General features: G+C 39.5%; 10 protein-coding genes and 4 pseudogenes across 19 annotated transcripts in view; 5 read left to right on the forward strand and 9 right to left on the reverse strand.

The window, feature by feature from the left end:
- The window catches only part of LOC143892071 (uncharacterized), a 7,541-nt gene extending 5,643 nt beyond the window's left edge, over positions 1 to 1,898 (forward strand). Inside the window, exon 4 of the mRNA XM_077396541.1 lies at positions 1,591 to 1,898. Within this exon, the coding sequence (XP_077252656.1) occupies positions 1,591 to 1,898 (308 nt within the window). The remainder of the gene's footprint in view (positions 1 to 1,590) is intronic.
- A 15,788-nt stretch (positions 1,899 to 17,686) lies between these two features.
- On the forward strand, positions 17,687 to 31,984 carry LOC143845943 (uncharacterized). Of its 6 annotated transcripts, XM_077354339.1 has the most exons (10): positions 17,687 to 17,941; positions 19,043 to 19,083; positions 22,579 to 22,669; positions 23,325 to 23,703; positions 25,664 to 25,823; positions 27,960 to 28,251; positions 30,783 to 30,855; positions 30,932 to 31,022; positions 31,153 to 31,232; positions 31,350 to 31,984. In XM_077354339.1, the coding sequence occupies exons 3-10, from the start codon at positions 22,635 to 22,637 to the stop codon at positions 31,617 to 31,619; spliced, it is 1,380 nt and encodes a 459-aa protein (XP_077210454.1). In that variant the 5' UTR covers positions 17,687 to 17,941; positions 19,043 to 19,083; positions 22,579 to 22,634; the 3' UTR covers positions 31,620 to 31,984. The 6 variants fall into 6 exon arrangements, with proteins under 6 accessions (XP_077210454.1, XP_077210457.1, XP_077210453.1 ...); XM_077354342.1 differs by lacking the exon at positions 19,043 to 19,083 and having other exon boundaries at positions 17,687 to 17,969; XM_077354338.1 differs by lacking the exon at positions 19,043 to 19,083.
- Positions 31,985 to 37,595: 5,611 nt separating this feature from the next.
- On the reverse strand, positions 37,596 to 58,831 carry LOC143892298 (serine/threonine-protein kinase GRIK1-like). Its single transcript, XM_077396814.1, has 13 exons — positions 58,253 to 58,831; positions 58,091 to 58,157; positions 57,007 to 57,419; positions 54,378 to 54,452; positions 54,253 to 54,297; positions 53,627 to 53,701; positions 47,470 to 47,557; positions 47,216 to 47,367; positions 39,701 to 39,796; positions 38,717 to 38,783; positions 38,522 to 38,637; positions 38,302 to 38,380; positions 37,596 to 38,235 (listed from the first exon to the last, which is right to left on the reverse strand). The coding sequence occupies exons 1-13, from the start codon at positions 58,298 to 58,300 to the stop codon at positions 38,072 to 38,074; spliced, it is 1,485 nt and encodes a 494-aa protein (XP_077252929.1). The 5' UTR covers positions 58,301 to 58,831; the 3' UTR covers positions 37,596 to 38,071.
- Positions 58,832 to 64,113: 5,282 nt separating this feature from the next.
- LOC143845945 (uncharacterized) lies at positions 64,114 to 70,717 on the forward strand. Its single transcript, XM_077354344.1, has 7 exons — positions 64,114 to 64,324; positions 64,404 to 64,719; positions 66,210 to 66,791; positions 66,989 to 67,045; positions 68,889 to 69,038; positions 69,778 to 69,908; positions 70,470 to 70,717. Exons 1-7 carry the CDS (start codon positions 64,249 to 64,251, stop codon positions 70,547 to 70,549), a joined length of 1,392 nt encoding a protein of 463 aa, XP_077210459.1. The 5' UTR covers positions 64,114 to 64,248; the 3' UTR covers positions 70,550 to 70,717.
- Positions 70,718 to 72,830: 2,113 nt separating this feature from the next.
- LOC143892299 (rhomboid protein-like protein) lies at positions 72,831 to 83,993 on the forward strand. The gene is made up of 8 exons (XM_077396815.1): positions 72,831 to 72,985; positions 73,945 to 74,069; positions 78,782 to 78,842; positions 81,220 to 81,386; positions 82,049 to 82,163; positions 82,294 to 82,496; positions 82,611 to 82,745; positions 83,577 to 83,993. Exons 1-8 carry the CDS (start codon positions 72,962 to 72,964, stop codon positions 83,680 to 83,682), a joined length of 936 nt encoding a protein of 311 aa, XP_077252930.1. The 5' UTR covers positions 72,831 to 72,961; the 3' UTR covers positions 83,683 to 83,993.
- Positions 83,994 to 89,887: 5,894 nt separating this feature from the next.
- Positions 89,888 to 91,473, forward strand: LOC143892073 (uncharacterized). The gene is made up of 2 exons (XM_077396545.1): positions 89,888 to 90,164; positions 90,716 to 91,473. Exons 1-2 carry the CDS (start codon positions 89,888 to 89,890, stop codon positions 91,471 to 91,473), a joined length of 1,035 nt encoding a protein of 344 aa, XP_077252660.1.
- Positions 91,474 to 92,994: 1,521 nt separating this feature from the next.
- Positions 92,995 to 93,962, reverse strand: LOC143892074 (cytochrome P450 71AU50 pseudogene; annotated as a pseudogene).
- A 2,525-nt stretch (positions 93,963 to 96,487) lies between these two features.
- LOC143892300 (cytochrome P450 71AU50-like) lies at positions 96,488 to 98,586 on the reverse strand. Its single transcript, XM_077396816.1, has 2 exons — positions 97,631 to 98,586; positions 96,488 to 97,521 (listed from the first exon to the last, which is right to left on the reverse strand). Exons 1-2 carry the CDS (start codon positions 98,555 to 98,557, stop codon positions 96,910 to 96,912), a joined length of 1,539 nt encoding a protein of 512 aa, XP_077252931.1. The 5' UTR covers positions 98,558 to 98,586; the 3' UTR covers positions 96,488 to 96,909.
- A 2,046-nt stretch (positions 98,587 to 100,632) lies between these two features.
- LOC143892075 (cytochrome P450 71AU50 pseudogene) lies at positions 100,633 to 103,212 on the reverse strand (annotated as a pseudogene).
- Positions 103,213 to 104,311: 1,099 nt separating this feature from the next.
- On the reverse strand, positions 104,312 to 106,114 carry LOC143845952 (cytochrome P450 71AU50-like; annotated as a pseudogene). Its single transcript, XR_013234602.1, has 2 exons — positions 105,131 to 106,114; positions 104,312 to 105,043 (listed from the first exon to the last, which is right to left on the reverse strand). The product of XR_013234602.1 is annotated as a cytochrome P450 71AU50-like (transcript).
- Positions 106,115 to 118,593: 12,479 nt separating this feature from the next.
- Positions 118,594 to 120,939, reverse strand: LOC143845954 (cytochrome P450 71AU50-like). 2 transcript variants are annotated; one of them, XM_077354355.1, is made up of 3 exons: positions 120,924 to 120,939; positions 119,518 to 120,472; positions 118,594 to 119,428 (listed from the first exon to the last, which is right to left on the reverse strand). In XM_077354355.1, the coding sequence occupies exons 2-3, from the start codon at positions 120,397 to 120,399 to the stop codon at positions 118,808 to 118,810; spliced, it is 1,503 nt and encodes a 500-aa protein (XP_077210470.1). In that variant the 5' UTR covers positions 120,400 to 120,472; positions 120,924 to 120,939; the 3' UTR covers positions 118,594 to 118,807. The 2 variants fall into 2 exon arrangements, with proteins under 2 accessions (XP_077210470.1, XP_077210469.1); XM_077354354.1 differs by lacking the exon at positions 120,924 to 120,939 and adding an exon at positions 120,622 to 120,641.
- A 3,760-nt stretch (positions 120,940 to 124,699) lies between these two features.
- LOC143892302 (cytochrome P450 71AU50-like) lies at positions 124,700 to 127,014 on the reverse strand. The gene is made up of 2 exons (XM_077396817.1): positions 125,621 to 127,014; positions 124,700 to 125,533 (listed from the first exon to the last, which is right to left on the reverse strand). The coding sequence occupies exons 1-2, from the start codon at positions 126,509 to 126,511 to the stop codon at positions 124,901 to 124,903; spliced, it is 1,524 nt and encodes a 507-aa protein (XP_077252932.1). The 5' UTR covers positions 126,512 to 127,014; the 3' UTR covers positions 124,700 to 124,900.
- Positions 127,015 to 127,155: 141 nt separating this feature from the next.
- On the reverse strand, positions 127,156 to 129,590 carry LOC143892301 (cytochrome P450 71AU50-like; annotated as a pseudogene). The gene is made up of 2 exons (XR_013255471.1): positions 128,442 to 129,590; positions 127,156 to 128,001 (listed from the first exon to the last, which is right to left on the reverse strand). The product of XR_013255471.1 is annotated as a cytochrome P450 71AU50-like (transcript).
- Positions 129,591 to 135,452: 5,862 nt separating this feature from the next.
- LOC143892303 (F-box/kelch-repeat protein SKIP20-like) lies at positions 135,453 to 142,806 on the reverse strand. Of its 2 annotated transcripts, none has more exons than XM_077396819.1 (2): positions 142,585 to 142,806; positions 135,453 to 137,415 (listed from the first exon to the last, which is right to left on the reverse strand). In XM_077396819.1, exon 2 carries the CDS (start codon positions 137,170 to 137,172, stop codon positions 135,931 to 135,933), a length of 1,242 nt encoding a protein of 413 aa, XP_077252934.1. In that variant the 5' UTR covers positions 137,173 to 137,415; positions 142,585 to 142,806; the 3' UTR covers positions 135,453 to 135,930. The 2 variants fall into 2 exon arrangements, with proteins under 2 accessions (XP_077252934.1, XP_077252933.1); XM_077396818.1 differs by having other exon boundaries at positions 142,581 to 142,806.
- Between the last annotated feature and the right edge of the window lie 440 nt (positions 142,807 to 143,246).

Below are 143,246 nucleotides of genomic sequence, written 5' to 3' on the forward strand. Positions count from 1 at the left end.
TGATCCTATGGATCTGATTTTTTGTGGACACCCTATCTATGTGAGGGCCTTAAAAATGAATGGTTTGGATCACCCAAATAATATGGCCCCCATTGTATTTTAAGCTAGTGTGTAGATAACTTATCTACACATGTGTGTAGGAACCGTTTTCTCATATGTATATATATACAACCCTACCAATAGGCCAATGCATTGTGACCCCATTGGTAGGGTTGTTCTAAGTTCTAAAATCTAAGCCTTGTAGAAGTGTTCATAGTCATAGGATCCACATGGAGATCAAAGGATGAAACATGGATTTATCAAATTCACAATCGAATAATACATAATCAAAAGTTACTCCAATTCAAAGTTCAAATCATAGCTGAAGGAATAAAATACAAAGATTCATTGTATCTAATCAAGATCAAAGGGTATTCGTGATCAAAGGGGTCATATACAAAATTCACAGAATGTAAGAGTCATGGGTTAACGACATGCTAGACCCGAAATCAACTGAAAACAAAGGTTCACATAATTCTAAAACAAGATTATTGAATCTGAGGGTTGAGTTGGAAGAATCAAAGCACTAAAATAATATGTTATTACGTACCTCAAAAGTTAACTCCGCACGTCTTCCAGATTCGAAGATCAGTCACCTATCATTACAAATCATTCTTATCAAGAGGGAGGTCTAAGGCGAAGAATCCACGAATAAATGCCCAAAATCCAGAGCAAACGAGGTCAAACGAGGGTTTTGGGGTGCTAGTCAGACGACTAACCCCTGTTGGGTCGACTGCATAATCGACCGAGACGGGTTGGGTCGACTATCTAGGAAGCCTCCAAAAAACAGGGTTCTGGATAGTCGACCGACCCTCCCTCGGTCAACCTTCCAGCACCCACTCAGCGATTTTTTGGGTTTTCACAACTTTTGGAGGTCCAAACTTGCTCATCGATTGTCCCATTCGACCATGGTTGGATCCATTGGACTTCGTACGATGAGAGTATTCCATCAAGTTCAATCTGGTCACCGGAAACTCACAAGAGGGCGATCGTGGCTAAACTAAGATCTAGGTCACAAACCACATATTTCCAATTACAAAGGCCAACACTACGATCTTGGGTTCGATGGAGATCCTAAAACAAGATGAGTCCCAAGCAATCCAAGATCGACAATGGAGATCTTCCCAAACATAAGAATATGATCGGAACACATCTTTCCCATTGATAAAACTCATTTATTAGGGTTTTGAAGGATCAAGAAATGATCTTGGGATGGGGATCTTACTTTGGATCACGATCTCCGGTCTCCAAGATTGCCTCTCCACCTTCCTCCCCACGAAATTGCTCCTCTTGGGCGGTTTGCACGTTTAGGTTTAGGTTCGACCCTGCAGACATGCCAGAAGTATTTATACGCGCTTAAAGAAGCCCTAATCTCTCATTTAACTAAAAAGATAAAAATGTCCTCTTTAAATAAAGCAGGTGGACGAATTTTGCTGGGGGTATTTTGGGGTGTTTCATTACCTATCTTCTATATTTTCTAAACCTTCACATATATTGTTTTTCTATAATTTTCGATAACCAACCTATGCCTTATCTAGTTTTATGGTTCAGAGAATGAAGCTGGTGAAGATATTCCTGAAGAAGAAGCCATCTGTAGAATTTGTATGATTGAACTGGGTGAAGAGGGTGATACCCTCAAGATGGAATGTAGCTGCAAAGGGGAACTTGCACTAGCCCATCAAGAATGTGCAGTAAAGTGGTTTAGCAACAAAGGCAACAAGAATTGCGAAGTTTGCAAGGAAGAGGTTAGAAACCTACCTGTTACCATGTTAAGAATACAAACTATTCAAACCGTTATACATGGAGGCAACAGACCTCGGCAAACAGCAGATCGTGGCTTCAGGCAAGTAAAAACATAATGTAATGCTTACTACAAGGCTACACTGATAGAAGATTTCTGACATAACCACCTTGGGAAATCAGTTTCTGTTTTGGTTAAAGAAATATTTTTCTGTTACTGTTAAAAAAATGTGGGAAACCCATGACCTCCATTTAATTAAGCTACTGTAGTCAATTTATTAGTTCCTTGCATACTTAGCCCAAGAAATTAGTAAACTACCAAATATGTATCTAGGTATATAGAACTGCAACTATACGAATATTAAACAATAGAACCTTGCACCGAAATGTCCCTGTCAATACATCTACCACGAGGGAGTGGGCCCTCTAGTATTAAATAAAATTTAATGAAACAACTTCTAGTATTAAATAAAAATTTAAGGAAACAACTTGGTGCTATGGCTTATAACCATGGTTTAAATTCCGGTTTCGTTACCGGTTTCGGACCTTTCAAAAACCAAAATTTCGACCGAAACTCCTAAATTTCGGTCGAAATTTGGTTATAATTAAAAAAGAATATTTGATTCATTTTGAAATTTCGGTTCGAAATTCCAAAATTTCAAACCTAAATTCCGAGATTTCGGCTGAAATTTTGTAACATATTTTTTTTTAAAAATAAATTACAATTTCTCGTAATTTCGGACTGAAATTCCAAAATTTGGCAAAGGCCGAAATTCAGAATTTCGGCAAATTTAGGATTTCGGTGGAATTTCGGTTTCGGTCTCCACCGAAATCCGAAATTTCGGATCTCGGCCAAAATTTAAAACTAGGGCTGCAACTTGGGTCGGGTTTTACCCGACCCGAAAATAGCTTGGGTTGGGTTCATGTTTTTCGGGTTTCGGGTCGAGGCGGGTCTACGATCCAAAAGCCCGCATGAATCTCAGGTCAAGCCGGGTTTGAAGGGGCCCGACTCTAGTTACTTAAGTTATAGTATGTATTTTTTTTCTCTTAAACTTTGTTACTTTAAAAGTGAAAACTTAAAAATAAAACTCCCACGCACGCAATCACAGGGACTCTTTCCATCTTCTGTTCGTTTACCCCCTTTAGCTCTAGGGTTTCAAGTTTCAACTAAATAGTTAATGCACTAAATAGTTAGTTGTTTATCTCATATGAGTATAATCATTTTCATTTGGTATAATGCATCAATTTATTCTCTTTGGACTAGTTATTAGTTAATGCACTAAAGAGTTTGCCATGCTTGAGTTTTTCTACTTCTATGAGTTGAGTTACTTTGCCAAACAAGAGTTTTCCTTAAAAAATTGTGTCAACGTAAAAAAACCCAACCCGACCTGAGATTTATCATGGGTAGGGCCGGGTTTGGGAATCGTGGGTTTCCGGGAAAAAACCCGACCCGACCTGAGATATTTCTCGGGTAGGGTTGGGTTCTTCAAAACCCGACCCAAGTTGCAACCCTATTTAAAGCCATGCCTATAAGTAATGATTTGTAATACCTTTAATTTAATAATTATTTTGATATTTTATAATAATATTAAACATTAGAATGTGTTTTCACCTACGTAAAAGTATGCACATATTGGATGGAGATATATGTTTATGATCGAGTATAGATACTGTTGGCCCCAATTTTCAATATGATACCGATGTGATTGATATTCAAATATTTCTTCTTAGAACGTATTGATTTGACCTCATAAGTGGGACTGATAGTCTCTGACCCAATCACATATCTTCCCAAAAACAAATCCTATTACCCTTGACCACCCTAAACCTACTAAACGGAGAAAACATCGCTCTAACACTATAGATGGATTCCACAAGTCGAGCCTCACCCTCTACCAATCCCTCTTCCCTCCTACCCTTCCCAGCCCTCCCCATATTTAGTTATGATTACAACTTTCCAAAAAGAGTCTTGCTCCTCTCCCAATCTCCATAGCCATTAGCCTAGACGCATTGAATTCGGACTGCATGGCTTCCCAATATCAAACACCCCCCCAATTGACCTAGACTTGCACACATTACCCTACTTCACCAGATGTTTTATCCTCTTCCCATTCTTCCTACCTTCCCAAAGAAAGTATCTGTCTCTTCTTTGTACTCTTTGGCCAACTCCTATCTACAGGCCCATTCCATCTCCACAAGAGTCCTACCCTCTTCAACTTGGTTCCAGTTTATGATTTCGTTCAGTTACGTATCCTTTCTAGGTGCCACATTTACAAGACATTTAGTTTTCAATCTTTGATCCTTGTCTTCAAATTCTTCAACTTCCAAGCCACCTTTGCCCTCTCCTTACCTTCCAAACCATCTTTGGTCCACCAAGAATAAAGAAATTTGGAAAAGCCGCGAACCTTGAGCCAAAAGTTTTCAAATCTGAAAGGGCCCAGCTTAATAGCCACCTCATTAGTGTCCAAGAAGAAGGCCAAATGATCCAAAGCTGTTCCAGGCATCAACATCTAAATGTCTCACGACAGTGAAACTCCCACCTCTTATGTTTTCTTTGATTGTAGATGAATCCTTACGTTTTCTTTGATTGTGCTCAACCAAATCCCTTGAATAGTTTGCACAAACTAACTTTAATGGTTAATTAATGGTTTAAGTAATTGAAGAATCCGGGTTCAACGGCTTCATATAAGATCTGAAGACTTGTACAACTTTTGGTTCTTTATTTATGAAATTGAGAACCCATGTATTTTTTATTTATTTTTTTCACTTATTGGCATGGCCTTTTGTAGTCTTTGGGTTGCTAAATCTTTTTCTTCTGATCTTGACAGAGTTTGCCAGGATGTCCATGTTCTTTTCATTGTTGGTATGATTGCCTACTTTTGTTTTATCGAACAGCTTTTGGTAAGCTAATAAAATTTTATGTAGCTTCTTCAAATGTATCAATAGGCTCTTCTTATTATAATTCAATTAATATCAGGTTTCCAAAATGGGTTCCGGCGCTATCGGCATTGCTGTCCCATTTTCCCTGGCATTGGGTCTCCTGGCATCAATGACAACATCAAAGATGGGTAAGCCAGATAAAATCTCATTCCTTTCAGTAATTACTGTTATAGGTTTTGATTCTTATTATAAGTTATTTGGTGTACCTATCATCCATTTTGATGGTATGTTCTCTATTTGGCGCATTTAGTGGAGACTAGATATTACTGGATTTATGCATCCATTCAATTTGCCCTGGTAGTTTTCTTTGCTCATATGTTCTACTCAATGGTAAGTATGAAATTCTCTTATATATCTCCTCTACACAAAAATGAATTCAATTCTCCTCTACTTAAAACATGTAGGAATGAGATCAAGTTTTCAGGTATTGTGTGCTCGTTAATGCAGCTCCACGTGCAAGCTGTTCTATCTGTCATCCTTGCTACATTTGCTGGATTTGCAGTTGCCGTGTGTGGGAAGAGTGTTCTGATTGAGTTCTTACAATGGAGACGAAGGTGGAACAACTGGTTAGTTCGCCATCGCAGTTCCAGAGAGACACAGCCCCCAACTCAATCTTTGGAAAATGCACATCAACCACAAACAGGTTCCGCTGATAGCGAAGAGAGAAATGCTGTAAATTGTGGTACTTCACTAGATATCCGGATTGGTATCATATAGATATTGTAGGTAGTAGCAAAAGGGAGTGTTTTTGTGGAATAGTAGTTGGGATCTCGAAAGAGACATTAAATTGTCATCTAGACATTAAAAGTTCGAATTCCGGCTGTCAGTTTAGATGTATTGTATATGATGGATGGACTAAACCTGTGATCTTATGGTTGAAACACAATGCCTGATCCAATTGAGCTACAGGCCCAAACCCCATGTATGTAGCTGCTAAAGAAGCATGAATGTGGCTGCTTCAATGAAGATTCAGACTTGCATTTAGCAAGTGATAGTAGATCAAGGATTGAACAAGAATTCTAGCTAGAGTTCTTGGTTCTAAATTTGAAGAAGATAAAAAGAATAAAATTCCTAGGAAACATAAATTTTAGTTCATAATCAACTCAAACAAGGAAACAAAAAGATTAAAATACCCTAACTTTGACATCCAACACAAAAAGTAATCTAAACTCCTAATTCAACTCGAACAATAGCTATGTTTGGGCCAATTAGAAAATTCAAATAATTTGGATCATAGGTGAACAAGGACCGTTGTTTTGTTCTCCATCTGATTTCTTGGGATCTATGGTTGATCGGCTTCTAGTTAATATATGATCTGGTGATCATTCGAGCTTGATCATTGATCTGTATAATTTAATTCTTGATCCGAGGGTCTGTAGTGATCTGTTCATAGCTTTGATGCTTTTGGCCTTGATAATGAGACCCGATCAATCCAATAGTGGATCTTGATCTCCGGCCTTCGAACGGTTTGGATGCAACTGCATCAACTACTACAAAGATATTGCACTAGAATAAACCTCAATCAGATTGCAATTGATTTTACCTGAATTAGATTACAACTTGGAAGCAAACAATGAATAGATGAGAAGATATTTATTTATTTTTCCCTTTACCTTTTTTGCTGAAGGAAACCCTAGAAAAATCAATTTTTGAAAAGAAAGGAAACCCTAGAAAACCTTCAAAACCCTAATCTCTAGACAAATGGATTGTGTCCAGTATGAGGATGATACCCAGAGAACACTAACTTTTGAAAAAATTAGAGATTAGTGATTATTTTTTTCCTTTACCTTTTTTGCTGGAGGAAGAAAAGAAACCCTAGAAAAACTTTAAAACCCTAATCTCTGGAGGAGATTTCTCCCTTTTTTTTTGTCTTTGTACCCCATTTAGGAAACCCTATAAGATTTCTCCTACTTATAGGGTTTCCTATTTTTCTATAGAGAAACCCTAGAAAACCCTAATTGTAGAAGAGATGGCTTTCTGTTTTTCTTTTTCTTGGGAGCAGGAGATTCGATTAAAATTGGCACGGCGAGAGATTAATCAAAAGAGGATTAGTCAGATTAGGGTTTTGACATGTGGGGATAAAATTGGGTTTATGAAATAGACAGAATTCCTGATAGAAATAAACGAGAAGAATTGAAGAAAGAGATAGAAGAAGAATCTGGTTTCTTTTTGACAATGGGATTGCGTCAAGCTGCACCCAAGAGGTTTTGAATAGATAAAGAAAGGAGAAAAAGACATGATTTTTTCACCCCCCTGTCGGATGGATTCGCCCCGCTGTAACGTGAATTGTGGGTAACTTTAACGCTTTTTGAAGTCAAATTATGTCAACAGGGGGCCGCATCCATACTACAGGGGGGTGAAAAATCATTTAAAAAGCTATTTAAACGTATTTTCTGGTGGAATGACATAAATGCCCATTTTGGTCCCCACACTAGGGGACGATCTTAGCCCTTCCTTTTCCTTCGAAATGTTGTGAGTTGCCAGATCAACGTTCCATGTGGGACCCACCTTTCGAACAAGATCAACGGCCTTTATCGCCATTATTGTATCCCACGTGGATGGTGGAGCCACGAATTATTTGCGAAAGTTTCTTTATTGGATGATGATTCAACCAAAAGAAGTCGTATTAGAAGTTCATCTATTTGCAAGCCAACTGTCAGATGGCTGAGATCACTGACGTTGACTTTTGAATGAAGGGTTGGGATTATGTTCATGTCATGTGGTGGGCCCTAATCAGTCTTCTCACGTTAAGCTGAAATGGCAAAATTACCTTCCACTCTAAAATTTATTAGGGTTGCAACTAGGGTCGGAAAACCGGACGGGCATTAACCGGACCCGCCCGACCTGAGTTGCAATCTTCAGTTTTTGTGTCTTTCACAAGTGATAAAATGATGAAAGAAATGAAAAGAGAAAAATGATGATTGTTTGTATAGTATAATTCAATTAGCTAGAGCTGTATGTTTTCAACTCGGGAAGGTGTGCTAGAACTTGCTGATAATATGATGGATATGTGTATTTATTTAGAGAAAAGCGTTACTGCACTAGGGAGCTTCCCTGTGCTTTAGTGGCTTATAAAGCCTCCCATTGGTTTGTATAGCGGGTCCACCTTTGTGCGTCCACAAATATTGACAAATGGGAGGCTTTATAAGCCACTAAAGCGCAGGGAGCTCCCTGCACTGCTCTGCACTGCAGCGCAGAAACACTTTCCTCATTTATTTAACAAAAAATGTGCTGATGTGCTTTAGTCAAAAAATCTTACAGATTGAGATTGGTTTCATTGATTTTAAAAGGGTTCTTGTAATCTAATCTATCAAACCCCTGGCACTTCATTTCTAGCTATAATTATATTACTATGTACCAATGCATCATATACTTTTTTTCTCCAAAATTGAATTCTTGATTACAATTTACAAGTGAAGGGAAGTGTAGGCAAAATAAAAAGATATTAAAGAGAATTATTAGTCTAACATTACATTTTGCAAGGGTAGGCACCTGACGTGCCTACCCTTGTAAAAGGTGGGGCGGCACCAATTGATGAGAAGATGATAGAGCATCGCTTAAGATGGTTTAAACATATCCAACGTAGGCCTTTGGATGCTCCAGTGAGAAGAAGTGACTCGTGCCAAGTTGATGGAGTAAAAAGAGGTAAGGGCAAACTGAAAACAACTTGGGTAGGAACAGTGAGGAAAGCTTTAAGGGCAAGAAACATAACAGAGAAATGACCTTAGATAGGAGGAAATGGAAGAAAATGATCAATGGAGATGAACCCAACTAGTGTAAGGATTAGACTTAGTCAATTTGAGCTGGATAGATCCTTTCACCTTCTTCATGAAATTATTTCTATGGAATTCATTAGCCGTCCTAACTAGTTTGGGACAAAGGCTTAGTGGAGTTGAGTTGAGTTGAGGCACTTGACATGCCGATAAAACATAAAAGAGATTAAAGAAAACAATTGTCAAGCGATCCGTACTTATGGTGCATGTATCAAGAATAAAGAAACCCAGACCCGACCCGACGCGAGAAACTATATTGGGTAGGGTCAAGTGTAGGAATCTTGGATATTTAAAAAAAAATAACAACCCGACCCGAACTGATTCTCAGGTAGGGTAGGGTTCCGGAAAACCAACTCGCCCAACCCAAGTTGCAACCTTAAAATTTATCGTCACATTCAGTTCTTACCTGAGTTGAAACTTCTTCTTCTCAAATCATATCCCATTCTACAAACTTTGATTATTTCCTAACCACATCAATTCAAACTCTCATTGATGCGAGCACATAACACAAGCCCGTCGCTTTTATAAAGTTGGAAAAGGAGAGATTGTTTCTGTTAGCATGATAAAGATGGGCCCACCATACTTTTTTCATTCGCGAGAGTCATGGGATCGGGTTTTAGTACCAATGAGTCATGACTTGACTCATTGGTACTAAAACTCAATGAGTCAAGTCAAAACTGGGCTTATTTGACTCGATTAGACAAATAATAAAGTCCCCACTGGGCTAATTGATGGGCAATTGTCTAATAATAGAAGCCACTGATATCGTTGTGACCATGTTTACATAATGGGACAGACTCGCCTTGTTTTACAAGTTTTAACCAGCTGTCAAGGGCTATTACAATTCCCACTAAGCTCTCGGCAGCAAATAAGAGAATATAAAACAGAATTATGTTCAGGGTCTGATGCAGGAGCATTCCCTAGGAATCTCTACACTGACTTATGTTTGCTTGTCAGACTAGGTTTACTATGTTTTTAGTAATGGTAAGTGGTGTAAGATAGGGTAGCCTAGTTATTTAGGTGTTTGTGCATTTCCTTTTATGTCTTTTGGTTTAAGTAAGAGTAGTTCACTGGTTTGGTTATTTTTCAAGTGCTAAGGTATAAGTCTTTTGTCATGCCCCCAGACCATACCGTATGCACAGCCTAGGACATGGCAGTGACGTATACCTGCAAGTCTACAAGGCTAGCAAAACGATATCAAATATGGATTTGGCAATTAATTTTAACCAATAATAAGGTCATAAAGAGTTTATAAGAATCAAATCTCATGCTCACTGACTCTCCCTCTACCCAAAGTAACAATAAAATGCAGTTCAAACAGTAGTCACTATCTCAGAAACTTAAAGTAGAGTTTGAAAGAAAATAGCGAAGGAAAGCATCACGCCTCCGCTATCTCGTCCGCACTGTGAGGATCAAAATCTGAAAGTTGTTAAACTACAGTCAGGCGAAGCCCAGTACATAACACCGAATCAATTTAGTGTGGGTTAAGGAGGCAAAAAATGAGCTCAAAGAGTGATAACGTAAACAGAAAGCGAAGGAAATCAAAATACTGAAGTTTCCATATAATTCTGAGTCGTCAAATAGAGGACAAAATCAAAGAGGTCATTTCTAATCGGAAGGGAATCATAAGTGTACATGCTAACTTCCTCATAGGTCGATGTCCAAAAGAGAAGATACACAAAGGGTCAAAGGAACAAAGTTCTTATTGCATAGGGGTCCAAGGTACAAAGTTCTTTCACAAAAAGGGTCAAAGGGACAAAGTTCTTACACAAAGGGGTCAAAGGTACAAAGTTCTTATAGCACTTCTGGTCATGGCCTTAGTCATATAATAATCATATAATAAACCGCATTATATCACGGTTCAAATGACACGTTATTTTGCACCGACAGTCACGAAGTCTGAACTAGTTTCTGATTCTTATTCACATATACATGTTGACAGGGCCAACGATGTCCCCATTGGAGGGATCTAAGTTTTTATGTTCATATAGGCTAATGCATTGTGTGCCCCACTGGCGAGGGCTATTCTAAGTACACAAATCTAAGCCTAACAGAAGAGTCACAATTCATAGGTTTCACATGGATATCAAAGACATACATAAAGTATCAAAATGAGCAATATCTAAACAGTACTCAAGCAAGAGTCCTTAGGATCCAAAGTTCTAACATGGTACAAGAAGATCCCACGGAAGAATTTATTGCTTCAGAGGGGTATTGAATTTCAAAAGAATCATATGAGAGGTCCACAAGAGACAAGATTATAGAACAAAGTCACGCCAAACCAGGTATAATCTGAGATCAGATTTTCATAGGGTTCTTAGAGGAGAAGAAATTAACTTATTTCTAAGAGAGTCGAGGGTCTAAGATATTTTGGAAAATCGAATTCGTAACCCTCTTCGTATTCGTAGCTCACGGTTCAATCACCTGTTAACAATAATTGTCACATGAGATAAAGGGGTTTGTCACATAAAGAACCCCACAAACCCATCTAAACGATGGAAAAATACGGAAATCCGAAGTTCTAGGGGTCCACCAAACGGCCAACTTGCCTGTAAATAAAAATGAAAACCTAGATGACTTGTGAAACGAGTTTCTATAACCAGGTGGCAAGCGGGGATTGTATGGTCCCCAATTGGGTCATATTCTTGGTTTTTCTACCACCAGGACATTTTTGGGTTATCAAGCATTCTACGAGGTTTTATATGCTTTGGGCGTCGTGGCCCAACTGAAGGGGTTGACTCTTTTAAAATACAGAGATGAGAAAAGAGTCATTTCATATGAATTAAATGAATAGGACAAAATATACTAAAGCCCTGTTCGTTTCAGATTATGACAACCGGTTATCAGCCCTAAACCTATTATTGGACTCGAATTTATATGTAATTTTGACTAATAATAGGTTTTGTGCTTACAATCTGTTGTCTTAATCCGAAACGAACAGGGCCTAAGAAGTAAACCCATGCCATCTTTTTTGTCCATTTTTCTGATATGGCACTCGTCACTTTATTAACTAGAGGAAGAATTATAACAATGTGTTCACTTGTTTTCCTGGGAAAGGAAAATAAAGGGTTTCCTGGGAATCTGACGTGGCATTAGGAAAAGAAATCCAGGAAAACTGGTAGGAAAAGGTTTCCCGCGCCTGTTCACGTGCACAGGAACTGTGCAGGAAAAGGTTTCCCGAGAAACTGCTTGCCTACCTTTTATCACTAGTTTTCCGGGGAAAGCAAATCCGACCAAAATATTGGGATTTGGTTTCCCACATTTGTAAGAAAAGAGACATTTCTACAATATTTTTGCCAATTTCCATGTCTTAATTTGACATTTTCCACCTAGGCTTGTTACTTTCTCAGGAAAGCAAGTGAACACCAGAATTCTGTCTTGTCAAAGAAAAAAGAGGCTATTTTCCAGGAATTTGCTTTCCCGGGAACGCAAGTGAACAGAGCCTCAACAACCGACTAGGAAAGTGAAAAACAAATAAAAAAGTGCCATTATTGCGGAAGAATTATAACAATCCTTCAACAACAGGCTAGGAAAGTGAAAAACAAATAAAGAAGTGCCATTATTGCAGAAGAATTATAACATTAATCCTTCAACAACAGACTGGCTAGGAAAGTGAAAAACAAATATAAAGAAGTGCCATTTTTCAAAGAAGGGAGCGTAGATACGTTTGGCGAAGAATGTAATGGTTTTGTCGTGTGTTTGAATTGAGGGCACGTAAAATGAAGCCACTTACTTCGTTCTTAAGGGAAGTGATATATTCGCCCCCCCTTTCTTCACTGGGCCACCTCGCTCTAGTGAATTTATGACTGCTATTTTTTCACTACAAAGGGTGGCCAGGGAAGAAAATGGGGGCAAATTTATCATTTCCCTTATAAAATAGTGGAAGTACAATGGAGGGCCACTTCTTCAATGATCCAAACCATTTAAATGTCAAGCCTTGAGATGGATGGGCCATGTACCAAAATCCTTTCCCATTGGAAGATTCTAACACTCTAATTTCCCATTGTGTATTGGCATTCTGACCGTCCATCTAATGACCACAAATTGGAGGCTTAGAATTTTCGGATGGGAGTGAATCTTGACGTGTGGTCCACCCATAGCAAGGGCTAACAGATAAATGGCTTGGATCACTTAGAAAGTGGGCCCCACTTGTATGCCTACCTTTCGTATGCTTTTCTTGTAAATATATGCGGTCCTATATAACAAGGGGGTGGTGTTTCAGGGAGATAATAATGAGCTATTTGGAAAGTAGATTTTTTGGCCAGAAAATCTCACTTTCCATGTAATTTCCTTGGAATGGAAAGTGATGCAACTAAGGAAAATAATATTTTATGAAATTATAAAAATATCCTTAGCGGGAACATTTTTATCCAAGTTTAAAAGTATGGAGAACATTTCACAAATAATAATTTCATAAAAATATTTTTATTTGGAAGAAAATTCTAGGGTCCAATAGGTTTGCAATTTTCCAAGAAAATAAAAAAACAATTTGTAACGTAAAATCCATAAAAAATAAGTTCACCAAACACTGGATTCCAATGAAATTAAACCGACGCTTTATCCAAGTATCTCCTATGGCATGCAAGTGGACATTTATGAAAAGTAAGCAATGGTTCACATGATGGAATCTCTAAGAGCGTACTTTTAGGGACACTGTTATTATTTTATTTTTTTGGTGACGTAGGGTGTCCCCACCCCGTTTGGAAGTAGGACTATTCCCTACGGATGCACGCAATAGCCCGTAAACCATGAGAGCGTACTTTTAGGGACACTGTTATTTTTATATTTTTTTGGTGACGTCGGGTGTCCCCACTCCGTTTGGAAGTAGGACTATTCCCTATGGATGCGCGCAATAGCCCGTAAACCACGCGCATCGGGTAAGCCCAGGTGGGATTCGATCACACGTCTCCAGGGAGCAAACGTCTCCAGGGAGCAAACCCGAGACTTATGCCGAAGAGCTAGGGACACTGTTATGTGACTACATTGATCTTGTTTTTAATTCATTAGTTCAAAAGGGTCCTATCAAAACGTAACTTAAAAATCGTTTTGATCTGTTGAGGTCATATCGTTGACTCAGATGAAGCTTCCCATGCATTTTCCTAAAATAAATTTTAAAATCAATATACGAGATTGGAGGAGCATAGGTGAGGCTCCAGTCATATGTGACTTAAATTTTATCACCACCCCACATTTGGAGGTCTCAACCTTGTAGATAAACAAAATACTTGGGGGTCAAAGTTGGGTTTGGCCGGTCGAAAACCCGAGTAAGTAAATCAGCTTGGGTCGGTGCTTGAGTAGACTTTATATATAGTTACACATGTTTGGCTTGTTCCTACTTCTTCAAGCTCCTAGGAGAAATGAGTTTTACTGAATTACAATTTCTTTCTAGCTTAGAGATAAGGCATGCCTCCTACAAAAAGGAGAAATTATATGGTGGCCGACCATGTTGGCAACAAGGGCAGAGAGAGAAAACCTGCCACCTTGATTTGTGATCCATGGAAAAGTAAAAAAAGGGGCTTTAGATAGATCAAAAATCAAGGTAAGAGGGGTTTTCTCTCTCCCACCTTTACATGTAAAGGTCGCAACCATATAATATCTCTATAAAAAGTTCTATATGTTAAATTTATCATTTTTATACAAATAAATAAAAAATAATAATCACAACAATATATTTATTAGTGTCTTAATAAGTGATACAATATGTCCTAATATACATTAGATCATTGCAAGTTACAATTTCTTAATATTATATTTATTATCTTCTATTATTAGATAATATTTCTCTCTCTCTCTCTCTCTAAACAAATCTTTGGTCAATTTATACTTTTAGGCGACCAAACCATTATTAGATACCCATGATAATTGTTTACCAAGAGTTGATGTTGATGCAGTCCAGAAAATCTGGAACTGCTTTGTTGAACAATAGTGGCAGCAAAATAGATAACATTATAAGAAAAGGAGCCCTTCGATCACCTTTGAAGTTGAGTTTGTCATAGTGAAATTAGAAAATACTCAAAATTTCTCAAAGAACTCAAAAGCCTAAAGGCTATTTTTCATTCATTAATTCAAAGAAGTTCACTACAAGGCTTTGATAATATCTTTTTATAAGAAAAGAAATCCTAAAATCAAACTTAATACCAAAGCATCTAATTTTAGCCGTAAATCTAAAATAACATAAATAAAACCTAAAAACTTGCTTAAAACAATCCTAAAACAGAAATCCCAAAATAAACCCATATCATTCCGGTAAATCAGTCATAACTTTCTCAAATCAAATCCAAATTACGTGATCTTGGGCTTGTTAGATAGGTAATAAAAAAAAAACATTTCTAATTAGACCAAAATCAAGACAATGGGCAAGATTTGATGCCTAAAAAGTAGGATACAAGTAAAGTGATGAAAATAAAAGTTCAACAATAAGGGAATTGTTTCATGCCACATATGTTTCATCGTTTCCGTCCACACAATTCTCCGCCGGTTAAAAAAAAAACTCGTCTTTGAGTTTTGAAGTATCGAATGATGTTACTTATCTTAAACTGTTGAGGATCAAATCCAGCTGCATAATCCTAAAGACAAAAATATAACCTCTCTTGAGCTTGAACCGGCTTGAATTTATAAATATTCACTTTAGTCTTCAATGTATAATCTTATAAAAATGGTTCGATATAAATTGATGAAGAAATTGACCTAAATTTTCTCCACTTACCCATGAATTCAATCTCCATCCCGTCAAATCTAATTTCTTTAAGTTCTTCATTCATGATTTCACAGGGCACATCATGTTAGTTTTAACTTGATTAAAAAGGGATCTAAGGCGCAGAAGATGGCCTTTTTAACCAAAGAATAACAAAATTTTTGTCCCATATTCGATTTTCCAAGAAACCTAGTTACTAGTTATAATTGGTGATTACATTAAAATTGCAAAGGTATATGAAAATAGTAGGGCTGCACATGGTTTGGTCCGGTTCGGTTTATGGGGATTTCTTGAACCGAACAAATGGGGGAGGGTATAACCGAACCGAACCCAACCGATTTTGACCGGTTCGGTTTGGTTCGGTTCACGGTTTATCCGTTTTTTTGCTTCAAAATTAACAGATTGCATTAATAAAGTAAAATGAGTGCCCAATCTTCTTCTTCTTCTTCTTCTTCTTCTTCTTCTTCTTCTTCTTCGTCGGCAATAACTCGCAGAGGGTTTTTTGGGAGAGAAAAAAACTCCGCGAGAAGAATAGTCGGAGTTATGGGAGAGAAAAAAACTCAGCGAGAAGTCAAGAACAAGAAGAGAAGTCGGCTAGGGTTTTTTGCTCAAAAGCCAAAAAGTAACCCGTATTGGCGTATTCCCTAAAGGGAAGTGATATATTATCCACCGCTTTTCTTTACTTGGGACACCTAAAATAAGTATAATTGGCAATCTGGCCCCTCGATTTACAATGCTTTATAAATTATAACCCAAATGGCAAAAAAGCCATTAGTTCGGTTCAGTTTTTCGGATTAAAAATAAAAAATCGTAAACCGAACCGATGCCATCGGTTTAGTAAAATTCATAATCGCAACCGAACCAATGGCTAGAAAAACCAAACTGAAAAGCCCGGTCCGGTTCGGTTTATCGGTTTAGCCGGTTATTTGTGCAACCCTAGAAAATATACCGAAGTTGATTACCCAATTGATAGTCTGCTTGATTCACTCCTCGCTCGGCTTTCAGTCTTCTCAAGATGAACGCCTTGGAAGCTGGAGTGATGGACCTTGCTCTGTGCTTAAACTTTGTGGAGCAACAATTGAAGAACTTTTCTTCTCTATTGATGGAGGGGGGAAATAATCTCCGTTTTTTTGAGAAAGATAGATAGTTTGGAATGTGTGTGTGTGTGTGTGTGTGTGTGTGTGTGTGTGTGTGTGTGTGTTGGGGGGGGGGGGGGAAGTGAGTATGGCCGGTCGACCATATAAGCTTATATGCCGGGTCGACCAAAAAATAGTGGGGGCCCACATTGTTGGGGTGATCCAAAGCATTCATTTGGAATGATTTTTTGTGGACACCCTATCTATGATAGGGCGGCCTTCCAAATGAATGCTTTGGATCACCCCAACAGTGTGGGCCCCCACTGTTTTTTTGATGCCATATATATATATATATATATATATATATATATATATATATATATATATCTACTATAATAAGCCGGAAGGGTTTTTTACTGTTCCCCGCCACGTGTCGTCTTCCCTTACTCCCCCAGACGCTTTTTTTGTACTTATTTCCAGTTGAACCCTCCAACAAATTCTAATTTCCTTCTTTACCACGAGTGTTTTTTTGCCAGTCAGAGAATAGATATTTTTTTGGGAGATATTTCTTTAGAGATACGTCTCCTCTCTCTCTCTCTCTCTCTCTCTCTCTCTCTAGAGATATTTCTTTAGATATTTTTTGGCATTCCAAATGAATGCTTTGGATCACCCCAACAACGTGGGCCCCCACTATTTTTTGGTCGACCCGGCATATAAGCTTATATGGTCGACCGGCCATACTCACTTTCCCCCTATCTATGATAGGGCGGCCTTCCAAATGAATGCTTTGGATCACCCCAACAGTGTGGGCCCCCACTGTTTGTTTGATGCCATACTTACTTTTTTTATGCCATATATATATATATATATATATATATATATATATATATATATATATATATATACTATAATAAGCCGGAAGGGTTTTTTACTGTTCCCCGCCACGTGTCGTCGTCCCTTACTCCCCCAGACGCTTTTTTTGTACTTCTTTCCAGTTGAACCCTCCAACAAATTCTAATTTCCTTCTTTACCACAAGTGTTTTTTGGCATGGGAGATATTTATGTGGGATTTTTTGAACGCTTCTTTCCGGTCTTAAGCTAGCAAAAATTTCTGATTTCCTTCGATTACCCCTTTTACCACAACTCAGAGATATTTTTGTCGCATCAGAGATATTTTTTTCCTAAGAGAAATTTTTCCCGTTTTTCCTCTGTTGCCCGCCCTTGCCACGTGTCTCCCAGAAATTTTTTTGTCGGTCAGAGAATAGATATTTTTTTGGGAGATATTTCTTTAGAGATACGTCTCCTCTCTCTCTCTCTCTCTCTCTCTCTCTCTCTCTCTCTCTCTCTCTCTCTCTCTCTCCCCCCACCCACACGTCTTCTAGACTATTCCCACCTTCAAAAGGCAATCAATGGCACGTCTCAACATTCTTTCCACTGTCTTCTATAGTTTTCTGGAAAAAAAAAGAGAGAACCGACACTTCTCTTCTTAGCTATGATATTAAATGATTTATTGATCAAATGGTTCATCTAATCTACTTCTTCTTTTTTCCTTGGACGAGAAATTTTGATAAGATTTGGGCCATCTCTCTTCTTCGGATGGACGAAAACGGCATCGGCAATTATGCGGCTACACGATTCCATTCTTCAACCTGCAGATTTTAGGGTTTCCTTTTTTTATGGCATGATTTCTTCCTCTTCCTTTTAAAGGTTTTTTTTTTGGTGATTTTGTGTTGGTACCTCCATTTGAATTTGTGGTTTTTGTGGGTTATTGGTTTTTCTAGCTTTCCATAGAAGCTTAGATCTGTTTTTCAAGTTTTGGCATTTATCTTTTATTTTTATTATTTTAATAAATGCCATTTCTGTAAGGATGATGGATTAGAAAAATTCCTACTAAAGATCGTTAGGGTAGCATTTTTTATATTAGACAGTAAGAATCCGTCTTCTACTTGAAATTAACTTTGTTGATCCATTTGTAAACATGTTTTTATTCATCTCCAAAAGGGGTTTTGTTTTTTTGTCCCTCTAATTAAACATGTTTTGATTCATCCATACCCTTGCTGGTTATATTTTGTGATTTCTGCTTGCATTGATGGATATTGATCACAAATGTGAGGATGCTAATATTGCACATCATTTGTTTGCTGAAATGCCTGGAATGGATATTATCAAAAGGAATGCGATTATTTTTGGGATTGCAAATTGTGGGTAGTATGTTCATCAAATAAATTACCTCATGTTTAAAACAGCATGGAGACATTAGCATTTCACATGCCAAGTCATACTATATTGACAATGCCTACTTCTGAACCCGAAATCTGCCTGACTTTGCACCCATGAAATAAATCATGTATTGATTGATGAATCATTTACTATTATATTCTTATTTTGATACATAGGTTTTGAATCCCTTTTTCTTCATATAGTCTATATGTTCTACTATTTTCTTATAGATTTTCTTACATCATCACTATTTTCTCTGTCTGTATTGCCTAAGGTTAGGATTCTAACTTTCTTACAAAGATGGTTCTCTTGTATCATCATTTTGGTCTTGGACCATTTTAGAGATGGATCATAGCATCCCATTTGATAAAAAAAATTGGTATTTTAATGAATAACAGGAGAGATTTGTATTTGTGCTATTTTGAGAGTTGGTTGTAGTATGCTTTGGATCATATATGAATTTCTTCACAATTCTTCACTTATAGAAACGATCCTAAAATTCTATTGTTGATGAATTTTCTTACAAAACCTAAAAACATCTATTTCTTTGGTTTTAGCAGGTATCAGTGACATTTTCTTCTGAAGTTTGGGAAGAACAACTGTAGGTTTTTTTGCTTTAGTAATTGTAAGAATGTGAATTGAAGGTTCGATTGTCTCTGATATGCTGACATGCCAATTTTTGGGCAAAGACTTATCCGGTGACCTTTATTCTCTCACATATGCAATTCCAAAATGAAATAATATGTCTGAGCAGTTGTGACACCAACTGCTGAAGCAACTCTGGATAAAAACGAGAGGTAGACTAAATTTTGGTTGTATGTTCATCTTGGGTTTCTGGGTATTGGATGATATTCCCTCTCTCTCTCACACACACACTTCTTTTGTATCTTCTTCAAACTCTGGCATAGATTTTATAATTTTCATAGGCATGTTATTATTGGGAATACCCTTTTTTTTTATGGTTAATGAGTGATTTTATTTGATGCACACCGGGTGTTTGATGGAATGCTTAAACAAGATATTGTTGCATGGGTTTTAGAATATTATAGCATTATTTTCCAATCACTTCTTTATAAATGTTCTCTCACATATGCAATTCCAAAATGAAATAATATGTCTAAGCAGTTGTGACACCAACTGCTGAAGCAACTCTGGATAAAAACAAGAAGTAGACTAATTTTTGGTTGTATGTTCATCTTGGATTTCTGGGTATTGGATGATATTCCCTCTCTCTCACACACGCTTCTTTTGAATCTTCTTAAAATAAATACTTCAGAAAAATCTTTAACTCCATCTTTTAAACTAACTGTTTTAATCATTTACTTTCCTCTGCCATGCTGTCTGAGTATAAGATGAATTGTTATATTGTTGAGGTCATTTACATTCTATATTCAGGTCATTTAGATTCTTTTATTGGAAAAAACTACTGAGATGCCTTTGATGTTAAAACCCCGATGAATTTGGAAGAGTATCTTACTATTAACAGAAAAACATAAAATGAGTATTTTTCTAATCAATTTCTTTTAGGTATTATTTTGCTATTTCCTGTTCTTTTTCCATGTTTCTTATCAAGGGTTGCACTTCTTTACAAATACTTTAGAAAATCTATATTCCCATTATTTACCTCATTTATTTTTGGAATCATTTACTTTTCTTTGACGCGCCGTGGTGCACGGCAAGTCTTTACTAGTATCTATATAGTAGAAGAGAAAATAAGAGAATTTTTTGTAGAATTACACATCACTCTTTTTGACTTTTTTTAACAAAGGCACCCATTCAACACACATATTTTCAATCCTACCCCCTCTTTTATGCTTTTTAACAAAGGCACCCATTAAAGCCAAATAATGTCAATCCTACCCCCCTCCTTTATGATTTTTTAATAAAAAATCTATAGGGTGATCTTAACCATCCGATTTAAGAGGAACAACATATTATGGAAACCTCTATAGATTGGAGGGCTAGGATCAGCCTATGGAAATGATTTTTGGGGCACAACCTATTTATGTAGTGTTCCATCACATGGACGGTTTAGATCAACCCGTGATGTGGTCCGTACAGTTCTTTGTCGGCCCGTGCATCGCACGGGGTTTTTAACTAGTATATATATATATATATATATATATATATATATAGAGAGAGAGAGAGAGAGAGAGGGGAAAGTGTTGGTGAGCTTAAGCTCACCAAACTTATGGTACGCTTAAGCGCCCAATCACATGGGGGCCCACTTTGTTAGAATGATCCAAAGCATAGGCCCTTACATAGATGAGGTGTGTGCCAAAAATCAGCTCCAAGGGATCATCCTAGTCCATCCATTTGTGGAGGTCAAAATGGACAGACATTGTTTGTCCACAAATCTGCCATTTTTGTCCTCCACAAATGGAGGGGTTAGGATGATCCTATGGAGCTGATTTTTTGTACACACCGTATCTATTGCAAATGAATGGTTTGGATCACCACAGAAAATGTGAGACCCATGTGATTGAGCGCTTAAGCGCACCATAAGTTTGGTGAGCTTAACTTTCCTCATACATATATATATATATATATATATATATATATATATATATATATATGAGAAAACAGTTCCTACACATATGTGTAGAGAGTTCTCTACACACTAGCTTAAAATACAGTGGGGGCCCACATTGTTTGGGTGATCCAAGCCATCCATTTTAAAGGCCCTCACATAGATAGGCTGTCTACAAAAAATCAGATCCATAGGATCATCCTAACCCTACGATTTGTGGAGGTAAAATGGATGTCTTTAAACCTTCACAAATTAGTCCATTTTTTGCCTCCACAGTTCGAATGGTTAGGATGATCCTATGGATCTGATTTTTTGTGGACACCCTATCTATGTGAGGGCCTTAAAAATGAATGGTTTGGATCACCCAAATAATGTGGCCCCCACTGTATTTTAAGCTACTCTCTCTCTCTCTCTCTCTCTCTCTCTATATATATATATATATATATATATACACACACACACGCACACACATACATTTTATGCATTTCTTTAATAGAAATAAAAAAATTCAATTTTTAAAAGAATCCTATAACTTACCACTTTACTAGACCCTAGAATAATTTTCCATGGATATTATTTTCCATGCTTTTTTCCTCCACAACCAAACAAACTGGGATAGAGGAAGAAAAGTTGTTTTCCCCCGTATCTCGCGGATACGATATACAATTAGTCGCTATCAAGATAATTGCCAAGAAGTTTCCTGCAGCTTTATTATATGGAGTATGAAGTAATTACAACGCCATGCTTTTTCTGAACAGCTTTCCATATAAGAGAAAAAAAGTAGTAACCGTTCTTCATACACCCTTCTCAGAAATTTTGATTAGTTTCGACTATTTGAAGAGATTTCTGAGGTGGGCTTCTCGCTATCTTTTGTTTTTTCAGTAGCTTTGATGTTTCGAGCGTTTGGGTTTTACAGAGCTGGTGAAGAGCCTGCTTCTTCAATGACTTAGATTACACGGGGTTATTTAGTTTTGGTGGTATTTTGAGGATTCTGGGTTTTATGAAACATGTTTTGAAAGACTGAAATCTTTGAATGTTGAATTGATTGGATGTTTCGAAGACGTGAGCTTTGAAAACCATGTGATGAAGATGAGTTTTCACTGACTGAAATTTTTTGGCTTGTCAGTTTTTGTTGTCTTTTGAAGGTTTTCGTTTGCAGTACATTCTATGAAGGTGCTTCTAGTGACTAACATTCGTTACTTTTTAGTGGTTTCTGTTGATTTGGATTCTGTAGAACATTTTTTATTTGTTAATTGCATTGCTCCCTTGAACTTTATATGCCTCTTAAGAGTGTGAAATACCTAAGTATTTAAATTCACATAACTTGTGAATAAGGTGCTTTTTAAATGATTTATGATTTGGTTTTTGAATCGTTTTGGGTCTTTGAGGATGTGGCTTTTAGAATTTGAGGTGTTGCTAATAGAATGAACCAAATTAACATTTTTTAGTGGCCGCTCCATATTGAGGATTTGAGTTTTTGAAAGATGCAGGTGGAAGGTGCTTGTTGAATGGCATAAGTTCTTTGATTTTGCAAATTGATTTGACCTTGAGTAGTTGGTTTTGCAGAACGTGTTATCTTTGAATGACTGCAAAGGAAATTGAAGAACCCACGTCTAAGGGGCATGAAGATAATGCATGCTTCGCTCCTGATCAAGAGGTTTGGTGATTCTAAGCTTTTATAAATGATCAAATAACACCAACTCTAATAGCTTAACCTTCGGGAGTAATTGGTTGTTTCACATGCTATCAAAGCTATTGGCTCACGGCAGTAGCCGTGCAACTTGGGTCGGGTCGGGTTGAGCTTTTGCTAAAAAATTAATAGGAATTAACCAGAGTTGCACCCCTACACAGCGGGTCCTGGGTTCAAAACCCAACAACCTTGATATTAAAAATCCAAAACTGTATATAGATGATTAAATAACACCAACTCTAATAGCTTAAGCTTTTGGAGTAATTGGTTGTTTCACACATCATGAGAACAAAATTCTAACCTCCTCGAAACTTGATTGAGTACTTTTGAGGTCTCCAAGCTTTAAGTCATAATCTCATTTTATGAGTTTCCGAGGGGTTGATTGTTACTATTCATGGAAAAAAGTGAGTGAAAAGGGTTATTTAGTTATAAAAAAAATAAATAGTGTACGTCTTTCCTACTCTTCTATGTCTTTCAATATGCACGATATAGGCTTATACTGGCTTCTTTTCCAAGTAATTGAGAAAGTTATGTATTATCTCTATTTCCTGGGTAGATATATACTTAGAAAATGCTGCCTTTTTTCTCTAATGAGTATTGTGATGGTCAAACTATTTTACAGCTGGGAGGGAGAAGATTCGGATGGGATAACTGAAGAAATGCCTCATATTTGCACCTCCGCGAGAGTTAACTTCTCCCCAATGCCTAGTTCTACATCTACTAGATTAAAGGAATCCCCTGGCCCATCCTCATCTAAAGGAAAACCAACCTTTAAAAGTCTGCTACCACTAATAAGCTTCAAGTCCCGGGGCACAACTTTGGAACTTGACAAGGCTGCTAGTCTTGCCCTAGGGTCTTCCTCACTGGAGAGGTCTTTCTCTTTTACAAAGATATCTAAGCCCACGGTGAAAAGAACATGGTCCCTACCAGTTATCCGAGTTGCGCATTGGAACCCTGAATCAATGCATGGAATTTACACGGTTGATCAGCTCACTTTAGCAGTAAGTATTCTCCAAATCTCCATAATATACTAATGTAAGAGAATAATCTCATTAATTATTCTAGCTACCTCTCCTAGTATTTTTGCATATTCAGGGCAATTTTGATCTGATTTATTTATGATAAATGCATTCATTCATACATGCATGTGCATAAATGTACACACACACACACACACACATATATATATATATATATATATATATATATATATGAGGAAAAGGATTGTACGCTCGAGCGTACCAAGCTTATGGTATGCTCGAGTGCCCAATCACATGGGTCCCACATTTTTTGTGGTGATCCAAAGCATTCATGTGCAAGGCCCTATCATAGATAAGGTGTGTACCAAAAATCAGCTCCATTGAATCAACCTAACCCCTCCAAAAGTGGAGGACAAAAATGGGCAGATTTGTGGTCTGTCCATTTTGCCCTTCACAAATGGATGGGTTAGGATGATCCTACGGAGCTGATTTTTGGTACACAACCCATCTATGTAAGGCCCTTTCAAATGAATGCTTTGGATCATCCTAACAAAGTGGGCCCACAGGTGATTGGGCACTCGAGCGTACCATAAGCTTGGTACACTCGAGCGTACAATCCTTTTCCTCTCTCTCTCTCTCTCTCTCTCTCTCTCTCTATATATATATATATATATATATATATATATATATATATATATATATATAAATGAAGAGGAAATGAAGTATGTGCAGCTGCACAGATAACCTATATGTGCATGGCTGCACAAACCATAGTGGGAGCCACATTTTTTGGGGATCCAAAGCATTCATTTGGAAGGTCCTTCAATGGATAGGGTGTATACCAAAAATCAGCCCTTTAGGATCATCCTAACCCTGCCATTTGCGTAGGGAAAAAATGGGTAGAAACAGTGTCTATCCATTTTCCCCTTCAACTTTGATTGGGTTAGGATGATCCTAAAGGGCTAATTTTTGGTACACAACCTATCCATGGAAGGGCCTTCCAAATGAATGCTTTGGATCGCCCCAAAAATGTGGCCCCCACTATGGTTTGGGAGCCATGCACAGATAGCTTATCTGTGCAGCTGCACATACTTCATTTTCTCATAAATGAATATATAACATGAATACACACACATATATGTGGGATTTTCTAGGGACATTCGCAGGAAGGCATTTCGCGGATGGCAGTTGCATGAGAGAGGAGCCACCCCAGATGAATAAGACAAAATCTTCTGAAAAGTGAGGATGTGCGGCTGCTCTCTCATGCAACAACCAGCCGTGAAATGCCATTCTACAAAAAAGCCCCTACGGCTTAAAATACAGTGGGCCCCACGTTGTTTGGGTGATGCAAACCATTCATTTGATAGGCCCTCATATTGACAGTGTGTGCCCAAAAAATCAACTCCATAGGATCATCCCAACTCTACGATTTGTGGAGGCAAAAATAGAGAGAGAAAGAGAGAGAGAGAGAGAGAGATGTGTGCGCGTGAAATTATATCGTAGACGGTTATGCAGTACATCCAGTCCCAAAAAGTAGTGGGGTCCAAATTTTTGGGTGATCCCAACCATTCATTTGTTGGGCACTGATGTGGATAGGGTGTGGCCAGAAAATCTTCTCCATAGGATGTTCCTAACCCTTCAATTTATGGAGGTTTAAAATGGACAGGACAGTATGAAAACCTTCATAGATCGGAGAGTTAGGAACATCCTATGTAGAAGAGTTTCCGGGCACACCCTATCCACAGCGGGGCCCAACATATGACCGGTTTGGAGCACCCAAAAATATGGGCCTCACTATTTTTTGGGCGCTGCACGTGCATGCATGGCTAGCCACCGTATAATCTCTATGTATGTATGTATATGTATATAAGTGTGCTCGCGTGCGTGCGTATGTGTGTGAGAGAGAATTTATATGATGAAAAGCAAGGTCGGAATTTTGTACTTTTTGTACCATGTACTTACTGGCTTCTTCCTTTGACAGGAAAAAGGGGTCCGGGGGCATATATCTCGTTCCCTTTCAGTGCCTCTGAATGTCAAGACCAGAAGCATCAAGCCTATGGACTCTTTAGGTGGGGTATTTCATGTAGTTCGTTCAACTCCGCGTGTGATGGAAGGGAGTGCCGCCACCACGGCATTAGATGGTGATACATCTCATCCTATGTTTAGACTCATTTCTCATGTTCCCATTCTAGAATTCAAACTGTTGAACTTGTTGATTTTAAAAGTTTACGCCCCAAACCGTACACACGGCCTAGGACATGACAACGTATACCTGCAAACTTACTCCTACAAGTATACAGGCTAAGTAGAAAATCATCAGATCCATTCATAGCATATAAATTTCTAATAAAAAGGTCACACAGGAAATCAATCATAAATTCACTCTATATCACATCTCTCTCTATATCCAACTATAATAGAAATAAAATAGTTCTTTTAACAAGTTCAACTCAAATAATCACTCACTGTCAAATTAGTCAAAATAAAATAATAAAATGGCTGGAAGAATCCTAAGCTTCCACTCCCTCCTCGACGCCGTGAGGATCAAAATCTGAAATGTTAAATTCACAGTCAGCCAAAGCCCGGTACAAAATAACAAATAATTTTAGTTGGGTCAAGAATGTCAATAAAGGTTCAAAGAAGGAAATCAAAAGTAAGAAATGTAGCACGACAGTAATCCAAAGTTTTCACATGTTCTAAATATTCTAAGTACGTGCTATTTTGCACTGACTGTCAGCGATGTTGGAACAAGTACCTCTTTTTATTCACATATACCCGTAGATAGGGCCAACTTATATCCCCCATTGGCGGGATCTAAGTTCTTGTATATATATATACAACCCTACCAATAGGCCAATGCATTGGGACCCCATTGGTAGGGTTGTTCTAAGTTCTAAAATCCAAGCCTTGTAGAAGTGTTCATAGTCATAGGATCCACATGGAGATCAAAGGATGTAACATGGATTTATCAAATTCACAATCGAATAATACATAATCAAAAGTTACTCAAATTCAAAGTTCAAATCATAGCTGAAGGAATAAAATACAGAAATTCATTGTATCTAATCAAGATCATGCAAGATCAAAGGGTATTCGTGATCAAAGGGGTCATATACAAAATTCACATAATGTAAGAGTCATGGGTTAACGACATGCTAGACCCGAAATCAACTGAAAACAAAGGTTCACATAATTCTAAAACAAGATTATTGAATCTGAGGGTTGAGTTGGAAGAATCAAAGCACTAAAATAATATGTTATTACGTACCTCAAAAGTTAACTCCGCACGTCTTCCAGATTCGAAGATCAGTCACCTATCATTACAAATCATTCTTATCAAGAGGGAGGTCTAAGTCGAAGAATCCACGAATAAAACGCCCAAAATCCAGAGCAAACGAGGTCAAACAAGGGTTTTGGGGTGCTAGTCGGACGACTGACCCCTGTTGGGTCAACTGCATAATCGACCGAGACGGGTTGGGTCGACTGTCCAGCAAGCCTCCAAAAAACAGGGTTCTGGATAGTCAACCGACCCTCCCTCGGTCGACCTTCCAGCACCCACTCAGCAACTTTTTGGGTTTTCACAACTTTTGGAGGTCCAAACTTTCTCATCGATCGTCCAGTCCAATTCGACCATGGTTAGATCCGTTGGCCTCCATACGATGAGAGGATTCCATCAAGTTCAGTCTGGTCACCGGAAACTCACAAGACGGCGATCATGGATAAACTAAGATCTAGGTCACAAACCACATATTTCCAATTTCAATGCCCAACACAAGACGATCTTGGGTTCGATGGAGATCCTAAAACAAGATGAGTGCCAAGGAATCCAAGATCGACAATGGAGATCCTCCTAAACATACGAATATGATCGAAACACATCTTTCCCATTGATAAAACTCATCTATTAGGGTTTTCAAGGATCAAGAAATGATCTTGGGATGGGGATCTTACTTTGGATCACGATCTCCGGTCTCCAAGATTGCCTCTCCATCTTCCTCCCCAAGAAATTGTTCCTCTTGGGCGGTTTGCACGTTTAGGTTTAGGTTCGACCCTGCAGACATGCCAGAAGTATTTATACCCGCTTAAAGAAGCCCTAATCTCTCATGTAACTAAAAACATAAAAATGTCCTTTTTAAATAAAGAAGGTGGACGAATTTTGCTGGGGGTATTTTGGGGTGTGTCATTACCTATCTTCTATATTTTCTAAACATTCAGATATATTGTTTTTCTATAATTTTCGATAACCAACCTATACCTTATCTAGTTTTATGGTTCAGAGAATGAAGCTGGTGAAGATATTCCTGAAGAAGAAGCCGTCTGTAGAATTTGTATGATTGAACTGGGTGAAGAGGGTGATACCCTCAAGATGGAATGTAGCTGCAAAGGTGAACTTGCACTAGCCCATCAAGAATGTGCAGTAAAGTGGTTTAGCAAAAAAGGCAACAAGAATTGTGAAGTTTGCAAGGAAGAGGTTAGAAACCTACCTGTTACCATGTTAAGAATACAAACTATTCAAACCGTTAGACATGGAGGCAACAGACCTTGGCAAACAGCAGATCGTCGCTTCAGGCAAGTAAAAACATAATGTAATGCTTACTACAAGGCTACACTGATAGAAGGTTTCTGACATAACCACCATGGAAAATCAGTTTCTGTTTTGGTTAAAAAAATATGTTTCTGTTAGGCTCCGGTCTTTTCAATGTAAAAATGGACGTAAAATTTGTTTTATGTTTGAACATAAAACAAATTTTACGTCCATTTTTATGTCGAAAGGAACATCAAACATAAAACAAATTTTACGTACATTTTTATGTCGAATAGAATGGAGCCTTACTGTTAAAAAAATTTGGGAAACCCATGATCTCGATTTAATTAAGCTACCGTAGTCAATATATTAGTTCCTTGCATACTTAGCCCAAGAAATTAGTAAAGTACCACGAGGGAGTGGGCCCTCTAGTATTAAATAAAATTTTAAGGAAACAACTTGGTTCCCTCTAGTATTAAATAAAAATTTAATGAAACAACTTGGTGCAATGGCTTATAACTAATGATTTGTAATACTTTTAATTTAATAATTATTTTGATATTTTATAATAATATTAAATATTAGAATGTGTTTTCACCTATATAGGATGGAGATATATGTTTATGATCCGAGTATATATACTATTGGCCCCAATTTTCAGTATGATACCTATGAGATTGATATGTCGATGATATTGAATTCAAATATTTCTTCTTAGAACGTATTGATTTGACCTCATAAGCGGGACTGATAGTCTCTAACCCAATCACATATCTTCCCAAAAAAACAAATCCTATTACCCTTGACCACCCTAAACCTACTAAACGGAGAAAACATCGCTCTAACACTATAGATGGACTCCAAACCTCGAGCCTCAACCTCTACCAATCCCTCTTCCCACCTATGCTTCCCAATACCCTCCCCTTATTTAGTTATGATTATAACTTTCCAAAAAGAGTCTTGCTCCTCTCCCAATCTCCATAGCCATTAGCCCAGAAGCATTGAATTCGGACTGCATGGCTTCCCAATATCAAACACCCCCCACCCCCCAAAAAAAAAAAAAAAAAATTGACCTAGGCTTGCACACCATACCCTATTTCACCAGATGTTTTTCCCTCTTCCCATTCTTCCTACCTTCCCAAAGAAAGTATCTTTGGATCTTCTCTATCCTTTTGGCAACCCTTTTAGGGATCTTAAATAGTAATATGAAATATAGGAGTAAATTCCCAAGAGCAGGCTTGATCCTTGTAATTCTGAGCCTACAAAGGAAAGTTGTGCTTCTTCCAATGACCAAGTTTCCTCTCAATCAGCTTAACCATTGGATCACACAAAGATTTGCTAGGGATGCCAACACCCAGAGGCAACACAAGGTAAGTATTAGGAAGACTGTAGAACAACGGATACCAGATGCAAAGTCTTTATTCTTTAATCCTCCCCGCATCTACATTAATACACGCCATAGAGCTCTTTGAAACATTAACCTTTAACCCTGCGACAAGCTCAAACCACCAAAGAACCCTTCTCACATTGTGGAGACTAGAAGGGGTGGTGTTAGAGAAAATTAACTTGTCGAGCACACACTGAAGTTGGGAGATAATCGGCTCGTTCTCACCTGTAAGAAACTCCTTTAATGACTCCCCTCCACAACTCTGGCTAGAAGTCTTCTCAAAGCCTTGCCCACTAGGGTGAAGAGGACCGGAGAGAGAATATACCCTTGACCAAGGCCTCTAGAACTCTTGATGAATCCTGTGATTTTCCCATTTAGGATAATGGAGAAAAGTGGCGATGAAATACATCCCATCGCCCACTTCATCTGTTACCAGGACCCGTCCTTCTCAACTAGTAACGAACAAAATCCCAATCCACTATGTCATTCACTTTGTACGTGTCCACTTTGTAGGTGATCCCCTTTGTTCCCTTTCTCTTCCTAGTATCGATACATTCATTTGCAATCAGGATTTCATTGAGGATTTACAACCCTCCACAGAAGACCCTTATTAGAGAGGTCACCTCCCCATCACCTTCTTAAAGTATGAACTTTCCACACTAAGTTTATTAAAAGCAGGCCCCTGAAGGTTAGTTCTGCTCTGCACCTCCTTGGAGTATGAATTCCGGAAAAATCAAGGATAGATCGATCAATCTCTTTTCTCTCCCCCACAAACTTCTATTTAACTCAAAGTGAAATAATCAAATTCATTTTCCTTTAGCGTTGGCCATCCTGTGAAAGAAAGCAATGATTATATCCCCTTGATCGAATTCGCTCTAGAGCTTGTCTCTTCTTTGTACTCTTTAGCTAACTCCTACCCTCTTCAACTTGGTTGAGCAAATATTTCTTTGATTGTGCTCAACCAAATGCCTTGAATAGTTTGCACAAACCAACTTTAATGGTTAATTAATGATTCAAGGAATTGAAGAATCCGGGTTCAATGGCTTCATAAGATCTGAAGACTTGCAAAAACAACACCTTTTGGTTTTTATTTATGAAATTGAGAACCTTTGTATATATTATTTTCACTTATTGGCATGGCTTTTTAAGTCTTTGGGTTGCTAAATCTTTTTCTTCTGATGTTGTCAGAGTTTGCCAGGATGTCCCTGTTCTTTTCATTGTTGGTATGATTGCCTACTTCTGTTTTCTCGAACAGCTTTTGGTAAGCTAATAACATTTTATGTAGCTTCTTCAAATATATCAATAGGCTCTTCTTGTGACATTTCAATTAATATCAGGTTTCCAAATTGGGTTCCGGCGCTATCGCCGTTGCTGTCCCATTTTCCTGTGTATTGGGTCTCTTGGCATCAATGACAGCATCAAAGATGGGTAAGCCAGATATAATCCCATTCCTTTCAGTAATCACTGTTATAGGTTCTGATTCTTATTATAAGTTATTTGGTGTACCTATCATCCATTTTGATGGTATGTTACTATGTTCTCTATTTGGCGCATTTAGTGGAGAGGAGATATTACTGGATTTATGCATCCATTCAATTTGCTCTGGTAGTTTTCTTTGCTCATATGTTCTACTCATTGGTATGTATGAAATTCTCTTTTATATCTCCTCTACACAAATATGAATTCAATTCTCCTCAACTTAAAACATGTAGGAATGAGATCAAGTTTTCAGGTTTTGTGTGCTCCTTAATGCAGCTCCATGTGCAAGCTGTTCTATCTGTCATCTTTGCTACATTTGCCGGATTCGCCGTTGCCATGTGTGGGAAGAGTGTTCTGATTGAGTTCTCACAATGGAGACGAAGGTGGAACAACTGGTTAGTTCACCATCGCAGTTCCAGAGATACACAGCCCCCAACTCAATCTTTGGAAAATGCCCATCAACCCGAAACGGGTTCCGCTGATAACGAAGAGAGAAATGCTGTAAATTCTGGTTCTTCGCTAGACAGCCGAATTGATATCGTATAGTTATAGTAGGTAGTAGCAGAAGGGAGTGTTTTTGTCGTATAGGAGCTCTTTGGGATCTCGAAAGAGACATTAAATTGTCATCTAAACATTAAAAGTTCGAATTCCGGCTGTCAATTTAGATGTATTGTATATGATGTATTGACTAAACCTGTGATCTTATGGTTGAAGCACAATGCCTGATCCAATTGAGCTACAGGTCCAACCCCATGCCTGTAGCTGCTAAAGAAGCATGAATGTGGCTGCTTCAATGTAGATTCAGACTTGCATTTAGCAAGTGATAGGAGATCAAGGATTGAACAAGAATTCTAGCTAGAGTTCTTGGTTCTAAATTTGAAGAAGATAAAAAGAATAAAATTCCTAGGAAACATAAATTTTATTTCATAATCAATCAGCCATGGGAAATTCTTTTACATGACATCCTTATTTATAGGCTTTGCATGGCCAATCATAATCAACTCCAACAAGGAAACAAAAAGATTAAAATATATTAACTTTGACATCCAACACAAGAAGTAATCTAAACTCCTAATTCAACTCGAAAAATAGATATGTTTGGGCCAATTAGAAAATTCAAATAGAAGTTAAAAACTAAATCAAACTAATTTGGATTGTAGGTGAACAAGGACCGTTGTTTTGTTCTCCATCTGATTTCTTGGGATCTATGGATGATCGGCTTCTAGTTAATATGATCCGGTGATCATTCGAGCTTGATCATTGATCTGTATAATCTAATTCTTGATCCGAGGGTCCGTAGTGATCTGTTCATAGCTTTGATGCTTTTGGCCTTGATAATGAGACCCGATCAATCCAATAGTGGATCTTGATCATCCAGCCTTCGAACGGTTTGGATGCACCTGCATCAACTACTACAAAGAAATTGCACTAGAATAAACCTCAATCAGATTGCAATTGATTTTACCTGAATTAGATTACAACTTGGAAGCAAACAATGAATAGATGAGAAGATATTTAGCATCCTTTGTTATATCGAGTGCACATGCAAACCTTTTCATGCGGCACATGTTGTGGTGGTGATATTGTTGGTTTATTAGGACACCACAAAACTGCACATTGGGCTTCTGGCCCACCTCGAAGGAAAAATCTCATGTGCTTGTTCAAGTCCTGCAAATATCAACAGCCTGAAGTCTTTGAGAAACTGCAAATAAGACCTTTTGGTCCTGTAGAGGGAAACTGTCACTCCCGCAGGGTTCGTGCTACTCCACCAAATCAATGGTCTCGATTATTCTACCCGTGTCACGTGTATTTATGTGTGGAGTGGGGTGGTCGGTGCCTAGTTTTCCTCAGGTTTCATGTTAAAGGCCTACCAACATAGCTTTCTCTCAACTTCTCTTCCCACACACACACATGAGATAAAGAGAAAGAGAGAGATACCCACTTTTATTAGAGTGTAGGTTGCTGCACTTTAACACAGCCATGAGACAGACCAAAGTTGTGGAAATGATCCCTAATCAAGGAGGTCTAGGCTTTTGCAAACAGCCACGGATCCATATGACAACCCAAATCTTTGTGACGATAAAAACTCTGGAAGAGAATAATTTTGGTTTTGAATATGGTAACAGTGAGGAAAGAGCCACAATTCCCTAAGGGCCGTTTGGATATGCGGATTTTAGAATCTTGGATTTCCTCAAAATCCTGGATGGGAGACAAGGGAAGAAGGAGACCATCCGATTTCTCACCCTTCTTTCCGTCGAGTGAGAGAGTAGTAGAGTGTCCCGTGTTTCCAGGTTTAGAGATTTCTAAAACCTAGATTTCTTACTTAAAATCCAGGATAATGGATTATAAAATCCAGAAATTTACACCGGTTTCAAACTAAATCCTGGATTCTGAAATCCACGTATCGTAACAGCGCTGTGGAGAGAGAGAGAGAGAGAGAGAGAGAGAGAGAGAGAGAGAGAGAGAGAGAGACAGATGCATATACAAATGAAAATGCAACATAGTAAAAGGAGGGATTGAGCCTCTAGCTCAATGGAGGTTCAATCCCAGCTTACCTACCCAAAAAAAAAAAAAAAAAAACATAGTAACCCAATTGAAATATGCATGGCTCCTCGCACGCCATCCATGGAGGCGATCGAGACGCCGATGGACTCTACAAATGGCATACAAGGAGCCAGGCACATAAGTTCATCCATCTCTATCAATCAAATAAACCTTACCAAATTAACAAACTCTTACACTTTTCTGATCTGCTCTTTCTTCTTGTTCATATCTTTCTCAATACCAAAAAGGAGAACATAGTGCAGTGACAATGCAACATAGTAAAAGGAGGGATTGAGCCTCTAGCTCAATAGAGGTTCAATCCCAGCTTACCTACGACAAAAAAAAAAAAAACATAGTAACCCAATTGAAATATGCATGGCTCCTCGCACGCCATCCATGGAGGCGATCGAGATGCCGATGGACTCTACAAATGGCATACAGGGAGCCAGGCACATAAGTTCATCCATCTCTATCAATCAAACAAACCTTACCAAATTAACAAACTCTTACACTTTTCTGATCTGCTCTTTCTTCTTGTTCATATCTTCTCAATACCAAAAAGGAGAACATGGTGCAGTGACAATGGAGACCACCACCACAATAAGATTGGTAGTCTATGGTGGAACAGATTTATTCACCACAAAAGCATTTCCACTAAATTTAAACTACATTTGATGAAATGGATTTTGTGTCCGAAAGCCTTTTTTCCTCAGAAATCAACCACCTTTTGCGTTAGCAAAATAACAAACAAAGTGAGAAAACTGCTCCACCACAACTGCCTCCTTTTCTACTTTGGCTTCACTTTTCTTTTAGAGGAGTTTATTATGATTTGGTGGAATGAAGGGGTGGGGTGGTTAGGGTTGCACTTAGCTGTATCTTCTAAATATAAAGAGAGGGATGGGGTCACAAGGCCCGAAATTTCCTAAAGCCTCGTGGGATTTGAATTCTCTTTTTCTCGGTCTAAAAGTGAGCTGCTTTAATTTCTCTTCTGAAACAGATTTGTTTGGAGCGTTTGGAAGGCATGGATTCCTCATCCCTCTGTGCATTCCAAAAGAGAAACTCTCTCTTTCTCTCTCTCTCTCTCTCTCTCTCTCTCTAACAAATTACCCTGAGCATACGATAAGGGTTTAAAAGTAATATAAGGAATCTATTAAAATTGTTGGTCTAACATGCCTCTTCCTTTCATTTTAAACAGTACCCATTGCTGATTTATTTTTATTTTTGTCATTTTTATAGAATAGATACTTAAGTAGAGAGAGATGTTAAAGTATAAAGGATTAAATAATGCCTCCTCCAACAGCTTAAGCTTTTGGAGAAATTCGTAGCTTCACATGGTATCAGAGTGTTGTGGATTTAAAATATTTTAAATGGAAATGATATCGATCAGCACCCCATGTTTTGATATCCACGCTCTCCTTGCTTGTCTTTTATTATTTAATGGGCTTGTGAGGGCTTTTGGGGAATAATGACCTGTTAATCAGCCTTTTAAATACTAAACGTCAAGCTAGTAGAGCGTGATATCAAAACATTGGAGTGTTGATATCATTTCCATATTTTAAACTAGGGCCCATCGCAAAAGGCATTTCCGCGAAATTATTGATAAAAATAAGCGGTAAAGCATTTAAAATATTTTAAATTGTGGCAAAGCCGATTTGGATATTATTGATTGAGATTGAGGGATGTTGGGGTGAGAAAATGTTGATGGGTGTGGAGGGTCAAATGCGTGAGAGCTAATCTTCCCTCAAATGTCAATAAAGCTGCTCTGCTATTCTTTCCTTGAAGAAAATGAAGGGAAAGTAGGGAAGCTTGAAAAAATGGCAATTTTTATCGTTTTTGAGTTGGAAGGAACTAGTTTGGGAATCTCATGTCAGAATGAAGTATGCATTGGTGTTTGGACGAGACTCCCATTATCATACTCCATTTCCATGACACACACTCTCTCTCTCTCTCTCTCTCTCTCTCTCTCTCTCATATTTTAAGCTATTGTGAGTAGTGGCACAACTTGGGTCGGGCTCAACCCGAACCCAGCTGGTTCAACCCAATTTTCGGCTCGGGCTGCATTGACATTTCCTTGGGTTATGTTGGATTAGAGATGGGAAAATTCAACCCAATTTAATTTCAGATTAGGATAGAGTTGAGCCCGACACGACCCAACCTGACCTCGGTCGTTTAATTTTATCGTGATTTTCTAAATCATAGGGTTATGAGTTTCTTTTGTATTTTTTTTCTCTGTGCTCTAGGCTAATTCCAACCCGACACGAGATTTGATAAAAATGGATTGATGAATCGAGTTAGGGTTGAGAGATTTAGAGGTGTACTAGGGTTGAACATGTTCGACCAGGTAGGGGTGCAACTTGGGTCAGGTCGGGTCTAGTTTTGCTAAAAATTGAATTGGAATCAACCCCAAACCAACTCGATTTTATGCTAAAAGCTCAACCTGAATTCCAAAAAATCGACCCGAGTAGCAGCCCTACGACCAGGGGCTTGGGTTGGATCACATTAGGGGTTGAGGACTAGAGGGAATTCCATACCGAATTGGGCTAGAATTAGCCTCAAACCAAGTACCCAACCCAGCTGGGCCAGAGTTGCACCCCTAATTGTGAGACACTAATATGGTGGAACATAGGCATATGTTGTAACACCCACCGCAAAATCTTCCATATGGTTGCTCGAGCAAGATCTGGACGTGCCTAGAAACCAAAAGAAGTGGGGCCCATATCAGTATTTGAGATTATCAGATTCGAGGGATTTTTTCTGGGTATTTGTTTCATTTCATCTTGATGAATTTCTCCTCTCTTGTTCTGTCTGTTTTTTCTGATTCTTCTTCTTCTTCTTCTTTTGTTCTATGAATTTGTTCGAGTAATGATAAAAAATCAGGGAGGGGGTTTTAACATACAAGAATAAGATCAGAGAGAAAGCTACACGGTTGGCAGGTTTTGGGCAGTGATGGAAAGGAAAAGTATGGTAAGGAAAGGAAAGGAAAGAGAGACCTCATATCATTGCTTTGCCTTTTACCACCCACGGGATGCCACGTGGCTGCTAAGGAAAACTTACGTCCCGTCATGTTGAAATTATTAGCCACGTGGCAGTCCTTTATTCCTCCTCTTTCCCTGATAAAAGTTTTTCAGTCAATGCATAAAAGACCTGACAGCCTGTATTTCGTGGGGACCACACATGAAACCAATGGTGGTGATTGCGATGTGCACTTCAGCACTTGTGCGGGGGAACTCGGTTTTAATGTTTTATCATGGTATAATTAATAGTCCCTTATTTTTCAGATTGTACTGTACGGACCACACCATGGTATGATCCAAACCCTCCATCTGATGACTGATGAGCCACAACGAAAATACGTTGTGCCCAAAAATATCATTTCTACAGGATGTTCCCAACCCTCCGAAACTGCATATTATGGAAACCACTTTAGATCGGAGGGCTAGGATCATCCTATTGAATTGCTTTTTGGGGTACAGCCTTGTGACCCATTACATGGACGGTTTGGATCATCCTATGGTATGGTCCGTACAGTACCTTCTGAAAAATAAGAGCTTACACCGTATAAAAACTCTATTTTCAAAAGGGATTTCTTGAGATTACTTGTAATATTTTCTTTGGGGTTTGCTAGCATCCATCACAAAAGGCATTTCAAGTATGGCCTGTTGCCTGTGAGTGCATCGGAGTTGTGAATGAAGACAAAATCTGCCCAAAAGTGCCCAATTGAAGAGTCCAGAGACTCATTGAGATATAGCCAAAATCAAGTCAAATGGCAAGGATTGGGTGGTGGGAGATTTTTGAAACACAACCCAGTCAAGAATGATCCCCTGTAAGATGAACAATCTAGACCACCACATTAGGATCTGTGTACGGATTCATACACGAAGATAGGATCTGTACAATTCCTTGCATCTGTGCATCATCAACCATGGTTACGGAGACTCAAAGATGAGGGATTACAAATGTGAACACAACTTCAAAAAAGATCTTCAAAACCTTTTCAAATTACCTGTGTATGACAAGATCTGATCAGCGACCAGTAAAATAAGTTGAAGCATTTCTTCCAGTTGAGAAAACTGTAGCTAATTTGATCAAAATTAAATCAACATTTCTCTCCCGTCACTGTATTGGTGCCTGGATTCTAAACATTTCACCTGTGTTATACAAGTTAGGGCTGAGTAAATACAAAGACTCCCACCCTGGCAGAGCAAGTTAACTCCATGGTCCTTGGTTAGAGGCTCTTCCCATATTGATCTCAATCTCCCTGACCTAACTTCTGTCTAATCATAGAAGAAAAACAAAATATAGAAAACCAATACGCAAAACCAGGAAACCCCCACAGCCGAGATATGCACCATGCTCCGAACTTGGAACTTCCACACACAAATCAGACTCCAACCTCAAAAACCCTAGCCTTCTCCCACTGTACAAAATATTTCCTTACGAGAGAATATACCAGTTTAGTCAGTACCAGTTAAATCAGCATCCTCTGTATTTTGGGCAGATTCCTCCTGTTGGAAGCTATTGCGCTTGCACCAACACAAGTACTCAAGAATCGGCCCTTCTTCACTGACAACCCACGGATGAACTGCAACAGTTTCTAAGCTGATCCGCTGTCCTGGATCTACCGTGCAAATGTTTTGTCAGAACAAAAAAATTAAGAAAAATGCCAAGAGAGAAATTCACTGACCTTTGCAGAGAAGACCTTCCAGTAAGTTCTTCAGCTCTGGATCAATGCCATCTGGGAGAGATAATGGATTATTGACGATCTGAAGAGGGTGGTTCCAAGTTGAAAACATTAGTGTATGTTAGCAACAAATTTCAAGTCCAACAGTGTACAATAAAGCTGAGTTCAAAGAAACTCAAAACAAAATAGTGTTGGCAAAAAATGGCAGAAGTGCAATCAACACCTTGTCATAAGTATCTTGCAACGTGTCTCCCAGAAAGGGGTATTGACCAAGAACCATACAGTATAAGGTAACACCCATAGCCCAAGTGTCTGCAACCTTGCCATGGTAGGTTAGCCCTGTTAAGAAGATCCAAATAAATATCAAATCATCCTTCATGGATGGTTCTAAAGAATTCATTATCTGGTAATGCCTCACCTAAACAGCACTCAGGTGCAGTGAAAACGGGAGTCCCTGGAGATCTTCGAAGCTCATCATTACTGTCCTGCACAGAGAGAGAGAGAGAGAGAGAGAGAGAGAGAGAGAGCAAAGAATTACTACCATGAATTCCATCCAAATCCTACTTCATTGTTAGTTTTAGTCAAATTCATATGCTTCAATGATGAACTTACATGTTTTGAGGACATTAAGGGGCCGTTTGGATATCAATATTTTAAAATCTTGGATTTCCTCAAAATCCTGGATGGGAGACGAGAGAAGGAGACCGTCCGTCGTTTTCTGATTTCTCACCGAGTAGGAGATCGTCCCGTGTTTCCAGATTTTAGAAATCACAGGTCGGGGGAGAGATTTCTAAAACCTGGATTTCTTCCTTAAAATCCAGGATGACAGATTATAAAATCCAGAATTTTATGCCGCATTCAAACTAAAACCTGGATTCTAAAATCCACGTATCCAAAAAGCCCCAAGTGAATAAATGAAAACATTAAGCACCAGCTTAAGGAGCACATGCTCTTGAAACTCAGATTACTAGCACTCACATCCAAGGTTTTAAATTTCGGTTTCGGTGTCGGTTTCGGCCGCCACTGAAACTGAAATATTTCAGTTTTGACTGAAATCATGTAAAAAATATGTTATCGATTTCATTTTAAAAAAATTTTCACCAAAATGACTAAAATTTCAGTGTAAATTTCGGCGATTTCGGTGGAAATTTCATAAATTTCTGAGGACATTTTTAAAATTAAGGGCTAAAAACGAAATTGCTGAAACTCCAACCAAAATTTCGGAATTTAGGTGAAATTACTGAAATTTCGCCGAAATCTTGTCAAGAAATGGCTTCATGTAAATTTCATTTAGGTCGTGGCCGAAACCAAAATATTTCGGCTATTTCGTTTCATTTTGGCCGAAATTTAAAACCATCACATCAACGATCCAGAACAAATGAACAGAAAATCAGCAGCTTACCTCAAAGACCTGGCTCACACTGAAATCTCCTATCTTCACAGTCCCACTGCTAGTCACCAGCAGATTATCAGGCTTTATGTCCCCGTGCACAATATTCTGTTGGTTGGGAAAAATAAGAAGGGCATCACTACATTAACAACCCCATAATGGTAGAAGCATTCAAACTTCTACTGAGTACAACATTTGAACAAGAATTGAAAAATAAGTTGTCTCCAAAATGTTATCAAATATCAACCATGAAATGGCATGAAAATGAAAAAAGTTGTCAAATTTTTTTATCAAACATCAATCCTGAACAGACATGAAAATATCCAACACAAACCTTAATAAAAGATTGTGCAAAATATGTATCAATTATCAGGTTCAGAGTATGGTGTATGTAAATATTTTTAACATTTTACATAAATTCTGTTTTAAGAGTTCATCCTCAATGGATGTGCCTGGTGATATCTACTCCATTTGGTTCCTTGTTAAAATTCACACTCTTGGGGACATACATTGCTATCGCCACTTACTACCCAGCGATCATCTCCAATGACGTACACTCAGAGAAGGAAATTATCCAACAGAATTATCTAAGAAAATCAAACAGAATTATAGTAAATGAGAGTTCATGCAGCAACCAAACTGGAACTATACAAAGGAAAACCCTTCCAAACTTTTCTAGATGCTAACTAACCCTTTCATAGAAATACCCAACAACTAATTCAAGGAATTTTCTACAGAAACAAACTGAAATGTAAATAAAAGTCATGAAAAAAGGCCCTCCAAGAAAACAATTAGAATTACTAATAAAAATCATCCAAGTTCCCATTAAATAAAAACAGCAAGAAACTCAGAATTTGGGTAAAAACAAATAATGACATCTTTACAATAGTATAGCCAGTTAGCTCTGTTTTTTCTTCTATTAAGTCCTGTAGACCCACTAAAATTGCATCATGGAGTCATCTAGTTGCCACCAGTCTCTGAAATCTCTACCTGGGAACTGCCTCCTTCATATTTCCATTTTCTATTTTCAAGCATGCATATAATGTTAAACCTACAAATGGTTCGCAGTGGCTAATGCCAGTACAAGAACAGAATATTACTAGAATGGCGAGATCCAAAAGAGGCTAAAGAGCTAAAAGTGCGAGGTCAGTCTTTTCACACTCACCTACAGCAAGTTTCAATTCCTAATTGGGGTTAGTGGGAAGAAAAGTAGGACATTTTGCGCCAGCCCCAATCTGCTCATGGTATGCGGTGCATTATTAGTATGAAATAAGACTCAAGAGCAACTACAATCATTCCAGTAAAAGAATAAATTTGCCTAAATAAAAACTCCACAAGTTAATCATTGACTCACCCAAGTCGACTCTGGTTTACGAAGGCTGATGCAAGAGGCTGCTAAGGAAAATTATAGCCACAAAATTGTGAATACAGTAATTCCAGAATCACTTAGTTTAATTTGCTGGAAATTGCTTGCTTTAGCCTACGCCAAAGATATCTCCCAAACATTCCAAAAATTTTAAGAAATCAATAATTTCCACTTTACATCTAGCCCTCGCCAGTCCCCATACCCCGCAATGGCGGGAGCCTCGTGCACTGGGCCGCCCTTTAATAATTTCCGCTTTATAAATTTAGATCTCAATATTTCAGCATTTGAACTGTCGACCCTAACATAGATATGAAAAGTGGTCTTCTAAAATTCAGGGTGGACACAAAATTTCACATTTTTGAAGATTTTGTAAAACAGAGCTCGGCCCAAGGCAAGGAGTATATTGCAAGGGAAACAACCCTGTGATTAAGGAGTCTAAGGAAATGGCTCAGAGAGCACGGTATCCAGTGAAAAAACTTGAACCCGAAGAAAAACTCCACAAGTTAATCATTGACTCACCCAAGTCGACTCTGGTCTACCAAGGCTGATGCAAGGGGCTGCTAAGGAAAATTACAGCCACAAAATTGTGAATACAAACCATTTCAAAAAAAATTGTGAATACAATAATCCCAGGATTACTTAGTTTAATTTGCTGGGAATCACTTGTTTTAGCCTACGGCAAAGATATCTCCCAAACATTCCAAAAATTTTAAGAAATCAATAATTTTCGCTTTACATCTAGCCCTCCCCAATCCCCATACCCCGCAATGGCGGGAGCCTCGTGCACTGGGCCGCCCTTTAACAATTTCCGCTTTATAAATTTAGATCTCAATATTTCAGCATTTGAACTGTCGACCCTAGCATAGATATGAAAAGTGGTCTTCTAAAATTCAGGTGGACACAAAATTTCACCATTTTGAAGATTTAGTAAAACGGAACTTGCCCCAAGGCAAGCACTATACTGCAAGGGAAACAACCCTGTGATTAAGGAGTCTAAGGAAATGGCTCAGAGAGCACGGTATCCAATGAAAAAACTTGAACCCGAAGAAAGATCTCTGGTATGATTGACATTAGGCGTTAAGGAGTCGGACATAAAGAACTTAATGTACGTAGGGAAGAACTTGAACCCGTAGAAAGATCTCAGATATGATTGACATTAGGCTTCGCAAGAGTCGGACATAAAGATCTTAATGTACATAGGGCAGCGCAAATCTCAAGAACAGCATAAAAAAAACAGAATAAGTAATTCTTTAATGATATCCTCTATCAGCCCATATGAAGAAGATGAAATGATCAATGGATTGAAGCAGGGAGATCGAAGGAGGGACAAATACTTCCTTTCGATACTAAATTGATGTAGGACGGATCTATGAAAGGGATACTATGAGTGAAAATGATAGGTGAAAATGAGGGTTTTGGATCCTAAAATAGGTCATTAGATTTGGAAAACACTAGCCTATGTACTTGACCTCCACCCGATATAACAATTAGCAATGTATTTAATGTGGAAGATCCGATACTCTTTAAGGACCAAGTAAACTTACCTCAGCCTATATTATCTCAACCATCCTAAGAAACATTTTGATCTGCCTTCAATCTAGATGGACGACCAAATACTTTGATCCAGACATCCAAGATCGGCAATTCGACGGCACAGATGATCCACAAATGCTGCAGACATATTCCAGATGCCCGATAGACCTACAAATATTTCTAGAGATGATCTATAGATGTTGCAGACATATTCCAGATGTCCAGAGGGCCCATATATCTTAAAAGATAATTTAGAAGTCACGTGGACCACTTTTGGATTCCATATGTTCTTGTTTTTTTCTTTTAATTATAGGGTTTTAAATGAGTCTTTTTTAAGTTATAGGGAGTAATAGGGGTTTTTTCCATCAAAATAGCATAAGTTAGTTTTGTTATGGTTGTTTTTAAATAGCCCCACACATGTATTACAAAAATTTAAGTAGGAGCAAGTCTACAAGTCTTTAGAAGGGGGTAATATAGAGGGTCGTGTTCTTCATCTCTTTGGACCATAACGGTTTGACTGTTAGGAACTATTGTGTTGTTCTATGTATTGGAGTCTTTGAGGAAGAAAGACCGTGATATGTGCACACGGATATGACTGTTGCTTGTCGACAGGGGCACAGAGTGTCGGACATGACAAACCCCCAAAAATTAGACACAGGGACAAGGCTAAAACAAAAGTATATAAAAATCATGATTTGTGGTCGAGAATTGTGGACATGGATACGAGGTGTCTGACATGAGAACCCCTAAAAAACTAGAAATGGAGACAAACTCATACCGTGCGTACATGCGTATAAAATTACGGATTACTACCATAATTTGCAACAATATAAATACGATATTCATTTAATAAACTAATAAATCTTAGGATTAATCAGCTATAATCTAAAACAAACAATAGATAATCAAATGACAACGCATTCATCGAATTAATCTAGTTCTCTTCAGTTTCCAATATCAATATGCACCAAGAAAGGGAGAGCAATATGATACAATGAATATAAATTTGAATAAGAGGTTGTTTGGGGTTTTAGGTTTAGGGGGGATATAACAGAAAATATTGATTGAATAAGCCAAAAGAAGAGATAATAATAAATGAGGTACATAAAATATTCAATAATAAAATAGAATGTCATACTTGACATGGTACAAAAAACGTGTCGACGTTCCCACATTGAGTCTTACACTTCTAGTGGTACATTTAAAAAAATCAAAAGGAGTGTTCGCACGTGTGGACATGTTTGTCAGCAATAAATTCAAATTGTCAACTAAATCATAGGGGAAAGGTTCTGCTTATGATGAGTGGAACCTAGAGGAAGATTATTATTCAAAACCCGCCTGCTATAGACCACGTCGAACTTAAGAACTTAAGCAGGAAGCTAAGTGTTTGCCCAAGGGCTCAACCTTGGTCACTTTCTCAAATCATGTTTTGATGATTCCAAACACAATATGTAATTTTATATTAGTTATAATACTAATGCATGGAGTATTCTTCTTGAAGGTCAAAATGGAATACATAGAAGCATGGATCAAGGCACAAAGAGTGAAGCATGGAGAGATCCATCAAGCAAGAAGAAAAGGAATGAAGAGTTGAAGACTAAATCGAAGAAATGAAGTGTCAAGTAAAGTCTTGGAGTGTAAAATTAACCCCTTATAGTAACTTGTGGATAACGGCACTAAGTTTCAAATAATTTTGAAATCATTTTAGTAGACTTTCTAAAGTTTCCAGAATGCACAAGAACGTCAAAATCCACAAGAACGTCAAAATCCGAAAAAAAAAAAAAAAAAAGAGAGAGGGAGATATGATTTTCCGAAGCTAACTGTGCAAACTGAACAGAACCATGCATGGAGGACCGTAGAACTGCAAGGCCGTCCGTCTAGGAGTCTGTTCCAAAAAAATATATCCAACGTCTAGTTGGACTATCGACCGTGGATTGTCTGATCCAACTGTTAGGAGTCTATAACGGCTAGTTCTGGGTTCTAAACTCTATAAAAGGGGTTCTAAGTGCCCTAAACATGAATCTAACACTCATGGGCTTATCTTAAAGTCATATACTAAGTGTTAAACCCTTGTGCCATTATTTGTGAGATTATTTGAGGGATTAGTTTAGGACTTCATTTGTAACTCTATTCGTTGATATTGTTTGAGCCACGATTCTATATCATCCTTGTGAGAGGATTGTTTTTGTTTTTCTTTATTGTAATTGGTCGAGGGGACCGTATCAATCCTCGGTTACGAGCTTGGGGATAAAGTTTGGGTTGGTGAGAAGGCACCAGACCAACCTTCAGAAGGCAAGCTTGGGGATAAAGCTTGGAGTTGGTGGGAAGGCACCGGATCAAACTTTGGAATGTAAACGGTTTGATCTTCACCAGTAAGAAGTTCGGTTTAGTGATGGCTCAAAGAGGGAGTTTCCTTGAGGGAGTGGATGTAGGCCGGGTTGGGCCAAACTAGTATAAAATCCCGGTGCATTTCTTCTTAAATTTGTTGTGCATGGTTGATTCTTTTATTTATTAATCTATTTTGTTCTTGCTTAAATTTGTGAATTATCTTTACGACAACAAAAAGTATTTAAAACCCAATTCACCCCCCCCCCCCCCTTTCCTCCTCTTGGGTTGCCTTACCCGGGGCCAACATTATTTCACTAAGAACTGCACGCATACATCATGGTATTTCATGGTCAACATAAAGAAAGGCGATGGAAATTGGAGCACCTGTGAAGGATTGAACCATGAAGAGTCAAGATTATATCTGATCCTCCATGCCCATCATGTCTGGTATGAACCTACTCACGCTTGTCGTTGATATTCATGACTCCCAATATCCCTCTGTTTAACTTCATGAAAATTTCGTGATAAATCCTCTTTTGATTTGTGCGTTCTTGGGTCTCATCAATTGATCCCTTTTAGACTCTAAATCAGATGGTCCAAAGCATTATCACGTTAGATATTCATATATCAAGCATGCAATAATTTATTTATTTTTTTGGGTAAGTAAGCTGGGATTGAACGTATGACCTCAAGGTTGAGATACGAAGTCTAAACCAATTGAGTTACAGGCTCAACCCCGGGCATGCAGTGATCCTTGAAGACACACTCAGATACCATAATTTCTTTAAAGTTTCTCGCTATGGGATTTCTTTCTTGAATTGTGATGCAACCCTATAAATAAGATGAAGGGTTCATTTCACACCTCCACCTTGGTAAGGTTTCCAATATTCAAAACCTTCCTAAACGAAATCCTTGACAGTCCTACTACAACAGAAACTCGTTCTCACGATAAATCAAAAGGCCCCATTGGAGAATGTTACTCCATTAAATCACTACAACTGGAAAGTCTCTTCCATCTTCATCCAATGGGACCCTCCAGAATTCTGTGCTTTCCACAAACAACACTCAAAAGTAGAGAAATCTAATTTCCTGGAATGATATCTTCATCAACAAGAACAATGGTTAACAGAATTCTTTAATTAATTTATCAAAATTACGAAGAAAGTACTCTTCTGCTCAGAAGATTAAATTGAAGAAAACTTAAGTTGATGGGGATAATACTGTACGGATTATGGATATTTCCTAGTTAAACGACCATATTTAGTTTCGGTCCAATGTACTTGAAATCTTATATAGAAAATTAGAGGAACCTAAAATATCAATGCTGTCAACAATGGTGTTCTTTCTCTTCAAATTTTCGCAGCTAAAGATTGAAAAATATTCTTGAGGGCGGACCATACTTCTTTCAGGACAAGCCATGGTTATCAGATCTTGGTCCCCAAATACTCCTATATATAGATGTGGTTTTCTCAGCTTCACTTAAATTTCGTTTGCAAAGACCATTGGGAAGTTGGCAAGCATCATTGGTAATACTCTCTAAATGGACAAGGAAACTGCTGGAGATATTAGACCCTCTAATGTTCGGGTTTGTGTTGAAATTGATGCTGGAAATTACCTCCTGGAGAAGTTTTGGTCACTCAATCAATTGCATAAGACCGGAGATATTATGGTTGTAGTCAGTGCTATTTTTTAAGCTCTTCAACTAGCCATGCAAAAGAACTACAACAAAATCTGGATTGAATATGCCCTACTTCTTGCTATCGATATTACAAATCAAGAAACAAAAGGCACATGGTTTGTTGAGATACTTCTTTATGCCATAGGAACACTTTCTAATAAAAAAATTCATGGGAGGGCACCCCATGTATAGAGTGAAGGAAAAGCAACTACAGACACCCTCTGCAAGCCAGATTTTCTGATAAAAAGTAGCCGTATAGAGCCCTCTATTTTCCACTGAAACTAATTAAAATTTGCATCTAATTATAGTATTGGAAAATGAATATTCTTATTTAATTATTTCCCTCACTTCTAATGCACTGGTAGGAGTCTTGTCAAACCTTAGGTGGAATGTACATTCACAAATTCTCCATCCGTATTAGTACACTTGAACTCATTAACCTATACTTGAGATAATAAAATGTGTGCACCATACAAAAGGGGAAAAATGCACAATTGACCATGTAATGAAAGATTTTTTTATTTTTTTTGAATGGTTTATGTAATGAAAGAATTATATCCAGAAACAGAAAAAAAAAAAAAAAGGTACGTATAGCATCAAACACAAATACTTAACAACTTACGTGGGCATGGAGATACATGAGACCAGCAACTATGCCGCGCAGGTATCTTCTAGCAGTATCTTCCGCTATGCCTCTTCTAGTAGTACTTTCCGCTATGCCACCTGGCGGACCAGAACCCTCATATATCCATTTGCCTTCTACATACTCCAGAACTGTGCAAAGAAATAATATTTAACTTGTAACATGTAGGATAGGATGGTAACTCAAATGAGAGAAGGATAAAAACCAACACACAAGGAAATCTCAATAAGTACCCATGTAGAAGTGATCTGTGTTTGGGTCATCAATCACCTCAATGAGATTAACTATGTTGGGATGGGCCAACATTTTCATGATTGACACCTGCAACCAAAAAGAGAAATTTGCTAGATGTAAATAATTATAGTGTACAACGATATTTCAAATATTTGTGTCAAATTAGAGGGTTGACATATTTTGGAGATTACAGTTGCAATCTATGCAAAGAGGCATCTACTAAACGTCCCAGTATATCCAGAAGCCTGAGTCATAAGAATACACCAACTCTTTAGTTCCTAAATCTTATTGACCGGGCCAATTTGAAAAAATTTGACAAAAGAAAGACGTGCTGTGGAAATTTTAGACCTACTATTTGAGAAGCAAACATACAGAAGTAAAACCATTCCACTTGCCAAACAAAACCACCACCACCACATTACATCAAACACACGTCCATGTGGGGGCATAAAATTTCAAATTTATCACTTCGCCCGGAGAACAGAAACGAAAGCAAACACTAATCTGAGACTTAACCTGCTCTAATGACAGAAGAACAGAATTTCACAACCATGTGATGAATCCTTACCACTTCTCTCCCACAACCATGTGATGAATAAAATCAAACCCAAGCAAAAAAAAATTACTTCAAGAGAATAGAAATACAATTGAGAAAACAAGAGTACCGTGCATCGTTTTCAATGTAAAAACCGTTAGCAAAATAAGTATGACTTGTGTAAATTACAAATCATGTTTTCATCAAAATCTCCCCAAAAAGTGTATTTGACACCATAAATAAACCGTTTTCATAAAAACTTGTCTTTATTGTAATTTCATTTTACTTTATTTCAATATATTATTGCTTTTATATTAGTTATTTTAAAGTTTCTTATTTGTTGTTTTTAGTACGTTGGAAAACATTACGCCTCTTGTGCCCATGTGACCACTTCATGTTGCGGTTTTTCAGCATACATTATAGCACGAAAGCTACATATTTCCTATCTGGTACTTGGTTAGCTAGGCCTTTCTATTTGAGAAAATAAACAAGGGAAACAATATTGCTTCTTGCCAATCATAGAACTGAGGTTGACGGGATGTACTTGTGGGACCTTGCACTCAAGGTTTTAAATTTCGGTTTCGGTTGTCACGGAAACTTAAACATTCAGGTTTCGGTGGAATTTATTTTTTGTAGGTAAGTTGGGATTGAACCCCCGACCTCTAGGTCAACGAGCAAAGCCTTACCATTGAGCTAGAGGCTCAATCCCAAATTTTGGTGGAAATTTTGATGGAAATCTTGTAAAATCACGTAAACATATGCAAATGATGAAATTTTTTAATCTTAAAAAAAAAAAAGCATGTGCAAATGATGAAAATTTAAGATGAAACTTTGGGAAATGCTAGAATAAGCACAAATACATACTTAGAAACCATCACATAAGCAACAGAACCATCTACAATGGCTTAATCAAATCGAACACCAAGTGACATGCATTGTCGCACATGTTTAGAACAGTAAAGTCAATAAAGAAGTACAATGTAAGAAAGTATAAGAAAATACAATGACCAGTCTCCCCTCTACGGGCCCCAACTCTTTGTCAATACCCGATAGAGTTACGAGATATTATTGGTCCCATGCCGATCTGACTTCCCATGCACAAGATATACGGTTACTTTACTGTGTAAATTAATGATGTTCCATACCAAATATCATTCTTTGCATTAATGAAATGAAATTCTCAACTCAACTCAACAAAGCCTTTGTCCCAAACTAGTTGGGGTCGGCTAAATGAATCCTTTAGAAAAAATTCATGAAGAAGGTAAAAGGAATCTACCCAGCTCTAATCCTGCTTCTAGTTGGGTTCTTCTACGTGGATCATTTTCTTCTATTTTATCCTATCCAAGGTCATGTTCTTTGTTATGTTCCTAGCTATCAAGTTTTTCCTCACTGTTTCTACCTAAATTGTTTTCGGTCTGCCCTTACCTCTTTTTACTCCATCAATTTGGCACAAGTCGCCTCTTCTCACCGGAGCATCCAAAGGCCTTCGTTGGATATGTCCAAACCATCTTAACCGGTGCTCTCTCATCTTCTCCTCAATTGGAGCCACCCCCACCTTTTTACGAATGTCTTCATTTTTAATTCTATCTAGCCTTGTGTGGCCGCACATCCATCTAAGCATTCGCATCTCCGCTACACTCTTCTTGGTGGCCCAACATTCTGAGCCGTACAGCATGGCTGGCCTCACAGCTGTCTTATAAAACTTTCCCTTCAACTTGGTAGGGATTTTACCGTCGCAAAGAACTCATGAGGCAAGCTTCCACTTCAACCAACCTGCTCTTATTCTATGGTTAACATCATCTTCAATCTCTCCTTCCTTATGTAGAATTGAACCAAGATAGCGAAAGATATCCCTCTTAGGTACCCCTGTCCAGTCATATTTACCACATCCTCGTCCTGCCTCCTTACATTACTAAAGTTGCATTTCATATATTCTGTTTTAGCCCTACTCAGTCTAAAACATTTAGATTCCAAATTAGTTCTCCATAACTCTAATTTAGCATTTACTTCTGCTTTGGTTTCATCGATTAATACTATGTCATCTGCAAATAACATACACCACGGCACCTCATCCTGGATACCCTCCGTAAGCTCATCCATAACTAGCGTAAAAAGATAAGGGCTTAGAGCTGATCCTTGGTGCAGTCCTATTATAATTGGAAACTCACTAGACGTGCCATCCGTGGTTCTGACACTAGTTACTGCTCCATCGTACATATCCTTAATCACATCAACATATTTAGTAGGCACTTTTTTCCTTTCAAGGACCCACCACATAACACTTTTGGGAACCCTATCATACGCTTTCTCCAAATCAATGAAAACCATATGAAGGTCCTTTTTATTTTCTCTAAATCTCTCCATTAACCGGCTAATCAAGAAGAGCTTCCATAGTTGATCGTCCGGGCATGAAGCCAAACTGATTATCTGACACCTTAGTCTCTTTTCTTAGTCTATGCTCAATTACTCTCTCTCAAAGCTTCATGGTGTGACTCATTAGCTTAATTCCCAGTAATTGGTGCTACTCTGAATATCAGGAATTAATGAAATGAAATAAAATGCAAATAATAATAACTTTCCATTTTTTGTAGTTCTGACCGTTTCGGTCGAATTTGGAGAATTTTAGTCGAATTTCAGGAATTTTGGTCAACATTTCGGGGAAATAATGGCCTAAGAGGAAATCATGAAGATTTTGTTTCGGTGGGGATGGAAATTGAAACATTTTGTTCATTTCGAGGAAATTAAAAACCATGCTTGCACTATGGAAAGGTCGCTTGGGGTATATTAAGTAGATCCTTAAAGAGCAGTTTGACGAAATTACTATCTTTGGCCGGGGCTTTCAAATGCTTGAGTTCATTTTTGTGGAGAGGATGTGGAAGGTTGATGAGCCACATATGCAGCAAACGCTTTGAACATTCATGGATCCTCAGGATACCCTATGGCTTGCTGGTTTTCCGGAAGGCACTGAGTTTACATAATTACACAACTTCAATTTTGCAAAACCCACAAAAACATAGCCCAGACCGGCCAAACACAAGTGAAAACAAAAAGAAAAATCCCCCTCAGAAACAAACAAACATGTTAGAGGGCTTCTTAGCTCACTCTCACCAAGTGTTGATGCATTGCACTCGACACTCGTGACAGAATTGGTGGGATGAGAACAAATAAATCCTCTTAGGATCCCATCTACCAATTTTGGCTTCTTGTTGCATCCTTTTGAAGAAGATGAAGGGCTATTCAGGTCTTGAGAAGGAGGAGCAAAAGCCTTCTAACAAATCGCCAACATGTCTGCTCTTAGAAGCCAAAATCAAACGAAACATGATTGAAAAGCAAAAGAGCTGGGTATATATAGCAAGAGAGAGAAAGAGATTATTTACTCAGTTACATGTTTTGGAAGCAACCAACAGGCTTGACACAGCCAAGGTTTTAAATTTCGGTTGTGGTCAGCACGAAAACAGAAACATTTCGGTCTCGGTTGGAAATTTTGGTGGAAATCTTGTAAAATAATGGAAACGTATGGAAGTATATGCAAATGATGAAATTTTAAGATGAAACTTTGGGCAAAGCTAGAATAAGCACAAATACATACTTAGAAACCATCACATAAGCAAGAATGTCATTAATCACATCGAACACCTAGTGACATGAATTGCTGCATATGTCTAGAACAATACAAGTCAATAAAGAATTACAATGTAATAAAGGATAAGAAAGTACAATGATCGGTCTCCTCCAACGACCCCAACTCTATGTCAAAACCATAGAGTTACGAGATATTATAGGTCCATGCCGATCTGACATCTCATGCATAAGATACGGTTACTTTGTTGTGCAGTTCAACTGTGTTGCCTACCAAATAACATCTTTCCATTTTTTTGTCATTTCGACCATTTCGGTCGAATTGCGGGAATTTCGATCGAAATTTCAATGGAAATAATGAAGCGGAAGGAAACCATTGAGATTTCGTTTCAATGGGGATGGAAATGGAAACATTTATGTCATTTCGCCGATTTCGATGGAAATTTAAAACCATGGGCACAACAACCAAGAGGCTTAGTTGCCAGGCGCTGATTTACTAGCCCGTACGCGATGTTCTCCATTGGCCGTGTCCAAGTCCGTGTCAACACTTGTCCAAGCCCATTTCAGTGTCAACATGGGTTGACAATGAAAAAAGTGCATATATGGCATATCTACAAATCATAGCCTAAAAGGCTAAAACAAGTTCGAATTTTTGAGAAGAGAAATAGGTAGTTTCTAGAAAAATAAGTCAAATCTCCTCAAATAAACTCTATATCCTACATTCTATTCTAAACCAATCCTATTCAACCATCCTACATCAACTGAAACCTCCTCGACTACAAATAGAAGCCCTAGATGCTTCAAATGGTCCCGCACAGGAACTCTTCAAAACTCAATATAACAGTCCTATTCAACCATCGAAGGTCATCCTTCCTTTTCTTTTCTTTTTTTCTTTGGTAATCCCTTTAATCAACTCAGTCCTGCCTTATTTTCTTCCTTCCCATGCTTTGAATAAAAATCTTATATTTTCTATTCACAAAACGAGTACTCTCGAAAACTCAACATAACATTCTGAAAATTCAAATAAGAAACACCAAAACGAGTACTCTTAAAAAAGAATGTTTCAAATGTCATCCTTCCTTTCCTTTTTCTTGTCTTCTTTTCTTTGGCAATTCCTTTGGCCAACTCGGTCAGGCCTTGTTGCTTCCCTCCGTTGCTTTTGAATAAATAGATTGTAGTTTCTATTCAAGGCAAAAAGAAAAAAAGAAAAGATCCTTCTCTAGTTAAAAGAACATATAAATTTGTGTTGCATTAATTCACTCCCAGTTGAGAAAAAAAAACCCACAAAAGAAGACGAGAGTATCTTGCGACTTGAATTTGGGTAACGAAGAATTATGTCCGTACACTTAGCAGAGCTTGATCTGGTCTATGTGGAAGTTGAAACTCCCAATAGGGTCGCCTCTCTATCCTCCAAGAAACAATATCATCCAATTGATGACAGAAATGTGTTTAGATGACCTCCTCCTAATGATTTAAGATTGCCCATCCCTACATTCAAGGGATATGAAGACTGCAGTGCAAAGTGGTGGGATTACAATCTCAAGCTATTGATCATGGATGGAATCCTCTCCTACAAGAGTCAGAAGACAAGCATCATGTGCCTTCAAAGACTACAGTCATGTTCTTCAACGCTTCTCAATCTCGATTTTTAGATTGGATGAAACTGGAGGAAGAGAATCGCTCGGAGCATCTCTGCTTCACTCCAAGAATTCGTCCCAAATCATCGGAAATTTTCTCTAGGGAGCCAAAGGCTCAGAATCGCTGACAAAGAAGGTTAAAGAAAGTAGCCTAAAGTCAAGTGTCATTCAATTTACTTAACTCCCACCTGGCCCAAAGTCAAATTATGTGATCCACGGGCACCAAATATACTGACTCCGAAGTATGGTATGAGAAAATTTTCCACCACTATTGGGCACGGAGACATATTATGAAAGCACAAAAATGGTAAAAAAGGACTAATCTTAAGCAATTTTAACATACCCCCCCCCCCCCCCCCCCCACAACACACACACACACATATAAGCAAAAAACAAACTACTCACCTCCCTAAGAACATCTGTCATGGCAGTTTCAGAAGGCGCCACTCTCAACTTTAATAAATGAGACTTGTGAAAAACCTGCAGTAAGTAAAATGATTCAAAAAGAAGCAGATTGTTATCTCCTATGAAAATCGTTGCAATTTCAATGGTACATGGGAAAAATATAAATGGTAAACAAAAACCAATACACAAGCATTGGGGAGTAAAAAGAAGCTACTTTGACTCTATTGATTTGAGTACACAATGTGCAAAAAGGAAAATACCGTTGAAGATGAAAATATAACAGCTAAGTGTAAATGAACATAAGAAAATGATATTATAAAAGCCTCTTAGACTCCGACTGTACAGTAGTCATTACATATTTATCCTCAAATGCCAATTATAACGATAAAAAAATTTCAAGAGATGAACTAAATACTTTATTTACATATCATTTTAATTAGAACAAATTGAAATTTGTTTTATGAATACTAATAAGCATGAAAAGGAGAACAGAAAATAGTCAACCTTGTAGTAAAACCTCTAGAAAGATCAGACCACATAAAACAAAAATAATGGAAGAACGGGATGCAACAAAAATCACTTTACACAATATTTAAACCTTTTACATTGAGAAATTGAAAAACTACCTTAATTGCATACCGCTTCCCATCTATATTACTTCTGTATAGAACCTGTAGCATTGAAGAGAAGTATGCAACGTTTATTTCAGTAAAGGAAGTAAGATGATTTACGGTCACAACGCCATTCTTACCACTTTGCCATAGCTTCCAGAACCAATCTTACACTCTCGAACATATTCATTGACCATTTTGTTTCCGTCCTCATCCTGAACAAGAATTTTGAAATAAACAGTTATCCACAACAATTTGGACATACCAAAAACATAAATATACAATAACCTTAACTAGCATAGATGAGTTAGACTCAGCATCTAAGTTATCAATTCCATTCAGGCGGGCATTCGTTTTGCTCTTTGATTGGAATGTTCCGGCATTCCTGACGTTCTGGTGTTTCATTCCGGAAAAGAAACTACGACAGGTGGAAATTTATTAAATAATTGAAAAAAAAAAAAAAAAAAAAAAACTATGAAGATGAGGGGGGGATTTAGGAATAAATGGATTCCTCAAAAATGTGAAAATAATGGAGTTTTGATGTTTTTTTTTCCCTGAATGGTAGGGTTTTGATGTATTTCAACCCTCACATTCATTTGAGAGGGTTAAAAGACATCAAATGCCCCTCCAACGGCTAGAAAACATCACTAAATGAGGCAAGAAGAGAAAAGTCAGAAAAATAGCCCCAAAAAACACATTTTTTTAATTTTTAGAATTTAGGCATTGTTCCAAGCAGAATGGTTTGTTTTAGGGAAATGATCGGAAAGAGACTGGAATTCTTAGCGAAAAGTTTTGTTTTGCATTTTGTTCCGTTTTCCTTCCGCAAGCAAAAAAATTGTTTTTCTAGAAGAAATGAAATGAAATTGGGATCTATGCTCAGCATCCTCATCCTTCTCCCTGTAATTTAGGCTAGTAGGACTGTATGCTCAGATAAAAAGTTATCTCAATTCACAAACAATTGAGGGTAGAGTGGTTCAACCAGGTTGCAAAAGAAATTCTTCAGTTATTGCATGTAAGATATTAGTCGTGCTTAGTAATAAAATATTGTACATGGATATTGGTTCAAAAAGATTATATGACAGTGCTCTTGAGGCATGATACATTGAATATAACTTGACAGCATTGGTAGAAAAATAAAACAAAGAAATATTTTTTTCTCTTTGATAAATCGAAGGGGTGCAGCATGAGGACATACCAAGAGGTCAGCCGGTAGCAAAAACACCATAAAAGAAAAAATGATGATGTTGATACTAGCCTTGGAATCTCAATGGGCAACTATGATGAAGCCTTTTCAAGGAATAGCTATCGAAGAGATAAGAATAATGTATAGCTACTATATTTCAGGCAAAATTCAAAAAAAGGAAGATAATTAAAGTCGGCGCTCTAATAATTAATATTGTTGGTGGCCGCATTCTATACAAGGTATTAAAGAGTATTAGTTATCAAATAGGTGTTGTCAATCACCCCCCCTCCCCCCCCCCCCCCAACACACACACACACACACACACACTAAAAAAACTAACCTCTAACCATATGGCACTTCGTCAAAGTCTTTTGTCATTGCCTTGCCCATGTTTCCAGCAGACCAGGTTTGGCACTTCCTCCGTCCAATTCTTTGTCCTTGTCCTGACAACGTTTCCATTGCACCACGTTTTATACATGCCTGTCTGGCAAGAAGAAACCTAGCAACCACCTACTGCCACTACCGGGCCTGAGTCACTGCAATGACCACAACGTACTCAACTATAGAGACTACAGAATGCTTCCTATGTACTTATATACAGTATGTACTATATATAGTATGTACTTTGAACAACATTATTGTTCACCAGTTCACCTATATGTACCTTTATGTACTTAAACAATGTTAACTAATGAAATAGTCTATTATATCTTATATCATTGGATTTTTGTATTAAGTAGTAGAAATAAGAGAATATAAATTATAAGCATAAGAACAGTGCCGTGCTTGTTCCCGGGAAAAGGAATAATATATAAGAGATTATAAATTTATGGAGTATTAATTATTAGAGCGCCAAATGTATTAGATATTCCGTCTCCGAAGTGGGTTCTTAAACTAAATTTTGATGGTTCAAGAATTCAAGTACAGTCAATAATGACCCAGACGATATAGGAGGCAGTATTAGAGATCGTCAGCGTGTGGTGTATTGAGGTTCTCGGGCCTGGTCCAGCTTAAGACAAGGATTGAAACTATATGTCACAACATTAAGAGGCTCATTGATTGTATAAGGGACTCATCAAACGTGATTAAGTGGATGTATTAGAGGGCCATTCTTGGATATTGACTGATTTGTTGGAGGAGGCCAGTAAGTTGCACCAAATCTCCCAATATCTTATGAGCATGTTGAGAGGGACGCAATTCCAAAGCATTGACGTAGATTCTCTGACTATGATTGGTTTCAAACTTTCAATAGGCACTAAGTGACTAATTCGTCCACACTCACATCACATTTGAGTAATATGTTGTAAATCAAATTACCACCAGCATGTACAAAGTACGACGTCATCAATAATGCAATGTAGAGAAACAGTGCTCCTTAAAACCTTACTTACCATACAATAAAGCATGGAAAAGTCAAGGGATAGATGAAGGATAGTTGTAAGATTCTATCAGATTATTCATCCATTCCTACCACATCGTCTTGAAATATGAGTTTAAACAAATAAGCATTAACTTTTCCATTCACATGAAAAATGCCTTTCAGTTCCTATCCAACAAAGATGTATTAAGAAAATTTCTTTGTTTACCTCTGTGCGAGTAACATGATGAGTTTCCTTGACAGGAACTTCCCTGCATATCGTCCCATTTTCAACTCTAAATGAGAGAATCTCATCAGCACCTTTACTACGAGGTTGCAACTCACTATCACTTCCACAGAAAGAACTAGTAGCCTCACCATTATAAAAGCTTACATCCATATCTTCCAACAAAAACTCCTGGGACAAACGAGCACCAGGACCGTGAATAGACCTCAATGGTCTCTGAGGTTTCCGCGAGAACCCAAAGCAGCTACAGCAGCCCATTTCCATCAAACTCAAGATAGAAAAACTGTTCACAAACATAAGAACTTTGGATATGCGCAGATATAAATAGAATTTGTAGCAAGACAATAACACAAATGAATTCTTTGTCTTGGAGAATAAAGCAGAGTTCCAAATTCCTGCATTGCGGACAACAAACATTAAACAGAATATCAACCTATGCCCAACAAAAATGAAAAGAGTGCAAAAAAAAGTACAAAAAGAAAGTATCAGTAGCACCTAAGATTAAAATTAATTTTTTGCATAGATAGTTAGAAAGATTATGCCCCGGTGCGCAATTCAGTGATCAAATGCATAGTGAACTCAACCAATACTGAGAATTATAGTTCTGAGTATTTTGAGTATATGTTAATTCCAAGTTGGTAACCATAATCAGAAGAAGAAAAAAAGTAGACTTACTATAAGGCCCTATTTGTTTAAGATTATGACCATTTTGAGTCCAATAATCGATTTGGCACTCACAATTGGTTGTCATAATATTAAGGCCCTTTTCATTTCAGATAGTGACAACCTATTGTAACCCCCAAACCTGTAATTATGCTCAAAATTAAACGTAGTTTCGAGCCCAACAATAGGCTTCGGGCCTACAATCGATTGATACAATCTGAAACGAACAGGAACTAAATGGGTTTTTTCCATTTCTCACATAATTTTGAGTCCAATAATCGGTTTGGCACTCACAATCGGTGGTCATAATCTTTAACAAATAGGTCCTAAACGAGTTTTTCCATTTCTCACTCACCCACTACCATGAAAAAAAAAAACTCAGAAAGGTATAGACCACAAATACCTTGCAACTGAAGAAATAAAAAGAAACAAAGGGCATCAAGCATCAGGCCAGGCTCAGCTTTGTAACCCTAGAGGATGCCATTCGCACAATGAAATGAAGCAGAAGCCAATAAAATCAATGCAATTAGGGTTCCAAAATACCATCTTGATAAAATAAATCCACCTTATGAAACCAGTTGTAGGCCTTCTCTCTTTCTCTTTCCCTTTCCATCAACAGTATAAAAATAAGCCAACAATAAAATAAACATCAAAATGTTCAGAAAAAATTCGAATAGGACAAATGGCCATATGTCTCTCCGACGCCATCAAGAATAAAAAACAAGGACTTTTCCAAAGCACGTTAATCCATAACTGTACATCCAAATATCGAAACCCTACCTGAATTCCTAAGATACAAAAAATAAGGGGAAAATAAGTCAAGTGATAATGTAATTCACGAAACCCTAGCTCTGATTAAGGAGAGAGAGAGAGAGAGAGAGGATGTCTAAGGAAAGAGAATAAGGATTTATGAAATAAGGCAATTCATGAAACCCTAGCTATGATTAAGGAGCAAGAGGATCTCTTTCCTTTTATGGGGACAAAGGAAAGAGAATAAGGATTTATGGAAGGTTTAGCAGTGTATATTAGCCGCAAGGGCCGGGGACAACGTGATTCATTTTGATTTTGAGTAGACAGTGCTTTCAGAATCAGTTTTTTCGTCCCCGTGTATGATTATGCTTCCCTTTTAAGTTTTAACGTGAATTGTGGGTAGAATTTAACGAGCTTAACGTCCGATCACGATAAAAGTGGGGCGCATAATCCTAAGGGGGGCCAAAAAAATCTCCTCCCGGCCTGAATATGTTATGCGGTTATGGTGTGGATTTGGTGGTCCACCGCAATCCAGTCCATTGTCCTAACTCAAAAATATAACTACTCCTGGGTAATCAAGGGGCGTGAGGTCATCTAATTCTGTTGGGGTTATTAGCAAATTAGCATTGGACTGGATTTACCGTGGCCCACCAGATCAATGGCTCCATTCAGTGTATTAGTGCAGCATGTGGGCCAGGCAGACCTCATTTCTCCTTCCTATTTTGGAAGCGCAGTCAAATGGTGGTGATAAATTCGCCCCCTTCTATGATAAATTCACCCCCCTTAACTGCTACCGCATCTCTCTAACAAGAACTTTCCATGGGGCCAGCAATACAAGAACTCTCGGTGGGCCAGCATTGATTTATTCAAATCTTTGAACAAGGTACGCCCTACCCATACTTATTCTCAAGAGATTTTATGTGTTGGTGTTGCCTTTGTTTAAATCTTTAACCAAGATAGGCCCCACCCATACTTATTCTCGATAGATTTTATATCGTGTAAGCCTGTATGGTCCCGTTTGTTTCCAAAACGGATTGTACAGCAAACTCCATAGGATGATCCAAACCGTCCATTTGATGGGTCACAAAGTAAATAGGCTGTGCCCCTAAAAATCATTTACATAGGATGACCATCCGATGTATAGAGACATTTGTTGCGACCCAATGTAAATAGCCCTTGCCCCAAAAACATCTCCCTAGGATGATCCTAACTCTCCGATCTGTGGGGATTCATATATGATGTAATCTTATTAGATCGGAGGGTTAGGATCTTCGAGATGATTTTTGGGGCATAGGCTATTTACATTGAAGCTCAACAAATAAATGGTTTGGATCTTCGAACAAAGTGGTCCATTGAAATTTCTAAAAAATACGCATTATATAATGTATATATGCACGTAGGCGAGGGGTTGGATCATCCTATGGAGACGATTTTATGGCCTAAGGCCTATTTACGCGATGGCCCAACAAATGAACGGTTTAGATCTTTGAATCAGGTGAGCCCAAAGTGATTTTAAAAAATACACTTTTTATGATGTCTACCTTCTTCAAATATCTAGACCATTCATTGTTGGCCCCATTGTTGGCCTCACCAAGGGTATCTGCTCAAAGAGAGAAGGGTGAGTACTAGTTGTGAGAATAAGTACATGTGAGGCCTACATGGTTCAAAGATCTGAACAAGTCACCTATTAGGCCCACCAAAGGTTCATGTTTGAGAGAGAGAGAGAATGGAGGTTGTAACGGATAGAGAGGGTGACTAGTTGTACCAGTGCTGTATCGGCTGTGTAGTGAAGGGGGTGAATTTATCACCAGCCTTTTTCAATTTTATTCTTTTTAATCCTCCTTTTTATGATTGATTGATCATGTCTTTATTTACGAAAAAAATTGCATTTTATTTATGAATTTACAAACGGCGTTGTACAGCCCAAAAGATTGTTTGCCATCTTCTTCTACTTATCTATTGTTTTTCTTTTCTTTTTTCATCTCCAAAACCACCAATGGAATCTCCACTACCATCGACCATCGGTACAACTCTATCCCAATCTCTCCCTTCAATTCAGCTCATGACCGAATCGGTAAACTATCTAGCTCACATCGTTGGTACTCCATGGACTGCCACCAATCTGCCACTCGGTCTTTAAACTTGGCAACCACTAATGGCACCTATGTCTCTACTGGAATCCTCTTGGATTCAACCACATCATCTACCATGTGTGCCCACTCAACTCTCTCCATATACTCCATTCCCCGAGAGAGCTCGGGAATGTTGGCAATGACATATGAATCCATTAGTCGATCAGAAGAGGCATAGAAGTTAGGCCTTTGATTAGATTTCCTCGGCGCTCTACTCACAAATCCAACCAACTCCCCTTCGTGAAAAGTGTGCTTCTTGAGAGGGGATTTGTTGCGCGGGGTAATTACTCGATCCAATCCTTTGTTGAGGCCTTGGAACGCAGCCATCAAGACATCATGCCTCAACTAGTTTTCCTTAAGCCAAGCAAATATATCTTGAGATGTAGGATGAACCATCTCAATTAGTTATAGCAGCCAATGATCAATAAAAGTGAAGCGGAAATGTAGTGGTAGTACGATGTATCCCTAACTACCATTAACAGAGGTGTTAGAGTATAAAAGATTAAATAACGCCTTTTCCAACAACTTAAGCTTTTGGAGTAACCGGTTGTTTCACATGGTATCAAAAGCCAAAGGTCTTGAGTTCAAATCTCCTTGATAGCAAAAACCACATGCAATGGCCAAACCCAAAAGAGGGGCCACATGTGCCACGTGCAGGCCGACCCTAGAGAGAGGGGCCACAAGTGAGGGGGGGGGGGGGGGGGTTTAAAGTATAAAAGACTAAATAATGCCATCTCCATAGGCTTAAGCTTCTTCACAAAAGGAAATCAATGCCAAACAACTTACGCTGGCAACTAACAACCACACAACCATCCACAAGCAGAAATGAATGTCAAATAAGTCCGTTCAATATACCCTTTATAAGACACCCCTTAAGAAAAGAGTCGTTTTTCAGACATTACAGATGCGAAAGATCACATCCAAACGGACACAATGCAAAATAATGGCAAAGGTATTTTGACGTCAGTAGGAAAAGATGTGCTTAAAAAAGCCAATAACAGCAGAGTTATTTGTTAATAATGGTGAAGTTATTTGTTAAATAACGGCATCGTTTTTCCTCTAGAACAGCAAAGGTAAGGGCAAAAAACAAAATAAAATTTTGGATAGGGGAATCATGGGAAGATATTGAACTTTTGTGTTTGAAAAATGTTTTAGTTTTAGAAGGTATTTATGAAGTAGATGGAGATTTATAGAGTAATCTTTGATCGTAATTTCCAGTATGAGTACTGCATCCAACATGAAACTTGTGATTGGTAGTCAAATATCGAATCTCCTATTGAGACCCAATTCGATCTTCATAGATTTCTCGAGATACTAAGTGGCTCTATAAGACCTGGTTTCCAGGTATCTAGTCAAACCAATGGAGAGACTCCAACTTTGAGAATCGAGGGCTAGTTGGTTTTGAGGCTGCCTTTTGACGCTAGTGATGTCAAGGCTAGCTAGTTTTGAGGCTGCCTTTTGACGCTAGTGATGCCAAGGCTATCTGGTTTTGAGGTTGCCTTTGACGCTAGTGATGGCAAAGAGGAAGAATTGCAGATGAAAGTTGGGTGCTCTGTCGTCAGAGCTGCGCCGGGCGGCGCACATGTGGTTTAGCCAAAAGCTCACCTGGTCCACTTGGTGGTTCATGCATGTAGGCCCATTTTCTCCTCTTCTCTTTTACAAAGCAAGAGAAGTGGATAACAATATATACCCATAAACCTCCTCCACTTTCTTATGTGGGACTATTCACTTTTGATGGGAAGAGTGAAAATTCACCTTTCAAAAAGCACTGAGGCTGTTTTGTAAATAAAGCAAACTGTTAGAAACACACTAAAATGCCACCTTTTCATCAAAACACCAAAAAGCTCCACTTCTGTATTAACATACCAACTCTTTTCTCTTAGAAAAGATGAGAGGATCCATAACATTTGAAGTTTCCTCTTTGCTTTCTATCTCTTTCTTCATTTTAGTTCGATCTTTCTACATAATCCTAGTATTCCAGACATTCTAATACCTTGCTTAAAATTCTGATGCATTGGTGGAAGTTTTGAGCTTCATACCAACGCACCTATTCGTCAATACTGGTGCTGCCAAGTGGCTTGCTCCTCTTTCGCCCTCTAAGATACTGGTCCTGTGATATGATCCGAGGCTATATCGAAGGAGTATTGGGATAGCAAAAAAGATATCCATGGGGCTAGTTATATTATGCCTACTTGTATTAATTAGCCTTTAGTATGTCTAACACAAAGCCTGCATTTAATATAAGGTCTAAATAGCTAAATAAGTGGAATCCTAAACTGAAGGGCGCCCTTGCAAAAACCAGTTGCAACTGTGCCCCCATTAGATGCAGATCATCTCTGCATAGTCAAAGAACATTTATAATAGCACTGAAAAATATAAAAGTAAAGAAATAATAAACGTACTTTGATGACATGGATCCATTGGGTGCACCCTTCAGCTGATTTTTTCGAAGGAGCCCTTCAGTTTATCATTCCCCACTAAAAAATTATCCAAGGTTACAAACAGATCTAGTCAATGGAGACAAAACTGGCACCTCGTGGTAGACCTGGCAAACGGGCGGGCCGGGCCGGATTTGACCCGGCCCGTACGGGTCCGGGTCAAACGGGCCGGGTCAAAGTGACCCGGAAAATTCTACGGGTCATTGACATTGGACCCGCACCCGGCCCGTACGGGCCGGGTCGACCCGCGGGTCACCCGGATTTTTGACGTATTTTTTAAGAGTTTTTTTTTTATTTAGGGATTTGCTAGCCACCTTCTCCTGGGCTATTTTTCGGCTTGTAGCCCCTCCTTTGCTGCAAAGATTGGGTGAAGTACGGTCTGGGGCAAAGGTTGCTAGCAACAAAAGAATAAAGAGAAGTAATCATTACGGATTTTTGAAATATTCTCAGAATTTCTAAGTTTGAAATGAAAAATTACCGTAAAAAGGTCAAAAGTAAAAAAATTACATATAAAATATGTCAATTACCGAGAAAACTACGGAAAAAAGTAAAAAAACCGTCTTTTGCACTTTTTTACGGGCACCCGAGGGTCCACCCGACCCGGCCCACTTTTGACGGGCCGGGTGGACCCGCGGGTCAATTTCTAACGGGTCACCAACAGGTGACCCGGACCCGTAAATTTACGTGCGGGCCGGGTGGACCCGTGGGTCCGGGTCACTTTTTGCCAGGTCTACCTCGTGGTCTGCTCAAGGGATTTATAAATACTAAATCTGGATTCCCATTGTTTAATTAATGTTGATTGATCATTAAAGTCAACCATCTGGAGATACACCTAAGCTTAGTGTAGAGCCTTCTAATCAGTAACACGTGCATATTGTTGTAAGGGAGTTCAGAATTCAGATCCCATATCATAGTCACCAACGATCAGATTTTTCAGTACCTCAAACTGTGAGATTTTAATGGTCTACAAAAGCTAGAGGCAGTGGGCCCACAAAAAAGTTGTGTGGGCAAATGGGATTATTCATACTTTCAGGCCTATCAACAGGCACATAGGGATGGTTATACACCAAGTTCTAGTGTAGAGTACATTTACTGGATCATCCCTGTATAATCTTTGCAAGTACGTTGGAGTTTGTCAATTGCTTTCGTATCTCACTTTCTTTAATAATAACAGCAATACTCATTTGAAAGACCATTGATATGAACACGCCTCCTCGTATCTCTTCCCCTGAAATTTCCAAATGCAGATCCGAAAAACTGTTGTCTTCGTCTTCTTCCTCCTCTCATGGGTTTCTCTCTTCCACCCCACGATCCAAGGTACGTGAATCCCAATCTAGAAGATCTTCGAAAATATATCAGAGTATAGTAATGTCTAATAAAAGTTCTTATGTGACAGGTCTTGGGCCAGCTCCAGCACCTAATTCTGGGTTAGATGTTTGGATTCCAGGTCCCATTTCTCCGGATCCAACAGGGCCGGGCCCAACAGGGTCGGTGGGTCTGGAAAAAGACCCTGGATTAGAAGATGATATATCTCCAGTTCCGGCACCGGACGGAGGAGGAGAAAAGGAGCCAGTGGAGATTCCAGAGACTCCGCCGCCGCTGGAAGAAACCGAAACACTGAACGTGAAATGGTGTGCGGTGAGAGATGAGTTCGTGGATTGTCAGTATTATATCAGCCTCCTCAGGCAGACTGATGGTTATGTATGGAAATGGTAAGCGCAAATAGTTCCTAAACCAGTGAGTCGGGGAGTCCGAGGGCTCATTTTATTTGATTTCTTTTTTAAAGACTCGTTTGTTGGGGACCTAACTCAGTCGATTTTGGCCACTTTGCAATCCAGCCTAGTATGGGTCATGTTTAAAGCGCCTAGCCTAACGAGTTACATTAGCTCTTGAGCTTTTGGTGTATTGGTTAGGAACCTATCAGAGCAACCACCGCGTCGAGTCATAATGGGGTGATCTGTGGGGAGGACTACGTACTTGGAAGGGCTACCTGGTCAAAAAAAGCCAGGGTGAAATATGCTCCGAGCTTCTTGCCATGTTATCTTAGATCTATTCGCAATCTAAACAGTTCCCAGAGTATGCTCTGGTTTTTGGGACTACTCGTCCCCCTCGTACTTTTTTTTCTTAGTGGAATGAATCTTTGGTTATCTTTCAAAAAAAAAATGCCAGGGTGAAAGCCACGAGAGTTAAGTTGCCATATAGTGGCCCGCTAGGAAAGGGGCAACCTGTGGAAAGGGCTACCTGGCCTGCCTAGGCATGGGACTGGGTGGGATCCAGCCTTGTATGGGACAAGTTTCTAGGGCATACGCTAACGCGTTTCATAGAGCTTATTTGTTTCAATTTTTCCGTGACCAGTGTATTTTGGTCCGAAGTGGCCACCCTCACTCAATGCATCTAAATTCTAACCCTATCTAATAGGGGTTTGGATAGCTGAACTTAAAAATAGAATGGTTCACTTGCCAGAGAAATGCAATCGACTGCTTGAATTCAATCTGGTAATTACAGTACCATGGAAACTCATCAGTGTCTTATTTTCTTTTATTAGTTTCAATATTTTCCTCCTTCCCTTATTTGGGGACTGATATCTGTTTCTGTGAGAACCATTCTGAACAATCATGCATTTGAAGAACCATAGTTTCCATATTCTATCTTATATTCCTTGCTGTTACAATGCTTCATTCTTATTAGGTTCTTGTCCATAAAAAATTATCCTGCATAACTGGAATGAAGGGCAACACTTCCTTCCAAGCTCCTTTCCTTCTCTGCCTTTTGTAATTGGAGCACAATGACAAACTGGCATTATTTGCCCATTTGCCTTAGCAGATTCGAGTGTCAATCTAACTTAAATTTGGGTATTCAAATTGCTGTGCAAAATGGAGTTCACTGCCTGAATTTACCATTTTTACATACTGAAATACTGTCATAAAAGGCCCTTCTTCTCTGCTATTATATTCACTTCATAAATCTTTTTTTTTTATCTCTAGGCAGTTAATGATTTTTCCATATACTGAAATATTCTGTACAACAGTATGTTGAAGATTGAACGTCTGACATTCAAGTGTAGATGATTATCTGTAGAATGTTTTGCTCATGTGTCATTATTATGTTATTCTAATTTTATCAAAATGCTTTCTGATTAACCTTTATTCATTTGATTTATGCTCATTCTTTTTTCCATATTCCCTTTTCTTTTCTTCCGTAGTGTTAAGAGAGAAACAACCCAGGAATGTCTGAAGTCGATTAGAAATGGTGAAGCAGATTTGATAAGCTTAGATCCTGGATTGGCTTACATTGCACTTATGAATTACTCCATGAAAGCAATTGCAAACGAGGTTTACTGTAATCAAGCTGAGAGCTACAACTCTGTGGCAGTCGTACACAGGAAGACCTGCGAAAAGAACCAGGGAATCAGCTTACAAGATTTCAAAGGGCGGAGGTCTTGCCATGGAGGATACTCGACAGCAACAGGATGGAACTATCCTGTTAATCATCTTAAACAATTTGTTGATTCTAAGCAATCAAATGATCATGAGATTGTTTCAGAGTTCTTCTCTTCAGTTTGTGCACCTTCAGAATTCGAAGGAATGGGGGAATGTAGTGGGTGCGGAAAAGAGAATGGCTCGTGTTCCTCAAACAGTTTGTACTTTGGTCACTCTGGTGCATTCCGGTGCCTTGTTGAGGACTTGGGGGATATTGCATTCATCAAGGAAGATACTGCATTGCTTTACTCTATTGAAGGTCCATATAATAAGACATGGTCCACAAAGTCGACAAATGAATTCATGTGAGTATATGCTGCAGGGGTTGGGCTTGTAGCTCAACGGTTGGGGCTTTGTCTCACAACCTTGAGGTCTCAGGTTCGATCCCAGCTCACCAATCAAAAAAAAAAAAAAGGATTTGGCTCACTGCAAAATCTATGTTTTGGTTTTCATTTGGTAATAAATTGATAAAATATAAATTAATCATTTTTGGGTTGTGCAGGTATCTGTGCCCTCAAGGGGGTTGCAGAGAAATCAGTGGTTATCCTGGAGCCTGTATGTAAGTTCTGATTAAATGATACTAGGAAGTCGAACTCTTTTAAAAACTGTCCTTTTTCTTGGTATCATATTACTATGTGCTGACCAAATAGCAATGATTTTTTTACTTATTAGCTCTAGTATCGTGTAGAAATTAGAGATGAAAACAAAACAACAAGTCACAAGTACACAGATCAGTGACCAAGAACAGTTAGGGGCCGTTTGGATACACGGATTTTAGAATCCAGGTTTTAGTTTGAAAACAATGTAAAAGAGGGTTCATGATCAAGCTGCTGTATGCTGTCCTGACTCCTGACAGCGTTTCTTGGATTTTAAGTAAGAAATCCAAGTTTTAGAAATCTCTCTCCCATCCCAATATTTCTAAAACCTGAAAACATGGGACGATCTGCTGCTCTCTTGCTGTTGGAAAGAAGGGGGAGAAATCAGAAAACGACGGCTGGTCTCTTTCTTCTCTCGTCTCCCATCTACAATTTTGAGGAAATTCAAGATTCTAAAGTCCGTGTATCCAAATGGCCCCTTAATGGTGGTGGAAACTCTTGACTGAAGTCCACACTGCTCGAAATTCTCAGCAGTATTCCACCATTTGGATAACTCTCTCAAGGGATATAATATATTGATGGGATTCAGAATTCTTTCTTTATTTGGGTAAAAAAAGGATGAATAGATGCTAAACTCAAGGAACATAGATGCTCACAGTCGTAGATCTGTTGGTTGGGCTCTTGTGGAAGACTTCCTCAGTGTAGTTCATGGATCAGATATTCCAGGGAGGAGTACCAGGTAATAGAGCATCTGTCTGTCTTGTAATATGCTCTCAAACCTATAATATGAAATAGGGAAGGTGTCATAGCAAACTCCGATGGTTAGGGTTGCTTGACAAGCAACTTAACCTCGCAGATGTTTCAACATACATAAGGTCAAGCTACTCACTTAAGCTACTTTATTAGCTCAATCTTAGGGAGTCCAATGAACTCCTCCTCAATAATCAGCAATGATGACTAACAACAATTATGTAATTGTACTTATTTTACAAGTTCTTTGTCAACTGGGAAAAGGTTTTGAGAAGCAAAAGCCTTGGGTGGCAAAGCCTGATCAAACCTGGGTCTTCCCTTTATCTTGAGTTTGAAGATGCTAGAATATAAATTTGCAGGACCAACAAACAAACCTCTTCAGTGTAGTTTATGGACCAGATATTCCAGCGAGGAGCACCACATTATTTACAGAGAGTATCTGTTTGTCTTGTAATATCCTCTCAACGCTATAATTTGAAATAGGTGAGGCATCATAGCAAACTCTGATGTTTAGGGTTCCTCGACATCTAAAGCAAGTTAGCCTCGTAGTTGTCTCAACATACATAATGTCAAGCTACCCTGCTTAAGCTACTTTATTAGCTCGATCTTAGGGAGTTCAATGTACTCCTTTTGATAATAATAAACAATGATAAGAGGTTACGTAATTGTAATTATTTCACAAGTTCCTTGTCAATGGGAAGAGGTTTTGAGAAACAAAAGCCTTGGGTGGTAAAGCCTAATCGAGCCTGGGTCTTCCCTTTATCTTGAGGTTGAAAGATACTAGAATAAAAATTTACAAGACCCACAACAGTTAGGAATTAATACACTGAAGTGCATTGTCATCATATAAAGCTTGTAACTTTTTCAATACCATCATTCTTTCTTGAAATCTGAAATTTTAACAGGTAATGAACCACTAAGCATACAGGCTTCTCATTGCATTTCTTTTGTATTGCCAGTCTTCAGTTTTGCTTGGTATTCTATTTACTGTCTTTCAAGATGCACTTTTATATAAAATATGTACACTGCTTAAGAGATTTGTTTCTTTGCTAACAGATTTGGAACTGTTCCTGCAAACGTAATAATGGCGCATAACTCTATTTCAAACAAAAAGAAGTCTGTAGTTCTGCAGACATTGCTCAACGCAACCTGGGTTAGTGCACTCTACACTGGGAAAAATGGTGATAATCACGTGCTTAGTTCCAGGTAAATCATCAGCTTATTGTTAGCCCATATTTTCTATTTTCAGTTTTATGTTAGATGGAAAGAGCAGGTAGTTTTTCTTATGATGATTTGTTGGGTAAATCAAAAATCTGTTGGGTAAATCCAAGATCTGTTGATTTAAATATATGATTTGAGGAAGCCAGTAGTCCATGGGACTTACTCAAATTTTAGTTTCGTATCCCCATTGGTGCAAGAAATGGTACCCCTTCCATGTCATTTACAAACTGATGGGAGTCGGCTGACTTAAGCAGAGTGAATGTCTTTTTAACCTATCAAATGATCAAATCTCATATACAGGTATCAGAATGTTCATCATTTTTTTAATGTTGGGATTACAAAGTTCCTTAGGTTTCCATATAGATATAGCGTGATTGGATATTAATAATATGTAAGCTTGGAGTAAAGTAATATGTTGAGAGGCATCTTTGACAGGGAGTACGTAGCTGAATTTTCTGGTGATCTATGTTGTATCCTTGAGGTTTTTGTTTCAATCCCAATTTACCTACAATGAAATAACAAAACACCTTCGGTCATTAAAAAGGAAAAAAAGAAAAGAAAATCACCAGCAATTATGACTTTTATGGTCATTCACAGTAAGATGGAAGCCCCCTTGATATAAATTCTTCCATATTATGTAGAGATTTTGTCTCTGTTTCTTACTTTTCATCCATGCTTGAATTGATTAGGTAACTAAAGTTTAAAATTTATATATTCTGTGCAGCACCCAGGGAATAGCTGTAGTGAAGCAGCTCACAAGGTCATACCTTGGGTTATCAGCTTCCATTTCTCAAGCCATACAAAATATAAATTCCAAGGTTCCACCAACCCCATCTACCCTAAGCACAGTTCCAGGTATTCCATCTCTTCGAATTCATAAATATTTCGATAGTAAGATCAGGACAGTCTGTAAAGTTCAATAATTACAGAATAAGCACACAACAGTCATGGATTTGGTCCCCAAATAAGGCAAGAACTGTATACTGTGAACAACTATGCATTTCATGAAGTGAAGGAATTCGTGAAATTGTAGGATCGCATTTGAAATACATCAAATCAATTTTTAGAAGTTGATTTTTAGATGGAATTAGTGACAATATATAAACACAGATAGTATTAAAAGACTTCTTTCAAATGTTATTTATCAACAAAAAAAATCTTTCAATCAATTTTTGATGAATCACAAAGCTACAGTGCTTCACCATTAAAAAAAAACAATGCTGCAGTGCTTCTACTACCAAATGACAGTTATATTTTGCTTATGAATAAATCTGGGAATCTTGATTGTTTTATGAAACTACGGAGTTTAGTTGGGTTTTTTTCCTGTTTATTAAATTTGAGCCCATGCTTAATATGCTACTTTAGATATAAACTCTCTGGCTTCATTTGACTAATAGGCTTTTATTGTTCCAACAGATGTGTCTTCCGCCACATTGCTGCGTGTACAACATCCATGGGTTGTCGCTATGTTCTCAATCATACTTGGACTTCTGTAACTGTAATTTTTGTCGTGGGATAAATTTGAAGAGGGTATTTTTACCAGTACCAAAAATATAAGTTTTCCACACTATTTTGTATATGGACTAAGAAAAGAGGCACTCAGGAAACAACAAAGTAACCCATACATAGATTACAAGGAGTTTTACAGTGTTGTTGGACAAAAATTGAATCCTCATTAAGGCAAAATGTTTCATGGGATCAGGATGTCCAATGTTGCTGTGCCACGGATCGGTCAAGTGGGTTGCTACATTTTCCAGTGGTCTTGTTCCGTGATATGCTGAGCGTAGAAGCCAATGAAAGCCAACAAAGCAAGCTTGCCTGAAAAAATAGAACAGATGATAACAAAACCATCAATGAGTAAGCGAAAAATACGTAAGATGCAAAATTTTGTGATTTGAATTGGGTGACCATAGTAGAGGGTAGAAACCATTTTTGACATCTTGAGCCTTCACCCAATCACCCAATCCCAACGCCTCTTGCACCAAGATCCCTGCCTGCAAAACATGCCGACACTATTACATAACAGTTTCCACATTGGTGGTTTTTCTCAACAAAAATGTGCACACACATACATACATGAATATAAACATAAAATAAAACCAAGGACTAAGAATTTGCAATCCACTAAGCCTAGATTTCGAGTTCACTCAAAACTTGGTCAAGCACTCGACCAAGTTTTTTTGAGTCTGACTCTTACCTGGGTTAGGATTGAGCCAATAATTTTTTTGTATATAATCGATCATATCTTTAAACCTATAGGCTTTACAGCGCTCAATTTTAAATGAGTAGAACACTATATTTGGCATATGGTTATCTATAAATTAGCATTGCCACACGGCTACTGCATAAAATCGGAATCGCGAAGTGTTTGACAGCAAAAAGGTGAAAACTGCATCAGAGCTTCATCAGTTTTATAAATTGTTTCAACACAAGCAGCACCTGCATAACGATGGATAAATAGGTACTAGATATGTTTGGAATTAACATGAGAATGGCAATAACAGGGCAGATAAAATTTATGACTGCAGCCATTGCCCATCTGCAGTGAAGGAGTTCAGAGTCCTTGAATCTTTTTAGATTTTCGGGTACTTGATCGAGCCTAGAAAGGTTGAATCCTAAAGCACTAAGAACAGAGCAGAGAATGTTTGATGATAGACAAGAATCAATTTTAGTTCAATGCGTTCGGCCAGTTTTGACCCAAATCACCAAAGCCACCGGGTGATCGCCCACGTCCGAGGCTCGTTGGTAGCTGACTTGGTCACTAGGCCAAATTAGGTGATTAAGGAGGCCTTAGCTTCTTTCCTATGGGCCTCCTCTAGAGTACAAACACAAGACCACTATTTTAACAAAAGGAGTGCGCAGGCTTAAGTAACTAGTATAATAGTCCCACATCGGAAGCGGAGAGAGAAAGTTCCTGGGCTTATGTGTAAACCCCCACCTTTCCTATGTGGACGTGTTTTCTGCGGTAAAACAAAACTGGGAGGACTGCGGCCTAGAACTAGACAACATTTATACGGTGGCTGGGGCGTTACAAATTTGGTATCACTCCTCTAGTACGGTGTGCCAGCGAGGAGCCGATGACGCTAGGACCTTTAAGGGGGTGGATTATAATAGTCCCACATTTGAAGTGGAGAGAGAAGGTTCCTGGGCTATATGTGTATACCCCCACCTTCCCTAACGTACTGTCTCATGACTCTACCTCTTCGTACTCTATGGAGCGGTTTGTTAGGTAGTTCTAGACCTGGCAAACAGGTTGATTATAATAGTCTCACATCGGAAGCGGAGAGAGAAAATTCCACCTTCCCTTTGTAGACACGTTTTTTGCGGAAAAACAAAACCGGGGAAGGCTGCAGCCTAGATACGGCTGATGGCTGGGTACAAGGAAACGTACTGTCTCATGACTCTACCTCTCGTACTCTATGGAGCTTTTTGTTAGGTAGTTCTAGACCTGGGAAACGGGTGGGTTGGTTAGGGTTACCCGTGGGTCATGCGGGTGCGGGTCAAACAGGTTGGGTAAAAAATGACCCGCATCCCTTTGGGTCAGCACTTAGGTGACCCGCACCCACTGTGCGTGGGTTGGGTCAACCCTTTTGTCTCCATTCACGAAGTGGTCGGTCTGACATGCGACAAACCAGCTGCGAAATGCCTTTTGCGATGGACCCTAGCAGTTGGTAGCCCGTCCAGTCCAACTCTCTGAAGTCGTCGAGTCATTTCCCTTGACTCAGCTGAGCCAAACTCCAAAATCGTTCCAGTTGAAAAAATTATACAAAAAAACATGTCCTCTCTATGCTTCCAACAGAAGAAAACGTTAGAAAATTATAATATTGAGGAAGCGAAGAGCTCGAGCCGCGAAAAAGACCACTAAATCTTCAAACCCTAACAGCGGCCACGCTAGAAAATTTCCGGCGATGAGTTCTCAGGCACTTGCCGGAGTAAGATCTACTCTCTTTTCCTTTCATATACAAAATTCCATCAATTTTCATGATAATTCAAATCAGATCCAAATATATCCCTACCTCATTAGGGCTTTAATAGATGATGACCTTAATAAGATCCAGATCTGTCTCTTTTCCACTAATTTTTCTCATATTAAGTCTAGTTAGATTTCCCATAGATAGAGTTCGCATTCTTTTTTCCTTTATGGCTTTGAAACTCGAAATTCTGCTTCTATGCTTTCCTTTGATTAGAGAATTTTGAGTCCAATAATCGGTTTGGCACTCACAATCGGTTTTCATAATCTTAAATGAACAGGCAATGTCATGATGGCGGAATGTTCTAGAAATCTGTAGCAACTTTCGAATTCGAGTTGTGTTTGAAATTCTTGAAAACTAGATCTGCTAACTTCTAATTCCAATGTATTTATTAGCTTCATCGTTGCGTCGGATCAGACACATTAATCGTGTGCCAATTGTTGGTTTGCTTCAACTATATTTCATAATCATAGATTTGGAACTCTTCATTTTGGAAACCCTAATAGGACTTCACTTTGACTGATGGTGTTAGTCAATTTAAAGAACGAAGATTCTTAAATTCAAGATGCTTTGCGAACCTTGTAACTTATGTTCGATGTTACATTTGCAGTGCATTGCTCAGTCGATTAATTTCAAGCAAGTTTTTTCTTGAAGCAGTCCTCATCATTAAAATAAAAGAGTACAAGTTTTGTGGAAAATGCATTTGTGAAGAAATGTCACTTTTGCATTCTTCAATTTGTGTCTCTGTATTGGTGTTGTTATGTGATTCTAGTATTCTCTCACTTATGATTTAGGTCCTGTTCGTTTTAGATTATGGCAATCGATTGTCAGTCCAAAAACTATTATTGGGCCATAATCTAAAACGAACAGGGCCTTAGAGAGGTGTGATGGATATAGCTTATTATACCTTTTAATTGCAGGGAATCGGCCTCTTCTCTGGCTTCACTCGGCTCTGTAAAGGCCTTGCCGTGGTACTTGTTGGGGGGTATGCTATACTCCAGATTTTCCCTTCAGCTGTTTCGTATCTTGCTCTTATTCCCGCAAGGTATGGTTCGTTGTTGGATTCGACTTAATTGTGCTCTTCAATCTGCCCACGATCTATTCATTGACAAACTTCTCTTTTTTGGTCCATTATATGCTATATGCATTTGGACTCATACCATGTTTTCTTAGTCCGCCAAATGCTGCTGATTCAAGGGATTTTATGAATGCAATTAGACTTTATGTAACACTATTTTTCATGCTATTATTATTATTATTCGCATCGAAAGGTGAGAATCCAGCTTGTAGTCAAATGGTTCAAGTTAATGTTCAAATACTCATTGATTGTTGCAGAATCCATCCAATTCGATTCTGCTTGGTTGGGCTATGACTACCTAGTCTAAAACTCCCAATGCCAGTTTTGAAATGAAATTATTCATTCCAATAATTGATCTTTTGGCTTTTTCTTTGAAATTAGAGAGGTTTTTCATTCACTTGGTCGTTTTAAATTCAGAAATTAAAGAGACCAATTCCCAAATAGTGTTTGAGCTTTAATTTAGATGCAGGCCCTCATACCAATTCGCTGCAACATTTAATTCTGGGTAATGATGAATTTGAATCATGTCAATTGTTGTAAAATTATCTGTAATAGATTTTCCTAATGCAATTACATTTTATGTAACAATATTTTGTCATGCTGTTATTATTATTCCTATCGAAAGGTGAGAATCCAAAATGGTTTAGGTCGGTGTTCAGATACTCATTGATTGTTGCAGAATTCATCCAATTCATTTATGCTTGGTTGGGCTATGACAATGCAGTCAAACTCCCAATGCCAGTTTTGAAACGTAATTATTCATTGCGATAATTGCTCTGTTGGATTATTATTTTTATTTTTATTTTAAATTAGAGAGTTTATTCATTCACTTGGTCGTTTTAAATTCAGACATTGAAGAGACCAACTCCCAACTAGTGTTCGAATATTTGAGCTTTATTTTAGATGCAGGCCCTCATACCAATTGGCTGCAACATTTACTCCTGGGTAATGATGAATTTAAATTATGGTAATTGTTGTAAAAGTATCTTGGATATTTATCTTGAAACTAAGAGTGAATTACTAGTACTATCTCAATATAAATATATAATATTTTAGTGGAAATAATTTTCTTGATAATGTGAATCTCCAACCTTATTTGGCAAGGCATGAGGGCTAATACATGAAAATGGGAAAAAGTTATGCTTATTATAGGTCCTTACCAAGGTGGAGGATATGAAATTTTTTTCTTTTTTTCCTTTTTTTTTATGATAATTTGAGGCTTATCCAAATGAGAGCAAGGAACTTGAGTGCAAAATTTTGTCCTATAATGAAAGACTGTTCATAATGATTTTACTAGCGTTTCAAACTTCTGTATTATGTTAGTTCTGAATATGCTGTTTACGGTACAGTTGATGAATTGTACTTATGGTGTGATTCTCACTTCACGATCTTGCAATTTATGGACACTTTAGGTCACATAATAGCTTATTTTAATTTTACCTTTTTCTCTTACCTCTGATTCCTATCACATCCGTTAATGAAGGTTTAGATGCTTTCATTCCATATCTAGTTGTTTTAATATAATTATGTATACTTTGTATGCAATGCTTCTCTGTTTTTGGTACACTGTCATCTTTTACAAACACTAACACATACACATACACTGCCTTATTTACTACTCCCGGGTCAATGGAAGTTACACTGTTCCATTTCATTAGTTGTTGAAACGGTGCATTGGCTACCATATCACCCAGAGAGTTTCCCAAGTGAGAATGGATATTTGCACCTTTGTTATTTGTGACCTTGAGGGAAGCGATAATGTCTCTTTTATTTTGAAGTGCCGCATGTGTGGCTTAACCATCATGCCTCAATGCTTTGAATTGAGTAATGAGTTATCTCTAAGATGCTTCAATCCAAACTCTGGGGAATAGACCCATCCATCACATTTATGAAAAAAAAAGACCCATCCATCACTTGTTCCGATGGAGATATCTGAGTTGTGCATCACTTTGTCCACGTCTAGAGAGTTTTTCTGGTGCAAGATCAATGCCGGGCACTATACCATAAGTAAACCTAGTCTGTGTTGGGAAACCCACATCTCCAACTACTATTCAGTAATGTGCCATTTATTTATGCAAATTTCTTGTGGCAAGTGATTGCTATATAGCTTGTATGTAGGCAAGTAGATCTGTTCTATTCTTGGAGGAGGAAACAACCAATATTCTGTTTCTCCCTTTCAAATCATCTCACTTGATTTGGTCCTACTTGTTGAGAAGCTTTATTGTTATGTCACAATTTCTGAACGCTCAACTCAACTCAACTCAACTAAGCCTTTGTCCCAAACTAGTTGGGGTCGGCTAATGAACCCTTTAGAAAATTTTCATTAAGAAGGTGAAAGGATCTACCTGGCTCAAATTGACTAAGTCTATTTCTGACACTAGTTGGGTTTGTGACGTTTGTCTACATGGATCATTTTCTTCTATTCTATCCTATCCGAGGTCATGTTCTCTGTTATGTTCCTAGCCCTCTTTCCTCACTGTTTCTACCCAAGTTGTTTTCGGTCTGCCCCTACCTTTTTTTACTCCATCAACTTGGCACGAGTCACTTCTTCTCACTGGAGCATCCAAAGGCCTACATTGGATATGCCCAAACAATTTCTAAACGCAGTGGTGAATATTATTGTAGACAAATGTAATTTTTTTTCCAATGGAGCGCTTGTAACAGAGGGAAGTGGAACTTTTGGAACGAAAGAAATGAAGGAGATTTAGAGGACTCAAGCTAGCCAATCAGATGGTTGATGATCGAGAGCAAACTACTTATCATAATGTAGGCAACGACAAAGAAAGAATTCCGGGCATCACGGTTGGAGATGTGTGTAGAGATTTAAGGGCTAGATATATGGAGTGATTTACTGCAATCGGACTCACTTTTCATACCGGATAGCCTGAATTCGAATTTGTATGTTCCACTTTTGACTCCTCTAGGACGGCAACCTCCTTTAAACTATTAGCCTACAGTCTGCTAGAAGGAAGTTCGTTCCATATAAACGTTTATCACACCATATATCAGGGGTTGCCATCCTAGAGGAGTCAAAAGCGGAACATCCAAATTCGACTTCAGGCTATACGGTACGAAAAGTGAGTCCGATTGCAGTAAATCAATGAAGCGCATGCTTTGTTCGCTTTGGGTCACGCGGGTATAGTTGGAGTGTTTAGAAACCACAATGGGAAGATTATCGACATATTCTGAACCAATGGCACCAAAGAAAATGAGGTGTAAGGATTGGCACTCCTCGGGGTCGGCGTCACATTTCCGAAGACAACTTAACGGATCTGTATTGTTTGAAGGCGACTCCACCAACGCACTAGCTTGGGCAAAGAAATAGGCCCTGAACCATGGAAATTAAATTCAAGATTGATGTGGAGTGCCAAATCCATCTTTTAGACAAATCCTAACATCAGCGAATAACACAACTGATTCATTGATTAGAGGAGTGGAATATTCATGACTTTGTATTGGGGATTGTTTTCCATTATCTAAAATGGGCCACAGTTTAGTACTTGTTGATGTGGTTTAATAGGATGCGTTTTCTGTTTTTGTGCTCTATAATTGTGTATCTAATTTATACTTTTTGGGGCCACCTTGTCCTCATGCGTGTTTCTGTATGTTATTAACAAAAGTTCAGTTATCTTTCAAAAGAAGAGAAGGGTTGTATGTGGACTTCATGCAAGTGTGTATCTGTACTGGTTATCACAAATGTTACTTTCGTTAGTGCTCCAGCTGTTGAGGTAGCCATTGACAATGATAAGTATGTTTGAAAGAACTGTTGTTCCTATAATATAGGTGCCCTTTTAAATTATTAGTTTGTTGTTTGATCATCATTATTGCTTTAATTGGTCCCTCATCCAGAACTATCCTGTTGTCTTGGTGGAGGTAGGAGGATGAATGATGAACGGACATGATTTTGGTATTTGTTCTCCCGTAAATCTATTCTTCAAAACCTGCTAGTGCCTACCATGTTCAATGGACATAGATTGTTTCGAACTGTTAGGAATTCAATCTTGGAGAGAATAATTATCGACTTCCACAACTTGGATGAGTGATGGGTTGGGGGTCTTTTAGGTGTCAAGGATTTTACTAAGTCTGAATGAACTTTATTAGAAGGATTTTGATTTTTTTTCAAAAGTCTTTTGCAACCCTATTGAGGTTGAAGGAGATTCACTCAATGCAACCTCTTGGGTGAGGCATGATTGTCCAATCCCATTGAGACTTCCTGAGCCTCGGTGGAGATTCGTGCCATTAGACAGTTGCTGAAGGTTTCATTTTGCTATATTTATCGAATGAAAAATGAGATTGCAGATCCACTTGCTGAGGGGCTGATCAGATCCTCATGTGCATTGAGAATTCTGTCCGGCTATGTTGATGTTATTCCTTCGGCAGGAAGTAGGAACACTCCGTAAACTTTCTTCTTTATAACCTTTGTTATTTGCATGAATGAACAATCATCACAAGCATGATTTCTTTTTGTTACTTTTTATCTCTATTCGTGCTCTCTCTCTCTCTCTCTCACACACACACACACACAGTTGTAGTGTCTCATAGTCAAGTTTATCTAGACGACTAGAGGTATATGGCACAGAGAAGTGCCTTATATACACCTTTAAATGCTAAAATGGTCAATGCTATTACCTTCCAAGCTTACTTCATTGATTGAGAATCCTTTGTAATTGATTTTGTAGGACAATCCCATTCGGTTGGAATCTTATAACGGCTGGTTACATTGACCAATCACTTCCAGGGGTATGCATTACTTTTGTTGTAATAATGCAATTTAATTTTAGTAGGATGAATTTTTTTTTCTAGGATAGTTGGACCCGCTTGGGTCTCTTTTTGTGCTTATCAGTGTCTTGCTTTCCACGGTAGTTTTTTTTTGAAATGGAGCCTAATGGTATTCCATTCTGGCATTCTGCCCATTTTCAATTGGATAAGTTGCTTTAATTTTCTAATAATTTATTTCGTAGGCGATTCCATATCTAAATATATTAGTTGAAATTTAAATCAAGAGCCACCCATCTACTCTTGAACCTTATTTCCTAATAAAAGCATAATTATATTCGGTAATGTACCCAAGAAGGCTCTGAGCAAGGACAGAGCCCCCTCCCCACTGAAAAACTAAAGAAAGATTTTTTCTATATAGGGAAATGACATGGGAACCTTGATTACGGACTGTACAAGGGAACCAACATTGTGAACTCGGCATGTGTCGTTCAAAATCAGAGAGGCTGTTCGGCTTCATTTTTTTAATATAATTTATGAATCCACACAGGGAGAAAACTGCCGAAAAATCAGCTTCTCTCTCCCTCTCTCTGTCTCTCTTTCAGTCACTCTCTCTCAGAGTAAACACTATCAAAGGGTTTTTCTTCTTGTTCAAAATGTAGCAGGAATTGCTACAATCTGATTCTCATGTTTCAAAGGGATTTTCTCATTATTCAAAGTGCAGCAGGGACAACCCCCAAGAAAGTACCTTAAATGTTCAAAATCCAGTTGAAGTCTTTAAAACCCCATAAGTAGAAACCGTCAATAATCACAACACTGCCACTACTGTAGTCCTATCTCGAGCTTTGTCTGTTGCGGTGTCCCTATTTTGGGAAGGTAATTTATTCTTGTATGTGTTACCACTGCATGAGCTCAGAAAGCGAGAAAACCAGAGAGAGAGAGAGAGAGAGAGAGAGAGAGAGAGAGAGAGAGAACAAAATAGAGCTTTGGTAAGAAAGTAGTTGAATTTCTATTCCTGTATGGTGCTGCGTTTGTCAGAAATAAACAAATATATTTCCCTAAAAATACCGTGCAAAATGCATAACTCGCATTGCTCTAAAAAGCTTTTGAATTATTAGATAGGACCTTAACTGTTCAACCCAAAATACTTTACTCATCTATTTTTTCCCAAATCGTCTTAAACCAAGGCAAATAGAAACAATTTCCAGCGATATTCAAGTTCTGAAATTCGACAACGTGAAAGAGTAAATTGAAAATTGCAGCAGAAATACGAAATAATTCCAATTAAAAAAAATCTGCTGCCTTTATTTCTATAGATAAGCAGCGCCTATACAATGCACATTAGACTCTTGCAAGAAAACAAATCATATATAAACTAACTAAAACTCTTAAAGTCTTGTCAACTCTTGATACCAAACTGATGCAAGGACTGTAACAAAGTCACAACCACCGCCTGATGGTAAAAATTCTGTGAGCTTCAAATGAACAGATATCTGAAAAATGTAATATGTACCCATTCGCTGCAGAAGAGAAGAAGAAGAAGAAGAAGAAGAGAGAGAGAAATTAGAGGGGAGAATCTCTAATTCACTCAATTGATCATCAAAAATTGAAAATCTCTTCTACATAAAGCCTATATAGTCAATGGAATAAAATTCCATGGAAAAAAATGAAAATCCCTAATTCTAAATAACATGGAAAGTAAAATCCCTAAAACGAAATAATATGGAAATAAAAATTCTAGAAACTAAATAGTATGGAAATAAATCCTTAAAAGTCTAACGGGCAAATATGCTACTTATTGGGCTTGCCACTTATTGGGCCTACAATCCTTATCATTCTCCCATTCTTGAAAAGAACTCACCCTCGAGTTCTAGCCCGCCTGGATAAAATATGTAGACGATCCACTCAAGCAATAGGAGCCGCAATCTGTCAAATAGTAACTCAAGGGCGAGTTCTTTCAAGAAGAGGAGATTGATGAGGATTGTAGGCCCAATAAGAGGCATATTTGCCCATTAGAACTTTTGAGGATTTATTTCGATGCTATTTAGTTTCTAGAATTTTTATTTTCCTTGGTATTTAGTGTTAGGGCATTTTCCATGTTATTTAGAGTTAGAGAATTTATTTATTTTCCATCGAATTTTATTTCAATTGCCTATATAAAGCCCTCATGTATTAGGGATTTTCATCTTTTGATGAAATAATATTGATTGATATTTCTCCCCATATTTTTGTCTCCTACTCCTATCCCTCTTTCTCCTCTATTCTTCCTCTTCTCTTCTTCTCATCTTAGTCTATTTCTCTTCCATGGCCTACAACAATATCATAGTTGTGAGATATGAAGTGACATATACCAACTGTATAATTTCAAGTTGTAATTTCTGATCGCAGAGTTGTTTTGCAGGTGGTCATCAGCACAATTGGTCTTCTTGTCATTGGGAAGTTGCTAGAACCAATATGGGGTTCCAGGGAGTTCTTGAAGTTCATTTTTCTAGTTAACCTTTTAACTTCACTTTGCATCTTCGTCACAGCTATAGTGTTGTACTACATAACAAGGCAGGAAAGTTTCCTGTAAGTATCGTGTGCTCCAAAAACTGTTATTTTGGTATGTTTATATATGCTTCCAAAATTTTCCTTTCTATGCTTGTTATTTTTTTGTCTTGTAAATGTGATACTGCTTAGTTTTCTTTTTCCATGCTTGGTTTCTTTTCCGATTTTCATGTTTCTTATGTTATGTGAATTTAAATTTTCCTCTGATGTGAAATCTTTAAAACTGGAAAGCGTAACATTTAATCCAGTTTTAGGATACCTTAATTAACTTCATGAACGTTTTAGATTTTTTTTTCTTAAATGAACTCTATAGCTGTTTATATCATTCCTAACCTAAAATAAACAAATATTGTCGCTCATTGTGGGTTGCATTCTCCATTTTCTCATCGTATGATGTTAGCTTTTACTGATATGCTGGGTGGTTCAATGTATACATTTCCTTTCATTTTATGTCATCGTGATTTCTTACAAGTCCGTTTGTTGGTAACTCATTCTTCTGGTGTCTAGGACTACCCCTATGGCAGTTAAGCATGACATTCCTGTTTGATTGTTGAGAGTAGATAGAGATAATGTTTAGCTCAGACTTCACCACATATTTTCTTTCCATTTCCCTTTTCTTTTGCATTATATCCTCATCACGAAGTAGGATTAACCTCTATTTTTTATGCTTTTTTGTTTCCCAGTTATACACCTCTTTCTGGCTTCTATGGGGTTCTTTCAGGATTTCTGGTAGGGATAAAGCAAATTATACCCGATCAGGAGCTTAGTGTATTTTTTGTGTTCAAGATTAAAGCAAAGGTATGATAGAGGCAGGCCTATAATCTTATATCAAAATTTTCTATTTTTCCTCACCATTTTTATGTAAATTTATCATCTCAAAGAAATTTAGCTGACACCATATCCTACATGCCTTTCCTATTCTCTGCAGTGGATGCCATCCCTTGTTGTGTTGGTGTCAATAGCCATAAGCTTCTTTACAGCAGAGTCGGCATCATACCTTCCAACATTAATATTTGGTACTTATATGAGTTGGATTTACTTACGGTATCTTCAAAGGAATCCAGAAACAAACCTCAAGGGTGATCCAAGTGACGAGTTTGCTTTCTCCTCTTTCTTCCCTGAATTTTGCCGGTAAAAAAAAAAAAACTCTTATGTGATTTCGTAACTTGAATGATGTTTTTGAGAGCTAGGTTGGATTCTCGTTCCCGTCTTTATTTATATCAAACCTACTTTTTCCTTCTGTAGGCCGGTTCTGGACCCCATAGCATCACTCTTTGATCGTATGTTCTGTGGAAGACCTGAAATTTCTGATGAAGACGAGGGTACATTAGGAGGTGCCCCATTGCCTGGTTCTGACCCTATTGAAGCATCCAGGAGAAGGTAATATTTTTTCTATCTTGAAATTTTGGGATCTGTGCTTTTCTAGTGTACTCTTTCTGTCATATGGCTCTTGATTTTTTTTTTTTTAATACTACTCTTGATTTTATATAAGTAAGGATTCTACATTTTATGCTTAACTGATCATAGATTTCTCTTAAGTTGAAGTGTAAGCAAACTGAGTAAAAGCAAGATTCCAGATTTGCAACCAAACATTTCATTTGTGTTCCTCATTTCTCTTCCTAAGTAACTTAGAAATCCATGTTAGATGGCAATTTGAACTGGGTGCATGAGATGGATTAGAATCTCCTCGAGAATTTATTAGAAAAAAATTATCAAAATTATTATGATGTCCCCATGCTCTTCTCTGTTAGGTACCTAACCGATATGTCAAAAGCTCCATAGCTGATGGAACACATTAGGCTAGGCTCTTTAAACCTGTCCGATACCAGGCTGGGTCCCACGAAGTCCCATACTTAGGCAGGCTCCCACTCAGGACAGTAACATTCTCCCTTGTTTCATGCTCATAACTACTTTACAAATGATACAAAATTCCCTTGGTAGCTATCGTACATAATCACCCACCCATAGGCACCATAAGTCAGTGACTAACCTTCTTTCTCTTTTGTCCTAACAGATGCATTCTTTATTCAGCATTTTCCTGGATACACCTACTTTTTTCTTTTCCCCCAAATCAGTTATGGGGGTGTGTTTATTCAGTTCAAGTAGATGTAGTGTTTGCTTAATACTCATATTTATAGGAATCTCCTCACATGACATCAGACAAATTTGGATGAAAAACCTCACCCATGGACCTTTGTTGCCAAATTTCAGAGAACGGGGCGCACGTGCTCTGGAAGAAAGATTAGCAGCTGAGAAGTCCTCTGTTGCTGGGAGTGCTGAAGCCCCATCTGGCAAAGATGCAGCAGAGAATGTATAAAAATGCAAAATGCTCCTCCATTCTACCCCCTAGACATGTTATGTTTGTGGCAGTTTCCGAGAACCGATTCAGATTCGATTTGGAGGAGAATTTTGTTTTTCAGGTGTGTCATAGACTCTTTTCTTTTGTATGGAGAGCATCATAATTTTGGAGGTATAATGAAGGTACTCTCTGTGTCTATTTTCTTGCACAAAGATCTGTGGGTACATGAGTGAATGGTTTCTTTGAGAAGGTTAAAATCTGTAAATAATGGCCAGGACTCTCCGGGACTATGTGAAGTAGTGGTGTCGTATGATGATATCCTTCATTTGTTTTGCTGTGTCTGGTTGGATGCACATCAAGGTCCTATTTGTTTCAGGTTTTGAGAATCAATTGTGAGCCCAAAACTGATATTATTAGACTCAAAATTACGTTGGCCTAATTGTTCTTGGAAAATGATATCAGCACAACCATGTTTTAGTAATTGCACAAACCCAACTTGTCTTTTATTTTTTAATTCGCTTGTGATAGCTTTTAGGGACTGTAATAACCTTTGACAGCTCTTTAAATGCTAAAAAACGATGAGTTAATGAAAATATCAAAACATGGTTGTGCTGATATCATCCCCCCCCCCCCCCCCCCCCGGTTTTTTTATATTGTGCATGCAAAACATAATGCATTGGATGAAAAATATCAACATCAATGATATATTATGCATGTCTGAGATGATAAAATATCCAGAATATATGGGAGCGGACCACTTATGCAGTGTATTACATTTTAGGGTATGTTTGATAATCATGAAAAAATGTTACATGGAATATTGGTGCTACCAGTTGTGAGAGGCGGGTTAAGCGGGAGTGACTTGATAGGGGAGCGGGGGAATGCTGAAAAGATAGGGGAAAAAAAACCCAATTTGAACTAGGGTATGTTTTTTCACTGTTTTTAGTGATTTCTCGTACTATCAAGTCTCTCCCCAAGAAATAATTTTTCATGGTTGCCAAACATGCCAGAACATCACTGTAAAAGAGCATTTTATTGAGTATCCAACAAGTACATAGTGATATAGATAGTGCTGATTTTTATAATTAGCACAAATCGAAGGGTTAGGATGATCCTATGAAGCTGATGTTTTGAGCACACCCTATCTATGTCAGGGCCCATCAAATGAATGCTTTGGATCATCTAAACAATGTGGGCCCATTGTGTTTTAGACAAGTTATCTACTCTATCGAGTAGAAACACTTTTCTAATATATATATATTTAATGAAAGGGAAATGACTTCTGTGTTCCCGTGTTTTTATAAACATGCGTGTAGTATTTAAAGGGATGTTAGAGAAAATTACGGTTCTCAAAAAGCTATTAGAACCCTTTAAATACTGCACGACAAACAAGTGATCGCATGTTTATCAAAACATTGGAGCGCTAAATCATTTCCCTTGATGAAATCCTAGGCCAATATAAATTGACAAAACTACGCCTCTTATTTCCAGACATCCCAATGCACCCCTAGCGGTAATTTTGACAAAAATACCATTAATTTTAGGGAAATAATTTCAACACAAACATGTTTTGATACATGACACTCATATTTATTGTCTTTTATATTTAAAGAGCTGTAAAAGGGTCTTTACAGTCCCCCAAAAGCACTTACGTGACAATTAAATGCTAAAAGACAAGACACATGAGCGCATGTATCAAAACATAGTTGTTCTCAAAATCATTTCCCTAATTTTATTGTGGTCTCGGGCTTTCACCTGGGACCGCTGTGATCTCTTGGAATGATCAATCTTCTCATGAAACTCGGCCTGATCATAATCTGCTTGGCATTCCGAGTATCTAAAGTGGTCCGATCACGGATCTCTAGCTTTTGACCCTTGATTTGAGCAATTCGATTACCATTGAAGAACATAAGGCTAATCGATTAGCTGAGATACACCTACATCACTCACCTAAGGTGGGGTCGGGTGTTCCAACTTACAATCACTGACCATAAAGGAACAAGTGTCATCATCTTGATGAGCTAAAAATCTGGTACTTCTTAGGTGGGTGGAATGACATGACTCGTACAGATGTCACAGGTAGAATGGTGATAAGCAAGTGTTGCCTTGCCATTGTAAACAGGGTAGACTTTGTTTAACTAAATTTTCTTTTCCTTTTGGAGTTTTTAATTAAGTTTAGAGTTATACCGACAAGAAGTGAATGCAACGAATTCCAAATTGAATATCTTGGAAACTGTGACTTCTTCTGTAATATAATGATCTACATGTACTGTATAATACCCGACCTGAATTCCAAGATATCAATATCACATGGGGTTGGCATATTTGTTTGTGTTTTTTAATATTGACTACAATTGCTTTACAGATGAATTACAGATATAGAATGATAAATCTCTTTACAGATATGTAATCTGTTGCTGATAAATTCTAGATTATTTTTTCTCCCACTGAGAGATCCATGATTGTAGGGCTACTAATCCACCACACCCACATGCCTATGCCCCTCTCTCTCTCTCTCTCTCTCTCAAGGTTGCATTAATGCCAGGTGGCCCATTAAGCAAAGCCATTCCCTCATTGTTAGTATTGGATTGGATTGGATTGGCCCAATACTAATAATGCCCATGAATCTGTTAGTTACCACATAATCTCATTGACTGTGTTTGGCATTGGTCAATCTAGCGATTCATTGTTGGATGAGGGCTGTTGTGATTTACCTTTGCAGTTTTATTTTCATTTGTTGTAACAAAATTCAATATGTTAACTTTATGATTAATTTGAGAATATTTTGTGACTTTGAAATTGGGTTTTTGGGAGAGGATGTGATATATTTGCCGCCCTTTTCCACTTGGGACAACCCCGTTACTGTATTTATTACTACTATTTTACATTAGAGGGGGCCATCTAGAGTAAAAAAAGGGCGAATATATCATTTCCCTTTGGGAGAGCTTTTTTTCACTTGGTTGTGCCTCTAGCTCAATTGGTAAAGACTATGTTCTTAAACCATGAGATCGGATGTTCAATCCCACCTTACCTACCAAGAAAAGAGGTTGTTTCATCTCCGTCACCACTAATTACGACTGTGTGATTTACCCAAGAATCATCATTTCACCTTTTAGTTAAGGGTTGAGGCGAATCCCAGAAAACATTTTTTTTTAATCTCAACCTTTAAGGTGAAAGGACTGATTCTTGGGCGGACGTTTTGTTTGCAGATAAAATATTTGAAGTTAATCCTTCTTGCAAAAGTAACTGTTGTCCCAAACGGTGACTGGCCATATTTCTAAAGTAATTAAGTAATAAGGCCATTTCACTCCTCTAGTGAGAATTTTTCCAAGCAAATAGACAAATTGTTTGGATTACTATCCCACAACTTTGGCAGGGTATTAAGTCGGTCAAACAAGTACCATACACTAGATCTGCATTTCCGAGTGTTACTACCCCACAAGAGGGTGGAATCAGGATCGGGAAGTTCCAGCTTTTAACTAGGCCGAACCCTACTCTGGGAGTGTTTACTTCGGGCTCAGTATGCTAGAATTGAGAATGGAAAATATGTTCCATGTCTGCCCATGTCACAACACTGTTGGGTGACAGACTTATGCACCGATAAAATCCTGCTCCTGTGAGGTAGTTAGGAAAAAGCTAAAGTTTATGGACTTCATGGTGCCTCCCCACATTGGGCAGTAAAACGGCCAATCTGCTCGACGGTAGTTTGATTATCTTTCCTAGAAAATAAAGCGAACTCAGGAACCTAGTAACCCCTAGCGTACGAGTAGTCGTAGTCATACCAATCAAGGTACGGTTTCATGTACACTAGCCTTTGCATTGTTAGCCCAAGGGTTCAACCCTACCTATGTTTTGGTGATCTACAAACCCAAATTGATTAAATATACTAATGTACTTTGCAAGTGAAGTGTATTAGACAGGTTTTATGAAACTCAACACAACTTGCATATAGTATCCAAAGCCAAAGCTTGGAGATGAACCATTAATGGTGACCCACTCATAAACCAATAAACCAAACGTGAAGACATTCAAGATTGGTGGAGTCACATGGAAAAGTCAAGCCAAAGTGTTCACAAGCACAATCCAAAAGTTCAAGAGAGAACCAATGAAGCCAAGAAATCATGGAACTTAAGTACTTTATATTCTTTAGACTATATTGGAGATCTCTTTTCAATTGGTTTTGCACTCTTCAAAGGTTTTTAATCAACATTTTTCAAAGCCATTTTTGAAGTCAAAATACTTTCAAAGACCATCAAATTAGATCCCTCATCATGTCAAAACATAAGGAAAAGGCCCAAAGACCAAAGACCAAAAGAATAGCAAAATTGAAAAATCAGTTGATTTTTAAACCGGACCGGTCGACCGAGGCAGGGCAAGTCGACTGAGCACCTAAAATGCTCAAAATAAAAAACGATCAACAAGCCCCATATGGTTGACCGAGTAGGGTTGGTCGACGGGGCCTCAAAAAATTATAGCCCTCGCGGGCCATAACGGCTAGCTTCTTTTTGGACTTTTTGTGTCCTGTCTTGCCCAAGATACCCGCTAACAACTATATCTCATATTGGCCTATATATATGTGATGAATTTCAACATTTAACACCTTTTGAACACTCGGGAATGATCTTTACACTTATATTTAAAGCTTTCCAAGAATTTCAACTACTTAAACGTTTAGTTCCGAAAGATTGCGACCCATGTATTTGTCCGCAACTATACTGGCGTTTATCTTAAGACCGCCGGTGGATATCGATGTATTTTCTGAGAGCCAGTGAACAAACACCGGTAAAAACTGTTTTTCTTGTAGTGTTGTCAGATATGCGGACTAGGGAAGGCTGTGCCACATATTCCATCACATTCAAGTTCTTTGATCACCGTGCGTATGTGCCACATATACCAAGGGCTAGGGCAAGTCCTAAGACATTGGGAATACACCGATCCCCATATAGTTTCTAGTCATCCTAGACCCAAAAAAATTTATTAAAAGCACTGCTAGAAGAACGGGATCCCGTTCAGCGAAAAGAAAAAAGGAGATCGATCATTCGTGATATGAGATTATGAGGTGTTCATATCACTAAAAGACAAGGAAAGGGCTCAACTCCCCGTAAAGCAAAAGAATAAAAAAAATCTTGGAAATGGTCAAAGCTGTCTGTCATATCACTCCCGTCTTCATTTTCCACACGGGATCCGTTTTCAAAGTGTTTTCCAATTATTAAAGCTGGAGGAATCTTGTTTGCTAGCAATTTATTGTTATTCGCTGGCCATGTCCCAGTACTAGCAGGTAGAAGACGTCAACAATTGTACTACGGTCAAACCAATTAAAACAGACTTCACCTCTTTACTCTTTGCCTATCCGCATCTGCACATATCCATTAACTTCGAAACAGTAAATAGTTAGAGGCTCATGAAAGGCACAGAGGGCTGTGCTCATCATGGCAAATGAGGGTTTTGCATTATAATTAGGAGAATTTATATGAATCAGACGGTCGGGCACCAAATAAATACTCTATAATTAGTATCGATAAAATGTCAAGACGTGAAATGAGAGGAATTCTAGACTGATGGGAGCCCTTGCAAAAAAGAGGTGAAAGGGTTCCCCCATTGGCTGCACATCATCAGTCTAGAATTCCTCGTGAAATGAAACCCATTTTTTACCCAAAAAATTCATAAAAAGTAACGAAGCAGTAAAAAGGATAACGATAGGGTGTCTAGCCCGCTAGCATTTTGAGTGCGATTCTTGAAAATCTTTAGAGTGAAGTATACACACAACTTGTGACTAAAATGCAAGTGGGTTGCACACAAAAATATGTAGACCATAAGAGCAGTAGAAAGGGTAAGTTTAGGGTGTGTAGCTAGCCCACTAGCATTTTGAGTGCAATTCATGAAAGTCTTTACGGTGAAGTTTACACAAATTGTTGCTAAAATGCAAGTGGGTCGTAAAATTACCTTGTGCTTGTGAGAAAGTCCACGCCCATTTGTTTATTCAACAAGAATTAGAATGACAGTAGTATTATACAATGTCAACATGGTGTAATAAATGCCCCAAGCTGTGGGTCTGATTCATTAAAAGAAGTGACAACGCGTACAGTGATCCGAACTCTAAGGAGTAATGATTCCACTGCTGCCTCTTACGTCTCTTCCTCCATTCCTCTATAAAAACCTCAGCCAAAATCACTTCATTTCCATCCAATCTCTATCCACACAACGATAGTATAAGAAAGGAGAGATGGGAAGAAGATGTTCATTCCTTCGGGTGGTGTTTTTTGTTCTATTTATCTCCATTGAAACCACCTTTGGTGTGGACTCGTCGACACATTACATTGTGCTCGATCCAGTACCGAAAACAGGTCAAGAAGAAGCGTTTTGCCTAGCAGGAAAAGGGAGGTGCCATTTTAAGACTCTCACGTGTCCCACTGAGTGTCCAAAGAGGAAGCCCAAGAAGGATAAGAAGGTGAAGGGATGCTTCATTGACTGCAGTAGCAAGTGCGAGACCACCTGCAAATGTAAGATTACTACTACTACCACTCATACTACTACTACTACTACTTAAGTACACTAGAATGTTTGGTATATAATATAACCTATGTATGTTCTAATATAAGCCCAATAAGATAATGGACCGGTGTAGTGGGCCTATTTGGGCTAGAGCCCACTAATCTATTAAAACCCTAATGTATCTCTATATATAGGGGCTAGAGGCAATAAACTTGGTATTCCAAACTAGATACCTTGGGTGTAATGCGCATCCTTGCTTAAACCCTAATTCTCCTAACATAGAATGCATTTTAGCCTATTTCTAACCAATCGACTATAAGAATATGCATTAGGTATGAAAGAAAGTTTGAGGAGATAAAACTCAGTAATTGCCCTTTATATATAATCGATAGTATTAAAAATTGATTAGGAGAATATTTCTACAAAAAACCCATGAGGGCTCTATATATTTACTTGTAAATGGATATTACAATAGCTTTGTTTGGAGCTCCATGGCCTATTTTAGTGAATTAGATCATTTACTCACTATATGTTTCTATATATGGTTGTGTTTTTGCAGTTAGGAAGCCCAAATGTGAGGGGTATGGTTCGGTATGTTATGACCCTCGGTTCGTTGGTGGGGACGGGGTGATGTTCTACTTTCATGGAGAAAAGGGAGGGGACTTCTCCCTTGTGTCTGATGACCAACTACACATCAATGCGCATTTCATTGGTACCAGGCCCAACGGGAGGACACGTGACTTCACGTGGGTTCAAGCCCTCGCGGTCATGTTCGAATCCCACACCTTAATCATCTCTGCCCAAAGGGTCAATAAGTGGGATGACAACAAAGACGCCCTCTCTCTCCAGTGGGATGGCCAAGAGGTCGTAGTTCCCACTGAGGGAGAGGCTGAGTGGAGAATTGTGAGCAACGAGGAAAGACGATCGGTTCTGGTCGAGAGGACGGATGAGACCAACAACATCAGGGTGACAATTGATGGGCTGGTCGAGATGGATGTGAAAGTGACCCCCATTGGAGAAGAAGAGAATCGGGCCCACAACTACCAATTGCCTAGGGATGATGCTTTTGCTCATCTTGAGACACAATTCAGGTTTGCTAACCTAACCGAGGCGGTCGAAGGGGTGTTGGGACAGACTTATAGGCCAAACTATGTCAACCCTGTGAAGACTGGTGTTCCGATGCCGTTGATGGGGGGAGAGGACAGGTACCGCACCCCATCGCTGGTCTCGCCTAACTGCAGTGCTTGCAGATTCCAGAAATCCTATTTGGCAAAAGAAACCACTTCCAACAATGAAGTGGGAGTTGCTCAATTCTAAGAATATGTTGTTAATTAGTAGAAATAAATCCCATTAAATGTATTAATTACCATATGATACCCTTGTTCAGTGCTTTGGCCCTGTCTCTAGGGATTCCATGTTTAATAAGGGTTTTGTTGATTCCCTGGGTAAATACCTAAATTTATTGTTGCCAAATCTATTGTATTATTTTTCCTCATAATACTATGTGACTATCATCATTTATTGTTGTGAAATTTAGTGTTTTTCTTGAAAAAAAATTCTTATAAAATTAAAAATCAAAGGTTTGCTTAGCTGCTAGAATGTGGATTTCAGAATACTGGGATAAAAAATTCCTCAAAAAATGAGGAAAGAAAAAAAAGTTCTGGGCTTCCCTGTTCCCGAGTATTTATATGGTGCCCGACCGTCATGTACCGTGCTAGCAGTAACACCTTGATATTTGATCCAACAGCAGGCCACCTTTTAAGAGGCTGATGTTGGATCAAATATCAAGGATGGTACTTATAGGAATGTGATTTCATCTTAACTGATCATGAGTCGGTTGATTTGTTAATCGGACCGGATTCTTCAGAACCATCAGATCGATGGTCAAGAGTTCAGATCGATGGTCAGACCATCAAGACCCCCAGATTTTTGATCAAGTAGTTCCGATCGACAACCAAGGAAGGATTATTACTAAAAGTTTCATCCCATGCCCGTTTAGTCAATAGCTGATAGGAGATTGAGGAGGCTTCACTATCAATGGCCAGACGCTTTAAATCTATAAGTAGATATTTAGAACCATTAGATCAAAGATCGGATGATCCAGATCAGTGATTGGGCGGAGAGTAGGAATGGGTAAAATTTCCATTTGCAAAGGAATGCTCTTCCTATGTATGTATCAATGTAATCTTGATTGGTGGAATAAGAAGGAAAGAATTCCTAATTCATGAGGGCCAGTACAGATTAAAAGGAAAACTTTACAAAATCGGGACAAAAGAAACTGCACATTAATCCCACAGTTTTGAGTAATGGAAAGAGAGAATAGATTTCATGACATTCTATTTTGGGCTGCAATGAAAAGAGGAAATTAACTTTCTATATCCAACGTGAGAATTGAAGGATGAGAAGAAGAAAAAACCAAAAAGAGGAAGTTTCATTCTCTCGAGAGTAAAGACATGCTTCACCATAAGTATATTCTCCAACTTATAGCTATGAAGAAGTGAAGGTCCATGTCTTCCATGCCCCAGCATGTCATTCACGCCCAATCCTTATATACGCTCCCAGTCACGAAGTCAAGTACTTTTCCATTTTCCTTGTAACTTCTTGTGAGATTTTGAGGAGTCTTTGTCTTCTCTAGATTTATTCCAAAAGAAAATCTACCTACTATCTAATCTACGCCTAAATTACCATAGCTATAATCGGCATCCATATCAGTAGCCATTCTCAAGGGTTTATTCAAGATAAAATTTTGAAGGGTAGCCAATCCCTCTCTAAAAACGTAATTTAAGGATTTTTCATCCTTGAGGAGAGTAGCCCCAAAATGCTTAACAGATTCGTTCACTAAGTAGATATTATATATTGAGATCCATGAAGGCGATAAGTTGGAATAGCCAACAGATGGTTAGCTCTTGGCACTAAGAGGCTAAACTTCTCGGTCATGTCCAAATCAGCTGGAGACATGCCATTTGAAAGCTCCCAATCAAAGCAATGAACCAATTGTGCCAATACCAATTGAACCACTGTGAGTCCCAATTGCATTCCTGAGCAACTTCTACGTCCAGACCCAAAAGGAATTAGTTGAAAATGGCGTCCCCTGACGTCTACATCGGTGCCAATGAACCTCTCAGGATAGAATTGTTCGGCGTTGGGCTACACATCGGGGTCTCGCCCGATTGCCCAACTATTGATGGTTAGACGAGTTTTCTTTGGAATGTGAAAGCCATTAACAATGCTATCTTCCATGGACTCATGAGGAGCAAGCAACTGGCTCACAGCTTGGAGCCTCAGAGTTTCCTTCACAACCATGCACAAGTACTTCAACTTAATCAAGTCCTACTCCTCCACGATTCGCTCTAAGCCCAACACATTCTCCAACTCTTCCTGGACTTTCTTCATCACTCGCGGATTCTTAAGAGCGCCCACTCGACTGAGCAAGCTGATGTATTCGTTGCGCCCAAAAGCATATCCTACAAAATCAGTATTTTCGCAAGCTTAATTTTCTAATTATAAGCCTAAGATCTATGATTTGGCCGACACTTCGAATTTATTATCGACTCACGTGTCCTGCCGTGTCCGACATGACACGCGTGTCCACATGTGTCGACACTCCTTTGGACACTTTTACTTGTATAGCTGGAATTGTTAGACTTAATGTGTGGGTGTGACTGCTTTGAAAATCAAATGCCTCAAGATAGGGGGAAAAATCATCCATGTTAAAAGACGTTGTTAACAAGAAGGCTTCTTGGATGACTGCTTTGAAACCGATCCTCATCCTTGTTCTTCTTGCCAAACACCATCATACATGTCATGTCCGCATTGAGAGATGCCACCTTAGCCCAATTTCCATCGAGTGAAACCTTTTCTATTGAGAGACAAAAAGGACGGAAAGAGATTTGAGAGAGATGTTTTGCCCAATTTCCATCGAGTGAAACCTTTTCTATTGAGAGACAAAAAAGGACGGAAAGAGATTTGGGAGAACCATTTTACAGGTATGAAATTCTGATTTTACATTCATCTTTTATTTTATTTTAAAAGTTTATGCTAAATCCAACAAAACACACAAAATGGTAGGGCTGCAACTTGAGCCGGGTTTTAACCGACCCGCATCGACCCGACCAGAAAATAGCCTAGGTTGGGTTCAGGTTTCTCGGGTTTCAGGTTGAGCTGGGTTCATGATCCAAAAGCCCGCATAAATCTCGGGTCGAGCCAGGTTTGAAGGGGCCCGACCCGACCCGAGTTACTTATGTATTTTTTTTTCTAAAACAAACTTACGATTTAAAACAAGTAACCCACGCATGCACGAAAATACGCAATCACAGAGACACTTTCTTTCCATCTTCTGTTCGTTTCCCACTTCCCCCCTTTAGCTCTTAGGGTTTCAACTTTCAACAAGAGAGAACCAAGGAGATCTACTCGGCTCGGCTCTGCTACAAACCTCGCCTCACACGATCGATGGTGGCTGTGGCTTTCGGGCCTACAAATCATCTCTCTTCCTTTTGAAACCCTAATCAGAGAGCCTTCTCTGATTTCTTCTTCCTTTAATCTCATTTTTCTCCTTTCTCATCTTCTTTTCTTCTCTCTCAAACCCTCACAAATACTCTCTCACTCTCTCACTCTCTCACTCTCTCTCTAAACCTTAATTCTTAGATCGATTTCATCTAATCTCCCTCTAATTTTCTCAAAACCCTAGAAAATGGCACCATTGTTTGATTCAAGTGTAATGTGAGTGTATTTACAGCATTGTTTGATTCAAGTGTAATTTGAGTGTAATTTCTGCTTCTATGAGTTGATTTGCCTTACCAGACAAGAGTTTTCCTTAAAAAATTGCGTCAACTTGAATAAACTGACCCGACACGAGATTTATCATGGTAGGGCCGAGTTTGGAAATCGTGGGTTTTCCGGAAAAAAACCCGACCCGACCCGACTCGAGATATTTCTCGGGTAGGGTTGGGTTCTTCAAAACCCGACCCGCCCGACCTGAGTTCCAACCCTACAAAATGGCCTTAATGATGGAAAACTCAGCTACTTTTGCTTTCCTTTAAACGAAACAGAAACGAAGTGAATGGGGCCTAGAAAAATGGGAACTTAATTATGAGTAGAAATGCCTCAAATAAGAGAGTGAAGATGTGGTCCACCAACATCATACTTAACTAACGGATTACCAAAACCTAAAGGTTACGGTGGTATTCACAATAATAAAATGACCTCCCCTCTTCTCTATGAATATATCACCTTGCAACATATTAGAAAGTCATCTTTTATCGTTTTCCGACAAAAAGACCAAGACCCTTTTTTTATGAGAAATGATAAATGCGCCCCTTTTCTTTATATGGAACAGCCAGCTGCAGTGTACGTGGCAATCAGGTCCATTGAATCCTTCCCACGTGAAGTACATCAGCCTCTTTGAAGTCATAGATACACTGCAGCTGGCTGTCCAAGTAAAAAAGGGGGCTGATATGTCACTTCCCTATTTTAATTCTATTTCTTTTTCACTTATTATTTTTTTCCCTTTCTATCTACCCCTGCAAATCCACTTTTTGTCCTCTTCTTTCTCCAGCTTGCACAATAATGAAGACCTAAATCCCTTTTTTTATTCTTTTTCTTTTTTCTTTCCTTCAAAGGCAAAAAGAGACAAAAGACTCATCCTAAGGATTAGATAGTGCCCAAATATGTGAATTGTTTAACTTTTTGAAGAAGGAAGGACTCACCGTTACTTATTCTCACAGCCCGTACTCTCTCTCTCTCTCTCTCTCAAGAATGGTTTTAAATTTCGACCGAAATCCGAAATTTCGGACTTACTGATGCCGAGGTCAAACATTTGCAGAATAAAAAGCAAGGGTTGAAGAAATGAAGAGGTATTTACATATGCTCTTTCTTCGCATATTCTTCATCATCAATCCGGCTGGTCGGTTCGCTGGAGAGATGGGTTCGAGGAGAAGAGTGGGAAATCAAGCGGCATAGAAGACTTTCTCTCTTGGTTAATATCTGAAGTGAGAGAGAGAGAGAGAGAGAGAGAGAGAGAGAGAGAGAGAGGGAGGAACTGGGAAGTGAGAAGAAGTGAGAAAAATATCTCGGACAGGAAATTATCTCTGACGCTACACATTAGATGGAGAGAGAGAGAGAGAGAGAGAGAGAGAGAGAGAGAGAGAGAGAGAGAGAGAGATGATCAACCGTAGCATGCTGGGCAGAGAGGATTGAAGGAGAAAAAGAAGATTATACAAGACTTAATGCTTCAGCTAGATAAACTCAGTATCACATATTCACGATTAAGAACCCTATTAACCAATAAAATACATTTTCAATGAACAACAGACAATATTTAGGCCTCTCCAAGGATGATTTAAGTAGAAAATATAAAAAAATGCATTTTACAAACACACTTGTGTTACAATCTATTTAGGCCTCTGCAAAGATGATGTCTTCCCAGAGCTATTCCATAAAAACTGAACGGGCATTTAATAAGTTCAACAAAGGATGCATCACATTACGGCAAGCCAAGCTACCTAGATTCTTAAAATGAAATAAACAACAAAGCTAAAAGCTAATAGGGTTGTTCTCAATAATAGGGATAAAAAGGGTGCGGGGTTTATTTTATCCTTGCATAGTTAACGGGAAGGGTACACTGTACAAGCGGATATCGATTTCAGGGGTTTAATCAAGATACGTATAACAATGTAATTAAAGGATTTATCACCCCAAGGACAGAAGCACTAGATTTGCTTAGTCAATCCACCCTTAAATCAGATATTTCTTAGATTAACGAAGGCGATAAGTAGGAATAGCCAATAGATGATTAGCTCTAGGCACCACGAGACTAAACTTCTCAGTCATGTCCAAATCAGATGGAGACATTCCATTTGGAAGTTCCCAATCAAAACAATGCATCAACTGAGCCAGCACCAATTGAACCACTGTGAGGCCTAATTGCATTCCAGGACAACTTCTACGTCCAGACCCAAATGGAATCAGTTGAAAATGGCGTCCCTTAACATCTATATCGGTGCCGATGAACCTCTCAGGATAGAATTCTTCGGGGCTAGCCCAAACATTGGGGTCTCGTCCGATCGCCCAAAAATTTATGATGACCCGAGATTTTTTAGGAATGAAAAAGCCATTAACAACGCAGTCTTCCATCGACTCGTGAGGAGCGAGTAATGGGGCCACAGGATGGAGCCTCATGCTTTCTTTCACCACCATGTACAAGTACTCCAAGTTAACCAAATCAGACTCTTCGACGATTCGCTCCAAGCCAACCACACTCTCCAACTCTTCCTGCACTTTCTTCATCACTCTTGGATTCCTAAGGAGCTCCGAGAGCGCCCACTCTATTGAGCATGCTGATGTATCCATTGCAGCCAAAAGCATATCCTACGAAAAATAGTAAATCAAATGGTTTATGTACACAATCATAATTTTATAATTACAAACTTAAAGAGTAACACATATAGAATTGGTAATTAAAGTCATGATTCCTTACCTGTATGATTGCTTTGATGTTATTTCGATCGACTTGGAACTCGTTTTCCTTGGACTCCATGAGGGATAACATGACATCGACGAAATCCTTATGATGAGTGGTATCCCTGCCCGCACGTACGTGCTCATCGATGATTTTCTCTAAGAATTTGTCCATGACAGTGCTAATCCATTTCATGCGGCGCATCAGCCCTTGAAGATCAAATGCCTCCAGGCAGGGAATATAATCAGCTACGTTGAAAGCCGCAGACAATCTGAGTGCTTCTTGGAGAACTGCTTTGAAACCCTTCTCGTCCAAATCCTCATCTCTGTACTTCTTGCCAAACACCATCATACATGTCATGTCCGCGCTGAGAGTTACCACATTAGCACTAAGGTCGATGGTAACGCGAGAATTGGAGATATCCTTGAGAGACTGGACTAGGAGAGTCAATTGTTCCCTCCTCATGGACTTGAAGGAGTCGATCTTAAGGTTGCTAAGCAACTCTAAGGTGCACAATTTACGCGCGTTACGCCAATAAGGGCCATACTCGGCAAAGACAATGTCTTTCTGGTCGTAGGCCATGTGTTTGGCGGCGCCGGTGAATGGCCTACTGGCGAACACAAGGTCATGTGTCTTGAGGAACTCTTGGGCGGCCTCAGGGGACGAGATGACCACGGTCGGGACTAGACCGAGGCGCATGTACATGATGGGGCCATAGTCCTTGGCTAATCTATGGAGGTCATGATGGGGGAGCTCTCCCAACCTGTGAAGGTTCCCCAAAATAGGTAGTCCTCGAGGACCAGGAGGAAACTTCTTTCCTTTATCTCTTCTTGAGCGTAGGAGATAAACAAATGACCAGAGCCCAGCCACCACCACTAAGAGAAAGGCAGTCCAAGAGGACATGGTAACCATGGCTCTAGAAAAGCAACACCTCCACCCCTCCATTAGAGATCTGCAATGTTTTTATATACTAGTCAATTAACAAGTGGGATGATAATGGAGATATCTTTAAATGTTGCATGTGGTCAATATTCAAACAAAAAAAAAGCTAGACAGATCTTTTTTGAAGAAATTCAAATCCGGTGTGAGTCCTTCCTATTATGATAAGAAAAAAGACAAAAAAAAAGGTTATTTTATAACAAATTGGGGCCTAATCGTGTCGACCCACCATAAAAAAAAAAACTCAAAAATAGATATTGAAAATTCGTCATCACGAGCGTTGTCCAGTGTAGTTTGGACCTTTCTACATTCTAAATTGGCAACTACAATAATTTATTTTTCCATCACTGTTGACATTGTCACCCAAAAGTTATTTTTCCTTGGCAACTCTGCTGTTACACGAGTCGATGAATAGGCCCGGACAGGAGAAAGGTGGTGTATCTTTAACTTTTGCACCTAGTCAATATCGTAACAAATAAGTTGTCATATTGTTATCTGAAGTCATTGAAATTCAGGCTTGAGCCTATGTCACTTGGAAAATACTTCCAATGACACCACGAGGTTGTGTAATTCCTTTACCTATAAAAAAAACTTAACAATTAATGTCTTTAAAAAATAAAATCGGCCTCTGCCTGAGACGAGTTTAATATTAAAATTCGCTGTATATTGAAAATTATTTGGGGGTAGTTTTCGTTACATTTCAATAAAATCTTAATGCCAGCTCTAGTCATCAACGATCAGATTCATCATGCTTCACAATTGTCGCGATCCATCCTGTCGTTGAATTTTTTTTTTGTCTGTGATCATTGTGATTGTGGAAAGATCTTTTGATTCAACTATGTCCTTCTGTATGGATCAATGGAATCATAAGCTTTTTCCTTGGCAAAACAAAGACCATCTAGTTAAAATCCTCTCAGTTCTTCACGTCTTATCTATGTAAACTGCCAATTAGACTAGAATTTTAATTACCTAAAACATAGTTTAACTACAAATCTAGTATAGAAACTACAAGAAATACCTTCATAAACTCTTAAAATAATAAGAATAGTCCAAATTTAGTTACAATATTATTACACTTAAAATCTCAAAATTAAAAATCAAACACTAAATTATCTAATAAGTCTCATAAACTCTACTTGTTCCTTATACAATCTGGAGAGAAGCATTTTGTCATTGGATCTGTAATCATCAATCAAGTATAAATGTTTGTAGAGGAGCGCTAAACTGAAGGGCGCCCTAGCAAAAAAGGGATGAAAGGGCGCCTCCATTGGTTGTACATCACCAATGCGCATTTAATGTTCTTTGACTTTTTATCCTATTTAATTCACATTGTTGACTTACAACAATGGGGGCACTTTTTATCCCTTTTCTGCAAGGGCACCCTTCATTTTAGAACTCCTCATTTTTTAAAGGAAATGACAAATGCACCCATTTTCATCACATGGGACAGCCAACTGCAGTGTACGTGATAATCAAATTCGTTGAGTCTTTCTGACGTGAAGTACATCAGCCCCTTTGCAATCATCGATACACTGCAGCTGGGTGTCCCAGGTAATGAAAAGGGGCGCATTTATCATTTCCCGTTTTTAATAGTCATCTAATGATAAAAAATGTAGTTTCGAACATGGTCTATGTCGAGTTTTTATATGGTGTCCGACCGTCAAGTACCGTCAAAACGTTACCACCCTTGATATTTGATCCAAGTGCACTTTTTAAGATGCTGCTGTTGGATCAAATATCAAGGGTGGTATGTCCTTGATATTTGACGGCTTCATGGTCGGCCACCATATAATTTCTCCTTTATGTCAATGTGCTTTTTTCTATTGTCATTGTTCTTATAGATGAAAATTGTAGCGAAATCATCGGAATAGAGAACCAATGGCCTAGAGATTGAGTATACAACTCAAAGCCCGTGATATAATTTCACAATCCTAATGCCTAAGTATACAGTAGCCTCATAACACACAACAAACTCTTTCTTTGCAGTAGAAGTAGGTACACCACTTTGGGCCTTTTTAGATAATACTCTCGCTAGTAAGTAAACATGCTCAAATTGCTTAAAAAAACTACTCAGCAAAATATTATTGAGATCCACAAAGGCCATATGTTGGAATAGCCAATAGATGGTTAACTCTAGGCACTACGAGACTAAATTTCTCTGTCATGTCCAAATCAGCTGGGGACATTCCATTTGGAAGCTCCCAATCAAAGCAATGAACCAATTGTGCCAATACAAATTGAACAACTGTGAGGCCCAATTTCAATCCAGGGCAACTTCTTCGTCCAGACCCAAAAGGAATAAGTTGGAAATGGTGACCCCTGATATCTACATCGGTGCCCATGAACCTCTCAGGATAGAATTGTTCGGGGTTGGGCCATGCATCAGGGTCTCTCCCAATTGCCCAACAATTTATGATGATACGAGATTTTTTTGGAATGTATAATCCATTAACCATGCAGTCTTCTATGGCCTCGTGAGGAGCGAACAAGGGTGCCACAGGGTGGAGCCTCATGCTCTCTTTCACCACCATGTGTAAGTACTTCAAGTTAACCAAGTCTGTCTCCTCCATGACTCGATCCATACCCACCACACTCTCCAACTCTTCTTGGACCTTTTTCATCACTTGTGGATTCCTAAGGAGCTCCGAGAGAGCCCACTCGATTGAGCATGATGATGTATCCATTCCTCCCAAAAGCATATCCTACGGAAATTTTTTTTTATTTCACATGGTTCATGTACACAAGCTTATAATATATAGATTGGATTGCTAATTAAATTAAGTTATGTTTCCTTACCAGCAGGATTCCTTTGATACTTGTTCGATCGACTTGGAAGTCGGTGTCCTTTGATTCCATGAGCGATAACATGACATCGACAAAATCCTTATGATTCATCAAGTTACTGGCATGGATGTGATCATCAATGATTTTCTCCAAGAAGTCATCTAAGAGCTTGGCAATGGTTTTCATGCGGCGCCTCAGCCCTTGAAGGTCTAGTGCCTCAAGAGAGGGGATATAATCGGCTACATTGAAAGCCGCTGCCAATCTGAGTGTTTCTTGGAGGACTGTTTTGAAGCCCCCATCTTCCAAATCCTTATCCATGTACTTCTTCCCAAACACCATCATACATGTTATATCCGCGCCAAGAGATGACACCTTAGCACTAAGATCAATAGCAACACGAGAATTGGAGATATCTTTGATCGACTTGATAAGGAGGGCCACCTCTTCTCTCCTCATGGACTTGAATGCATCGATCTTAAGATTGCTAAGCAACTCTAAGGTGCAAAATTTGCGCGCGTTACGCCAATAAGGGCCATAATTGGCGAAAACAATATCTTTTCGGTTGTAGGCCATGTATTTCCAGGCCGCGCTGAATGGCCTACCGGCGAACACAAGGTCATGTGTTTTAAGGAACTCTTGGGCTTCCTTTGGGGAGGAGACGACCACGGTCTGGACTAGGCCTAGGTGTTGACTTTTTATGTGAAAAAAAAGTCTTTTTGTAATTCAAACTTACAATTGGGTGTTTTTAGTCATTATATGTATGCTTTTGGGCTTTCCTCCAAAAAAACTAAAGTCATGAGAAAACTTTAGTCCTAGATGAGAAGTATGAGAAGATGAGAGTAGCCATATATATACTTTCACTCTCTTAACCTTGTGAATAAACAGGAGGTCATGGGGATCCTATGCGCACGGATCGCCCACTTGGGTCCGGTGGGCTTTTGATCTTACCACACACGCGCGCCGCCATGCCCCCATCGGCCGGCCGCGCGCGTGGACCTAAGTCTTTTCTTTTTCTTTATTTATTTTTTCCTTTTAACGGTCAAAAATTTATTTATTTTTGTTTTAACTCTTTTTTACCGTTTGAGATTCCTTTTTTTTTTTGAAATGGCACCGTTTGAGATTCCTTAATCGTGGTTTAATGACCGTTTGGAAAACGTCTCTCACGCACTAAAAGAGTGCGACATTTCACCATAACGTATCGATTACCTTTCTATATAAATCGGTTTTAGAGAAAACAGAAAGATATCCTTGACGGATTCTTCTTCTGCTCTTTCTCTTCTCTGGTTTTCTCTTTGGTTTTCTGCTCAAGGCTTTTGGCAATATAAGCGAGTTCTTAGGCATCCGGGCTGTGTGAGTGCACACCCCTGGAGCGAGAGTTGTTGTATCCTGGAGGCATACGTCGAGACGCCCATCTGCACCGTTGATTCGTCATAGTGGGGTGAGATTTGCCTTAAGGACAGCGAAGATTCTTTATGCTTCAACTCGATAAGTGATCTAACGATTTCTTTTTTCCTTTACAGATCATTATTGCAGAAAATAGTATTATTGATCTCTGTCTTCAAGTTGTGAGATTAATTTGTTATAAGGTATTCTCGAATCATAAATTACAGATTTGCACATCAATTTTCTAACACTAGGCGTATGTACATGATGGGGCCATAGTCTTTGGCTAATCTATGGAGGTCGTGATGAGGGAGTTCTCCCAACCCGTGAAAGTTCCCTAAAACAGGTAGCCCTAGAGGACCAGGAGGTAACTTCTTTCCTTTTCCTCTTTTAGCTTGTATGAGATAGGCAAATGACCAGATCCCTGCCAACATTACCAAGAGAAGGGCAGTCCGAGTGGACATGGTAGCAATGGCTCTGGTTAAGCAACCCATTGACTCCTCTATTATTATTCCTTCTTTCTTGAGTTCTGCAACTCTGTTCTTATAAACAAGACAATAATTAAGAAGGCAGAAGTTAGAGTGGGTGTATCATTAAATTTCCTACGCTGCCAATATTGAATCAAATACTGAAATAAGACGCCATATCTTTATGGGAAGTTATTGAAAATCAGGATTGGGGCCTACCTCATTTGAAAGTCCTTTTTATTTATTTATTTATTTATGGGTAAGCTGGGTTAGGCAGACCCCAACCAGATATATTGATGAGAAAAAAGATACATCATTTGAAAGTCCTTGCTATGACTAGATTCGCACCCTCCCTAGTATTATCCATCAAAAATTTTTAAGTACAATATTCAAACAAATAAGTTCAGGATTGGAGCCTACCTCATTTGAAAGTCCTTGAGGACAGATATCAATCCAGATTTACCTCTAAAAAAAGAAAAAAATTCTTTTAATAAAAGCCGGCACATGGCTAGTTCAAGTGTTTGTACCTAGAAAAAAAATGATGTTGAAGTCAGCCATGCAGAAAAATCAAGGATCAAAGAATCAAGCTTTGATACACTTGGTCAGCACAACTAACAACCAAGAAGCAATACCCACAAAAGACACATCACAAAGGAAGGGGGAGAGAGAGAGCGATTTCTCTTCTAAAATTTATTCACAAATAAACTCACGTATACACTTTTCTCACCGGAACGTTTTTCACTTTCTTCTTTACAACTCTACTGTTCACACTTTTTCTCTTCTTTGCTTCTACTACTCGTTTTTGGCATGTACTGCCTTTTTATAAACACAGAAAAGGAAAAGCCGAGTTTTTATATGGTGTAAGCCCTTATAGTCTCTTATTTTTTTTTTTAAAGTACTGTACGGAACACATCATAGGATGATCCAAACCGTCCATAAGATGGAACACAACGTAAATAGGTTGTTCGCCAAAAATTGTTCCCATAGGATGATGATTTTTTGGGGAACAACATATTTGCATTGCGTTCCATCTTATAGACAGTTTATAATGAATAGGGTGTTCCATCTTATAGACAGTTTATAATGAATAGGGTCCGTGAAAACAAAAGATTAAGACAAATGTTGCATATCCATTCTTTGGATTGCCGCTCTATATTTATAATGAATAGGGTGTTCTATACATGGAAGAGTACAGCATGTCATATCTCATGACAGTAGGATGTCATTATTACAATCAATCAATATAAGGAAGAATATAAAATACATGGAAGAGTACAGCATGTCATATCTCATGATAGCTCTCGGTACGACAAGACTAAATTTCTCTGTCATGTCCAAATCAGCTGAGGACATTCCATTTGGAAGCTCCCAATCAAAGCAATGAACCAATTGTGCCAATACAAATTGAACCACAGTGAGGCCCAATTGCAATCCAGGGCAACTTCTTCGCCCAGACCCAAAAGGAATAAGTTGGAAATGGTGGCCCCTGATATCTACATCGGTGCCGATGAACCTCTCAGGATAGAAATCTTCAGGGTGGGCCACGCATCAGGGTCTCGCCCAATTGCCCAACAATTTAGATGACACGAGAAGTTTTTGGAATGTAAAAGCCATTAACCATGCAGTCCTCCATGGCCTCATGAGGTGCGAACAATGGAGCGACAGGGTGGAGTCTCATGCTTTCCTTCACCACCATGTATAGGTACTTCAAGTTAACCAAGTCTGATTCCTCGATGACTCGATCCAAGCCCACCACACTCTCCAACTCTTCTTGTACCTTTTTCATCACTCGCGGAAACTCTGAGAGAGCCCACTCGATTTCGCATGCTGAAGTATCCATTCCACCCAAAAGCATATCCTACGAAAAAAAATGGTATTTTACATGGTTTATGCACACAAGCTTAAGTCATAGATCCAATTGCTAATTAAAATCATATTTCCTTACCAATGAGATTGCTTTGATGTTGGTTCTCTTGACTTGGAACTCGGTGTCGCTTGATTCCATGAGGGATAACATTACATCGACGAAATCCTTATGATGCGTTCGGTCGCTGGCACGTATATGTTCATCAATGATTTTCTCTAAGAAGTGATTCCAAAACCTTGCTAACCTCTTTCATCCGGCGCCTCAACCCTTGAAGATCTAGTGCCTCAAGGTAGGGGATATAATCAGATACATTAAAAGCCGCGGCCAATCTGAGGGTTTCCTGAAGGATCGCTTTGAATCCCTTCTCGTCCAAATCCTCGTCCTTATACTTCTTGCCAAACATACATGTTATGTCCGCACCAAGAGATGCGACCTTAGCACTGACATCGATGGCAATGCGTGATTTCGATACATCTTTGATAGACTGGATAAGGAGGGCCAACTCTTCTCTTCTCATGGACTTGAAGGAGTCGATCTTAAGGTTGCTAAGCAACTCTAAGGTGCAAAATTTACGTGCCTTACGCCAATAGGGCCCATACTCGGCGAAAACAATGTCTTTGCGGTTGTAGGCCAGGTATTTGCCTGCGCCGCTAACTGACCTACTGGCGAACACATGGTCATAGGTCTTAAGGAACTCTTGTGCAGCTTCAGGGGAAGAGATGAGCACGGCCGGAAATAGGCCGAGGCGCATGTACATAATGGGACCATAGTCCTTAGATAACCTATGGAGGTCAAGATGAGAGAGCTCGCCCAACCTGTGAAGGTTCCCCAAAATAGGTAGTCCTCTAGGGCCAGGAGGTAACTTCTTTCCTTTACCTCTTCTTGCATTTAGGAGATAGGCAAATGACCATATCCCTGCCACCATTACCATGAGAAGGGCAGTCCAAGATGAGATGAAAGCCATAGCTCTGACCAAGTAACACATCCACTCCTCTATTATTCTCGAGAGAGAGAGCTTGCTACTATTTAATACAAACCTATTGGTGCAGATTTGCATTGTGAAGATATGGAGAAAATCATTTTAAGGGCCAACTTCATCCACATCCAAAAAGACCCATGCCCATCATCGAAAACTATGTGATGACGATGTTAACTACACGCTAACCACTATCTGCTTTGGTTATTAGGCACACATCGATGGAGAAGTAAATATTTTATTTTTCAAATTCGGATTTGCTAGGCAATTTTGCCGAGAGCCATTTCGCGGCAGACTTTTGCATGGGAGAACAACCAAGTAAGATGGATTAAATGGATAAGACAAAATCAGCTAAAAATGAACCTGTGTGGCTGTTCTCTCATGCAAAAGTTAGCCCCTAATTTGCTTTCCCCAAAATTGCCTACAAATCTCTGTTAAATTTTATTTTCTTTTCTGTTGGAAGATATACGTGGCCCAGGAGAAGCCAAGGCAGCTACTATTCGTTTTAGACTGTGACAACCGATTATGGGCCCACAATCGATTGGTTGTAACAATCTAAAATGAACTAGGCCTAAATGTTTTCTTTTTCTGCCTTACTTACAGCTATATAATGAAAGGAACGACTAACATTTCAATTGTCCACGGCTCATTTGGATCCCTAGAAAACTCATTCGTAAGGCCCTGTTCGTTTTAGATTGCGACAACCGATTGTGAGACCACCCCCCCCACAAATCCAATAATCAGCTGGGGGCTCACAATCGGGTGTCGCAATCTTAAAAGAAAAAGGCCTAATTTTTCTGGTAGCACTCGCGGAAAGCAATTGTTATGAATTCTTTTGCTTTGATCTTTTCTGTTTCTTGAATTCTTAGAATCACACTTATGGGGCCTGTTCATACCACTCCAAAATAGTTGGCTGATAGACAGGGAAAGCAAAAGTCGGAGAACCATTTTTAGCGATCGCAATTTTTATTTTTATTTTTAATTTTAACCTCTTGAGCTTAGTAATAAAAGAAAATCGCTCCCAAAATTTTTTTTTTTGAAAAGGGCAACAGAATATATCTATATATATATATATATATAAATCGCTCCCAAAAATAGTAACCAAATGCATCCTAAATTAGTGGACAGGTATTCCTCGGAAACCAACTGATTGTCATTGGCCCCTCACAACGATATAGTGTGATCACCATTGGTTGGTTTGAACCATCCATTGGATCTCTTTTTGTCGAAAAACCATGCCTATCTTTCAATCTAACCTATAAATATATATAATTTTTTTATTGTTCAATTCCAACCCTTTCTTATACATATTTTTCTGACGTATATGTTCAAATTAAGAGAAAAGAAAAATATTAATGGATGTTTGGATCCGATGGTCGACATGACTCTTGGTCCATCGGATATCCAAACAGAGCCTATCAAGTTTCTTGGGGGTTCCACGCGAAAGCAATGATCCCACATCTGAAAAGTAGTAGGATCTGGATCGGCTTTATAAGCAATGATACATGCAGAATACAAACAACTCTCGGGATCGATAGATATCCAATTACTATCTATCATGTTAGACCTAAAATCGGTAACAGGTACAGCAGTGGCGTAAGAACAGAGAGCGAGTGATGAGGGAGATTGAGTATGAGACCTGAGTGCTTAGTCCTGAGTGCTTAGTCCTGCACAAGGCAAACGAGGTCAGAAGACCAGACCGGATTTTACTCCGGACAGGTCCTTCGACACTCAAGTCAGTATGAGCAAGAGTGAAGGGAAATGTCAGAGAGTTTAGGGAGAAGAGGGTTTTTTTTTTTTCATTACCCATTAGTCTGAGCTTTAGTCCCCTATTTATAAGGAAAATCTGTTGAGGTGTCCTGGACAGGTGTCCAGGACAGGTGGTAGCCTGTGAGAGGCTGGATCTCACCTACTCTGAACAGGTGGCAGCCTGTGAGAGGCTGGGTCTCACCTACTCTGGGACAGGTGGCAGCCTGTGAGAGGCTGGGTCTCACCTACCCTGGGACAGGTGGCAGCCTGTGAGAGGCTGGTGTTTTCACACCCCATCAGTTGCCCCCCAGTTTTCCAAGTCATTGAAGGACTTGGGAAAGTGTGATCACTCGTTTTTCTGGATGGGGAGACGTTGTTCGGGGGTGAATCGAAGAATTTAGCACGGAGTCCGGAGTTCGCAGTCCGGATTTCGCAGTCCGGAGTTCGGAGTTCGCAGTCCGGAGTACGGCTTCAACCGGACTGGGTTCTGATGCTTTACAGAATGCTCAATATCCGGAGTTCGGAGTTCGGAGTTCGGAGTCCGGAGTTCGCAGTCCGGATTTCGGAGTTCGCAGTCCGCAGTCCGGAGTACGGCTTCAACCGGACTGGGTTCTGATGCTTTACAGAATGCTCAATATCCGGAGTCCGGAGTTCGCAGTCCGCAGTCCGGAGTTCGCAGTCCGGAGTACGGCTTCAACCGGACTGGGTTCTGATGCTTTACAGAATGCTCAATATCCGGAGTTCGGAGTTCGGAGTCCGGAGTTCGCAGTTCGGAGTCCGGAGTTCGCAGTCCGGATTTCGGAGTTCGCAGTCCGCAGTCCGGAGTTCGCAGTCCGGAGTACGGCTTCAACCGGACTGGGTTCTGATGCTTTACAGAATGCTCAATATCCGGAGTCCGGAGTTCGCAGTCCGCAGTCCGGAGTTCGCAGTCCGGAGTACGGCTTCAACCGGACTGGGTTCTGATGCTTTACAGAATGCTCAATATCCGGAGTCCGGAGTTCGCAGTTCGGAGTCCGGAGTTCGCAGTCCGCAGTCCGGAGTTCGCAGTCCGGAGTACGGCTTCAACCGGACTGGGTTCTGATGCTTTACAGAATGCTCAATATCCGGAGTCCGGAGTTCGGAGTTCGGAGTTCGGAGTCCGGAGTTCGCAGTTCGGAGTCCGGAGTTCGCAGTCCGGATTTCGGAGTTCGCAGTCCGCAGTCCGGAGTTCGCAGTCCGGAGTACGGCTTCAACCGGACTGGGTTCTGATGCTTTACAGAATGCTCAATATCCGGAGTCCGGAGTTCGCAGTTCGGAGTCCGGAGTTCGCAGTCCGCAGTCCGGAGTCCGCAGTCCGGAGTACGGCTTCAACCGGACTGGGTTCTGATGCTTTACAGAATGCTCAATATCCGGAGTCCGGAGTTCGGAGTTCGGAGTCCGGAGTTCGCAGTCCGAATTTCGGAGTTCGCAGTCCGGAGTTCGGAGTCCGGAGTACGGCTTCAACCGGACTGGGTTCTGATGCTTTACAGAATGCGCCATATCCAGTCCGGAGTTCGGAGCGGACTGCTTTTTGTCGTTTTGTAGAACGCGTCATATCCAGTCCGGAGTACGGAGCTCCAGTTCGGCTGGAAGTGGAGTCCGACTGGAAGTGGAGTCCGGTTCGGACCGGACTGCTTTTTGTCGTTTTGTAGAACGCGTCATATCCAGTCCGGAGTACGGAGCTCCAGTTCGGCTTGAGATGAGCTGGAGTTTTGTAGAACGCGTCATATCCAGTCCGGAGTACGGAGCTCCAGTTCGGAGTTCCAGTTCGGCTGGAAGTGGAGTCCGGCTGGAAGTGGAGTCCGGCTCGGACCAGACTGCTTTTTGTCGTTTTGTAGAACGCGTCATATCCAGTCCGGAGTACGGAGCTCCAGTCCGGAGTACGGAGCTCCAGTTCGGCTTGAGATGAGCTGGATTTTGTCCTGTAGCGCTTTGCGCCATATCCAGTTCGGCTTGAGATGAACTGGATTTTGTCCTGTAGCGCTTTGCGCCATATCCAGTTCGGCTTGAGAAGAACTGAATTTTGTCTTGTAGCGAATCTCACCGAGTCCTGGTCGGCCTGAAATGAACTAGATTTTGTCCTGTAGCGCTTTGCGTCATATTCAGTTCGGCTTGAGATGAACTGGATTTTGTCCTGTAGCGCTTTGCGCCATATCCAGTTCGGAGTACGGAGCTCCAGTCCGGTGTATGGAGCTCCAGTTCGGCTTGAGATGAGCTGGATTTTGTCCTGTAGCGCTTTGCGCCATATCCAGTTCGGCTTGAGATGAACAGGATTTTGTCCTGTAGCGCTTTGCGCCATATCCAGTTCGGCTTGAGATGAACTGGATTTTGTCCTGTAGCGCTTTGCGCCATATCCAGTTCGGCTTGAGAAGAACTGAATTTTGTCTTGTAGCGCTTTGCGCTATATCCAGTTCGGATTTTGATGAACTGAATTTTGTCTTGTAGCGCTTTGCGCTATATCCAGTTCGGATTTTGATGAACTGAATATAGCGCAATCAGCTAAAAGACGAAATTGAATTTTGTCTTGTAGCGAATCTCACCGAGTCCTGGTCGGCCTGAAATGAACTGGATTTTGTCCTGTAGCGCTTTGCGTCATATCCAGTTCGGCTTGAGATGAACTAGATTTTGTCCTGTAGCGCTTTGCGCCATATCCAGTTCGGAGTACGGAGCTCCAGTCCGGTGTATGGAGCTCCAGTTCGGCTTGAGATGAGCTGGATTTTGCTGCGCTATATCCTGTCCGGCTTGGGCCGGTCTTATTTTTGTCGCGCGATATCCTGTCCGGCTTGGGCCGGTCTTATTTTTGTCGCGCGATATCCTGTCCGGCTTGGGGAACAGATGAACCTTCTTCAGGTTGAGTTTTACCCACGCGTTATATCAGTCTGGCCGGAGATGACCAAGTTTATTGAACTTGGGTTTTTGCAAGGGTTTGGTTTTCTGCCCGGGCCCGTTTCTGACTAGAAGTGCGCTTCCGATCTTTGTGGAGGCGAGCCGTGGCGAACCAAGTAGCGAGTACCCAGTTTTAGCGAACTGGATTTCCAGATATAAATACCCAAGTTTTGTGAACTGGGTTTCCAGATATAAATACCCAAGTTTTGTGAACTGGGTTTCCAGATATAAATACCCAAGTTTAAGAACTGGGTTTCCAGATATAAATACCCAAGTTTAAGAACTGGGTTTCCATATATAAATACCCAAGTTTAAGAACTGGGTTTCCAGATATAAATACCCAAGTTTTGTGAACTGGGTTTCCAGTGAGTACCCAAGTTTTGTGAACTGGGTTTCCAGTGCGTACCCAAGTTTAAGAACCGGGTTTCCAGTGAGTACCCAAGTTTTGTGAACTGGGTTTCCAGTGCGTACCCAAGTTTAAGAACCGGGTTTCCAGTGCGTACCCAAGTTTAAGAACCGGGTTTCCAGTGAGTACCCAAGTTTTGTGAACTGGGTTTCTAGTGAGTACCCAAGTTTTGTGAACTGGGTTTCCAGAGCGTACCCAAGTTTAAGAACCAGGTTTCCAGTTCGTCCCTTACATCGAGTAGTTCGATTAGCAGTGATTCCACTGCATTTTTGCTTTTGAGTGCCATTGCATAGCACTCCCTGGACTGAGGTTGATCTCCTCGAACTTCACCCACACCATTGGGGGTTATGAACTTCATTTTTTGGTGGTAGGCTGAGGCGACTCCACGGATCAAGTTCTGGCCAGGCCGTCCTAAGATAGCGTTGTAGACCGAGGTGGCCTTTACTACCAGAAAGTTGACCATGGCGAATGCTTGACAAGGTGAGTCTCCGACTAGGACAGGGAGCTCAATCTGCCCCACCACTTTCACGACCTCTCCGGAGAAGCCAAATAAATCTGAGTTCGCCGGCTTTAGACGGTCGTCGCCTATCATCATTTTTTCAAAGGCGTGGTAGTATAGAATGTCTGCTGAGCTTCCGTTGTCCACGAGGATTTTCTTCACCTCCCAGTTGGCAACGAGCATGGTTAGAACCAGTGCATCGTCGTGGGGGAGGATAAGGTTGTCCAGATCTGCATCCGAGAAGGAGATCTCATTCTCCGTTCTCGACTTTTTGCTGGTAGTGTGCACGGCGTTAACTCGCCTTGCATATGCTTTGCGAGCGGTAGAGGAGGTGCCCCCAGCGGCAGGCCCACCCATAATTGTACCAATGACCCCCCTTGGCTGAGATCGGGGTGCCTCAGGTTGTGCATTGGGCAGCTGAGGGGTTTTGTCCCGAGCAGGGGGCTGTTGTGATTTCGGAGGGCTACGGCCCTGGGGGCTCTTTCCTCTACGCTCTTGGTTGCGATTGTCAGTCCGGATATACTTTTTCAAATAACCCCGGCTGATGAGCTACTCAATTTCCTCCTTGAGTTGCCAACAATCATCTGTGTCGTGGCCGTGGTCTTTGTGGGACCGGCAGTACTTCGAAGGATCTCTCCTGTTTCCTTTGGAGATCATTCTAGGTGGCCACTTCACGAACTCCTCCTCACTGATTGCCGCCAGTATGAGCTTTCTGGAGGTATTGAGAGGCGTGAAGTTCTCTTCTCTTCTCTGAGGGGGTGGAGACTTCTCTTTTCTGGGAGGTTTATCCTCCATGCGCTATTTAGGCAGATTCTTCTCTTCAGAGGTTATCCTCCGATTTGAGTTAAGAGCTGCTAGTGTTTCTTCCACCGTTATGTACTCCTCCGCCCCGGCCATGAGATCCGCCAGTGAATGCGGATTTTGTCGAGCCACAGCTCGACGGAAATCGTTGGACCGGGCGCCTGCGAGGAGCGCATTCATTGCTGCTGAGGGATCTAAATTTGGCACTTGAAGTGCCTCCCTGTTGAATCGGCGGACGAACACCTTCAGAGGCTCGTTGTCTTTCTGTCGCAAGGCCATCAGGGAAGCTGTTGTTTTCTTTGGCCTGCGGCTGCTCATGAAGTGGCGGACGAGGTCCTTTCCAAAATCGTCAAAATTGTTGATGGAGTTTGGTTTAATCCTGGAGTACCAGTCTCTTGCCGCGCCAGTTAACGTTGTTGGAAACGCTCTGCAGATGAAGACATCAGAAGCTCCGTGGAGGAGCATCATTGTTCTGAATGTCTCCAAGTGATCCACGGGGTCTGTGGTGCCGTCGTACTGGGGGACGGCTGGCATTTTAAACCCTCTGGGTGCTGGGGCACCCAGAACATCATTAGTGAACGGCGTTCTACTTGAGAACGCCCTGGAGGCGGGCCGGCTCTGGTCCTTCGCCAGTTCCTCTATTCTATGGTCCATGTCCTCCATTCTCTGTAGCAGGGGATCCGTTCTGTGGTCCCGGGACCTGATTCTTCCCACAGATCGGCTTGCCGCGGAGCCGGACTGACTCTCCGGACTCCTACGACGAGGCCGGGACTTTACTTGTGGTGCATGCTCTTCGTGAGCTCGGGGCTTCTGTGCAGAGCGGGACCTCGACCTTTGGCGGCGATGAGGCTCCGTCTGTGCGTGCCTAGCTGCGGAGTGATGAACTTGTCTGGCGGAGTGGTGAGTTTGGCCCTCCCCATGGCGTGATGACTCTCCCCTGTGGACATCTGGCCTTTCCTGGCCAGATCGTAGAGCTTCTGGAGGAGGTTGGGGAGGCGCCTGCAGTAGCTGCTGGTACTGCCCGACAAGGGTTGTCATCTGCTGAAATAGAGCTTGAACTTGCTCCGGAGTGGGCAGAGGGTTAAGATGTTCTGAGCGAGCAGGGCTCTGCTCGGCGGTAGCAGAAGCTGCTACTACTAGCGAGGCAATTCGCTCGCTCCAGGTTCTGCGAGGTAGCACGGCTTGATCAGTCCGTGTAGTAGGGATCCGCGCGCTCTTGCGCCCTGCCATTTTTTGTGAGATGCGTAAGAACAGCTTTTAGTTCTGGGGTCCCACGGATGGCGCCAATCTGTTAGACCTAAAATCGGTAACAGGTACAGCAGTGGCGTAAGAACAGAGAGCGAGTGATGAGGGAGATTGAGTATGAGACCTGAGTGCTTAGTCCTGAGTGCTTAGTCCTGCACAAGGCAAACGAGGTCAGAAGACCAGACCGGATTTTACTCCGGACAGGTCCTTCGACACTCAAGTCAGTATGAGCAAGAGTGAAGGGAAATGTCAGAGAGTTTAGGGAGAAGAGGGTTTTTTTTTTTTCATTACCCATTAGTCTGAGCTTTAGTCCCCTATTTATAAGGAAAATCTGTTGAGGTGTCCTGGACAGGTGTCCAGGACAGGTGGTAGCCTGTGAGAGGCTGGATCTCACCTACTCTGAACAGGTGGCAGCCTGTGAGAGGCTGGGTCTCACCTACTCTGGGACAGGTGGCAGCCTGTGAGAGGCTGGGTCTCACCTACCCTGGGACAGGTGGCAGCCTGTGAGAGGCTGGTGTTTTCACACCCCATCATATCAAAATAACATAAACAATCACCGGTGAAGGGGATATGAAAATAAAGAGAAATGCTCACATGATGAGAGGAATCCATTCCGTCGCGTCTTTAATTCAAGAGAACAAGCTACAGCTACAAAAAGTAAATGACAGTGTAGGAAATGTAAAGATAAAAGATAACATGCTAAGGCGGCTTGTTTCGAGGCAGTCGTTCCTTTTTATAGTTTTTCACTCTTAACTGCTCACCCATGTCCCATGTTTTTTGAGAGGGAACTTGTAATAACCATCTACTTCAGCTTCAAACTTTCACAAGTCCCCTTGTTTAAAGATAATTGCTACCTCCATCTTCTGAGAAATGGCAGCTGGCGTGCAACTTCTTTGACTTTGTCGGACAAGTCACCTATCGGTAGCTTGAACTCCCGTCTCTGATTTCAACTTCAAAATGGGTGTGAACAATGTAATATAGACATGATACAGATATGATCCCTAAATTGTATGGATTGGAGAAAAGAAAACGAGGTTGCGAACGAGAACCCCAAAATCCATCTATAGGCATCAAAGAAGAGAAAAACAATGGGAATGGTGACGCCTAATCCAACAATAGATAAGGGAGAATCCTAAATGTAGGGAAGTGCTCCATTTGGTTGCCGGATTTTTTTTGGTTCTTGGGGCTTAGAAAATCCACGTTTGGTTGGTGGGCCCAAAATAATCCTAAGAACCAAAATAACTCCGCATGAAACCCCAGGAAGGAAAAAAAAATACTCCCAGGAACTAAAAATAAGCTTGCAGAAGAATTGTTTTTCTTCCCATCAATTCAAGCAACCAAACAAACATGGGATTTTTATTTTACCGGGATACTTCCAGGGAGTTTTTTTTCCCACCAATCTCCCAGGAAGTTTTTTGTTCCACAAAAATCCCAAAAACCAAAAAAATTCCGGCAACCAAACGGAGGGAAGAGTCCGAGTGGAGGCTAAATTCTGTTCTCAGTCGATTTTGAGAATTCTGATGTCATTATTTTTTAAAAAGGTCTTATTTTATCTGAACTCAACTACAATGTTTTGAAGTATGCTTTTATGTTCAAAAATAGAAAATAGAAAATTATCCGTATGGTCCATGTAATCATCCATAGGCATCTTAACAAGGTCAATGGAGAAAGAAATGATAAGTTTTAACAATTTGAAGACCGACTAAACAAACAAGATTATTTCTAGTGACTAAAGTATGCCGTTAAATAAAACTTTTTTTGACCTTATTGTTATGCTTTGATAGGAATTAAAGAAATGCTCACATTACATGTTTCCTCATGTTAGGCTCGTGCTGTGATTCTTTATACTTGTAACATTTTTCTTTACTTGTTTCTTTACTCATGTTTATTTACTATATCGTTTATTTATATTCAATAGGATGTGTAACATTAGCCTCTTTTGATTTAAGAAATAACATGAAGGGGAAGGTTCTATGAAGTCATGTAAATGCATGTCAAAGATGTATTCTTATGCTTTTCACGCCAGTATTTTCTAGAAAGAGAAATTATAAGGTGGTCAACCGTCAAGTTGGTGTGGGCAGTACCACAAAAGTACCGACCTTGATATTTGATCTAACAGCAGCATCCTAAATTGTGGGCTGTTGTTGGATCAAATATCAAGAGCGGTACTGCCCCACACGGGACTTCATAGTCGGGCACCATATAAAAACTCTTATAGAAAATGAAAAAAAACCGATGATCCGAATAGTGACCACAAATCTTGCCCATTGCCATTGACCCCACCTTATGTCTCATTTCGGTCAAGAATAGCTAAACAATTGATTTTAATAATCCTTTATATTGCCCGCTTGGCATGGGAAGATGATCTATAAGATCAACGGTATCAATTCATACATGTCCTCATGGAGGACCCAAATATTGATTGATCGTTAAGTACGATCGTGGATGGACACTCTCCACCAAATCGAATACTGTTTTTCATATGAGGTATGCTAAACTCAAGGGAGCCCTTGCAAATTGGGCTGAAAGGGCGTCCCTATTGGCTACAAGTCACCAAAGTGCGTTTAATATTCTTTGACTTGGTGCCATCATAAATACACGATGGTGACGTGCAACCAATGGGGGCACCCTTCTAGCCCACTTTTGGGAGGGCACCCCTATGGTAAGCATTCCTCTTTTGTAAGCCCAAAGTTCACGCCTGCCAATCTTCTTTGTCTTGATGATTCCAAACACAAGTTGGTTCGTATTGTTATTAGTAATATGTTTGATGTTTAAGTGCAAGTATTGGTAGGGGTGAGCATTATTCGGTTATATCCGAATAATGCTTTATCTCTTCTTTCCTTTATCTCTTCTTGAGCGTAGGAGATAAGCAAATGAACAGAGCCCAGCCACCACCACTAAGAGAAGGGCAGTCCAAGAGGACATGGTAACCATGGCTCTAGAAAAGCAACACCTCCACCCCTCCATTAGAGATCTGCAATGTTTTTATATACTAGTCAATCAACAAGTGGGATGATAATGGAGGTATCTTTAAGTGTTGCACGTGGTCAAGTGTGAGCCCGTACCTCTCCAAAGTCCTTCCTATTATGATAAGAAAAAAGACAAAAAAAAGGTTATTTTATAGCAAATTGGGGCCTAATCGTGTCGACCCACCATAAAAAAAAACTCAAAAATAGATAGTGAAAATTCTTCATCACGAGCGTTGTCCAGTGTAGTTTGGACCTTTCTACATTCTAAATTGGCAACCACAATAATTTATTTTTCCATCACTGTTGACATTGTCACCCATAATTTATTTTTCCTTGTCTTTTGCGCCCTGCATGAATAGACCCGGACAGGAGAAATAAGTTGTCATATTGTTATATGAAGTCATTGAAATTTTATGTTAGTCTTTTTGAAAACTATATTATGATATAACGAGTTTCAAATGCATACAATGACTGTGAATGTTCCAATAGAGGACATTACCTTTCATATATTTTATTAGAGGGATGCTAGATTCACAGGCGCCCTTGCCAAAAAAAGGAGCAAAGGGTGCCCTTATTGCTCAGATTCCATTTAAGACAACTGCGATCGTAATTTTCTATGCCATCTTAAATGGAATCTGACCAATGGGGGTGCCCCTTGCTGGCTTGTTTGGAAGGGCGCCTGTGAGTCTAGAATTCCTCATTTAGAGATATAAATTTCCTCTCACGAGTAATTTATTTTTTACTCCTTATGGATAGGCTAAATAATTTCCAACGTAGGCCTTTGGATGCTCCAGTGAGAAGAAGTGACTCGTGCGAAGTTGATGGAGTAAAAAGAGGTAGGGGCAGACAGAAAACAACATGGGTAGAAAGACTTGACGGCTAGGAACATAACAGAGAACATGACCTTGGATAGGATAGAATGGAAGAAAATGGTCCATGCAGACGAACTCAACTAGTGTCAGGATTAGACTTAGTCATTTTGAGTCGAATAGATCCTTTCACCTTCTTCATAAAATTTTTCTAAAGGATTTCATTAGCCGACCCCAACTAGTTTGGGACAAAGGCTTAGTTGAGTTGAGTGTGGATAGGCTAAATAATATCCATTTTTGTCGAATTTTATTTTTTCCCTCAGAAAATCTATATTTTTCTTTATCCTATATAATAAGAATAATCCAAATTTAGTTACAATATTATTACACTTAAAATCTCAAAATTAAAAATCAAACACTAAATTATCTAATAAGTCGATCTCATAAACTCCACATGTTCCTTATACAATCTGGAGAGAAGCATTTTGTCATTGGATCTGTAATCATAGATCAGGTATAAATGTTTGTAGAGGAACTCTAAACTGAAGGGCGCCCTTGCAAAATAGGGGTGAAAGGGCGCCCCCATTGGTTGTAGTCTTGTAGATCACCAATGTGCATATAGTGTTCTTTGACTTTTCATCCTATTTAATTCACATTGGTGACTTACAACAATGGGGGCACTTTTTATCCCTTTTCTGCAAGGGCACCCTTCATTTTAGAACTCCTCATTTTTTAAGGGAAATGACAAATGCGCCCATTTTCATCACATGGAAATCAAATCCGTTGAATCTTTTTGACATGAAGTACATCAGCCCCTTTGCAGTCATCGATACACTGCAGCTGGGTGTCCCGGGTAATGAAAAGTGGCGCATTTATCATTTCCCGTTTTTAATAGTCATCTAATGATCAAAAATGTAGTTTCGAACATGGTACTTTATTTCGAGTTTTTATATGGTGCCCGACCATCAAGTACCGTCAAAACGTTACCACCCTTGATATTTGATCCAAGCACACTTTTTAAGATGCTGCTGTTGGATCAAATATATATCAAGGGTGGTATGTCCTTGATATTTGACGGCTTCATGGTCGGCCACCATATAATTTCTCCTTTATGTCAATGTGCTTTTTTCTATTGTCATTGTCATTGTTCTCATAGATGAAAATTGTAGCGAAATCATCAGAATAGAGAACCAATGGCCTAGAGATTGAGTATACAACTCAAAGCCCGTGATATAATTTCACAATCCTAATGCCTAAGTATACAGTAGCCTCATAACACATAACAAACTCTTTCTTTGCAGTAGAAGTGGGTACACCACTTTGGGCCTTTTTAGATAATACCTCTCGCTAGTAAGTAAACATGCTCAAATTGCTTAAAAAAACTACTCAGCAAAATATTATTGAGATCCACAAAGGCGATAAGTTGGAATAGCCAATAGATGGTTAGCTCTAGGCACTACGAGACTAAATTTCTCTGTCATGTCCAAATCAGCTGGGGACATTCCATTTGGAAGCTCCCAATCAAAGCAATGAACCAATTGTGCCAATACAAATTGAACCACAGTGAGGCCCAATTCCAATCCAGGGCAACTTCTTCGTCCAGACCCAAAAGGAATAAGTTGGAAATGGTGACCCCTGATATCTACATCGGTGCCCATGAACCTCTCAGGATAGAATTGTTCGGGGTTGGGCCATGCATCAGGGTCTCTCCCAATTGCCCAACAATTTATGATGATACGAGATTTTTTCGGAATGTATAATCCATTAACCATGCAGTCTTCTATGGCCTCGTGAGGAGCGAACAAGGGTGCCACAGGGTGGAGCCTCATGCTTTCTTTCACCACCATGTGTAAGTACTTCAAGTTAACCAAGTCTGTCTCCTCCACGACTCGATCCATACCCACCACACTCTCCAACTCTTCTTGGACCTTTTTCATCACTTGTGGATTCCTAAGGAGCTCCGAGAGAGCCCACTCGATTGAGCATGATGGTGTATCCATTCCTCCCAAAAGCATATCCTACGGAAAAAAATATTTATTTCACATGGTTCATGTACACAAGCTTATAATATATAGATTGGATTGCTAATTAAATTATGTTTCCTTACCAGCAGGATTCCTTTGATACTTGTTCGATCGACTTGGAAGTCGGTGTCCTTTGATTCCATGAGCGATAACATGACATCGACGAAATCCTTATGATTCATCAAGTTACTGGCATGGATGTGATCATCAATGATTTTCTCCAAGAAGTCATCCAAGAGCTTGGCAATGGTTTTCATGCGGCGCCTCAGCCCTTGAAGATCTAGTGCCTCAAGATAGGGGATATAATCGGCTACATTGAAAACCGCTGCCAATCTGAGTGTTTCTTGGAGGACTGTTTTGAAGCCCCCATCTTCCAAATCCTTATCCATGTACTTCTTTCCAAACACCATCATACATGTTATATCCGCGCCAAGAGATGACACCTTAGCACTAAGATCAATAGCAACACGAGAATTGGAGATACCTTTGATCGACTTGATAAGGAGGGCCACCTCTTCTCTCCTCATGGACTTGAATGCATCGATCTTAAGATGGCTAAGCAACTCTGAGGTGCAAAATTTGCGCGCGTTACGCCAATAAGGGCCATAATTGGCGAAAACAATATCTTTTCGGTTGTAGGCCATGTATTTCCCGGCCGCGCTGAATGGCCTACCGGCGAACACAAGGTCATGTGTTTTAAGGAACTCTTGGGCTTCCTTTGGGGAGGAGACGACCACGGTCGGGACTAGGCCTAGGCGTATGTACATGATGGGGCCATAATCTTTGGCTAATCTATGGAGGTCGTGATGAGGGAGTGCTCCCAACCTGTGAAGGTTCCCTAAAACAGGTAGTCCTAGAGGACCAGGAGGTAACTTCTTTCCTTTTCCTCTTCTAGCTTGTATGAGATAGGCAAATGACAAGATCCCTGCCAACATTACCAAGAGAAGGGCAGTCCAAGTGGACATGGTAGCAATGGCTCTGGTTAAGCAACCCCTTGACTCCTCTATTATTATTCCTTCTTTCTTGAGTTCTGCAACTCTGTTCTTATAAACAAGACAATAATTAAGAAGGCAGAAGTTAGAGTGGGTGTATCATTAAATTTCCTACGCTGCCAATATTGAATCAAATACTGAAATAAGACGCCATATCTTTATGGGAAGTTATTGAAAATCAGGATTGGGGCCTACCTCATTTGAAAGTCCTTTTTTTTTTTATGGGTAAGCTGGGGTTAGGCAGACCCCAACCAGATATATTGATGAGAAAAAAGATACATCATTTGAAAGTCCTTGCTGCTATGACTAGATTCGCACCCTCCCTACTATTATCCATCAAAAATTTTCAAGTACAATATTCAAACAAATAAGTTCAGGATTGGAGCCTACCTCATTTGAAAGTCCTTGAGGACAGATATCAATCCAGATTTACCTCTAAAAAAAGAAAAAAATTCTTTTAATAAAAGCCGGCACATGGCTGGTTCAAGTGTTTGTACCTAGAAAAAAATGATGTTGAAGTCAGCCATGCAGAAAAATCAAGGATCAAAGAATCAAGCTTTGATACACTTGGTCAGCACAACTAAGAAGCAATACCCACAAAAGACACATCACAAAGGAAGGGGGAGAGAGAGAGAGAGAGCGATTTCTCTTCTAAAATTTATTCACAAATAAACTCACGTATACACTTTTCTCACCGGAACGTTCTCACTTTCTTCTTTACAACTCTACTGTTCACACTTTTTCTCTTCTTTGCTTCTACTACTCGTTTTTGGCATGTACTGCCTTTTTATAAACATAGAAAAGGAAAAGCCGAGTTTTTATATGGTGTAAGCCCTTATAGTCTCTTTTTTAATTTTTTAAGTACTGTGCGGAACACATCATAGGATGATCCAAACCGTCCATAAGATGTAACACAACGTAAATAGGTTGTTCGCCAAAAATCGTTCCCATAGGATGATCCCAACCCTCCGTTATAGATCGGATTGCCGCTCTATATTTATAATGAATAGGGTGTTCTATACATGGAAGAGTACAGCATGTCATATCTCCTACTGTCATGATTACAATCAATCAATATAAGGAAGAAAATAAAATACAAAGAATGAATAAAATATTCTCTTTCCCAGCCTGGCATTAATTGGAAAGGCATTCCTTATTTGGCTAGTCAATCAATCAATATAAGGAAGAATATAAAATACAAAGAATGAATAAAATATTCTCTTTCCCAGCCTGGCATTAATTGGAAAGGCATTCCTTATTTGGCTAGTCAATCAATCAATATAAGGAAGAATATAAAATACAAAGAATGAATAAAATATTCTCTTTCCCAGCCTGGCATTAATTGGAAAGGCATTCCTTATTTGGCTAGTCAAGGGTGACAACATCAATCCTTATCTTATGATGTTGAAGATATCTTCCTTCCTGGGTTGCTGCCTATTCAAACTAAAACTCTATTCAAAGTCCACCTAGTCAATGATAACTCTAACTAACCACAAAATAGCTTTCCTATTTCAAATCAACTATCTTAACTAAACATAACTCTAAAGCTAAACAGTAACTCCTAATTAAACTAGGACTCCTAGAATAACTAGGACTCAAGTACTAACATGACCCACATCCACGCATGTGGGCCCGCACCGTGCCGTGCCGTGCCAGCCCGTCCCCTCCGGCAAACGTGTAGACGAGTCAGCGATGACTCTCAAACAAGCCACTGTACATAGAGGTACTTTTTAGATAAAGATATGTATAATAGAAAAGAACAGAATGCGGAAAAAGATTTCAAACTACTACGATTAGTTTTGGACTTTAGTTCAAAATAAGCATGAATCTTGAAAAAGTGGATGAAAAAAGACTCTATTGCCCTTCCTGGCAACATTAGAGCCTAGATAGCCTCCTCGGATTTGTTACACGAGAGTACACATCAACATATCGCTCGCCTCTATAAGAGATAGTCGTTGCCGTTCATAGAGTGGGGAAACCGCCGGTTCGACTACATTAATAAACGATGGTTCGATTAGTGGATATAACGGTTCGAGTGGGAAAAACGGCAATATATTTAATAACATTGCTGTTTTAGATTAGTGCGATCAATTAATCAACGATGGTAGAACTTAGCCGTTCTTAATGGTAGAATTTCCATGGAGGAAATCGATATGTATTAAATGCTAGCCCATTATATTATTATCTTCCGTTTTTAAGAGATCTTGAGTATTAAATAGGACCGTGTCGCGGGACTCAGTGGGCAAGTGAGTAGTAGCCGGGTATGACCGTCTAAGAGAAGGGCAGTCCAAGTGGACATGGTAGCAATGACTCTTGATTCCTCTATTATTATTATTCCTTCTTTCTTAAGCCCTCGAACTTTGTTCTTATAAACAAGACAATGATTAAGAAGGCAGAAGTGAGAGTGGGTGTATCATTAAATTTCCAACGCTGTCAATATTGAATCAAATACTGGAATAAGACGCCATATCTTCATGGGCAGTTATTGAAATTCAGGATTGGGGCCTACATTATTCGAAAGTCCTTGCTCTGACTAGATTCACTCCTCCCCTACTATATTAAAAAGGGCGGCCAATTCACCTTCCCTACTATATTATGCATCAAATTTTTTCAAGTACAATATTAAAAAAAAAGAAAAAAAAAATCAGGATCGGAGCCTACCTCATTTGAAAGTCATGGCTAAATCAGGTGTCTGTACTTGGATAAAAATGATGTTGACGTTGGTACTTTTTAGATAAAGATATGTATAAGAGAAAAGGACCGATTGCAGATAAAGATTCCAAACTACTAAGCGGTAGTTTTGGACTTGTTCAAAACTAGGCATGAATCGTGAAAAAGTGGAAGAAAAAAAGACTATTGCCCTTCATAATACCATCAAAGCCCATATAACCTCCTCGGATTTGTTGCACGAGAGTGCACCTCAACATATAGCCCGCCTGTATAAAAGTGGGGGAAACGCTGGTTTGACTACCGTAATAAACGATGGTTCGTTTAGTGGATATAAAGGTTCGAGTGGAAAAATCGATGGCAATATATTTAATAACGTTGATGTTTCTGATTGGGGCGATCGACCACCATAATTAACGATGGTTCAATTAGTAGATATAATGGTTTGAGTGGGAAAAACTGGCGGTATATTTAATAACGTTATCGTTTCTGATTGGGGTGATCGACCACCTTAATCAACGATAATTCAATTAGAAAATATAACGGTTTGAGCGAGAAAAACGATGGCGATATATTTAATAACGTTGTCGTTTCTTATTTAATAACGTTATCATTCTTAGCTTTAGGGTTTCCGTTGGTTGGCAACGACAACGAGAAACATTGCCGGTATAATCATGAAAAAGTGGAGATGATGTCCATGAATTGTAGCGTTGTCATTATTAGTTTTAGGATTTTCATGGGTTGGCAATGACACCGAGGAACGTTGCCTGTATAACTAATAACTTAGCCGTTCTTAATGGTATAATTTCCATAGAGGAAATCGATATGTATTAAATGCTAGCCTATTATATTATTATCTTCTGTTTTTAAGAAATCCTAAGAATTATATAGGACTGTGTCGCAGGACTCAGTGGGCAAGTGAGGAATAGCCAGGTATGACCGTCGAAGACATTTGTCGTATTTCAATTGACTGAAAGTGTGAAACTACCAACTACTCCAAAAGCTTAAGCCGTTGGAGAAGGCCTTATTTAATCTTTTATACTTTAACACTCCCCCTCACGTGTGGCCCCTCTTCTTAAGGTTTACTTACACGTGGCACATGTGGCCCCTCTTTTTTTGGGTTGGCCATTACATTTGGATGTTTTAATATTAAGTAGGGTTGAACTCAGACCTTTGCTCTGAATATCATGTGAAACAAGGAATTACTCCAAAAGCTTTATACTTTAGCAGAGAGATCATTGTGAGGGATTTCATGTGAACTTTAATTATGTTAATATGGACAATAGTTAATTAGTAGTGGCTTTATCAGAGTCAAGATATAGTATTGATTTAATGAAAGGAAGATTTGAGCTGCTCTGTTTACAGCTATAGACGTATAGTGATTCTGTTAACCATGCATGCCCAGGGATGGGGCGCTGTCGCGTGCCCCCGGTCGTGATCTGGAATCAGGGCGCGACATGAAAATTGCAGCGAAATTTTCCGAATAGATAACCAATGGCTTAGAGATAGCGCCTACGACTCAAAGCTCTGTGATAAAATTTCGTAATCACAATGCCAATGTATAGCATCAAAGCACACAACAAACTATGTCTTTTTTCTTTTTTTTTGAAAATTAAAATTTATTCCGAAAGACAAAGAATACATGAGGGACAAGATGTCCCAGACAGAAAAAGAAATCAGAAAAAAGTACACAACAAACTATGTCTTTATAGTAGCAGCAGCAATAAAACACAACTCCAGGCTTTTTGTTTAGATAATACCTCGCGCCATTAAGTAAACATGCCCAAAATGCTTAACAATTCTACTCTCAGCAGATATTATTGAGATCCCCACGGAGGCGATAAGTAGGAATAGCCAATAGATGGTTAGCTCTCGGTACGACAAGACTAAATTTCTCTGTCATGTCCAAATCAGCTGGGGACATTCCATTTGGAAGCTCCCAATCAAAGCAATGAACCAATTGTGCCAATACAAATTGAACCACAGTGAGGCCCAATTGCAATCCAGGGCAACTTCTTCGTCCAGACCCAAAAGGAATAAGTTGGAAATGGTGGCCCCTGATATCTACATCGGTGCCGATGAACCTCTCAGGATAGAAATCTTCAGGGTTGGGCCACGCATCAGGGTCTCGCCCAATTGCCCAACAATTTATGATGACACGAGAAGTTTTTGGAATGTAAAAGCCATTAACCATGCAGTCCTCCATGGCCTCATGAGGTGCGAACAATGGAGCGACAGGGTGGAGTCTCATGCTTTCCTTCACCACCATGTATAGGTACTTCAAGTTAACCAAGTCTGATTCCTCGACGACTCGATCCAAGCCCACCACACTCTCCAACTCTTCTTGTAACTTTTTCATCACTCGCGGGTTCCTAAGGAGCTCTGAGAGAGCCCACTCGATTTCGCATGCTGAAGTATCCATTCCACCCAAAAGCATATCCTACGAAAAAAAATGGTATTTTACATGGTTTATGCACACAAGCTTAAGTCATAGATCTAATTGCTAATTAAAATCATATTTCCTTACCAACGAGATTGCTTTGATGTTGGTTCTATTGACTTGGAACTCGGTGTCGCTTGATTCCATAAGGGATAACATTACATCAACGAAATCCTTATGATGCGTTCGGTCGCTGGCACGCATATGTTCATCAATGATTTTCTCTAAGAAGTGATCCAAAACCTTGCTAACCTCTTTCATCCGGCGCCTCAGCCCTTGAAGATCTAGTGCCTCAAGGTAGGGGATATAATCAGATACATTAAAAGCCGCGGCCAATCTGAGGGTTTCCTGAAGGATCGCTTTGAATCCCTTCTTGTCCAAATCCTCGTCCTTATACTTCTTGCCAAACACCATCATACATGTTATGTCCGCACCAAGAGATGCGGCCTTAGCACTGACATCGATGGCAATGCGTGATTTCGATTCATCTTTGATAGACTGGATAAGGAGGGCCAACTCTTCTCTTCTCATGGACTTGAAGGAGTCGATCTTAAGGTTGCTAAGCAACTCTAAGGTGCAAAATTTACGTGCCTTACGCCAATAGGGCCCATACTCGGCGAAAACAATGTCTTTGCGGTTGTAGGCCAGGTATTTGCCTGCGCCGCTAACTGACCTACTGGCGAACACATGGTCATAGGTCTTAAGGAACTCTTGTGCAGCTTCAGGGGAAGAGATGAGCACGGCCGGAAATAGGCCGAGGCGCATGTACATAATGGGACCATAGTCCTTAGATAACCTATGGAGGTCACGATGAGGGAGCTCGCCCAACCTATGAAGGTTCCCCAAAATAGGTAGTCCTCTAGGGCCAGGAGGTAACTTCTTTCCTTTACCTCTTCTTGCATTTAGGAGATAGGCAAATGACCATATCCCTGCCACCATTACCATGAGAAGGGCAGTCCAAGATGAGATGAATGCCATAGCTCTGACCAAGTAACACACCACTCCTCTATTATTCTCGAGAGAGAGCTTGCTACTATTTTGTTTTATAATCAAGTCAATTAAGATGGGCCTTTAGGAGAGTGGTTGTATCATTAAAGTTTCAATCCATACGCTCAAATAACCCACCATATCTTTATGAGATGTTATTGAAATTCAGGACTGAGCGCTACCTCATTGGAAAGTCCTTGCTATGACAAAATTGGCTTGTTCACTACTTTATTATACAACTTTTCCACCTCATCAATATTCAGACAAATAAGTAATCCTCCATTAAAGGAAAAGAGGAATGATAGAACGAGGGGCGCCCTTTGAAAAATCAGCTTCAAGGGCCCCCTTATTGGTTGATTTCTGCAAAGTTGATACGGTTTCCACTTTTTTAGGCACCATCCACTTTTTTCAGCAAGACACTTTGCAGAAATTAACCAATAGGCTGGGGGAAGGGGGTTCATTGAAGCTATTTTTTGCGAGGGTTGCCCTTCATTCTATCATTTCTCAAAGGAAAAATATCAAAATTCAGGCGTGAGCACGTCTCGATCCAGATTTACTTGTAAACAACAGAAAAAATTCCGGATGTTTTACCCCGGCGACTCAATGCCATGTATCAAGGTCTGAGTACCCAGGAGTCCGATGAAAATGAAAATATTTAAAAGAACATACGAAAAGAGATAGATACAATAACAAGAACGGTGATTTTCTTCCACACTTAAACATGAATGATCCACTTGAGGAAGTTTAATGTTGTTTTTAATTGTAGAATTAGAGAAAGCCCTTTTATCGATACTTCATTTATCATATCACTCCACCATCCATACGAAAAAGGAAGTTAGACCATGTGTTCTGATTTTATGTCATCCCGAAGGCGATAAGTTGGAATGGCTAATAGTAGTCTGGCTCTTGGGATTGAGAGGCCAAACTCCTCTGTCATGTCCAAGTCACTAGGACACATGCCAATTGGAAGCTCCCAATGGAAGCAATGCACCAATTGCGCTAGTACCAATAGAACCACTGTAAGACCCAATTGCATTCTGGGGCCACCTCTACGACCAGACCCAAATGAAATAAGCTGGAAACCGCAGCCCTTGACGTCGATATTGCTACCAACGAACCTCTCAGGAGAGAATTCTTCCGCATTAGGCCATGCATTCGGGTCCCATCCAATCGCCCAACCATTGATAATGATTCGAGATTTTTTAGGTATATATATAGAAGCCATTAACTATACAATCCTCCAATTAACTCATGAGGGACTAGCAATGGGGCGACGGGGTGGAGCCTTAAGCTTTCCTTTACTACCATGTCCATGTACTCCAAGTTTGCCAGGTCCGACTCCTCCACAGACCGGTCCATGCCAACGGTATAGCCTCTAACTCTTCTTGGAGTTTTTTCATCACTCGCGGATGTCTGAGGAGCTCTGATAGTGTCCATTCAATGGCAGTTGCAGACGTATCCATTCCACCCAGGAGCATATCCTACAAAAGATGGTATTTCCCATTGGAATGAGAGTGCATATTCATTTCGTAATATATTGAATCACAATTTTAAAGGCGTGCTGCAATGCTGCTACTTGAAGATAGTTTGAGCCTCCCAAAGTTTTAAGGATTTTAACAACTTTAACTCCAGGATCCGGGATCCAATTAAGCTAGGTTCAGTCTGATCTCAAAGTGTAGTTTGTAATACCAGACTTACCAATCTTACAAGTGTACACATGAGTATGCTTAAGAATGCCCAATAACCACAGGTTTTATCTCCAATTTAGGAAATAATTTTTTAAATTTCAAACACATGTAATACCTTCCATGGTTATTATGTAAATTCGAACTTCAATTGAGCTAACCATTGTTTAAACTTGTTACAAATATAACGACCAGTTGAAGTTGCTACATACAAATTTTATGTTTCCATTACTTACCAATATGATTGCCTTGGCGTTCATTCAATTGACTTGGAAGTCGGTGTCCTTAGACTCCATTAGCGATACCAAGATATCAGCGAAGTCCTTCTGTTGCTTGCCTTCCCTGGATTGCATGTGCTCATCGATTATCTTCTCGAAGAAATTGTCAAAGACCTTGTCAACATCCTTCAGGAGGGGGCCTAGCCCTTGAAGGTCTAATGCTTCGATAAGAGGAATATAATCAGCCACGTTGAAAGTTGCCACCAACTTCAAACCCTCCTGTATGACTGCTTTGAACCCCCTCTTTTCCAAATCCTCGTCCATGTACTTCTTGCCGAACACCATCTGGCATGTCATGTCTGCTGTGAGAGATGCTACCTTAGCACTCAAATCGACCCAGTGCCAGTCTTGCAGCGTCCTCAATCGAATTGGACTAGGAGGCCCAATTCTTCTCTCCTCATAGACTTGAAGGAATCAATTTTAAGATTGCTAAGCAACTCTAAGGTGCACAATTTGCGAACATATAGGGACCATACTCGTAGAGCACCAAACCAGTGCGGTTGAAAGATATGTGTTTAGCTGCCTCAGTGAAAGGCCTACTGGCAAACATAAGGTCATGAGTCTTGAGGAACTCTTGTGCCGCTTGAGGGGAAGAGACGACCACCGTTGGAACTAAACCAAGTCGCATGTACATGATCGAGCCATATTCATTGACTAACAGATGGAGGTCGCGATGAGGGAGCTCGCCCAACATGTGAAGGTTCCCCAAAATTGGAAGCCCTGGAGGGCCAGGAGGCCAGTAACATGTTTTTTGCCTCGTCCATTGAACTGTCTCTTCCCTTTCCCACTCAGTGCACGTAGGAGATAGGCAAAGGACCATAACCCTGCTACTACTAGCAAGGAAAAACAAGTCCAAAAAGACATGGTAGGCATGGTTCAACCAAAGCAAACACCTTTTTTTCTTCCAACTTAAAGTATAAAAACAAAGGAGAGGTGTTGGCAAGGAATATATTATTTGTGTTGGTACTAACGACTTAATGAGAAGACTTAGTGAGAAGATAATTGAATAAGAGTGGGTTTTGCTCTTGTAATGTGATATATAATACAAACCTATTGGTGCAGATTTGCATTGTGAAGATATGGAGAAAATCATTTTAAGGGCCAACTTCATCCACATCCAAAAAGACCCATGCCCATCATCGAAAACTATGTGATGACGATGTTAACTACACGCTAACCACTATCTGCTTTGGTTATTAGGCACACATCGATGGAGGACCAAATATTTTATTTTTCAAATTCGGATTTGCTAGGCAATTTTGCCGAGAGCCATTTCGCGGCAGACTTTTGCATGGGAGAACAGCCAAGTAAGATGGATTAAATGGATAAGACAAAATCAGCTAAAAAATGAGCCTGTGTGGCTGTTCTCTCATGCAAAAGTTAGCCCCTAATTTGCTTTCCCCAAAATTGCCTACAAATCTCTTTTAAATTTTATTTTCTTTTCTGTTGGAAGATATGTGGCCCAGGAGAAGTCAAGGCAGCTACTATTCGTTTTAGACTGTGACAACCGATTATGGGCCCACAATCGATTGGTTGTAACAATCTAAAATGAACTAGGCCTAAATGTTTTCTTTTTTCTGCCTCACTTACAGCTATATAATGAAAGGAACGACTAACATTTCAATTGTCCACGGCTCATTTGGATCGCTAGAGAACTCATTCGTAGGCCCTGTTCGTTTTAGATTGTGACAACCGATTGTGTGACCATCCCCCACAAATCCAATTAGTGGCTCAAAATTAAACGTGATTTTGAGCCAATAATCAGCTGGGGGCTCACAATCGGGTGTCGCAATCTTAAAAGAACAAGGGCTAATTTTTCTGGTAGCACTCGCGGCAAGCAATTGTTATGAATTCTTTTGCTTTGATCTTTTCTGTTTCTTGAATTCTTAGAATCACACTCATGGGGCCAGTTCATACCACTCCAAAATAGTTGGCTGATAGACAGGGAAAGCAAAAGTCGGAGAACCATTTTTAGCGATCGCAATTTTTATTTTAATTTTTAATTTTAACCTCTTGAGCTTAGTAATAAAAGAAAATCGCTCCAAAAAATAGTAACCAAATGCATCCTAAATTAGTGGACAGGTATTCCTCGGAAACCAACTGATTGTCATTGGCCCCTCACAACGATATAGTGTGATCACCATTGGTTGGTTTGAACCATCCATTGGATCTCTTTTTGTCGAAAAACCATGCCTATCTTTCAATCTAACCTATAAATATATATAATTTTTTTATTGTTCAATTCCAACCCTTTCTTATACATATTTTTCTGACGTATATGTTCAAATTAAGAGAAAAGAAAAATATTAATGGATGTTTGGATCCGATGGTCGACATGACTCTTGGTCCATCGGATATCCAAACAGAGCCTATCAAGTTTCTTGGGGGTTCCACGCGAAAGCAATGATCCCACATCTGAAAAGTAGTAGGATCTGGATCGGCTTTATAAGCAATGATACACGCAGAATACAAACAACTCTCGGGATCGATAGATATCCAATTACTATCTATCAAAATAACATAAACAATCGCCGATGAAGGGGATATGAAAATAAAGAGAAATGCTCACATGATGAGAGGAATCCATTCCGTCGTGTCTTTAATTCAAGAGAACAAGTTACAGCTACAAAAAGTAAATGACAGTGTAGGAAATGTAAAGATAAAAGATAACATGCTAAGGCGGCTTGTTTCGAGGCAGTCGTTCCTTTTTATAGTTTTTCACTCTTAACTGCTCGCCCATGTCCCATGTTTTTTGAGAGGGAACTTGTAATAACCATCTACTTCAGCTTCAAACTTTCACAAGTCCCCTTGTTTAAAGATAATTGCTACCTCCATCTTCTGAGAAATGGCAGCTGGCGTGCAACTTCTTTGACTTTGTCGGACAAGTCACCTATCGGTAGCTTGAACTCCCGTCTCTGATTTCAAATTCAAAATGGGTGTGAACAATGTAATATAGACATGATACAGATATGATCCCTAAATTGTATGGATTGGAGAAAAGAAAACGAGGTTGCGAACGAGAACCCCAAAATCCATCTATAGGCATCAAAGAAGAGAAAAACAATGGGAATGGCGACTCCTAATCCAACTATAGATAAGGGAGAATCCTAAATGTAGGCTCCATTTGGTTGCCGGAATTTTTTTGGTTCTTGGGGCTTTTGTAGAATTTCCGCAGGATTCACCCACGTTTGGTTGGTGGGCCCAAAATAATCCTAGGAACCAAAATAACCCCGCACGAAACCTCAGGAAGGAACCAAAATACTCCCAGGAACCAAAAATAAGCTTGTAGAAGATTTTTTTTCTTCCCAACAGTTCAAGCAACCAAACAAAGCTTTTTTCCCACCATAGTCCGGTCAACCAAACATGGGATTTTTATTTTACCGGAATACTTTCAGGGAGTTTTTTTTCTTACCAATCTCCCAGGAAGGTTTTTGTTCCACAAAAATTCCAAGAACCAAAAAAATTCTGGCAACCAAACGGAAGAGTCCGAGTGGAGGCTAGTGTATGTGTCCTTAAACGTTTATTTTACTTCTTTAGCCGTAGTAAATTCAGTTCTCAGTCGATTTTGAGAATTCTGATGTCATTATTTTTTAAAAAGGTCTTATTTTATCTGAACTCAACTACAATGTTTTGAAGTATGTTTTTATGTTCAAAAGGCTCGTCAGAAATAGAAAATTATCCGTATGGTCCATGTAAACTTCAATAGGCATCTTAACAAGGTCAATGGAGAAAGAAATGATAAGTTTTAACAATTTGAAGACCGACTAAACAAACAAGATCATTTCTAGTGACTAAAGTATGCCGTTAAATAAAACTTTTTTTGACCTAATTGGTACGCTTTGATAGGAATTAAAGCAATGCTCACATTACATGTTTCCTCATGTTAGGCTCGTGCTGTGATTCTTTATAATTGTAACATTTTTCTTTACTTGTTTCTTAACTCATCTTTATTTACTATATCGTTTATTTATATTCAATAGGATGTGTAACATTAGCCTCTTTTGATTTAAGAAATAACATGAAGGGGAAGGTTCTATGAAGTCATGTAAATGCATGTCAAAGATGCATTCTTATGCTTTTCACGCCAGTATTTTCTAGAAAGAGAAATTATAAGGTGGTCAACCGTCAAGTTGGTGTGGGCAGTACCACAAAAGTACCGACCTTGATATTTGATCTAACAGCAGCCTCCTAAATTGTGGGCTGTTGTTGGATCAAATATCAAGAGCGGTACTGCCCACACGGGACTTCATGGTCGGGCACCATATAAAAACTCTTATAGAAAATGAAAAAAAAAAAAAAACCGATGATCCGAATAGTGACCACAAATCTTGCCCATTGCCATTGACCCCACCTTATGTCTCATTTCGGTCAAGAATAGCTAAACAATTGATTTTAATAATCCTTTATATTGCCCGCCTGGCATGGGAAGATGATCTATAAGATCAACGGTATCAATTCATACATGTCCTCATGGAGGACCCAAATATTGATCGTTAAGTACGATCATGGATGGACACTCTCCACCAAATCGAATACTGTTTTTCATATGAGGTATGCTAAACTCAAGGGAGCCCTTGCAAATTGGGCTGAAAGGGCGTCCCTATTGGCTACAAGTCACCAAAGTGCGTTTAATATTCTTTGACTTGGTGCCATCATAAATACACGATGGTGACGTGCAACCAATGGGGGCACCCTTCTAGCCCACTTTTGGGAGGGCACCCCTATGGTAAGCATTCCTCTTTTGTAAGCCCAAAGTTCACGCCTGCCAATCTTCTATGTCTTGATGATTCCAAACACAAGTTGGTTCGTATTGTTATTAGTAATATGTTTGATGTTTAAGTGCAAGTATTGGGGATACATTCAATCAAACATCAAAGTTAAGGACTATGGCATGGATCGAGGCTTTAACCTTTCTTGGAGATCAATTGAGCTAAAGAAAGAAGAAGGGTTGGACCATTCAAGGTGATATTGAGAAGCCCAAGAAAAGGAGAAAAGATCTATGAAGGAAAACCAAGACTTGTTGAAGATTAAGTGAAAGTCTTGAATTAGATTGTACAAATCCAATCTCTTGAAGAATACCATGATAAGGCACTTAAAACACACCCTATTAGGTCCTAAATAGATTGTATAAAGTATGGACAAAATACCTAAAAAGATCAAGCAATATGGAAAACAAATGGACAAATAGGCTTTCGGGCTTTAGGGCAGAGCTCTGCCCTAAGTTCTATCCGGGAACATAATGCATTTTGCCTCTGGCAGGCATTTTCGGGCAGAGCACTGCCCTAAGATTAAGTAAAAGAGTTGTTATATATAAGATGTACATGTATATATTTTTCTCTCAAAAAAATATGGGCAAGCTAAAATTGTACCCTACAAGTATTCTAATCCTTTGATGTTTGGATGTCTTCCTAATTGACCATTGATTTTTGGTTATCGACTTGTCTATTTAAGGGCCCCAATTTGGAGTCTTGGAATTGTCAGATAGGGAGGATTTTTTGAGGCATTGCCCATCCTTAGCAAGGACTAGCATATGGATAGTTTTCAATTTTCATCACCAAGCAACTTCCCTATCTTCTGTATCTATTTTCCATATCGTTCATTGCAATTCGTTACTCAGAATGGGGCTGTTGACAGACCTGATTCGAATCGGATCTAATTATGTCTGTGTCATGATCTATTTGAATCCTAACTCGGTTGAGTCCTACACCATCGAATCCACATATCTTACATTTTGTCTCTGTAACGATCCAATTAAGAATCAGAGGGTCAGTCTAAGTATCCCACTCGATTTATCGTTCCACATTTAAAATTTTGTACAAAATTTTAAGAGGGGCTGCTAGCAAAATGGGAAATCCGTATTGCCAAAAAGATGATGACCCTATTGTGACCTGCGCCCAAAAAAACAAAAGAAACATTGCAGGAATCTCCATAACGCAAAAAAATCAGGGTAAAAATGACCAAATCCATGGTCAGTTACAATTATTTTTCGACAATAGATATCTTGATCTTATCCAATTAAATAATTGTTGTCTATGTGATGAATAATTTCTAGAGGTCCACATCATTTCATTATGTCCCGCCCATTTGGATTTGGATCCACTGAACTGTTGACATTCCTATATGTGCTAGCAATATCAAAACAAGGGATTTGCCAGGTACTTTTGCAGAAAGGCATTTCACAGCTGGTTGTTGCATTAGAGAGCAGCCACCTTGGATGAATTAAATGAATTAGACAATATCTGCTGAAAATTGAAACCATGGGGCTGCTCTCTCATGCAGCAGCCAGCTACAAAATGCCTTTATGCAGAAGTCCCTAGCAAATCTATTGAGGAGATCAGCGGGGAAATTCGATCGGGTTGAGCACAAATTAACGAAAAAATAAAATAAACACATGAAAAGATGAATACTGAGATTTACGTAGTTCGGCCAAGATGCTTATGTCCATGGGCAAGAACAAGATATTCCACTATGAGAAAATTATATACAACTATTCAAGGGTTATAATTGATTAACACAAACCCATAAACCTGCAACAATTTCCTTGTCCTCTCAACCAAGATCGTACCCAAGAGAAACCTAGTAAAATCCACAAGAGAATACCCAAGAAAAACCCACAAGAGAAACCCTTTTACTCTCTTTCTCTTCCTCTCTTTTTCTCTCACCGTCAGCCCAAACCTCCTCTTTCCGCCACATTCTAGTGTGTGTGTGTGAGAGAGAGAGAGACTATTTCTTGGTAAGCATACTAATGAAAACCGACCAAAAGAATTAATTTACAACTATTTCTTGGATAAGCATACTAATGAAAACCAACCAAAAGAATTAATTTACAAGATGTCATCTTCTTGTATTCTTTAGTCCTCAGCAAACCATCCACACATGGGTATTCTTTCTTCTTCCATTCCCATGGAATTTCACAAGAAAATTTCCAAGATGTTTAATGCTTTTTGTCTCCATCTAACAAAAACTATAGAAGAGAGAGAAAACCCACAAAATATTCGCAATTATTTGGTATACAAGACATGTCCTTAATACATAATATGTCACAATTATTTTGTACATAAGACATCTCATTAAAACATAATATGTCTAAGGAGGAATGATAGAATGAAGAGCGCCCTTGCAAAAATCAGCTCTAATAGCGCCCCTATCGGTGGATTTTCACAAACTAAAGCCCCGAAAAAAGTGGAATGCGCCTAAAAAGGTGGAAAACAAGTTGACTTTGCAAAAAACAACCAATGGGGGCGCTCTTGGAGCTGATTTTTGAAAGGGGGCCCTTCATTCTATCATTCCTCATATCTATGTAATGTCAAAACAAGAAACTTCCACAACTGCTAGGTACACAAAACATTTCATTAATACACAATATGTCTTAGTACGGACAAAACAAGCTATATCTTTTAATTACTTCCTATGCATGTTGAAAGAGGAAAAAAAGGTATACGGGATCTTAGAGATGAAGTGAAGAAGCTGAGTAAACAAATCCGGTAAATTCCGGTGGGATGTCCACATCAGCCCACTTCCGGCCACATGTCTCCAGTACACAAGCCAGGTGGCGACCATCTGCACCGTTGGTGGCAGATCCAGAACCAATCACAAAAACCCGATCGGAAGAAGATCCACCGTTGATGAGAGCCACACAAGGAGATGAACATATGCCCTCTTTCATACCCACCACAACCTTCCAACTATTGTCCCTCCTATCGTACTCTCTCACCCCCCTTTGGTTAGTATCAATGAACCACATAGCCGGGAAGGGTAATTCAGTCATTTTACCAGGACCTGTTGGGAATTTCAAAAATCTGCTGTCCTGTTTGGGAATTTTAGATTTCCACTTTTCAGGCAAGAAACAAGAGCCTCTAGGACTGGCATTAGGAAAGGGCCAGACCCCATCTATCTTCGTCCACTCGCGACTCACCGGGTCGTAGCACTCGGCGGCCGAGTCGAATCGACCTTGACTCTCCGTATCGTACCCGCTCAAAACCCAGAATCTGCCCTCCCCGCACGTGATTCCCTGACACTCGTCACGCCCCTCCGCCATGGGCGCAATCGCCTGCCATGTGTTCGAATCCGGGTCGTAGATCTCGGCAGATCTGAGGGCGTTCTTCTGGTTATCGTGACCACCTGCCACGTAGACGGTGGACCCCACCGCAGCGCAAGCAAAGAACGACCGAGGAGTCGACATGGGCGCGCCACGTCGCCACCCGCCCGCGCGGATAAAGTCGTAGACGTACACGTCAGCGACCGAGTCGAGAGTCGCTGGTTCCCAGCCGCCGACGAGAACGAGTTTTCCGGGGACAGAAACGCAGTGTGAGAACATGGGGATTCCGGTGGGGAGGAGTGGCGTGTGGGCCATCCTCTGCCACGTGTCATTGCTAGTGTTGTAGATAGTCAGGCCGTAAACGGCCGATGGAGTCTTGTTATAGAGGTGGGTCCTTTTGGGCTCATCATCGGACGGTTCAGGAGCAGCCACGAGGGCCTGGACGAGACAGACGAAATCCTCGCCTTTGTTAGCGATTTTTCTCTGGTTGTAGAAACAAGGGTGAGATAAAAGATGATTCCACCTGTGGCAGACTGATTTCATATGGGAATGAAAACGGTAGGGGACTCGGATTAGACAATCGAGGGCAATTTCGTCTGGTAATCCTGGAATGAGATTTTGGAATTGTTGCTCCTCTACTAGCACCTTCATTTTTGCACCCAATTAGAGAGAGAGAGAGAGAGAGAGAGAGAGAGATGGATTGTTTTGAGGGTTTTGGCTTAGTTTTGAATAAATGAAGTGTGGAGAGATGGAAACGGAATTGGGTTGAGTCACGCCGTGGAGGAAGAGAGGTTATGTAGGGACGTTGTTGAGAATGGGACGGGGTCATATCATGTATCATGTATGCATGTGCTTTGGACGGTGAATATGTCGATCTTATCCGTTTTACCATCACTGCAAGCAATAAAATAATAATTTCTGAATGCATGCAATGTATGTATACATACATGAACCTATGGCATGATGAGTACTTGTTTCTTTTTGCTTTGTCTTTTTTTAGTGGAAGAGCTAACTAAAGGGAAAGTAAAGAAACGACACTGTGGAAGTGTGGAGTCGTCAGCTCTTTCTAGAAGAAATGGTGGTGATCTAAAAATCTATTGGTGGCTCATATCAGCTATGTTTATATTTTGGGAGAAGATATTTGCACTCCCCCGCCATTACGCGAAAGCTCCACCCCTTATAACGTGATTTTACCGTGAAAAGTGGGCAACTTTAAAGCTTTTTGACGTCAAATCACGTTATTAGGGGGGGCGCATGCGTAATGCAGGGGTTGAAAACATCATCGCCCTTATATTTTTTTTCTTGGCTATTAATTGGATTTGCTAGGGACCATCCAAGAAACGCATTTCGGGGGCCCCCTGTTACATTAGAGAGCATATAGACTCACTTTTCAACAGATTTTGTCTTAATTCATTTAACTCATCTTATGTCGCTGCTCTCTCATGCAACAGCTGGTCCGCGAAATGCCTTATGGGATGGCCCTCTAACAAATCCCGCTATTAATATCTGCACAATCATGTTTTTATAATTGCATAAACTCGGCTTGTCTTTTCTGTTTTAATTGATCACTCAAAGATATTTCGGCACTAATAACTTTTGACAGCAGTTTAAATAATAAAAGACAAGATGAGTTACTGCAATTATCAAAAGATGGTAGTGCCAATACTAGCCTTTCTACTTTTCCTACTAGATGCAGCCTGATATCGGCACTACTAATTATTATAATGTCACTGCTATATTTGTTCTATATCAGGCTTGGTAAGGGCAGAGAAAAACTAATGTAATTAATGAAAGGGCCATGTTAAATTGGCCTCTTTATTTCCCTATTCACCGAACAAAACTTGGCTCAGGTCGGGGTTCCTCAGACCTCGATAATAGCAAAGAGTGTGGGGGTGTGGAAATATCAACTCCATGCTTACTTTTTATTTTCAGAAGTAATTGATATTTCCACACCCCTTGCTATTAGACTATTACCGAGGGATCTCACGAAAGTTCCTAAGACCCGACTTGAGCCAAGTTTCATTCCCTATTCGCCCCCTTTACACCAAATAACTTAAAAATGAAGTAATGAAAATGATAACAATAACATACAAAAGTTGCAATGAAATGATTACATTAAGTGAGAATTTATATAATGCCCGACCGTGAAAATCACAAGGGCAGGGTGTCAAAATCCTGCCCCTTGATTTTTTATCTTGGTCAAACCACATTTTTTACTTCCCACTTAGATCAAAAATCAAGGGGTAAGGTTTTGACACCCTGCCCTTGTGATTTTCACCGTCGGGCATCATATAAAAACTCACATTAAGTTATGTATGTTATTGGGACAAGTAAAACATACAAGGTGCAGATCTGTCTTCAAGCTTTGCGGACATGTCCTAACTTTTCAATTGTCTGGTAGACGTTCACATAGTGATAAGGCTACTTCTATTATCGATGCTTACTTTTGCTTAGGGGTTCAACTCCGGTCGATTCTTTTACCTTAAAATCAGTTCAAGTTGAGGTTCGGGTTGATTCCTATTCAATCTTTTAGTAAAACCTCAACTCGACCCGACCCAAGTTGCATCCCTGCTTTTGTTGTACTAGTGGTACACCCAAAATCGAGTACACTAAAAAATCACTGGAGAGGGAGAAACTTCGGTCATAATTTTAGGGTCGGTTCGGTAACTCTCCCTTCGAGGCATTGATACCATCTTCTTCCTAAAACTTTGTAAAAAAACAAAACAATCAAGTTCTGAAACCGTACTAAAGTGTTCTAAACGCATTTTATCGTTTCCAAAACTCGTTTACATGAAGCTAGTTTTTGTGGCTTAGGAGAAACCATAAAATGAGTTTAGTTGGGGACCTCTAACCTATAAGGCAAAACGAGAGGTGCTTTCCCCTAACCCAGAAGGCAAAACTAATGTTTCTAGCCTTCGAAACGATCTTCAACATCTTTAGGCTCTCCTCTGCAATCTCTCTCTCTCTCTCTCTCTCTCTCTCTCTCTCTCTCTCTCTCTCTCTCTCTCTCTCTTCTTTTTGCCTTCTCTCTAGTTTAGGGTTTCTTTCTCTTGGGAAATCAGCCTACACTTAGTGATGGGGTAAAATACGGTATAACTGAGGATCATGCCACGTGTCCATAATTATCACTAAAAGATCTCTCATCATTACTTATCATTACCTTTATCTATTATCTACAAGAGAGAATAAGCAAGCAGCGTACGTTATTAACTTCCTATGGCGACCAACATTCTACCCAATACAAGAAACTGAAGCCTTTTTCCTCAAATGATGAAGATAATACACGTGGCACACGATATAAGAGATTGCATGCATGGGAGACGAGCTTATATGAGGAAAAACTCACAACGAGAAGGATATGGGAATCGACAAAGGGATCCCCACTTCCTGAAAACAGAAAAAAACCAGAGGAACATTCTCCACCATTAAAGAAGGGCCTTAATTGCCTAGTAAAGGAAGGATAACTACTGGAAATGAGGAGATAAATGTGCCAGACACCATTACTCCCCTCCCCCGGACCCTACCACATCCTTAGATCACTCATACCCTACAAAGAACATGTGGTTGAGTCTGGTAATCTTGTTACCCACACCCTTGTCTTGCTGGTTCATTTATTTGGTTGAGGTTGAAATCTGACTTGGGTGTCGAAGTAGTTGTCCGGGACCAAGCCCGAGCCCCTTGACCCTCTCTTTATATGTGATTGTAGATATCCAGTGGCGGAGGTTCTCTATCGGCCGCACGATCACTGATCCGGATTTTGGCATCATCACTTAGTATTTATAGTAGAGACTTGGAAGCCCTAATCTTATCATTGATGTTAGACAAAAATACCCTTCTCTTCTAACAGAAAACGATTTTTTAACAGAATGAGTTTGTGGTATTTCAGTTTCAATCTCTTCCACCATTGTAATGTATCTATATGGTTTTTTTCCTCTTGATTGTGGATATGCAGCAAGTGGAACATGTCAATTTGTTTTATTCAGTCAAGGAAATTGGTACTGACTTGTTTTGAGAAGTTTTCATCTAAATCCATTAGCTACTTATGTGGAACTGGAAATGACATTTGCCTAGTAGTTTCCTCGTTGGGTTGTTAGACAATGGTTAATGTTTTGGAGAAAATCTACTCCAACCTTTTATTAGTATAGCTCCATCAATTCTATGAGCATTCTATTTTTTATTTTTTTTTAAGTGTATTCCTAGAGTAATAGTATTTTATTTTAGTCATTTTATTGGAACGCATGATACGATTGGATTATAATAATCACCCTTGGTCCCAAGATAAATGAATCAAATGATAGTTGAGACCGAACTATTTCATTACCGTAGGGGGTTAGGGCTAGTCACAATTTCAATTTAGGGAACCAATAGTGAGGTGGGGCTGGAGAAGAAAAATGCGGTGTCGAGTCAAGAAAAGGTAAGATGAAGATAAAGGATGTATCAACTAGGGAGGTGGGGCCCACACACCACATCGAAAGTCATGCATGTGGGGATGAAACTGAACAGAAATCCGTTTAATTGATGCGTGACGTCCGCGATAAGGCTGATCGTAAAATGAATGAAGTGGGTTCCATGAAGAGGTTCTAGAAAGTTCTAGAATATTTGAGGCCGTGCTGATAAAGTTGATTGCGTGTGGCAGAATTAAGAGATTGTGCAGAAGGGTAGTTTGGTCCTTTTTCTGTACGATGACCCTGGCAGGTCAAAAATGCAAAACTTGACTTTTAATGGTAATTTGAGATTTTTAGGGTTCTAAGTAGTAAATTTATCTTTTGGTTTTAGCTTGGAGCTCAGTTTGAAGGTGTTGAAGCCCAGTTTGAAGGTCTCAACCTTGGGCTTATGGTTTCATTCTTCACTCTAGATGAAAATTGAAAAGGTAAATGAGAAGTTAAAAGAAAAAAAATCCAAGTAATTTGGCATACATTAGAAAGTATCAAAGCTTCGAGTGTCCGCCTCAAAATAACCATAGACATAGATTGGATCACCATCAATAGAAGAGCTTAGATCATACCAAAACAAAAAACAAAATTAGGTTGAAGAGAGAGAATGCTGTTGACTTCATCTATTATGTATCATAGAAAAAGTCTAAAATGATGATGGGCTCCTCACATGCCACAGGGTTGAGACTAGATCGGGTGATCCTAGCCACTTTATTCATCAAGCCTTAATTAGGGTTCTATCAACAAAAGCTAATCGGTCTATTTTTCTTTTAACCTTCATCGTATTAATAGAATTTGCCTCTATTTACAGAGATGGTTGTCCTCTTTTACTCTAGTGGTGACTGTCCCAAGTAAAGAAAGGGGCCAATCTATCATTTCCGTTTTTCAGGCCATCATCTCACGGATGGAACGTCCTCTTGGCATGAAAATATGACCATGCTTGTCATCTAATGATGGTCTACAAGATCAATAGGCTCGTTTGTATATGCAGTACTCTATAGGTGAGCAAAAAAACTATAATTAGAATTGATTTTTATCAATGACTATACCTAGTGGGGCATTGGGTTCGAACGTATCGATTAGGTATGTAACATTTAGTATAGATTCAATTCCACTTCTTGCGTTTTCAAGTTACAGAAAGAGTGTCTTGGGAAAATAACTTCTTGGAGCAACAAACTGAAAGCAGCAGAGTTGGGTACTTCAGTGAAGTGGTGACATATGAAAAAGAATACCAAGAGTGACTATAGTTAAAGCCATTACAGAGATGGTTGTCGAGGACGTCATCAAATGGATAAGGCTAAAAAATGGTATTTAAAGTTATTTCGTGACACCACATCCGATAAAATATCATACGTGACCCCTCGTTATGGTGTAGCAATCCAACCCTTCCAGCCTCTAAATGCAATTCTATAGCCTAAGGCTAACATAAACACAAATCATTATAAAAAAAAAACTCGATCAAGATATAAACATGCCTAAAGGAAAAGGCTGAATAAATGGAAGGAGACCTCAAAATTAAGTCTATGGGAGGCAAAAACAACACCCCAATGTAGTCTTAAAGCAGTAAATACATGCATACATGATACATCCAAGTCAAGTTGAAGAACATAAGATGCATGCACATACATACTGATGATGCCAAAATCCGGATCTGGGCGTCGGACGAGCGCTATCGGCAAAACCAGCAGCTTAGGTTGGTAGAGCTCCTACTCATGGGTGCTTGCGCTCATAGAAAACAAAGTTAGAAGGGCCCCGGAGTGGGGACTCGAGGGCACCCTCCGACGCTCAAATCAGGTATCGGTATCACAGGTATCTAAGCAAGACTAATAGAGATAAACATGCTTATGGGGGGAAGAAGAGTCTCCTTTTACCGTTGAGCAAGGAGGTGCCTTTTGTAGGCTTAGAGTTCTTACACCATGTTTTGGTGTATAAGCCATGTGTCCTTGTGCATGGCAAGTTTTTACCATGTTTGCCACTTGTCGTAGTGCTTGCCATGCATTAGCATGTATGCCATGTGTCCAAAGTAAAAGGGGAATTTATTTAGTTTTTCCCCAACACTTGTCTTTATACTTTTCTTGATCCTAATTAGATTCTTTTAGTATAAGGGTGACACGTGGCGGGCTCTAACGGTCCTACCGTATTTTCTCCCTATCACATACAGCATACATATATATGATTCCAAGTGCTGTATATCCATGAGCCTGCGGTTGGAATACAAACAACAATATTATATCCTAAAGATATTTCATTTATCTAAGCCTCTTTACTTCATTGTCTTATTTGTCAATGCCC

This window comes from Tasmannia lanceolata, unplaced genomic scaffold (genome assembly GCF_043159265.1).
Source record: "Tasmannia lanceolata isolate RefF3 unplaced genomic scaffold, GAP_Taslan_0.1 ptg000015l, whole genome shotgun sequence".
Classification (NCBI taxonomy): domain Eukaryota; kingdom Viridiplantae; phylum Streptophyta; class Magnoliopsida; order Canellales; family Winteraceae; genus Tasmannia; species Tasmannia lanceolata.

Bases quoted from the DNA above. Each gene is read 5' to 3' on its own strand.
- LOC143845943 (XM_077354342.1), top strand. From the start codon at position 22,635: ATGAAGATAATGCATGCTTCGCTCCTGATCAAGAG. The intron at 31,023-31,152 runs GTAAGCCAGATA...TGGCGCATTTAG, and splicing joins AATGACAGCATCAAAGATGG to TGGAGAGGAGATATTACTGG. The intron at 31,233-31,349 runs GTATGTATGAAA...TCCTTAATGCAG, and splicing joins CTCATATGTTCTACTCATTG to CTCCATGTGCAAGCTGTTCT.
- LOC143892298 (XM_077396814.1), bottom strand. From the start codon at position 58,300: ATGGAAAGGGAAAGAGAAAGAGAGAAGGCCTACAACTGGTTTCATAAG. The intron at 47,368-47,469 runs GTACTTATTGAG...TTCTTTGCACAG, and splicing joins CACAGATCACTTCTACATGG to TTCTGGAGTATGTAGAAGGC. The intron at 38,236-38,301 runs GTCAGTGAATTT...TTTGCACGGTAG, and splicing joins GGAAGGTCTTCTCTGCAAAG to ATCCAGGACAGCGGATCAGC.
- LOC143845945 (XM_077354344.1), top strand. From the start codon at position 64,249: ATGCAGATCCGAAAAACTGTTGTCTTCGTCTTCTTCCTCCTCTCATGG. The intron at 66,792-66,988 runs GTGAGTATATGC...TGGGTTGTGCAG, and splicing joins AAGTCGACAAATGAATTCAT to GTATCTGTGCCCTCAAGGGG. The intron at 69,039-69,777 runs GTAAATCATCAG...TATTCTGTGCAG, and splicing joins AATCACGTGCTTAGTTCCAG to CACCCAGGGAATAGCTGTAG.
- LOC143892299 (XM_077396815.1), top strand. From the start codon at position 72,962: ATGAGTTCTCAGGCACTTGCCGGA. The intron at 72,986-73,944 runs GTAAGATCTACT...TTTTAATTGCAG, and splicing joins GTTCTCAGGCACTTGCCGGA to GGAATCGGCCTCTTCTCTGG. The intron at 74,070-78,781 runs GTATGGTTCGTT...TTGATTTTGTAG, and splicing joins CTTGCTCTTATTCCCGCAAG to GACAATCCCATTCGGTTGGA.
- LOC143892073 (XM_077396545.1), top strand. From the start codon at position 89,888: ATGGGAAGAAGATGTTCATTCCTTCGGGTGGTGTTTTTTGTTCTATTT. The intron at 90,165-90,715 runs GTAAGATTACTA...GTGTTTTTGCAG, and splicing joins GTGCGAGACCACCTGCAAAT to TTAGGAAGCCCAAATGTGAG.
- LOC143892300 (XM_077396816.1), bottom strand. From the start codon at position 98,557: ATGGAGGGGTGGAGGTGTTGCTTTTCTAGAGCCATGGTTACCATGTCC. The intron at 97,522-97,630 runs GTAAGGAATCAT...TATTTTTCGTAG, and splicing joins ACATCAAAGCAATCATACAG to GATATGCTTTTGGCTGCAAT.
- LOC143845954 (XM_077354354.1), bottom strand. The intron at 119,429-119,517 runs GTAAGGAAACAT...TTTTTTCCGTAG, and splicing joins GTATCAAAGGAATCCTGCTG to GATATGCTTTTGGGAGGAAT.
- LOC143892302 (XM_077396817.1), bottom strand. From the start codon at position 126,511: ATGGCATTCATCTCATCTTGGACTGCCCTTCTCATGGTAATGGTGGCA. The intron at 125,534-125,620 runs GTAAGGAAATAT...TTTTTTTCGTAG, and splicing joins ACATCAAAGCAATCTCGTTG to GATATGCTTTTGGGTGGAAT.
- LOC143892303 (XM_077396819.1), bottom strand. From the start codon at position 137,172: ATGAAGGTGCTAGTAGAGGAGCAACAATTCCAAAATCTCATTCCAGGA.